At 38.8% G+C, this 140,142-nt stretch overlaps 1 protein-coding gene across 5 annotated transcripts; it reads left to right on the plus strand.

The window, feature by feature from the left end:
* The first annotated feature begins 14,886 nt into the window (after positions 1–14,886).
* LOC122555951 (ephrin type-B receptor 3-like) lies at positions 14,887–110,512 on the plus strand. Of its 5 annotated transcripts, none has more exons than XM_043702248.1 (17): positions 14,887–14,963; positions 18,181–18,792; positions 44,612–44,676; positions 49,888–50,560; positions 82,619–82,774; positions 86,364–86,699; positions 91,768–91,892; positions 93,087–93,249; positions 93,670–93,778; positions 93,903–93,967; positions 94,982–95,116; positions 95,213–95,460; positions 95,971–96,186; positions 98,648–98,797; positions 101,308–101,501; positions 107,103–107,258; positions 108,177–110,512. In XM_043702248.1, the coding sequence occupies exons 2-17, from the start codon at positions 18,738–18,740 to the stop codon at positions 108,283–108,285; spliced, it is 2,955 nt and encodes a 984-aa protein (XP_043558183.1). In that variant the 5' UTR covers positions 14,887–14,963; positions 18,181–18,737; the 3' UTR covers positions 108,286–110,512. The 5 variants fall into 5 exon arrangements, with proteins under 5 accessions (XP_043558183.1, XP_043558185.1, XP_043558186.1 ...); XM_043702250.1 differs by having other exon boundaries at positions 94,982–95,104; XM_043702251.1 differs by lacking the exon at positions 107,103–107,258.
* Positions 110,513–140,142: the final 29,630 nt, after the last annotated feature.

Genomic DNA, 140,142 nt, shown 5'->3' on the forward strand with positions numbered 1-140,142 from the left:
GCCTGACCTGCTGTGCTTTTCCCGCACCACAATCTCGACTCTGATCTCCAACATCTGCAGTCCTCACTTTCTCCTAATGGATATTTTAATCAATAGTATCGCAATAAACTGACCATTCAGTTCAGAATGATCTGAACTGTTCACAGTAACATTTACATTGTTGTTTTAGCCATAAAAAAGGACACAAGACTGTTTCATGCAGAAGATTTGGAACATACAAATCACTTTCTGATCTCTCCAGCAATTTTAAAGTCATGTTGTTTCCTTCCAGTTAACACTGTACATAAATTTAACTTTTCTTCTCACAAATGTATATCCTAAAGATAACAACCTTTGAAGAAAACTAACCTGAAGACTATCTTTAAAAAGTCTTTCAGCTACTTGATGTTTACATGCCTTATGATATTTCAAGTGATATTTAAACACATAAGATTAATTGAAATGAGTAATAAGAATTTGAGTTGAATACTGTGATCATCATTTTCATAACCATAGGATGAGTTCTCTGGGCAGATATTTAAATGACCATAAGAAATAGGAGCAAAAGTAGACCATATGGTTCCTTGACCTTGCGCTACCATCCAATACAATGTACTTTCCCAACTGCTCCCCATATCTCACTGATTCCATGAGAAGACAAAGTCTATAGATCACAGTCCTTAAATGCACTCAATGATGGGGAAATTTCTCTTCATCACAGTCTTTACTGATCGACTTCTTCTCCTGAGAGTGAGGTACCCACGTCTGAGATTTCCCAGCTGGGGAAATGACTTCTCAGTGTCTATTCTATAAAGTCCTTTCAGATCCTGAATGTTTAAATTTGATCACCAATCCTTTATCTAAACCCTGAAGAATATTGGCCTAGTTGGACCATAGGGTGGTATGGTGGCTCAGTGGTTAGCACTATTGCCTCACGGTCCCAGGTTCAATTCCAGCCTTGGGTGACTGTCTGTGTGGAGTTTGCATATTCTCCCCGTGTCTGTATGGGTTTCCTCCAGGTGTTTCGGTTTCCTCCCACAGTTCAAACTTGTGCAGGTCAGGTGAATTGGCCATGCTAAATTGCCCATAGCATGAGGTGCATGAGTCAGAGGGAAATGGGTCTGGGTGGGTTACTGTTCAGAGGGTCGTGTGGGCTTGTTGGGCTGAAGGGCCTGTTTCCATACTGTAGGGAATCTAATAGATGTATTCCTGCTTTATTAAAAATGGAATTTCTGAATGGAATTCATCATTTTATCCGTTGGACAGTACGTTATTTGAGTGTGACAGTAATCACTTAAGCTGTGTTCTTCTCAAATAATAATGTAACAGCAGCTGGAGTATTTCACATGACCTGTGGAGGCTGCCCAACCATTCAGTATGATCATATTCAAATTAAATTCCAACATCCTGCTTGCTCCTTATATCCCTTGATTCCCTGAGAAACCAAAATTGGGATTTACAATAAAAGTTACTCACAATTCCTTCTATCAGAATGTCAAGGCAAAACTAGGTTCATTCAGTGAGTTAAGGGCATTAAATGCTTTTGCAGATTGATTTTGCCATAATGTTGATGCAATATACTTGCCCTAAGTATTCAGTTAAGTTCAGCTTTCTCCCCAATACAGAAAATTGCAGAAAATCAAAGCACCTAAGTCCCTTTATCTTCACCTGTACTTTCCTATGACTGCCTTGTTTTTTTCCAAATCAGCCTGGCATTTTTCTGCAGCATAACAGATGCATTTTATTATTGCTGACTAAATAAGCTGTGCAGTATTCAAGAAGTTTTTTAATTTTAATTTTCAAGTCAGAGGGCACAAAATGAATTCCCTCTAAGTCAGTGTGGCTGCTCTGAGAGCATAAATTTTAAAATGTAAATCAACATGATTTTTGAAACATACCCGAGAATGAACTTCACGATAAAAGGATCCTTATTTTTCATGTTTGGCATTTTTAAAATCTCTTTCCCTTTCTGAAACAATTTTTCCTCTCCAATAATTTTGAATTTCCAATTAGATTGATGAGCAAGACTGTGTACTGAGGAACTGGTCAACTTATTGATCTGAACACGAAATTCACCATAAAGTTAAAACTGTAATGAAAAACAGGATTAATGTGCTGCCCATAACTCTCATCAAATAGATATTTTCAGAAGAAATGGTTGATTTAACCTTCCATGAGGTTGTGTTATTTTGAAAGACTTTTTGTTCTACATAGATGGCTTTATACTTACACTTTTGACGGGAATCCCCTGTCCTTTGTGCTTTACTGTTGGACAGCTTATGTCCCCTTTCTTACTAATCCAGCAGTTAAAAGTGTTGTTTTTAAATACTTTAGTCTTGGAAAATCTCCCTCTTTCCATTAGCCATTTCTTTATACGACAGAAATACCAAGATAATCTACCATTTATTGTTCCCTCGAGCAATTCTACCATCACCATGCACTGGTCATGATCTCTTCGGTTGTATATCCAATTATAAACTTTTTTTATTGTTTATAAAGACAAATGTCTTCATTATATTTGAAGCATTATATAATAGAATTGTATAAATATTTCTCATGTCGCCCTGTTCAATTAATGAAGATATGAGTTGTCTAACGAATAAATTCTGTACCTACTGAAACTGGTGATTTCCCATGTGCTCCAGATATTAATTAGATGACAGGCTCCTGATTGAAGAGTTGCACATTAAATGTGCATTTTTTTTCAGACATAAATTTCCCAACTTTTATTGCACTTTAGTAGAAGTGGGCCCTTGAGGTGACTGGAGACATTCTGTGAACCTTTCACTACCATATTTCCCACACCTAAAACTCCAGTCACCGGTGAACATAATAATATGCCATTTTTATCAAATGGTTATTTGTGCCATTATCTAAAGGTGTTATTCAATCACAATACAGAATGCCGGAGGGATGTAATTGAGGGAAGTATTTGAAGTACTTAGTTTTCCCCAGCATGAGGCCTAAGTCCCAATCTAACCTGCTTCAAAGGCTTATCATAACAGGTTGATGAACGATACCTATAACTCCCATTTTGTAGGACTGTTATGGCACTGTAGTAGTGTACCTACCTCTGACCCAGGAGGCTCAGTTCAAGTCCCACCATTTCAAAGAGAAAGAGAAAATAAACAGGCCTGGTATAAGGGCTTATGCCCGAAACGTTGATTCTCCTATTCCTTGGATGCTGCCTGACCTGCTGCGCTTTTCCAGCAACACATTTTCAGCTCTGGTATAAAAAATAAGCCTAGTTTGGCTGGGAGGGAAATGCATAATTTTGATTTGGAGATGCCGGTGTTGGACTGGGGTGTACAAAGTTAAAATCACACAATACCAGGTTATAGCCCAACAAGTTTATTTGGAAGCACTTGCTTTCGGAGCGCTGCTCCTTTATGAGGTGGTTATGGAATATAAGATTGTAAGACACCAAATTTATAGCAAAAGTTTACATTGTGATGTAACTGAAATTATATATTGAAAAAGACCTGGATTGTTTGTTAAGTCTCTCATCTTTTAGAATGAACATGTTGGTTTTAGTTCTTTCATATGCAAATTGCAGAACTTTTTAAAAATTCATTCTCAAGTGAACTTTAACAATTGGTGTCATGTTGGCCCAGATAATACATTTAAGGTGTGAGGTCCCCTATGTGAGACTGCCTGTGCCACAATATTCAGACTGATTCTAATCTAAAAAATGGATTTACAGAATCTTACATGGATTCATGCAGTTTTTGAGCAAAACAAAATGTAACTCTGCAAGTACAAATTCACCCCACAAGCATATATGTATGTGTGTGCATGTCAGTGTGGGAATGTATGTGTGAGCATATGAGAGAGAGCTTGTGTGTGAGAGTCTGCCCGAGTGTGTGTGTGTGTGTATTTCTGCGTCTATCTATGAATGTGCACCTGTGTGTGTGTGGCGCAGTGGGGTCACCTGTAGTGTGACATGAACCCAAGGTCCCGGTTGAGGTCATCCCCATGGTTACCGAACTTGGCTATCAGCCTCTGCTCGGCCACTTTGTGTTGTTGCCTGTCCCGAAGTCCGCCTTGGAGGAAGGTGACTGAAGGTCCAATGTTGAATGTCCTGGACTGCAGAAGTGTTCTCCAACTGGGAGGGAACGCTCCTGTCTGTTGATTGTTGTGCGGTGTCCATTCATCAACTGCTGTAGCCCCTGCTTGGTCTCACCAATGCTTCAGGACATCCTTGCCTGCAGCATATGAGATAGACAACGTTGGCTGAGTCACGTGAGTATTTGCCACATACATGGTGGGAGGTGTCCCTATGCATAATGGTGGTATCCATATAGATACTCTGACACATCTTGCAGCGTCTACCGTGACAAGGTTGTATGGTGTTGTCCTGAAAGCTGGGCAGTTTGTTACAAACAATGATCTGTTTGAGGTTTGGTGGTTGTTTAAAGGCAAGAAGTGGAGGCGTGGGGAAGATCTCAGCAAGGTGCTCATCCTCATTGATAATGTGTTGCAGGCTGTGAAGAACATGACCTAGTATTTCGGCTCCTGGGAAGTACTGGACAATGAAGAGAACCCTGTCGGTTGCAGCTCGCGTCTGTCTCCTGAGGAGGTCATTATGGTTTCTCGCTGTGGCACGTCGAAACTGGCGGTCGATGAGTTGAGCATCATACCCCGTTCCTATGAGGGCATCCTTGAGTACTTCCAGTTGCATGTCATGTTCCTCCTTATCTGAACAGATCCTGTGTGTGCGTAGGGCCTGTCTGTAGGGGATGGGTGTTTTAATATGCTTAGGGTGGAAGCTAGAGAAATGTAGCATCGTGAGGTTACCCATGCGTTTGCAGTAGAGTGAGAGTGTTGTTGCCTGTCCCGAAGTCCGCCTTGGAGGAAGGTGACCGAAGGTCCAATGTTGAATGTCCTGGACTGCAGAAGTGTTCTCCAACTGGGAGGGAACACTCCTGTCTGTTGATTGTTGTGCGGTGTCCATTCATCAACTGCTGTAGCCTCTGCTTGGTCTCACCAATGCTTCAGGACATCCTTGCCTGCAGCGTATGAGATAGACAACGTTGGCTGAGTCACAGGAGTATCTGCCACATACATGGTGGGAGGTGTCCCTATGCATAATGGTGGTATCCATATAGATACTCTGATACATCTTGCAGCGTCTACCGTGACAAGGTTGTATGGTGTTGTCCTGAAAGCTGGGCAGTTTGTTACAAACAATGATCTGTTTGAGGTTTGGTGGTTGTTTAAAGGCAAGACGTGGAGGCATGGGGAAGATCCCGGCAAGGTGCTCATCCTCATTGATAATGTGTTGCAGGCTGTGAAGAACATGACCTAGTATTTCGGCTCCTGGGAAGTACTGGACAATGAAGGGAACCCTGTCGGTTGCAGCTCGCGTCTGTCTCCTGAGGAGGTCATTATGGTTTCTTGCTGTGGCACGTCGGAACTGGCGGTCGATGAGTTGAGCATCGTACCCTGTTCCTATGAGGGCATCCTTGAGTACTTCCAGGTGCATGTCATGTTCCTCCTTATCTGAACAGATCCTGTGTGTGTGTAGGGCTTGTCCATAGAAGATGGTTGTTTTAATATGTTTCAGGTGGAAGCTGGAGAAGTGTAGCATGGTGAGGTTGTCTGTGGGTTTGCGGTAGAGTGAGGTGCTGAGGTGCCCATCCTTGATGGAGATGCATGTGTCCAAGAATGAGACAGATAGTAGAGAGTTGTCCGTGGTGAGTTTGGTGGTGGGATGAAACTTGTTGATATCACTATGTAGTTTTTTCAGTGACTCCTTGCCATGAGTCCAGAGGAAGAAAATGTCGTCAATATATCTGGTGTATAAAGTTGGTTGGAGGTCCTGTGGAGAGAGGAAATCTTGTTCGAACCTGTGCATGAAAATATTGGCACATTGGGGTGCAAATTTGGTCCCCAGGGCTGTTTTGTCTATCTGGATGAAGAACTGGTTGTCAAAGGTGAAAATGTTGTGGTCAAGGATAAAGCGGATGGGATGTAGGATGGTGCTCGGAGATACAACCTTCAAGACGTGTCTGAGGGTGGACACGGATCCCACCATTATGCATGGGGACATCTCCCATCATGTACGTGGCAGGTACTCATGCGACTCAGCCAACACTGTCTATCTCATATGCTGCAGGCAAGGATGCCCTGAGGCATGGTCCATTGGTGAGCTCAAACAGAGGCTACGCCAACAGATGTATGGACACTGCACAACAATCAACAGGCAGGAGTGTTTCCTCCCAGTTAGAGTACACTTCAGCACTCCAGTACATTCGACATAGGACCTTTGGGTGACCGTCTTCCAAGGCAGACATCAGGACAGGCCACAATGCAAAGGGGCCTGAGCAGAGGCTGATAGCCAAGTTCGATGCTCATGGGAATGGCCTCGCCTGGAACCTTAGGTTCATGTCACACTACAGGTGACACACACACACAGACGGAACCACACACACACTCACAGACAGACGGAGACATGCGCATTCCTACAGACACACACACACTCCTACAGAGAGACAGACAGACACACTCATGCAGACTCTCTCTCATACACAAGTTCTCTCTCATACGCTCACATACATTTCCACACTCACGTGCACACAAGCACCCTCTCATAGACTTATGCCCCTTTACACTCACACTCACACTAATACACACACACTCACACAAGCACACATACCTCCACCACCACCCCCATCCCCTGCACACTTACCCACATGCACACACATATGTTTGTGGGGTGAATTTATACTTGCAGAGTTACATTTTGTTTTGTTCAAAAATTGCATGAATCCATGTAAGATTCTGTAAATCTATTTTTTAAATTAGAATCAGTCTGGACATTGTGGCACAGGCAGTCTCACATAGGGGACATCACACCTTAAATGCATTATCTGGGCCAACATGATACCAATTGATAAAGTTCACTTGAGAATGTAACTTTTGCGATTTCCATATGAAAGAACTAAAACCAACATGTTCATTCTAAAAGATGAGAGACTTAACAAACAATCCAGGTCTTTTTCAATATATAATTTCAGGTACATCACACTGTAAACTTTTGATATAAATTTGGTGTTTTATGATCTTATACTCCACAACCAGCTGATGAAGGAGCAGTGCTCCAAAAGCTTGTGCTTCTAAATAATCTGTTGGACTATAACCTGGAGTTGTGTGATTTTTAACTATGCATAATCTTGATCACCTGTAGGAACATCCACTTGTGGGGTTTACAAAGGGGTCACTTAGACTTCTTTTCCACCTATTTTTGGCAGCTGAAAAAGTACTGTAGTACTATGAAATAATGATACAGCACAAAACCAGGATATTATTAATACCGAGGACTATGTCCCACACTTAGGACCTTCCCCGTGGAGTGGGCTTACAAGACCGAACTTCCCTGTTAGACTGGGATTTATGAGAGCGGACTTTCCCCATTGGATTGGGGTTGTGAGACCACGGCAGTGGAAATTGAGCTACAGTTCCACGTGCCACCTGTCACCCAGGAGTCCCTGATGGACAGAGGGGTGTGAGACTCACTTGTTGAATATGTCGAAAGTAGTTTTAGCTAATTGATTCTCTCACTACTTTGCATATATTTAAAGTAGATTAAGCCAATAAATTTGCTTTATATCAATGTGCTGGTTTCTTCTTATATTTATTTTAATCAGACCTTATAGAAACTGTTAGGCACTTTCAGTTTGACAATGCAGTCTATTCAAGGGCAAAGGACTAAATTGATGTGTAAAGCCAGGGGTAGTGGATAAGGCCCTCAATGAATATTTTGCATTGGTATTCACAAAGGAGAAGGACATTGATGACAGTAAGATTAGGGATGGGTATAGTGATGGTCTAGGACAAATTGATATTAAGAAGGAGGATGTGTTGAGTGCCTGGAAAGTCAATAAGGTAGATAAGTCCAGGGCCTGATGGAATCTATCCCAGGATACTGAAGGTGGCAAGGGAATGATTGTTGGAGCCTTGACAGAGATCTTTGTATTCCCTTTAGCCATAGGCAAAATCCCAGAAGACCGGGGCCAATATTGTTCCTCTATTTAAGGGCAATAGGGATCATCCAGAAAATTATAGGCTGGTGGGCCTATATGTAGAGGTAACTTGAGGTGCCAATCCATAGCTCCTTGGAAGTGGCAACACAAGTGGATAAGGTGGTAATGAAGGCAAATGGCATTCTTACCTTTGTCAGTCAGATCATTAAATATAAAAGTTGATAAGTCATGTTGCAGCAGTAAACGACTTTAGTTAGGCCACATTTGAAGTATTATTTGCAGTTTGGGTCATTATACTATGGGAAGGATGTAGAGGCTTTACAGAGGGTATGAAAGAGGTTTACTAGGATCTTGCCTGGGTTGGAGTGTTTTAGCTATAAGGAAAGGTTGGACAAACTTAGATTGCTTTTGTTAGAGTGTCAGAGGCTAAGGGGCGACCTAATAGAAGTATATAAAATTATGAGAGGGATGGGCAGGGTGGGCTTATGTAGCTAATGTCAGAAATGCTGAATCATGTCTCATTTTTGATGCTGCATAATGGGATTTCGCAAATGTGGGCAGTCAGAACTTTACTTGTTGTGAACAGCCAAAGGGATATGCTGTTTGATATGATTTAATTGTCTTTGTGGTTTATAGCCTAAATAACTAGCATCACGTCAGTTCCAAAATTCATAGATCACATTCCTCATTTTTGTGATAGGGTAAATTTTTGGCTTGAAGGTGGTGAGTGGTAAATTGATGATCAATTTTAAGGACTAAAAGTGGTGGACATGGCCCATTCATGATTTTACAGGCTACAAAGCAAGAACTGATCTGATCAGGGTAGCCACAGCATGACTTTGATGCACTGTATTTCAGTATCCAACTTATATGTTGAAAAAATAGCTTGGGCTCAATTTATGATGTTGTCAATTAGGCTAATTTTATGGTGCTGGAACTATAGTAATCCCAACACATATTCTGATGAGTGAGAATAGGTTTGTGTTTGATGGTAATAGAGAAGTTCATGGCCAATTGCCATGAAATCAAGAAATCATCCTCTCAATGAGAGATAGGAAATCTTATCTAAAGTAGTAAAACTTCGTCTGTAACAGTGACACACTTTTCTTCCCTCTATTTTGTAATCACCAACTTTCAAAATTACCTTAGCAGGAATGAATAATAAAATACATACAGTCACTTTAAGCAAAATTGGACAATGAATGTTTACAGTTATTAAGTACTGTGTAATTTAAGACCAGTTTTTTAAAAACATTACTGCTGATGGCACCATTTTTAAAACGAAGTGTGCATGCGTGTGTGTACGTGTGTGTGTATATGTATGTGTCCAAGTACTGATTTTAGCAAATGGTGGTTGAAGAGTTTCAAGGAAATTATTTGTAAACACTTTAATATTCAGCTTCTGTCACACTACAACTGGTGCAAAGCCATTCTGGCATGAGGCTAACATTTTGACTGCTTCTGTTTGAGAGAATCCAGTCTGGCATTGCCAAAGTTGCACTGCAAGATTTCTATTAACTCAGCATGAACTTCAAATTGAAGCAATGTAAATTGTTACAAATAACTGGCCTATTAGAAAATTTCAAAGACTAAAACCAATTATTTTGGCTGATATAAATTAATCCAAATTTCTACTTGCATTTAGAAAGGTACCCAGTGTAAACAGTTAGCAGCCAGAAACTCCATCAACTTCCTATTTTTAACCCAAAATGTGGTGCAAATGGTTTAATGGTTCTTGACATTATTAAAATTCATTCACAGGATGTGCAGAGCATTGGAAAGGCCAGAGTTTGTTGTCCATCACTTATTGCCCTTGTTCAAGTGGTGATGAGCTGTTGGCTTGAAACCTAAAAGCTCTGCTAGGCCATTCCAGAGGTCATTTAAAAAGCCAACCACATTGCTGTGTCTCTGGTGATATATTGACTAAATTGGTAAGGGATGGCAGATTTCTTTCTGATTTTCATTACAATGAGGTCTTGTTCATGCCCATCATTATTAATAGTAACTTTTTGTTCCTTTTTTTTAAACTTAGTATGATGGGAACTGTATTCACATTGCTTTAAATCAGTTGTCTGAATTGCTCATTTAGTTAAAAAAAAATGCTTACCATACTATTATTTAATGTTCAAAAAGCAACTTGAATAGGAGGAAGAAAATGAAGAGTGCTTTGGTCTTGCCAATATTAAAAAAGTGTCTAAATGAGGCTTGTTCTAAAAAAAAGGCAAATTGACAATTTTCTTGTTTGTTTGAAGTGTGGTTAATTTCAATAACATCAGAATAAGTCATGGGTTTCAACCATAAAGAATGTCATCACTGACAGTTTGAAATCTATTAAGCAGCAATAATGAAGTAAGCATAACCATATTTAAAGTTCCATGTTTAAGAAGAATAAGTTACACTTTATTGAGTAACACGAAATACGTAAAGGTTTTGTGGCTTAGTTAGTAGTGCCCTATCTCTAAATCTGAAGCATTGGGTTTAATCCTGCTCGAGAACTTGTTGGTCATGAAAAAGTATTCATAATGTGGTTCAACAGAGCGATAGTCAGTTTCCCAATGCTTTCAAATGCCTCCGTTATTCCCCAAAGGAAAAATAAAATGTGCAGGAAGATACAAAACATCAAAGCCTGAAATCTTAAATATATTTCTCTGTGTGATGAGTGTTTCCTGAATCTAGTATATTTATTTCATATTTCCATCATCCAGAGTATTTTAAATTTATTTTAACATATTAGTTAAGTTCAAATAAAGTTATTTGCAATCAGATTAGAGAAGAAGCAGAGAACTGACAGATAAGTACTGCTATTGGCAATATTTATCTTCCATGCTCTTAATGAAACAATCGTACATTGTAACTGGGGTGTTTGCAACATAATGAAGAGAACCAGATAATCAATATAGCATTGTGCACAACAGGGATGTAATTATTTATTTCTAGTCTGGTAAGAAAATTTTTAGAAGAAAAGTAATTGATTCTGCAGTGAGATTAAAGATTATTTGTAGTAAATAATCCTACATTGTTGTTGAAAATGCATGTATAAAATCTATTTAATTTTTAATATTAATATAATTAAGACAGGTATTATTGGGAATAGCGGGGTTTCAAATTTCGATCACATTGAGCAAGAGTTGAATCCTACATCTTCCTTATTTATAAATTAGCTGCCTATTGAGATTCTATGTCCCAATTAATATCTTCTCTTCTCCAACTTGCTACAAGCAGTCTCTACGTATGAGAAATGCTTTTAACCCATTGACTTACCATTACAGATTTGTTTAGGGAATTTATCATTTGATTCTCAGTGGAAATAGGATTATCTTGTGTCTGAACTTGCACTAAGTTTGGTTTACCTACTGTGGCATTTGTGGGAAGAAGAATGCTACTTTTCCTCTTTCCTTTGATTGACCGTAAGGGCGCATTTAGTTTCTATTTTTTGAGAAGGAGCTATTATTGAGTCTTAACTGAAATAAGTTATTGTCTCAACAAGATGTGGATTATTGAATGGTAGTAATCAGGTACAAATTGCATTAGTTCCTTCTACATTGTTACGAAAGCTATGAGGCAACCTGGGAATATAAGTCTGCATCAGGAGATCTTACCATATTCTATCTTAACCCCACTCTGGCCTGCATGAAATCATCAAATTGGATGTAGCTCCATGCAGTCTCCAACATTAGCCCTTTCAGAACCATTAGTTAATTTGGCAAATATCATCCCTGTCCTCACTTCATGATATTATCTCACAGTTAAGCAACACCTTGATTTTAATGTTCTTATGTTTGTCTTTAGGTTCTTCCACAAGCTCATCCTACTTTATTATCATTGTATTCTTCTCCTGCCCTAAAATGATCTGAAGTACCTGCATGGAGGAAGGAGATGGCCTTGTGGTATTATTGCTGGGCTATTTATCCAGAAACTTAGCTAATCTTCCAGACATCCTGGATCAAATCCTGCCACAGCAGATGGTGGAATTTGAATTTGATAACAATCTGGAATTAAGAAACTACTGATGACCATCAGACCATTGTTGATTGTCAGGAAAATGCATCTGGTTCACTAATGTCTTTTATTGGAGAAAACTACCATCTTTACCTGGTCTGGCCTGCATGTGGTTAACTCTCAACTGCCCTTTGAAAGGACTTAGCATGCCACCCAGTTCAGAGACAACTAAGGATGGGCAATAAATGCTGACTAGTCAGTGTTGCCCATGTCCTATGTGTGAATATTTTTTAAAAAAATCCTCCAATTCTGGCTTCTTGGGCATCCTCAGTTTTAACAACACCAGCATCAGTGGCTATTCCTTCAGTTGTCAAGATATATGTTCTGTAACATTCTTGCCTCTAAGTGATAAGAAAATCTATTTAAAATCCACTGCAGATACTGAAACACAAATAGAAAGCTGACACTCCAGTGCAATAGTGAGGATGTATTGCAAGTCAAAGTTGCCATCTTTTGGATAAAATGTTAAACAAAGGTTCTCTGTTCTCTTTCAGATTGACATAAAAGAACCCGTGACAGTGGGGTGCACAGTGGCTCAGTGGTTAGCTACTGCCTCACAGTGCCAGGGACCTGGGTTTGATTCCACCCTCAGGTGACCGCCAGTGTAGAGTTTGCATGTTCTCCCTGTTTCTGAATGGGTTTTCTTTGAGTGCTCCAGTTTCCTCCCACAATCCAAAAATGTGCAGGTTAGGTGGATTGACATTCTAAATTGCCCACAGTGTCCAGGGGAGAGTATGTTAGGAAGATTGCCCATGGGAAATGCAGGATTATAGGATAGGGGCGGGGTGCGTCTGGGTGGGATGGTCTTTGGAGGGTCAGGTGTGACTCGATGGACTGAATGGCCTGCTTTCACACTCAAAGGATAACAAAGGAGACTCAAAGGATAACATTACTGTTTGTCAGAACTTGCTGTGTACAAATTGTTCAGTTCCAAAAATTCAATTGTGGCAATACTTCAAAAACATATTTCTTTCATTCTAGTGTAGTTTTGGGATGTTCTGGGTCTGGAAAAACTCTATATAATTGAAAATCTTCTTGTGCAAGAATGCATATTTAAACTCTAAGGCAGTGTTTATACTTTACTTATCCTGAGGCCAGAATGTGCAATACATGGGCAATGCTTTGCTTCTGTTCTGAAAAATGTTAAATGTTTCCAAGGCATGAATTAAGATCTTTGGCTTTCCTACATTGGAAACACCCATCAGTATGCTTCCTCCCCCCTTCAGGCGGTTGTACTTTTTAAATCAGTTTGAAAAGTCAGTTGAGACCACACTGAAGTCAGACGCGAGGCAGTGTCAAGACCAAAAAATGGGCGATGACTATCTTCAGATGGCACCCAGAGTCACAATTGTTTTCTTTTTTTTTGCAAAACTGGGGCCAAAACAGGATTGCGAATCTGAGATCACGTTGGAACATTCTGAAGCGGTAGAACTTGTTCATATAATTAATATGGAGTAATTCTGCTGTTTTCGCTTCCTTGCAGTTGCATGTCGTACTTTTCTTCATCTTACTTAGGGATTATTTATTTTTAATTGCATAATTTTTTTCACTTGAGTTTGTGTCTTACTGCTGTAGTGTGTATATTTGTAAACCCGTAGGTGGCGCAAGAGGCTTGGCCTTGAACCAACGTTTCCTTTTCATGAACTCACTTCAGGATACAGACAAGAAATAACACATTTGGCAACATATTGGCAATATGCTCCGGATGTAACCTTCTCCCGTGTTCCAGAACTCTTTATGCTGTAGCCCCTGCCTTATAGCCTGTGGACGAGTTACTAATGGTGACTCACCATGTATCACCTATTACCATGTAGGATTAGCATATAGATTGCTGAACACAAGTGAAAAGATTGTGCGGTGATCGCACATCTCTAACTAGCCGCGAATAAACTACTGGAGCAAGGGTCTCGTGCAATTTCGAAAATAGAAATGTACTCGAAGATTTGTTTTGCTGAAAATATTCGCAGTGATCGCTGTACCAAATTTTTCACACCCAATTGTTTTAACTTAAAATAATGCAGTATACATGTACCGTCAACTCAACAAAGAATTCAAAGCCCAGTACTTAGAAGCAATTTCACTTTGGCTCAGCAAGCTGTTTCCAGACACTCGGGATGTTCAGGACAGTGATCAGAAGTGACTGGAAACGGTAAAATGTCTTGTTATTAAATGCCAGTGCTTGGTGTAATACTTCTCCTTAATCCCCACCTAGTCTAGAGAACTACTAACTGCAGCAAGGAACATAAACGCAAAATTGACTTTTTTTTCATTCTGACGCCGAATAACCGTAACCAATTTGGTTACGTCCTATCTATGTACGATATGTTTAAAATTGCTTGGCAAAATCTCACATAGCAAGTGGCTCAATTATGTTTCAAGTAAATTAGCTGAAAGGAAGAGTTACTTTGATTTCACTGAAACCACATATTTTAAATATCCCTGGAGTCCTTTAATCAACAGCTGGTCACTCTAATCCGACTGCACCTCATTCGATCAGAGAATTCCCAGCTACCGAACTATCCGGATGGAAAGTTCAGCAACGGTGATGTGTATGGAAATGAATGTCATTTTCTCAATCTTCCGACCCCGATCAGATTGACAGTAATCTCCCAGAGCCGCAACTCAATTTTACATTGAACTCATTCATTTCAATTTCCACGCCCCCCCCCCCCCCCGCACCACCATACACCACCACCCCCCCCCACGCCGTTCGAGAGGTTAGACAATTCGAAAGGTGTAAAGTTTGCTGCTGACAGGTTGTTTCCTTGAGCTTCTGTGTGAAATGCCTCCCCTCCCAGGAGCAAATGACCCGGTGAAATTCACACGTCGCTGCACCACCTCAGACTGTTCGATTCATCAACTTTCAGTTCACCTACATCTGACTTCAGCTCGGCGAAGTGGCTCGGGAGGAAAAGACCGGCCTACTTGTTGTACGTTGTTTACAGAACACAGGTCTCCCTTACAGAAAGAATGCAATGATTTTTCTTTACCGAATATCAGGTAAAGCCTTACAGGTGTTACTCGCACACAAATTTAAACCCGAACATTGCATAGCAGTGCTGAAATCGGTTGTTTACAAAGTCTCCTTTGTCAGAAATGGTTTTGGTGTGCTTCATTTTCCTGTCATGTAAATAATTGTACATGAGTTGCTGCCGCCTGTAAATTCCCGACTGTTGGGCTTTTGAGTTTGATGTCAGGTTCTGGTGACAGATAGGCCCTCGCGAAAATAAACCAAAAGGAGGCAGAAACAGTCAGGGACTTGCATATTACCTATTATTATAAAGCCGGCAGCATTGTAGACAGGGAAATTATGATATGCGGCCTCGGTATGACCGACAGAATTGAAATTGCACTTAAGCACTCATGCTTAAAGACTATGTGCCGCTATATATTATTCCAAAAGTAAAATGTCAGATTATGAGTTGTAGCAATGTGGTTTGAAATCCTGACACAGGCAAATTACTTATCTACTTAAGGGCTACTTGACAAGCTCCCCAGGTGAAAGAAGCCAGCTTTCAGTGACTCATAGAGTTCCTGGTGATGAGTCCTTTCCTGGTTGTTGCTCACCTGTCTGATGCATTCCCAGAATCAGAGAGCTACTGTCGACGGCTGAGTCATCAAAGCACCGGAAATCGCAATTTGTTTCTTTTAGCCATTCACCTTGTTTGCATGGTCTGACTTCTTTTTTAGAAATATGTGTGAGAGTAATGTGTCTTTAGTTAAACGTGTGTAAATGATAACCATTTAATTATACATAATACACACAGTAGTTCGTGTGCACTTATTCACTAATAAATGATAAAATAATGTCTTAATAACAATTGGCATAATCTAAAATTATACTCCGGCACATTGTATATTTGTGCGAATAAAACTCAATGAATGAATATATCTGACAGCGATGTATAAGGTACAGTATTAATATTACAGTATTAGTATTAAGGTACAGTTTATACACATATGAGGATAATGTTCGAACACTTCCCACCCCCACCCACCTCCAACTCAATGTAAGGGAATCATTCTGAGTTTTTTTAACTTTCAACTGGATGAATCTATGAAAGTTTTCCCAAATAGCACTGTTTCCATTTTCTATTTTAATTCATAAAGAATCTCGCCACAAGACTAAAACATGACATTTCACAGTTCAAGAATGGAAAAAGCAAGCCTTGCACATAAAGAAAAAAAAAATCCAGGGATGTTATGACATAGTTAAGCTTCTATTTACACCAGGGGACATTGCCTTGGCTGTGTCAATTCTAATCAAACAGTAGTTGTGGGTTAATGGATGAGCAAGAATAAACAAGAGCACTGCATACAAATTCTCTTACCACTACCTCCATCTCAAATATGAGAAAAATGACAAGAAACATGCATGTAAGGACTGACTTTTTAAATAAAGAATGTTGTGCAGCATGACAATGGTTTGTGTGAAAATTAAATAGAAAATAAGTGCTTAACCCGAATTTAGAATTAGGGCCATTTTGATCAACCGTATAAGAATCCTTGGTAACATTAGGGGTTGAAGTCTCTTTTTAGACACAACTGGTTCTGTAAACATGATCATGCAATGACATTTTAGAAGACCAGGACCTGCTAACGTATCGAGATGTATTTATCATTCAGGACTGTTATATTTAAATTAATCATTAGATGCATGAATGACAACATCAAGCTGGTTACATGAAATGACATCCGTGATGCATTAAAGCGGGAAGGAGACAACAATATTGTTGTAATGCAGCGTGGAACATGAGGTGAATGGAACGTTTAAGTGGGTCAGGTTGGGAGGTAAATTTGCTGCTGTATAATAAGGATAGACGTGACTATGCTTGGGAAATCCCTGCACTTAATACATTGAAAACAAATTGAAAGTTACTGTAAATTGTTTATTCAGCCGACTGCACTTAAGTATATTCCCATTAAGCAACTTACTTTAAAACCCAAACTTACCTCTATTATTTCTATAAACTCTCCATCTCTTAATTACACAATAAAATGTGTTTTTTTTCTAATGAAGTATAATTTTTGCTGACATGCTGTAACATTTGTTTTGAATTATATTTTCCTTCTGCCAAAGCCCGACTCAGTATCATACTTCAGGATTCACATTCTAAATTGTCCTCATTGTTAACATGAAGCAATGGGGATCTAAGTTCCTCATTAGACTATTTAGTCTGGTAAAATTTACTGTTTGGATGTTCGCAAATATGTGTCCATTTAGGATCCGTAGATATCTGCTGGATTCAGTCATGGCTGGTAAATGTGCTTCGTTTGCAACGACAGTGTTTGTCTATGGGCTTGTATTTTACAGGGAAACTGGTACATCGGGAAGTATCGAATGTGCTTAAGTTGTCACCAAATGTCAGTAACGTTTGCATACCTCGGTGCACAATACAGAACACAGCACACACATATATACACAAGCAACACCGTGCGAATTAGCCGAACAAGGTCAGAAGGCGACAAAGAGGCCAGGGCAAGTACAGTGGAATTCTTACTACCAGGGCGGGAACTACAGGGCAAATCGACATGTCTTCTACTTTTTTGTAGAGCCACTGCTTACAATAACTCATCGTCCACTCTTAGGCTCAGAACGTTAAATTAATTATCCCAAAGAGTTTGGTTTAACTGTTTCGAATGCATCGTTATTATAAGCGATTTGCAACTTTCTGTGATTCCTTCAAATGAGTAGGATTTTAACAAGTAGCTTTCAGGAATATCATACTCAACCATGGCTTCGGAGTAATGATTCAAAACAAAACAAAACATTCGTTTCTGAAAAAAAGGAAACATTAAGCCGTGAGCGCTGTCAAACTGTTGCCTGATAAGGAAAATTGAACACTTAGCAAAACCAGTTCGAAACAATATTCTATATTCCTCACTGGAACACTATTGTGGCAAGGATAATGTATTAAACAGCTTTTTTAAAAAAGTTAATTTTCAGTTCCTGCACTATTTTCTGCTGTGTTGTTTTCATCTATTAAAAACTATAATTACATCGAGCGTCAAGGACCGAGAAGTCTGTTATACACCTGAACAGATGTGCGTTCCTTGTTAAAACAGCACTTTTAGTATTTTACAGTAATCACAACCTTCAGACTTGAGGTCTGATTATTGTCAACGATATATACAGTACATACATTTGAGAAAAATACTGATTTTTTTTAAAATTGCTGACTATGTAATTTTTATTTGCATTAAAACTACTTAAAAGGTAGCAACAGTCTGGGGAAGCAGCGGCTGAAGATTCCAAACTTGGTGAAATGCCAATAACGACGAGAAGACGGAGAGATCGATAAACAAATTATCTGTATCCCTGTGTAATGACCTATTTGTCAATACCATTTATACACTGCGCTGTAGTTGAGAGATCAGTAAAATCTGTGTGACCTTCAGTGATTTGAGTAATAAATCGATAATTCCCTGCGAAGCCCTGCAGTGTTTTTTTTTGTTAAAAGAGACTGGTGTCCATTTGTCCAGGTCTGATTCACTTTGCTGTGGGACTTGTATGTGCCCAGGATGGTTGAGGTCGGTAGGAGGCGCTCAGAGCACATAGCCCAGTGAGCACACAGCCTCTCGGGTGCAGCAATGAATCGCTGAGCCTGTGGGCGGACTGGCCTCTGTGATTGACAGCGCGACTGGCTTTCCCAGCAAGCCGCACTCATTCACCACTGATTCCTGACCAAGTGCCAGAGCGATCGAGAGAGCAGTGTGAGCTCAACACTGGAATAAGACGAGGCGAGGCGAGGGGAAGTGGTCAACGTTAACAATATGGATATCTCGGTGTTTTTGTACTGCTTCTTCCCGCTCACCTTGGCTGTTGAAGGTAGGACAGCTTTTCAGTGGTCCCATTACTCTTAACATTTGATGAAACGCAGCAGTTTCAATTGGATTCATTCAGGGGGACGGAGAAGGCAACGAGATCGCGGCAACTACATGCAAGTCTCTGAATCCACCTGATCGGAAAACTGAGCGAGCGATCCACTTGGGTTTTCTCATGTATTACGAGTAATCGTCTGTCTGTTCTTACCTGTTACGGACCTATAGTATATGTAGAAGCAGTTGCTGCATAAACTTATGCCTTAGAGTTCATTACTTCACATTTGCTGCTGCGTGGTATCTTCCGATATATGTAATACAAGAAAGGACGCCGATAGTTAACAGTTGTTGCATCGTGTACATTCTGAAGCGGTCAGGTTGAAATTTCCAGGATATAGATGAGCTTTATTTTGGCGAGAGAGGCTGCGCATCGGGCTGCAGCCAAGAATTACTGGGACTACAATCCTGTGGATTGCAGTTTGATTCTGTGCCCTTTTTACTTGGGTGGTAATTGGAATGGGGGAGGTAGGGTTAGTGGAGGCTGAGAAAATCTTACGAAGGAAGTTTGTTGGTTCTGACGATCGGCCAAACCTGACTGTACCTGGCAGTGAAGAATCCAACCTCAGGGAGTTTTCCCTTCCATTTCGAGGCGAGTAATCAGTTCAGCGAGTAGTACATTTCCACACGCCGCTGTGGTGTGCCCTACACTGCATCATTGTTCGGGCGCTGCAAATTTAAACAGGATCCTCGTAAGGCAGGGACGCCCGGATCTTTTAGGAGGGCATTGTCGTTTGAAAGTGTAGGATTTTTTTTTGCGTGTTAATTGTTGAGTCTGGGAGCAACAAGCAACTTAAGGTGGGAGGTTGGGGGTATTAGATGGCGTTTTCTGTGGGGTTTATCTGCAGGCATTCAGAATTAGGAACCCGAATCAGGCTAAACCAAAGTAATCGTGGTTTCAGAGAATTTTAACCGATTGAATGGCAATCAGAATTTGGTAGCCGTAGAAATACAGATTCATTAGTAACAAGTCCAGTCTCGGTTGGCCTTTGTTTAGAGAAACAAGGTGGAGTGGAATTTGCCCAGACCAGAAATCGCTGCCCAATCCTTATCACGAAGATATGAGGAAAATCGCGGGGATATTACAGGCAGTTCTAGTCTTTGGAACTTGCTTCCAATCTTGGGCGACTTCCCATGCTGGCTGTGTACGTGGAGAAAGAGTATCCAAAGCGCCGTTTAACTATTTAATTCCCCAGCCCACCTTTATCTAAGTGGACATTTGGCTTCCATGATGCCTTCGATAACCCTTCAGTTGCTTTCAACTGAACAACATTTAAAAGTTAATCAGTCAGCCGATTAACAAGAAACTTGACAAAGGCTCAATCAGGGCATTTTACAGTTGCTGAGAAACGCTAGATTTCCATACAAAACAATGGTTGCAAGCTGCAAAATTGATTGTAATTAACTTCTACACACCCACCACATTAAACAGCAGCTATGTTCGGGAGCTGACTGTGACAGCGAGAAACCGTGGGATATACGATCATGTCTTCCAGCCGGCAACATGCCATATTCTTGTAAATTCTCGCTGCAGTGAGCTGTTCAGTTCTATATTTCATAATCTGTTAAACTGTCAGAGTAGTCACAGCACAGTGGGCCGTCGGTTAACAGGGCACAATTATAATTCTCTCCACGAATACCAATCCTTGTAGTTAGAACAAGGTTTCCTGTGCTAAATTCGCCGCTGCCATCTTCCGAATTGGTTGCGAATACCAATGGCCATGAGAACAGCGTTCCCGAGAGTGGTCGAGCTGCGATCAGACACGGGCTGTTTGTTCCCAAGCGACGGTAACAAGGCGACTCTGTGCCACTTCAAGAAAATTGCTTCACTTCAAATCACAGTTCAGAGTGAATATTCCCATTATCAGCCTTGCACCAAAATTCCACGTCATTCCTGCTGTTTCTTCCTGGGTAAACCTATGGAGTTAGTGCTTATTGTCACTGTTTAATCTTCACTGAAACTCCATAAAATAACAGCGGGCTTTCTGAGTGGAATCCTGTAATTAGACACCATCAGTGCTAGATTCAGAGAGAGTTTATACACTTTTGAGTGTTTTTAATCCTGGTATACCATTTAAATATTTGTTCACATAAAGCTGGGTCAAACATAATCAAACAGAACATTGCCGAATTTTGCTTTGGTGCTTCGCTTGTGGATATTAAGGCCCACAGCCCTTATGTGGGCAAACCGTATTCATACCAAAAGTTCCCCACTGAATTCTGTAAATCTCATCTATGCCCAATTAACAAATTACTAAGAATTCAAACACATGAGATATTTTGACCTAATCATATCATGAAATGAGTCATTTTTGCATACATGTTCAAAGATGTCTTATATCTATTTAAACGGGCAAGCACAATATATCAGAAACTTTGATAATTTATATTACATCTTGCGGCAAAGCTAGAAAATGACAGGGCTGTTCAGAATTTCATTTTGCAAAACGAAAACTTTTTAATTTTTCACTATAAGTTACTGACATACGTTCTATTGGGGAAGAATCTGACTGATTTTTTTTTAAATGAGCTTATATGTCTGTTGATTATGGTTTTACATGAGTCAGGAAAGACACATTCCCGTGTACCACATCATAAGGAAAACGATAAACACACATAACGTTAGTTTCATATTTCCGCCTTATAGTTAGGTTTCCTACGTAAAATTTGAGAATTATCCATTGAACAATGATGGCCAGTACCTCAGTTGATATGAAATGATTATTGAAGGTTTTGCTAAAGAGAGCCGGGGCTGGCAATTTGGATAAAGTGGGCCAGTAGCTATTTGGAGACGGGGCTCCTCCACGTGTTGACCGTGCTGTGGGGATTCTGTCTCCCCTCCGTGCCAACAGCACGATTCCTTCATTCAAAGCAGACCTGGAAGGAGGCTGGACGGTGTGAATTTCAGTATGCTCCTGGGATCCTTTTGTCTGAAGTGAATTTCGCACATTACTGCTAAACTTCCACCCCTCACCCCCCACACCTTTCCTTCGACATTTCCATAGAATGAACAGATCTAAGGAACGCAGGCTGGATACAAAGCTGCTCATGTGGCAGTCTGGTGCAGATTCTGGTTTCAGAGTTGCGTGCTCGCTTGTTGTGGCTTTTTCAGCATATGGGCTGGCGGATTTCAATGGATTTATTTTAAAGGAAAAAAATCTCCCAGATACCATGACAACAAATTTAGTAAACAACTGCAGAAAGAAGTGGTGTTGCACGCATTTTCGTTCTGAGCTGTGTTTTTCCCTCATTAGAACCATCGAGTTGTGATTGCGTTTACAAAGCAAAGCTTCCGGTTACTCGTAAACAGCGCTTCTCTAATCCAGACACTGGATAATCTTGTATTATGGGCAACACAACGTGAATGGATACATTTCGCGTAACCAAAATAAAATGTTGTGAGCAATTCGACCAATTAAGGCGAGTTTTCTGTAATACTTGTACTGGAGATTGCTATACAAATGAATTGGAACAAAAATATTCAGGGTTGGTGGTTAGACTGGTGGTATATGTGGACAGATATGAAAAGCTGGCTGCTGCAAACAAAGGTTCACCACAGATTTAAAAAAAGGAAATGCCCCGTCTTTACATTGCTTGTTCAAACATGTGGCACCACCTAATTGATATTGCACCCGTGGTTTTCATGACTTGTGGACTGTGGCTAAGACAGAAGTCAGCATTAACCAACAATGAGATAAATAAATGATCACACACCTCTGTGTTTCTTCAATCATAATTTGTCTTGTTTGCTACTAAGCAAAGTTTTTTAAATTTTATGAGGAGAATCTGTTGCGAACTGGTTCTGAAGTATTGGAAAGTCTCTGCACATCTCCTGTCCTTTTGTACTAGAGTGATGAATTGCACAATTAATGCACTGAGAGCTTGCAGTTTTTAATCCTGAGGCATGAACTGTCATCAAGAGGGCAGGAAGAGGTCATGAACTTGCTGATAGAAGAGCTGAAAAAGCATTGGTGCAATAGTGACAGAACCTCGTTGGTAAAATGGCAGGCAAAATGTATGATGATCCCTCGACACTATTGGAAAGGGTCATATTAATATTTCTGCAAATTTTAAAAAAAATCTTGAGGGCCCTCTGCTCATGTTTGTTATCATTTTTAGCGTCCTGTTTCCTTAACCAGTTTCTGCCATTTTGACCCTCAATTTTTTTAGTGTGGAATGATTCACATCAAGTTACTGCATCATTTTATTGGTTTGTAGGCCAAACCTTGGTGATTATAGCAATCACTTGGTTGAGTAAGATAGTAGATGCAGAAGTATAGATTATATTATAATGGACCATTTTACCAGACATAAATACCGAGTCAAAAGATAAGTAGAGAGTGAGATTGATACCAGACTAAGTATCATAATTTGGGTGAGAGGGGGAGCTGTAGGTTAGACAGTTTTTGTCTCACCAAAGGTACAAACGTTAACTAACACTTTATGTAACTCTGAATAGTAACAAAATTTTTGTTTAAAGTGTTAGTATGTAAACTTTGATCCTCAAGTCTAATCATGATGCAAGTGCTGTTTTTAAACTAGAGCACAAAGTCATGAAATATGTTGGGTGTTCCCTTGGTTCTATAATACTAGGGTTTGTGTTTTTTCCCTGTGGCTGGTTCAAAGACATATTCTAACTGGAATTGGATTAAGACTGCAGTAAATATTAAAGAAACATTTATGGTTTTGTAAATCAAAATGAAAAATCATGACTTACAATCTGATAGAAAAGAAACACCATGCCATGGGACAAAGCACTGATTTGAACCTTGGTGCCATCTTTGACTAGCTGTGAGAGAAAAAAAATGTAATGCAAGCTTGTTCAGCTTGCTACTCCTTGCAAGCTTATTTCTCAGTAACATGGTGGTTGAAAATAAGTATATGTTGTTGCTTGTTTGATACTGCAAGGCAATGGATTAAGGGAAAAGAACTATTAAAAAGATAAAGAGTCCATTTTAAATGTGATTAACTTTTCTCAAACAGCTTTTGTTCAGATCAATGTTTAAAAGAAATGGAAATGTCCTTCCTTGTGTGTACAGAGAACATAATTGGTCATACAATGTCAGTGTCGAATGGAACATGTAGCATAATACAGTGTTTATTGATGAAAAAAATTGTCAAAATAATCACAGTTTCCTAAGGCAGACTGTGAAACCTATTTTTTGATAGGCAAACAGATCACGTTTAAACATCAACTATACACATGCACAACCAGCGCCTTGATAGCACTTCACAGAACCCACTTTGCAGGCAAGCCTGTGAAAAAAGTCAATGACTCCCTCTGTCAAGGGCCCTCCCAGACAACAATGAGCATGAGTGTGCTTTACTGAGGAAGGGGAGGCACTTCACAACACTAATGGAGCTTTTGATTCCTCCTTTTGCAGGGCAGCAATTAATGATCGATGGTGTATGCAGCTGGCCAGATGTTTTGCAGTCAATCTCTGCTGCTTTTTGCTGAACATCTTTAGTCAGTGAGAATTTGAAATTATTGCGAGAAGAATGAATATATTATCAGTGCAATTGTTTAGTTAAAATAGTAAGATGCAGGAGGAGAATTAATGAAATAAAAGGGATACACACAAAGGGACTGGAAAGGAGAATGGTTTTTGATCTGGAATATAACTGTTGGTGATGGAACTATAGGCACTAAACTAAGTCAGCATCATGAACAGCTTTAAGCAGCCACATAGAAAATGCGCAAAAGAATCAAATTAATAAATTGAAAGGAGAATGTCAGGCGGGATAAAAGCCAGGGATCTGGTAAACAATGTCATTATAGACCAGTTGACTTATTTAACAAGACAGTTTAGTTTTGATTGCTTTAATATTTTAATGTTAATTATCAAAGCGAGAATTAAAGCAAAACTTACAATATTTATAGCTCATCAAATATACTTTGCAGTCCAGTATAATTGGGTTCAATTTGTCATATTCAGAAATTAAGCATGAGCCTTGTTTATTGCAAATGTGTTGAATAGACTCTCGAAGTGAGATTAACAGTTTGTTTTTTTAGAATCCCTTTATTGCATAATGTATCTTTTCCACCTTGCGTCCACCTGCCTGTACTCTAGGAAATCATAAACTGCTGCCCATTCTGGCTGTTTGTTAAGACTTGTTGCAATGATAGCACAGACAGCCAAATCCAGTAAAATCTTCTTAACATTCACCATCCTCCAACTTCAAACCTAAGAAAGATAACTATAAAAGATTAATGGATAATTACCCATTGGTCAAATACTGCTCCTTGCCAATAATCCCCAAAATTTACAAATTATTGCATTTGAAAACAAACCACACAATATCATCACAGAGTGTCTCAGCTTTAAGTTAATTGTTTATAAATGTCTTCATTGCCCTTACATGTGTGTGTTTACATCATCATATGTGTGTCTGTGTATATGTGTCTATATACTGTGTATGTGTGAGTGTAAATTTGCATATTTGTCCACGTATGTATCAATTTGCGTTTATTTCTGCATGCATGTGAAAGTTTGCCATTGAAGACAAAAATTGCTCACTCAGGAAACTACAAATGAAAACTAGAGAATGATGCTCGACTAAGTATGTTTGATTCTCTGTGCTATGAAATGATATGTGAATTTGCTGGAAACTTCAGGGAGCTTCTGTTTGTTTTTCTCATGGGCATTATGGGTTGGTTCAGGTGGTATTATGCTGTGCTGAGACATTAAGCATCACAGGGGTTGCTTCACCTAAGAAATGTCCACGTATTAATCTTTCTTGTGGGTGGATCTAATTGTGATTAATGTGTACTTATATAAATCTATATTCAAAGAAATTGTATATAGGAAAGAGAGGGTACTCAGTGGCATGCCGTTGATTACAGAATCTAGCTTCAGATAGAAGGGAGCAAATAAGTCTTAAGTATTGCTTGCACAAATAAGTTTGGTAAATTGGTGGGTTCCGTAAACTATGAATAGAACAAGTTCTACAAAGTGTTATTGCCCAACATTTTGTTTATGGCAAGGTATCCAATCTGAAACTGTAAGAAGTATTTTCTATTAAATATTGGGATTTTAGTCTGAGCAATGTGAAAAAGGCAACATATCTCAAGACTTGCTTGTTTAGTGTCCAGAAAGATTATATTCACTATTTTGAAAGTAACACCAGAAATTGAAATGTTACATTTATGGAGGCAACCATTTTCCCAGTAGCAACACTTATTCAGCAAGTGATAGCTATGTTTTTCAGATAATTAATTGGGAAGAAATCTAAATTCATTAAAATATTTTGTAAGTTTGCACTGTTGTACACATTTCAATTGCATTTGAACTTAATGCAACAGACAGAATGGTGGCGTAACTAAAGTGACCGGTCACAGAAACTGCACCTGTGCTAAAAGTCTGTTTTACCAACCAGTGCTTCATAACTTTTTTGTTTAGAATCCTCTTTAAGTGTTCATTAAAAAATCCACCTAATTAATCAAAATATATTCCAGAATGCATGAACCAATGTTCATGGTTGCAGTGGCATTGCTCTTGTTTATGTCTGGAAGGTTTGAAAACTGTTCTCACAAATTATTTAAATAATACTCTGCAGTTGGCTTTTAACTCTTGTATGGTATGTTAGCCTTTCCAAAGCACAGAGTGTAATATTTTGAGCATCTCACAGCCCACAGCATTTGCTCGTTCTGTTGCTGTATCTCTATTGCTCCCTCTCTCTGCCCCCCTTTTCCAATATAATGGGCATTGAGGATCCTGATCATTGATGTTATTTGCTGACAACTTCTGTTTCTACAAATGTAAATATTCAAAGTTTAATGTAGTATTGTTCAGGGACTAATAATTTTCAGAAAGCCACTGCCACTAAAAGAAAGCACTAAACAAAGTTCTAACCATTGCTCGCAAAATCCCATTCCAGCACATTCAAAGGGGTGACATTTTCTTAATGGTATCAGAGTTCATAATTCATGTGTATTACACCACTGATTGCATGGAGGAAGGAGAAAAAAAGCTTCACTTTGAGCTGATTCTGAGAGGTCATCCCCCACCCCCCCCCCACCCGCAACCCGCGCAACTACTAAGTCTCTATTAAGATCAGCTCTTTATACAATGTTCCCATCTCAACATAGGTTCTGTATCTACTTCTGCTTTTCTTAATCAAGCCTTTAAGAATTTATTTTCATAAAAAGAAAAGTAGTAAATTAGAAATTAAACCCTAAGTGCAGATGAAAGATCATATAGTTTTATAATAATACAATTGAGTTAAATATAGGAATTTTGTTATAATTAGAACACTGTCATAACATTTCTGTTTAGTCTCTAATGTTCTGAAGGAAAATTAAAATTTGCTAATATAGCCTATAAATTCAGTGGCTATATGAACAGGTCAGAGGCTAGGAATCCTGCAACGAATAACACATCTCCTGACTCCACAAAGTCTGTTCAAGGTTCTTCGACAAGGCACAAGTCAAGAGTGTGATGGAAGATATAATCATTCCTTCAGTGTCACTGGGTTAAAAACGCCCTGGAATTCCCTTATGAACAGCATTGTGAGTCTGCCTACACCAATGGACTGCAGCCATTCAAGAATGCAACTCTCCACCACCTTGTGACAGCAACAAGGAATGGGTAATAAATGCTGGTTCAGCCAGTATGTCCACATCCTGTGACTGAACAAAGACCTTTGTGTGGAATTGAGAAGGTTCTATTGCAAAATAACATTCATGATGTATTACAAATAGGATGCCATAAGAATCTTCTTTAAACATTTGTACTCATCTGATTTTCATTCATTTGGAAGTGATTACTAGTCACAGTATGAGATGAATACTCATTATGTAGACTATAGTTTACCTTATGCTCATGAGGTTAGTGGACTATAAGCTAATTTCAGGATGTTTCCTTATTCAGTTAAAAAAAACTGAAGCTGAACTGTGGTAGATTCAGTCTCATATTGATAACAGGTATGTTATTAGTTATGGGATTTAAAACTAACATTTTCACTTGGAAAAAAGCAAAATACTGTGAATACGGGAGATTAGAAATCAAAGCAGAAAGTACTGGTGAAATGCAGCATATATGGGAAGAGGAACAGTGTTAATAATTCAAGTCCAAAGACATTCGAAGGAAGAGTCATATTGAACACAAAATGTTAACTTTGTTCTTCCCTCCACAGATACTGCCAGACCTGCTGAGTGTCTCCAGTACCTTGTTTTTATTTAAATTAAGATAATATTTTGAGACATAAAATCTTTGTACATTAGCATCAAGATAATTATACATGATAACTTGATGTTGCTATAGGATGGAAAGTATTTGTATTTTCAAGTTATACAGTCAGAGAGTCATAGAGATGTACAGCATGGAGACAGACTCTTATCCCAATCCAGTCTAGTCCCACCTGCCAGCACCTGGCCCATATCCCTCGAAACCCTTCCTATTCATATACCCATCCAAATGCCTTTTAAATGTTGCAATTGTGCCAGCCTCCACCACTTCCTCTAGCAGCTCATTCCATACATGTACCACCCTCTGTGTGAAACAGTTGCCCATTAGGTCTCTTTCCCCTCTCACCCTAAACCTATGCCCTCTAGTTCTGGACTCTCTGACCCCAGGGAAAAGACTGTCTGTTTATCCTATCCATGCCTCTCATAATTTTGTAAACCTCCTATCCTACCTACCTGTGACTCCACTTTCAAGGAGCTATGAACTGCACTCCAAGGTCTCTTTGTTCAGCAACACTCACTAGGACCTTACCATTAAGTGTATAAGTCCTGCTAAGATTTGCTTTCCCAAAATGCAGCACCTCGCATTTATCTGAATTAAACTCCATCTGCGTTGTCTTGAGGATTCTGGTATTTTGAGTTCTTTGGAAAGAATCTGGGCAAGTGCAAGAATATTGAGTTGTGAAAACTGTTAATATCATTTTGTCAATTGGAAACTCTATCTCAGATCCTTTATTCAACACCAGAAGTTTGCAATGCCACTTTCACATTACTAACTCTACATTTTTTGTACATTTAGCAAAACAATTTACTAACATTGATGATAGTGTGCTGGCTAAATTGTCTCATAAGACAGTGTACTGAACAGCAAATCCTTTTACAGGAACAGATACCATCTGAGCTTTACTGAAAAGTTAAAAATCAGTGTACTGACAACAAAATCGATTGTAAGATGCTGTTAAACCACAGGATTATAATTTCTTTATGGATGAGACAGAAGATAAGAACAGTCACTAAAAGTAATAGAAGAAAATTACAAAACTCCTGTAAAATGTCTTGGTAACAGCAAACACAGCTGGCCACTGGCCCTTGGGCTAAAAACTAGAAATTAGTCTAAACATTTGTGTCATAGACAAAGGAAAATATATTCAGCATTCATTGCAAATATCATTCTTATTACTTTTAATAACAGAAGCAATTATTGTTTTACGTACCATGGTGAACATCTATTCGTTGCTTTATCACTTGGGTATATTAAAGGAAGCTATGCAATGTACAAGGTAATATGTGTATTATTAAAACAGTGCCAAGTATGAGAAAAGGTTTCAAAGGGTGTTTGTTTTTTTTGCCTAGTGCTTCCTTTGTGATTAGGAACTGGTTAGTGATTGTGCATTTCAGAAAAGGCAAACTTAGACAGTAGTTTCTTTGTTACTGCATTTACACGATCATCCATACCTAACCAAATTAAGTTGACGCATACCTTTGCAACATTCTTTGAACTTTCTGACTCAGTTTTAGGGTGTATTCAATAACTGCAGTCGACGCTATGGAATATGTATATGCTAAGGTCACTATTTTTCTGTAAATCGACTTCAGAAAAGGCTTTCTGAGATGCTTGTGGAGGGAGGAGAAATCCACTTCAGTCTGATTATTTTAATTGTAAATATTTTTATTTGTTAACAAGATTAAAACACTTAGTTACATTATAACCATTTTACATCAACAGGAACCTGAAGAGACTCCTGATATTTATGCTTTTGACGATCTCAAAATTTCCTTTAAACTATCATCTGGTCAACTGTTCCAGAAAAGAACCTTCTTGGACTCATGTTCAATTGTAGCTGTTAATTAATCACAGTTGTACCATTTATCAAGAATTCCCATTGTACCATTGGCATTGTTATGTCTATGTGAAATAAAATCCAGACAGATGGTGACAAATCGACAGTAGATTTTCTTCATTCCAAAATGAATAATTTGGGAAGAAAGAGCTTTGGAATGGATGTTGTACATTGTCTGTTTGCTTATTCACACTTACGCAATAATAGTAGAACAGTTTGTCCCTATGTGGACTGACTGTAGTGCTAAAGATTTATGAATGAATTGGGTGTGTGACTGACAGGATGTAGCCTAGGAAATTGGATCTCATTTGGAAAATGTAAAGATATTATTTAAGTTAATTGTCAATCATGGGTAGAAGAGGCATCTACTTGTACATTTTATGGAAGAAGTATTAGATAATGCTTAACACTGTATGTTATATATAACAAATATATTTAAAGAGCATATTTGTGTATGAAGTTATTGTAAATTAAAACTTATTTAAAATAGCTCATCCTTTCTAATTCAAATTTTTCTATTGATAAACACATGAAGGTAGGGCACTAGTCATAATGTGTGACAAGTCTATGTCTTCCATTTTAGCAGCTGATATCAGCATTAATTGCACTGAAGCATCATAAAGAATATTTGTATAGCAATGTTTTTTGAGTATTTTCTACAACAATATGTCTTAGCACCAATCTCAAATGGGGATTTCCTTTTGCACCAGTACAAATTTTTCACTTTCAATACGAGTTATCCCTAGAGCTTTTCTAAACAAAGCAAGAAAAGAATGATGAATTGATTAAGGTAATCCAGATTTCTCTCCTTAATTGCCATCAGAAAGTTAGTCATATCATCAGTTAAAGCTGGATGTAGATCTGGGTCCCAGAATGACTTTGGTGAACTCATACATTGGACCACCCATATACTGCATTATTTTAAAATTGATGGTACTGAAAGCAAAAATATTTAAAAGCAAGTAAAACTAGTTTGAATAAATTAGTGCCAGATAATTAAGCTTCTTGTGTGCGTAAACCGAACCAATTTTCTTTGAATTCAGATATGCAGCCATGTATACTACCAATTCACATAGACACGTTCAAGCATGGTAATTTCATGTATTTTATAGGTGTACATATACATACATTATTGTGGTAGGGGTTATAATAAATAGCTGTTTATATTAGAGAAAGGCATATCTTAGTGAAATACATTTATTTTAAAACTTGAATAAATATTTAGTTTTTAATCATACTTGAGGAAATATTCACCAGTGATCCAGAAGTCTGCTACCTTATACCGTGCTAAGACCTACTGCATGGTCTGACTATACTGTGATTTTCTTTCTTCTCAGATGAATTACTGCCTGCTGAGATGTTGCTCAAGTTCTCCTGAACTCTGCGGCATTTTCTTTCATTTGAGTCAAGGCTCAGTGGAGATTGGCAGGCGAGAGACAGCAGGGCAGCCTGTAGCTCATTAGCTGGTGAAATTACCATTTTCACAGTTTTTTTTCCCCTTGGTGTAATTGTTCCTCAAGAATAGTTTTGTATAAATGACTGCATTCTGCATGCAGCAACTGAAGCAAGAGGCTGCTGTGTGTGGAAAAAAAAATTCTGTCTTGTGCAATTAACTATCAACTTTCTTTAGGAGGTGGACGATGCCACCATTGTTAACCCCTGTCAGATACTTTTGTTCCAGACCAGTGCATGCCTGAATCCATTCTCAGAAGTCAATGCGCATCTTTTTCCCCCCCGGCCCATAGTTCTTTCTTGCCTTCATAGAAGTTCATGCCTTATTGTATTCTGTTACGATACAAGCAAAATGTTAGAGTAGCAGAGGCCACACACAGAATGCTGTGTACATACTCTCTGTGCCCACCCTCCATACTCTCAAATTGAACAGTTCTGGGATGCTTTTAGAATATTTTAACATACCGGAAAACATGTTAAAAGTGTGAATCTGAGGGCACAGTCATCAGTTCAGCTTTGTTTGACATCGGTACTGGCTTCAATTATTTTTACAAACCTACAGTTATGAAAAACACTTGAAGCGATTAAACTAACCAACTTAATGGTTTCATATAAAGAATCAATATTTAGAAGTACTGACTGTGCAGTCTTCAGCAAAATGAAAACCACAATCTGTTTGTAGAGCTTGTCAACATGGATAAAAATAAGCAAAACGCTACTTTTGTAATACCTTGGATACTCCATATTATGAGGTTTTCTAAATATCTCAGTTAACTGTAAATCTGGTCTGCTGATGATTAAAATCATTAACCTGCCATTATTTGTTGAAAGGAAAAACCTGCATTTGTAAAGTGCTTTTTGCATCCCCAGACATGTTTTACAGTCAACTTTGAAGTATAATCACTCTTGTAGTATGTGAAACCCAACAGCCCATATGAGCTCAGCAAACATACACTTTCTCTATAATTGGCTATGTAATGGTTATTTTTGTAGTGTTTACTCAGGGATAGATATTAGTGAGGACACTGAGGAAAACTCCCCTGCTGTCTTCATAATAGTGCTGTGGAATCTCTTCCACCCACCCCAAGCAGTTGGATGGGAGCTCATGTTAATCTGTCAAATGAATGACTGCACTTCCGACAGTGCAGCACTCCCTAAGTACTGCATTGGATTTTCTGTTTTGACTTTTGTTGTCAGGTTCTGTCTGAAATATTGTGAAATATTATTTTACTTCCAGTAATTAAATATACATCTCCGAGCTGTGTACATACCCATATAATGTATTTGCATATATAAAATATAGAGATATATTTTGTGTGTATGTATCAAAAACCATGAGCACAATAACACTTGAGTTATATGGTATATTCAAGTTAAGAATGCCTTGTAACATATTTTGATATAATTGTAAATAGAAGAATATTATTTTACAGTTCTACAATAACTGGCTAACACATCATTTACAGTTACAGTAACCTATATTTTAAATTTAAAATCTTATTTATAAAATTGGTGTAATAAATCTTAATTAAAATGAAAAGAGGAAACATCTCAGAGAACTTGGAAAATAATAAAATCAAAGTTAGATCACACTGTTCTCTGTGTGGAGCAGGATTCAAAATGGACCAGCTTTGGCTCATTGGACCTTAACACAACAATGATTCATTGATGATACTCATTCCCCGCAAGGCTGTATAATTGGGGCTGGAATTTGGCAGGATAGCCTAAATTATTATCAGGACCTAATTGGATTTTCTTATTTGAGAAAAGAGCCTCTTTCGAGCATAAATGATGAGAGGACAAGGTGGGTATGATGCAAAATGGCATGACAGCCCACTAGATGGCAGTAGTGAGTCCCATTTTTAGGATTCAAGCCAAATCATGGCCCCTACCCTGCCAACCCACTACCGTACACACATTTTTACATACACAGAAACATTAAAAAAAAGGGAGATTCTTTATTACATGATTTTGCCCTTTACACTGTGAGCACCAAAAGTTCCTTTCTGTGGACAAACGTTAGAAACTGCAAGTTATACTGGAACTTATTGTTACTGGTTACGTTGACATCCTTGATAAGGTATTGGTGACTTGGACATCTGCAATTCACATGCAAATCAAACTGCCTTTCCCTGATACTGAGCAATTTGGTAGGATCAGTGGCAGAGGTTCAAATTGGTATATCTAGCATTTACACCAGAATACTGTGTACACTGCTGACCCGTCAATGTTTGGGCACAGTATTCCTACTTAGAGAAGCAGGAGTTGTTTCTTCTTCACCTACTCTTAAAATGATTCTTCCTATCATCATGCATTACAAAGTCTAATTTTATAACTCTTATTATGACAAGTAGGAGCAATAAGTCTGAAATTAATAATTGGTATTATTATTAGGCAAATGCACAGGCTGCCTCTATTAATTTGATATTGGTGTGCACCGAAGGCATTAATCTACTAAATGTTAAATAGGACAATGCATCTGTTGAAGTGGTAGTTGGAGGAATGTCTTGTGGGTTTGTAAATAAAGCATTAATATTGGTATTTCCAAGACTAAAGAGTTTCCAATGTAATGGGATAAATCTGTGCCCCGATTCTCAAAGCATACCCTCACCAGATGACAGGCTGCCAGGCATACTGCAGGTGCTAATTTACTTCGATGTATTTGAATTAGCTGTCTGTCTCAGCTGGTTGGTTACAGAAAGGCAGAGTGTGGATGCACCTTCAATTTCCAACATGGTAGATTTTCAGGTGTAACATCTGGAAAGGATGAGAATTGAGCACCACCCCTCAAACTACCTCAGCAGAAAATTAAAACTGAGGCACTGCATTAATTAAAAAATCATGTACAGGAAATCTGAATGCCCCCCTCCCAAAAAAAGCTGAATCTGTGAAGAAAACAAGATTGGTTGCATTTCTGGTTGATACCTATCATAGTTTTGATGAAGGATAAGACCTGAAATGTCAACTGTTTTTTTCAGACATGCTGACTCACCTTGCTGTGAGTTTGGAGGCATTCCTCTGCCATATGGAAGTTGATAACGTTGCCTGTTCAATTTATGTAAGTCTGCTGTTTACATGCAGATGCACTTTTCTTAATACATTGTCTAGTAGGTATCTTATTCAGTTTGATCATTCAATTCCTGCATTTCTTTGTGCATTAGTGATGCAATCTTAGCTTCAAGTTTGTGTCAATGTCATGGTCATTTAGTCCGTTTGTACAAAGCAGTTATTGCATTATAATCTGTAGAACCTCATTTCCTCAACTGCATCAGGGATCATTCTTGTATTGCATCTATTGCAAGATTTGATCAATAAAGGTTACTCAACTATTATATGATAAAATAATTTACACAACTTTATTTGCAAAATAAACCAATGATATTTTTATTACATTTTTTAAGTGATCACACTGATTTGATATATAGAAGATGATGAAGAGGATTACAAAAGGTCTGAATGATGTCTTTAATTCCAACTGTTCTTATAAACTAATGCTAAACAGTGTAATAAATACAGTTTATCCATATTACAAACAACAGAGTATAGATCATTAGTCTTCAAATTATAACACTATTAAAAGTGAGGTGTAAAATTCACCTAAATTTATGCATGGCATATGAGTCAAAGTCTGCTTTAATTCTATCAGCAACTATTTGAAAGAGAATATTTGTCAAGTCCTTCATAGAATAGAACACACAGTTGTTAGTTACCTTTTACACAAGTCTCATTATATTTTTGCTTGCATTTTCAACCTTCTGATGTCTTTGCAGACACATGGTAAGTATAATCAAGAGTCAGGGATCATTTCATCACCTCTGATGAAGATAAATGACTTCCAGTACAGGAACTGAACCTTGTCACAAACCATTTGCACAAAATGTCACACTTGGGTTTTACATAAATCTGTGGGGAATAAGATGAAAACCACAAGACAGCTCCTTGCAGATTTGTGGAGCTCATTTTAAAAAAAAAATTCAAAGTTTTTGGTACATTACGCAAAGCCCTGTTGTATCACTGCAGCAACATTGGAATGTCTGCATCAAGTTTTGCCCACAGCATATACTAAATTGGTCATGACTATAGTCTTACCATTTTAACAGAAATGCTCTCCCTGCTTTACATCCTGAATGGATCACTGTGCACTTTATATCAAAATATGCTCTGCACATGCCTCTGTGTGTTATGTGTGGTATGCAGAACCGTCAGATAAAGTCAAAGATAAATTTGAAAATTATGCAGAGCAGATTCAGAGAAAAGATATTGTAGAGAAGCTCTGGGGAGCGCAAGCATTTCTGAATTAAAGTAAATTGAAAGATTACTAAAGGAAAAGGTAAAAGTAAAAAAAAATGAAAAAAATGTAATCTACATCTCAGGAGTAAGAAAGAAAGTAACCATAAGCAGACAGTCACAAGCATAGTCATAACACTTCACAAATGCATTGTCCAGGTCTGATGAGTTGTATTGTTAAACAATGATTAATAGCGGAATGTAATTTTGTGGAGTTCATTTTCAGCTTTCTGATATCAATGAGAATCTACAACCACTTCTTCAATTTTGTTTTCTCTATCTGCCAACCCTTGCTCACAATATATATGCGATCAGCAGTGAGCACAGGCTGAAAGATTCTGATTTATGTTTGAACTTTAAAAGATAACAAACATCCAAATATGTAGTTATTTTAATTTGTGCTGGCTTGTGTTAAATTTTCAAAATTCATTTCTGAGTTGCGCAGATTTTAGTTGTGACTGAACATATTATGAAAGATGAATCAATAGCTTTGATCATTCAGAGGTTAATTGAAGATAATTTTTTTCTGCCTGAAATCATGATCCATATTTGTCTTTTAAGTCTTATGCCCACCTAGACAAAGTAAACTTGGCATCTGTGACCTGTTATCCAATTTTTAATATAATTAGTATTTATTCTTATCTGTTATTATATAATCAAATTTCTTTGTGATTGCTAAGTTGGAACATAGTCACATAAAAATAATTTAAAAAAGAAACTTTAAATACTATTCAGCTAATTTTCCAGTTCAAAATTTCAAGAAGTAAATAGTTTTGATCTGTAATTTGCGTGGCAACGACTTACGGATGTGGGTTATTGATTCAAACCAAAGACATTGTCAGGCAGGCAGCTTTAAATTCTTTCAATCAGTTTGCATAAGTCATATAAAGTGGATGGTAACTTAATTATTCTGCAGTTTGTATTAATACTTAGACCTTGTAATTAGTAAAAGAAGTTATGACATGGATCTGCTTCATAATTCATTTTAAATCAGAGATCACATGTTAACAATAGTATAGGCCATTATCATGGGAAAACCAAAGAAAGGTAAAGAAATCAATCATACATTTTATGACATTTCTTTGCTTGAATGTCTTAATGTGATGCATGTTTCTATGTTATTTCAGTAATACTGTTAAAACATGATCAGTAGTGGAGCTTATTTCTCCAGTTCTGCTTTTTTAGTCTTCATCATTAGGAATTTAAAGATATTTTTGTTGCAAGTATTTGAAAGGAATAGGCAGACTTTCAATCTCACAATTAATTGTTGCACTGCTCTTAATTAGTTTGCTTTGTTCTTGTTCACTATGTTAAGATAAACTAGGAGAGACTAATATCATGAGCAGTTTCAAGACATCAAAAACCCTGCAGGAATTTCTTTTTCTAGTAACATTATGCCTTTGTAACAACATAGCATTATCACCCACAAAGACAACATGATGTTTATGGCTTTGAAAAATGCAGATGCTGTACATGTTAAAGCTAAGTTTAGTGACAATGTTATTTTTCTATTTTAAGTTCACCAGAACAAACCAGAATCATTTATCTTATGTCATCCTTTTTTTATTATCTGTATTGTTTGAGCAAGTGCTGAGCAAACAAGCATCAGCAGCCTGTTTTCAAATTTGCTAACACTCGCATGTCACTTGATCCCGCTGACCGAGAGTTCCTGTCGATTTACATCTCATTATGGCACTAATTGATTTGTTTAGGCAACAAACAAGTGTGGCCACAGGTTTGCATGAGTTTCCATCCATAATTAATCAGACGCACGTTTGTTAATATTTGAACTTTGTCACCTCAGTTCCTTGGTTTCAGCTTTAGTACTGATGATATGGAGATGCCGGTGTTGGACTGGGGTGTACAAAGTTAAAAATCACACAACACCAGGTTATGGTCCAACAGGTTTAATTGGAAGCACACTAGCTTTCGGAGCGTCGCTCCTTCATCAGGTAATAGTGGAGGGATCAAGCCTAACACACAGAATTTATAGCAAAAACTTACAGTGTGATGTAACTGAAATTATACATTGAAAAATTGATTGTTAAGTCTTTCATCTGTTTGAATACCATGTTAGTTTCATTTCTTTCATGTGTAAATCACAAAACCTTTTTTAAAAAGTTGCATTCTCAGATTAGCTGTTAACAATGGGTGATAGCTAGACAATATGTTGAAGGTGTTAGCCCCCTGTGTTCTCTGTCTATGCCATGGTGTTTAGATTGATTCTAATCTAAGAAGTGAAATAACGGAGTTTTACATGAATTCATGCAGTTTTTGAGCAAAGTACAATGTAACCCTGCAAGTACAAATTCACCCCACAAAACATATGTGTGCATGTCAATTCTGCAAATGCAATTTCACCGTATAAACCTAGGAGAGAGGGAGTGTGAGAGAGTGAGTGAGAGAGTGTGTGTGTGTGTGTGTGTGTGTGTGTGTAGGAGTGTCTGTGTTTGTGTATAGTGCAATGGTGGTCACCTATAATGTGACAAGGTCCCGGTTGAGGCCCTCCCTTTGGGTACCGATCTTAGCAATCGGCCTCTGCTTGGCCACGTTTTGCTGTTGCCTGTCCCGAAGTCCACCTTGGAGGATGCTAACACCTTCAACATATTGTCTAGCTATCACCCATTGTTAACAGCTGACCTGAGAATGCAACTTTTAAAAAAGGTTTTGTGATTTACTCATGAAAGAAGTGAAACTATCATGGTATTCAAACAGATGAAAGACTTAACAATCAATTTTTCAATGAATAATTTCAGTTACATCACACTGTAAATTTTTGCTATAAATTCTGTTTGTTTGGATTGAGCCCTCCACTATCACCTGATGAAGGAGCATCGCTCCGAAAGCTAGTGTGCTTCCAATTAAACCTGTTGGACTATAACCTGGTGTTGTGTGATTTTTGACAATTAATACAAGTGATTGCATGTAATATCAAGCCCAGAAGGTGATCAAAAAAGGTGTATTCTTTTTGCAATTAGACAAAATGAAATTGGGAAAAATGATTAATTACCAAATAAACACAGGTGTCTGTATTCTGTAAGGCAGCATATTATTGATTTCTGCTTTCAAATTATGTGTGCTTTTGTCTCAGTTCACATTATGGAAATCAATAGTTTGTGGGGATTCTTTTCATGCTCCTTTTCAATGCATACACTGTTTTTCTGCATCATTTTTGAGTAACTTGTTCTTCATTCAGGTATGAAAGCATCTAGACATGTTTGACTATATATGCAGAAGCAAACCATCAAAGTGAGAGAAAAAAACAGCAAAATTTGCTGATCAGTTTTATTTTCAATTGCATATTTTACCACAGATTTTCATTAGTAAGTACAGAGCAGATTTTGAAACCATATTTTGACATTCATCTGGTCATACAGTTATCCATAGGATATTACATAATCATACAGAAAAGGCCATTTGAGTTTTCATGTGTGCTTAATGTTTTTTCCTCATTGTGACCTCATATAATCCTGCGACCCACTCTCTTCTTGTACTCCTTAATATTCTTCATTCAGTTTGGCTCAACTGGTCGTCCTATTGCCTCTGAATTGAAAGGTCTTAGATTCCAGATCAATTACAGATATGAGCATATAATTTACATGAACATTTCATTGTCGGGCAATTGTTGTTTTAAGAAAGAAAACACCAAGGTTACACGTACCCACAGAATGGCTCCCTTTTGTGCTACAATTTCAATAAAGCTTTATGTCAAAGAATACCATATTCTAACCATTGTCTAAACGTTTTCTAACTTTAATTTCATTTGCCTTGAAATGCCTCTTTTTTTTGTTTGAAAATTGTTCCCTTATCAGTCTCACCCCAGATATTGTGACATTTTTGTAGAATTGAATGAGCAATCTGGTGAGGCTGATTTTGACATCAGGAGCATCTCAGTCCATCTTTTACGCTATTGACAAGCTATGACATAACAGTGAATTGCCAGTAAAGAGGGATTATTACTTGTTAAATGCCTTCACATGGAATGTAGAGTGGGTACTTGGTGACTTCAGCTCACTGCTTGCTGTAAATAACTTCTATGTTGCATAGAATCAAACAGCTTCTCAGGGCACAATCCATGGACACAGTCACCCTCACTCCTCATCCACGAACATTGGTATCCAGCATTTGTCAACATTTCACAGTCATCGTGGCACCTCAGATATATTGCAGAACATTCTGGAAGCATAGACTTGCATTGTAATGCACTCGTGCACTCCAAGGTCTTTTTGTTCAGCAACACTCTCCAGGATCTTACCATTAACTGTGTAAGTCCTGCCCTGATTTGCCTCTCCAAGATGCAGCACCTCACATTTATCTAAACTCCATCTGACACTCCTTGGCCTATTGGCCCATCTGATCAAGATCCCATTGTACTCTGAGGTAACCTTCTTGGCTGTCTATGACATCTTCAATTTTGGTGTCATCTGCAAACTTACTAACTAAATCTCTGATGTTCACATCCAAATCATTTATGTAAATGACGAAAAGCAGTGGACCCAGCACGCATCCTTGTGGCACACTACTGGTCACAGGCCTCCTATCTGAAAAGCAACCTTCCACCACCACCCTCTGTCTCCTAGCTTTGAGCCAGTCTGTATCAAAAGTGATCTTGGAGTGTGGTTCATAGTTCATTGAAAGTAGAGTCTCTCGTAGATAGGATAATGAAGAAGGCATTTAGTATACTTTCCTCTATTGGTCAGAGCATTGAGTATAGGAGTTAAGATGTCATTTTGCAGCTTTACAGGACATTCGTTAGGCCTGTTATGGAATATTGTGTGCAGTTCTGGTCTCCCTCCTATAGGAAGGATGTTGTGAAGTTTGAAAGGGTTCAGAAAAGATTTACCAGGATGTTTCCAGTGTTGGAGGATTTGAGCTACAGGGAGAGTCTGAATAGGCTGTGGCATGGATAGGGTAAATAGACAAGGTCTTTTCTCTGGGTTAGGGGTGTCCAGAACTAAAGGGCATAGGTTTAAGGTGAAAGGGAAAAGATTTAAAAGGAATCTAAGGAGCAACATTTTCACAAGAGGTTGGTGTGTGTATGGAATGAGCTGCCAGAGGAAGCGGTGAAGGCTGGTACAATTACAACATTTAAAAGGCATCTGGATGGATACATGAATAGGAAGGGTTTAAAGGGATATGGGCCAAGTGTTGGCAAATGGGACGAGATTAGATTAGGATATTTGGTCGACATGGACGAGTTGGACGGAAGGGTCTGTTTCCGTGCTGTACATGAGCATTGAAAGGCTAGTTCAAGGACACTCGTGCATAGGGTCAGGGACCCAGATGAAGGATTGGGTCAGGCTACATCTCAGGGATGCTTGCTTGATTACTTAACCCTGACTGAGCTCCTGCCTGCATGTTAACAGTATCCTGCTTTGCCTTGCTGTCCCAAATACATGAATAGGAAGGGTTTAAAGGGATATTGGCCAAGTGTTGGCAAATGGGACGAGATTAGATTAGGATATCTGGTCGACATGGACGAGTTGGATGGAGGGGTCTGTATCCGTGATGTACATGAGCATTGAAAGGCTAGTTCAAGGACACTCGTGCATAGGGTCAGGGACCCAGATGAAGGATTGGGTCAGGCTACATCTCAGGGATGCTTGCTTGATTACTTAACCCTGACTGAGCTCCTGCCTGCATGTTAACAGTATCCTGCTTTGCCTTGCTGTCCCAATTAGTGCACCCACACAACCAAGGCAGCTTGCCTTGCTGGCACAATCCTCAGTGAGAGGAGCAGACACCATGCTGCATGGACGGGTGCTGCACCAAATGTTGATATTCTGCTGCAAACACTCTACAAGTGGACAAGCTAGCAGCCATGTCTGAGTGTGTTCGTTCTAAGTGAAGTCCAGAGAGGCACCTGTCATTCAGAGGCTCCCAGCAAAATAAATCAAGGGCAGCCTCTAATACAAGTCCTGGGGGTTGGGCATGTTTAGGCATCTGGTCAGCAGGATGTGTGGCAGCAAGGTGGCTCAGTGTTTAGCACTGTTGCCTCATGGTTCCAGAGGAGCTCTCACTGTCACCTTCCATTGGGCTGGAAATCAAAAAAAAACATGCTATGGAGAAATAACTGGCTGCAATCTTTCTTAGAGTGTACAGGTAAATGTCTTGAGCTTTGAAGGAGGGATTTACAGAAACCAATAAAGTGAGATCCTTTAAAGGGAAACACCATTACAAGCAAACAGACTAATGAACTGCACAGGCACAGACCTAGTGTGTCAGTAATCTCAGGCAAAGCTATTGCATTAGCTTACTGTTTTGCAATTCCCTGCCCAGATATTGCTGAGCAACTCATTCCCACACAGAGGGACACAGCGGCCAGAGAAGCAGTAGGGATGTTGTAGAATGAGGGTCAAAGGTGTCAGCAGCACCCATTGCTGTCTGTATATCTTGTTCCTCTGGCTTCCAGATCTCCATTCATGTATATCGTGCACAGGCATGAAATTATACCTCATACTGCAATTGTTACAGTCAAGTCTAAACAGAAGGACAACTAACCTAATGTAAGGTGAAAGCAGTGCCATTTATAACAAAATTGCCAAATAACATACATTGTCATCTGTGCCATCAAAGTGCCTTCCAGATGTTTGTTTCTCCCTCTCCCTACCACTATATGTTTGTACACTTCCTAGTTCTGAAGCTCAGATGGAGATAACCTGTTAAGCAGTTGAGCCAATTGGCACATGATGTCTAGTCAGGTGATCTGGTTGGGGAGATTTTCTGTCCAGATGGGCCAGGCAAGCTGAGGGTGCTTCTCATTTGCAAATAGACCTTCCTTGGTATGAAATTCCAAGGTTTGAGAAGGTCAGGCAGGCTGGAGGTGGATGGCATGGCCAGCTCAGGAGTGTTCTGAGTGGAGAATCGTGAAAGGTCTGTGTGAGAGCCATTACTCCAGTGGTTGGAGCAATGTGTGCTCCTCTTCTGTAAAGAGAGAAAGGGACAAATTGAACAAAGTGTCTGCTAGTGTAGTTGGTGAAAGGGGAGTGAGCTGGTCTGAGAGAGTGAGATGGCAGTGCAGAGGCCTTGCAGGGTTATTGGAGGGGTGAATGAGAGGCCTGGAGTATGCACTGATAAGTAAACATGTTGCAGGCACCAGTGAGAGCGGCAGAACTTCGTGGGAGGAGGGTGCAATATCAGAAATAGAGGGAGGATGATACAGCAGATTGAGATGTATGCCAATTAGCCTTGGTAGAGCAGGGGATTTCATTGTCTTTCATACAGCACCGCCAGCTCTGTACTATGGAAGCAGTGCTAGTGACCCCGGTTTATGTTGTCAGGAGCTGGTGCCACGGCCTCCAGTGCTGGTCATCTGGGAAGAGGGTTCCTCTCCTATGCACCAACCTCTCGACCAGTACCTCCAAACCAAGTCCATGTTGCCTTCTCTAAAATATTCTGGAAGTGTCCTTGATCAAGCAGGGCAGCTTAGGAATGCCAAAGCTTTTCTGGGTGCAAATACTGAAGTTTTAAAGATGGCAGAGAATCTGAACTTTTTGGCACATATCCACTGAGTGGCAAATTGTTCTGGGAACTTCACTTGGTAAAATGGAGTTGGATGTGCTAAGTATTGTAGGGGCAGCAGAGATAGATGATGAAATGAGTTTGGGAAGATGTGGGAAAACCTGCGTGACCTCAATGAAAAACCTTTGAAAATTTCAACAGAACTCAGACATACTCATAAGATTTGGACCCTAATTCTTTCAATATTTCAAATACTGTAAGAGTATTTTATAGTACATTAGTCCCACTTAAACACAAACAATGACTGCGTAGTCGTGTTGTACTTTCCAATGCTTTTATGTCCTCTCTTCAGTACTGTGCCAAAACTGCTTCATGGCAAACATAAATATGGTTCTGAACATGACTTATATTACTATCTTTTACTTGCTATTTTTATTTTATATGTGTCTGATGATGCAATGCCAATAATTTTAACTGACTTTTTGTGGTCTTATTAATTTGTGTTATCACCTATTATGACCTATGTGTCTGTGGATCAAGATTTCTTTATCCTTTCAAAATCTTACAGTTAAGAGACCACTTCAATTCCCTATTCTTACTTTCAAAATGTATGACCGAACATTTCTCTAAATTAGATTCCTTTTGTCATCTATCCATCCATTCAGCTGGTTTATTTCTACTTCTGTGGGCTTCCTGTTGCTACTTACCCACAATTCCAAATTGATTCTGTAAGCAAATTTTGACCATTTTTGGTTTCCTTAATTTCTGAAGTAAGTTCATTTTTGCATATACAGAGTAAATAATAGACCCCTAAAACCAGGTCATATGGTGTCTTTATGGTCAATAAACTGCGCATTACTTCTAATCTCATCTTGTGTCTACTTGTCATTTCATGTCCCCTGTACAGGACAAAACTGCAGTTTAAACTTAAAATATGATATATTTTCAGGAATCTATTTATCTGTACAGATTTAAGTTAGCAGTAGCCCTTTATAATAGTCAAGCTGCTGAGCAGCTGTTCTTCATCATATGTGGCTATAGAAATCATCCCCTGTTTCACTGATTTGTAACAGTCTTTTTCTGCTGCAGGGCCTCTTTAATGTGAATTACCCTGATCCATTTTAAAACCCTCTGTGCTTTTGACCCTGTCCTCCCTCCCAAGCAATTTGTGCCCCTGGTTTCCTTAACCTTTGTCTTGTAAAGTGCTGATTTATGTGCTGAGACCCCCAGGTTGTATTCTGCATAAATCAAAAAATTCTGTGGATAAAACACAAACCATTGGTTTCAAAGAAAGGAAGTACACCTTTTGCACAGTTACTTCTTCATGGGTGAATTTGGGTTATAAAAGCTGAAGACCAAAGACATGTCAGATTGTGTGCAGCACTATATTTCTGAGAAATAGGCACAAAGAAGCAACAATGAATGTTCTGTTTTATTCTTCTGATGTGTAGATATGTAAGTTGTTATGGATGCTGCCTTCTATTTTATCACAAGATTTTTATTCTTAGATTGTACATTGATTTTACCTCAATTTTGGTCCACAGAAATGCTTATGGATTCAAGATTGGCAACAGCTGAATTGGGATGGACTGCATACCCAGATTCTGGGGTAAGGAAAATTTAACAATACATTATTGAATAACAAAATTAAACTAATGTTAAAAAAATAGAACCTGTACTTCACTGAGGTGAGGAGGGAATCATGCAGAAAATGCTGAAAATACTCTGCAAATCATACAATGTTTGTGGACAGAGAACAAAGTTGACCTTTCCGGTCAATGACATTGATACAGTGCTAAGGCAACAGGGCATTAATAGACCTGCTCTCCTTTAGACAAGATGTTCAGCTCAGGCTCAGTCCATTAAAATTGCTAAAACTATTTTAACTCCGTATAGAGAAGAACAATAATTATATACTGGACAACCAAAAATGTTGAAAACAAACTATCTGTACCTCACTGATAGTTGTGGGATCCTGCAGGTGAAGAAAGGCTTTTGCATCTTCCTCCAGTAAGATGTCATACCACCTCATCAGTAAAAAAACACTGGGATATTTCAACATAATGCAATAAAATGGAGTGTTGGTTACTTTCAAAGCTTTGCTCACTAATTAAAGTAGTTTTTTGAGTCAGTAACAGCAAAAGCTGAGAGGAAAGATTTTCACAGACCTGACCCCAGGTGTACTTCACAAGTCAGAGTATACTGCTGTAATTAAACCTACTCAAATTTCCACTATTTAAATAATTAAAAAGAAAATTGAGTCATTTACTTCTCAGGCTTGTCCTTTTTATTGATATTTAATGATGAATTTAATATGACGAATCAGCCCCTTTTTCAAGTCTTTGAATTACGCGCCAAATTCTGAAAGTGTTATTGGTTGAGTAGCTTCAGAGTCAAAACTTCAGTTCAAAATGCCAAACATTTGCAAACAGTGGACAATTACAAACTGTCATTAAATCATATCAAGACAGCATAGAATTAGCTATTCAGTGCCAAGTAGTGAATCAAAAATGGCAGTGTGTGTCAGTAAAAATGGTAAAATAAAGGCAGTCATAAATAATTGAAAGATTCGTTTTCAAATGTGGAAATTAATTTTAAGGAATATTAAATATGGTCAAATCCCAATACATACACAACTAAGTTGTCAAGTTCAAAATTCTCCTAAATCAATGTTTTATTTGAATTAAGGCTCCACAAAGTAAAATAAACCAGATGATCAAAACATCATCAAAACAAATCAAAACCTTGACCAAAATATGCCAAGTACAAATGGCATGTGATTACTGTAGCAGGCTGCAAGATCTAAATCAAAGTTGAGAGTAGATTGGTTCACTGAGAATGCATTCTGGGGGCGGAATTTAATGTCCTCCTCCATTGTATATTTGACAGAGATAGAACATTTTAGTCAGGCAGGTGAGACCCCAGCTATATTCTTGCATCCATCCTGATGATTTCTGTTTTGGGCATGTCCATGGATGCCACCCACTCCCGAATGTAAGGAGCATGACAGGCAAACCTGTGCAGGATGGCTTGTGGGCTCCCACAGACATGGTGGTGACTGGCGAACGGTGGAGGAGAGTACTTTCATTTTCTTTCAAAGGCTCATCAAGTGTCTGCTCAAGAAATCTGTACCAGGGACCTATTGAGACATACACCATTCTCTTATTCCTCAGCCTTAATTTGTTAAATGAAGTAGGGTACAGAACGTTTTATCTCTGTCAGTGGCAATATGAGAAGGAATGCTTGAACAGGTGTGTAGCTTCTGAATAGCAGAAAAAGATTGATCATTGCATGAAAATATTATTAATCTTCAAACATCCTTTTATCTTCTATTACGACAATGATTAAGGGAGAAAAAAATCTGTATTTAAACTGATTGTATTCTAACCTGTGTAAAGCTTATATTTTCCCACTGTATTAGCCATATGGTATTTATATCATACCATACATGAGCAATATTTCTGTATAATAAAAAAGAACATTTTCATCAGAAGCAAAGTCTTGATTTTGAGTTCATTTTACTTCTAATCTTTTTGAACAATTCTCAAAGGACACTGTTTCATGTAGAATTCCCAGACAGACAATGTTTAGATAAGTGCACTAAGACATCTCTCTCAAATGTAATTATCTTTACTAAATCGATGTTCATAAATTAGTAAACCAGTCTTCAATTTAAATATATGTACAAACATAACTATGAATTGTTTTGAACAGATTGTGGTTACCAACCTTTGCGAAGCTTACAACATTGAGTAATTACAGCAACCACAGAAGTTACTTAAGATTTGTTTGCAATAATTTTGAAATATAAACAATAGACAGTATAGAGTGGAACAAGAAAAGGCAGTTTTGCTTGTTGATCATACCTGATCCAGTTTCAAATGTTGTGATAGAATTACATGCCATGCTAGTTTCCTCTCCCAATTGCCTCATCTGAACCTAATGATTAGAATAATTTTTTTACAGTGTGTCTCCACACTGATGTCATTTTACTTTTAGAAAAGCACGATCAACTGCATGGTGGGACCGCATAATGATGGTTACTTAATTCAAATTACTTCACAAAGCAGAGAAAAATTGAAATAGGATGAGATTCTTTGAAGCTTTTTTGATGATTGAAAGAACTAAATTAGTGAATACTTTATGCTTAAACATTGCTTATGCATGTTGTAAACTACAGCGACATTCAATATGCCCACGAATAATATTCAAAACACCTTTGAAAAGTATCTGCTCACTAAGCTTCAGTTGAGGCTCCAGAGTATAGTCTGGCTACTTTAAAAAGAAAGCAGCCTTGAGCATTATATAGATATGACTAAACTTGATAGGACCTATGACCTTTAGCAGCTATTAACTACTTAGTAAATCTAGCAGCTAAACATCTATAATCACATTTTAGAAAACAACTCTTCACAGTTGATTTTAATTTGCCTAAACCAGTAGCCTCAAATGTCAACCTGTGTTCGTGGAAGTCAATCAGTAAAGATTACATCATTTTGCACTGGAATTTCTTGTACATGTGACAGTTCTGTTTACAGAAAGGTGTTCATTCAAAATGTTGCAGGTAGGCTAAATATTGTGGTGGGTACCAGTTGCAAAACAGAATATCTAAAATTCCTAGAAATCAGAAGCAAAAGCAGAAAATGCTGGTAATACAGTACTAAGCTGATTAGGGAGCATTTATAGAAGGAGAAAATTAGTTAATGTTTCATGTCTATGATTCTTGGTCGGAAAGGGAAAATTGAAGATAAAATAGATTTTGCCTAAAGGGTGTTATGATAAAGACAATAGGTATGTGATAAAGTGAAAGGTAGGAAACGTAGAATAAGAACATAAGAATGAGGAGCACGAGTAGACTATCTGGCCCTTCAAGCCCGCCATTCAATAGGATCATGGCTGATCTCTCCATGGCCTCAGCTTCATTTAGCCGTCCTCTGTCCATTCCTTAAGAACTGGGAGCATAACAGAGACATTAATATCCTAGGGCCAAAGAGATAGGTCACGGTGCAAGAAAACAAACAAAAGGCTTGATTGAATATGTCCCTATCGAGTGCATTTTCAGTTGAAGGGGAATACCAAATGCTTAGTACAAGCTCACCATCTCCCCACTCTTGACCTGACCTCCATAATAAAGGGGAAAAGGGTGAGGGCATGCTAGGAGTGAATGGGCAGGTGCCACAATCAGCAGACTGCTTGCCATAAGTAAATAAATAAGGGCAAAGTGACCTCATTATTATCATGCCCACTCCTTATCACCGTTGGATTAAGCAGATGAGCAGGAATATGTGTCACCCTTAAATTATTTTTAGAAAGATCATGAAAGAGGGGAGTACTGTCTTCAAAGGGTGCCCTTTTCTCATCAGGGTACCTCCCCCAGAAGATAGTAAACCCCCTCCTTCCTTTCTCTGTACCTGCACTTTAGAACATAACCCTTGCCCCAACTTTCTAAGATGCTTAAACCCTTCCTCCCAATGCTGTCAACTTGCCCAGGTCCTGGGATCGATTGGGAGATCATCCTGGATGTGCTCTGATCCAGGCACCATCCATTACAGAGCTCTGTTGCCATTGGAGCTAACTGCTGATCTGATTGGATGGCAGCTCGAGAGGGTTGAACATTCACACATTGAGGGACAGGGATCCCATTCTTTCCCACATTGCTTGTGGCTCAGGACAGGCTTCTGAAGTGGTCCCAAAAGAGAAAATGCTGGAAAATCTCACCAGGTCTGGTAGCATCTGTAAGGAGAGAAAAGAGCTGACGTTTTGAGTCTAACTGACCCTTTGTCAAACCAGTTAGACTCGAAACGTCAGCTCTTTTCTCTCCTTACAGATGCTGCCAGACCTGCTGAGATTTTCCAGCATTTTCTCTTTTGGTTTCAGATTCTAGCATCTGCAGTAATTTGCTTTTATTCTGAAGTGGTCTGCCAGCTGGTCACTGACTTTCCTTGTGGAGTGGCAAACTATCCCCTCCCATCCTCATCTTGTAAGATTTTGTCCAAAGGAGTGAAAGATGTGACTGGAGCAAGTTTGCTACTGACTGCAAACAAAAATGATAGTAAAAAATCCAAATTGGACAAACTGGGGTAGAGATTAGGCTCTAGAATTGTTGAACTCGCTGTTAAGTCTGAACGGCTGTGGAGGCCTAAATCATAGAATCCCTATAATGTGTAAGTAGGCCATTCGGCCCATGAATTCACACTGATCCTCCAAAGAGCATTCCACCCAGACCCAATCCTCTGTCTCTGTAACCCCATATTTTTCACATACCATTGCTAATCCTTCTAACCTACACAACCCTGGACACTATGGGCAATGTAGCATGGCCAATCCACCTAACCTGCACACCTTTGGAGTGTGGGAGGAAACCGAAGCACCTGGAGGAACCGACACAGACACGAAGAGAATGTGTAAACTCCACATCGACAGTCGCCTGAGAGTGGAATCAAAATGAAGGATGAAGTGCTGTTCCTCAGGTTTATGTTGAGCTTCATTGCAATAGTGCAGTGGGCTGAAAATCAAGTTGGATGTTTAATCATATTTCATTAAATAGAATAGCAATAAAATATGTATCAATAATTATGATAACATATGTATGAATGGTGTTGCAAAAACAACAATGCTGAAGGGATTGCTGCAGTAATTAATGAATTATTTTTATATGATTGTGAACCCTGCTGACTATAATGCCTTCAGTAAGTCGAGACAATTTGAAGATATACTCCCAGTTCAACAATTGTAGAGTTAATCCATAAGTAATATTTAAATGTATTATTTGTAAAATGACAGTGAATTTTAAAATAATTATTCTGTTTTCTTTGTTCAGTGGGAAGAAGTAAGTGGATATGATGATGCAATAAATCCTATTCGCACATACCAGGTCTGTAATGTGATGGAAGCAAACCAGAATAATTGGCTTCGAACTACTTACATAGAACATAACGACGTTCAGCGAGTATATGTAGAGATGAAATTCACTGTGCGGGACTGCAACAGCATACCAAATATCCCAGGTTCCTGTAAGGAAACTTTTAATTTATTTTACTATGAGTCTGACACGGACTCAGCAACAGCATCTACTCCATTGTGGATGGAGAACCCTTACATAAAAGTGGACACCATTGCGCCAGATGAGAGTTTTTCCAAACTGGAGTCTGGTAAAGTCAACACAAAGATCAGAAGCTTTGGCCCATTATCTAAGAATGGATTCTACCTAGCATTTCAGGATCTGGGCTCATGCATGTCACTCATTTCCCTGCGTGTGTTCTACAAGAAATGCCCATCTGTGATCGCAAATTTTGCAGTTTTTCCAGAAACTGTTACTGGAGCAGAACCTACATCACTTGTGATTGCTCCAGGCATCTGTCTCAGTAATGCTGTGGAATTGTCTGTCCCCCTAAAACTGTACTGTAATGGAGATGGTGAGTGGATGGTACCTGTTGGAGCTTGTACTTGTGCTGCTGGATATCAACCTGCTAAACAGGAGACTGCTTGCCAAGGTAGGAAAATTATCAATTGGTTTCAGTACTTTTTTCCTGTTTCCACCCAAATGTTTTAGAGATTAGTCATACAAACCTAAGGCACCTAAGTCTAATATTTGGAGCAATTGTCATTGTGTTCCTTTCTCAGTAAAGAAATGGGATAATCATGTAACTTAATATGATGAAAATTAGATAAAAGCTCTGGAGATACAAAGGTTGCACAGACCTTGTGCCCTCCATTATCCTGAGTGGGATTGTAGCTAGGATGGGGGTGGGCGGTGGAGATGGAGGAAGGGAGACATGAGGATTTATTCAGGTTGGAGGATAGCTTGTGATGGCACAGCCACCTTCCTTCTTCCCTGATTAAATCCAAGGCAAGAAGGTGTGTGACCAGCCTTCCTACTCAATGCCAATTGAGGTCCTTCAGTGAGCAATCAATAGGCATTTGAGGGCCTCCACTGCTCCTGGTCGGGGCACAGAAGTGGCTCAGGTGCTCACCATGAAGGGAACACAACAAAAATAACTCGTGGCATGCTTGTTTGTGGAGAGTACTGTTTCTCATTCAAAGATACTCAGCAGCTGATTGAGGGCCCAGCATCAGCAAGGGGGATGCACTGGAAGATTCCTGACCCTCTCCACTTATGACTTATAACCTCCTTCCTGCCATCAGGACAGAGACCATAGGGCTTTGCGAGTGTCCAAGAACCCCATGGTCTCCACAAGATTCTGTTCATTATTTCTTTGACTGGAATGGCTGAAACTTGTGGTCCAGCTATAAAGTTGTGCAAGTATATTTTTATGCCATGTATGTATTGGTTCTAATGGATGGTTCTATGTATTGGACTCACTGAAGCAAAGCACTATCTGCAAATTATGGTCTCACTTGAATGGTCTTTGTCAATATTATGTATCATGTGTAATGAATGTGTCAATCAATTTTGTTTTCTCTTTTCTCAGCTAGCTGTCCCTCTCTTTTAATTAATTATTATTCATCTATCTTAATTTTGTCTTCTGAATAATTGGTGAAACATGGGGCTAAGTCTTTGGTAAGGGCTTATTTAAGTCCACAAGTATTGTGGAAAACACAAAACAACAAATGTAGACATACATGAAGCTTGGTGGCACCTGAATAGCTGACAGTATAGCAAAGTAATAAACAGAAACAGAACTGAAGGAATTTGACATTATATATGATTAACTCATTATTTTGAAGTTATGATTGTTTTATTTTTGAGCATGATAGTAAGAAGTTTGAATTAGGACAGGCCATGATAAAATAGGATGTCCATGGTCTAATCAAATGAGTGGGCAAGTGTACCTTTTTCTATTTCAAGCTCTCCTACATACCTTTATCAAAGCTTTTTCACAATGTTTCAATAGAGTCCATGACTATATTAGAAAGGGAATTCAGTCAGAAAATCGGTTGGCACAGTAGTAAAAATGTTAAGAACAGGTTGGAATTGAAATGATGCTGGAACTTGAGAATATTCTTGTTTTTAAAGCAGTCCGTGAGTGATGAATGGGATTTCTATTTGCATGTTCTTGATGTTTGCAGATTCCACAGCCTAAGAAGTTTGCTAGGAGACATGTTATAGCTTTTAAGAGGGAAGTTAGGTGTTTGAAATAGTTTTGATCCATTGAAGAAATATAAACAAAAAAAAGTCATTGAACCCATCAAGCCTATTTCCTCCAGACTCTGTAAAATTCATTCTAAATTGAAGTACACTGAATCGCCTAATGAAGGTAACTAAACACAAGTGTATTCCCAAGAAGATAAATCTGTGTTAAGTTTCTCCTGATTATCAACACTTGATTGAGTAAAACTCTAAAACATTAGATCAGTTTTACATCTTGAGTCATCTGCAACGCATCATTGACACTTTAAAGTAAAGTGCCTTAAATTGTGCATACTGTTTCCAAATGTACCCTTAACAAAAAGCTAACCAAGCGTAAATAATGTGCTTTAATTGAAATTTGAAGTACTTCAGATGGACCCCATCATCTGTGCAGCCATTTTCAACTTCACATTGACTTGACACTGCTGGTAGATTGTGAACCATGGAGCTTATTCATTGTGTACCTTCAGTTCTTGAAATTTGTGTCATTTTATATTGATTTTTACTTCAAAAAATATTAATTACTCTGATCCCATTGATTTTTTTTGAACTATATTAAATTAGTCATGATTGATGTAGTTTGCGGTCATCAACAAACTTTTTAAAGCCATTCTATACCAAAAGTATCAAACAGAGCACAATTAAATCAAAGTTTTCATGTGAAATTTGAAGAGTACTCTTTAGAATTTTCTAGGAGCTGTTCCTGTTGTGCTTCCACTAGATTCTCTGGAAGTACAATGGAAATCCCATCCAGGTATGGAAGCTTCCATCACACTCCCATTGAAGTTATTTGGTGAACATTTTGACTTCACCAAAAATTCTGGATCTAAGTGTGTTACTGCTCTCATTACTACAACTTATCTATTTACTTCTTAAGCATCTAGAAATTCATTTATATCAGCAACGAAGGAAAAGTTGTATTTCTCCCTGTATCTGGTGAGCATGACAGGATCATCCCATCAGTTTAAGAATAAATTCTTGCATATTACATTCTTCTCCACATTAAAAGTATGGGTTTATAACATTCACTCAGCAGTACGTTCAAGTTATTTAATAGGATGACAAAAACATTTTTTTAATAAAACAAACATTTAAAAGATTATTTATGACATATCTCTCCGCTGCAAAATCTTAGATTGACTTCCTTAAGTGAATGTTAAGAAATTGTACTCATATTGGTAATCTTAGCATACACACCAAATCCAAACTATAAGACAGACAGGTTGATATAATTCACACAACCCACATCTAACTTCATACATTATCTTTTCAAAAGTGACTTATTAAGTAAGGAACCCAAGCAGCCATGCTCAAAGTTTGCAGTACATGCAGTTAGTAACAAATAATGGTCAGTGAATTATGCTTTTGTTAAACATATTTTGATGCAGATTTCAATGTACATAGACTGTGAAATAATATGTTGATTTTGAAATGCATTCATCACCTAGCTGCGAGCCCACCAAATGATCATCTCAAGAGTGTACGCTATTGTCTGCCTCCAAAAGAGAAAATGCTGGAAAATCTCAGCAGGTCTGGCAGCATCTGTAAGGAGAGAAAAAAGCTGAAGTTTCAAGTCTAACTGACCCTTTGACAAAGCTGACCCTATTGTCTGCCTTGTATGTTCAAAAAATGCATGTAATTTTGTTCAATTGATTTAAATCAAATGAAAGCCAGGCAGCACCTAAAAACTGTAATTGATTATGCTCAGGTCATCACATCAGTAAGGATAAAAATGCCACAGAAACTTAGAAGAAGGTAGCTTTGGTTGTTATAAGTAGACACAGGATGGGGTTAGATGTTTTGTTACAGATAGGGTCGGATTCTTTTGTGGTAGAGTGACACTGGTTCAAACTTTGTAGATATAAATAGAAGCTCTCTAGTATTGGGGATTGTACATTGAGACTACTAGAAAGAGACAATTACATTATTTTAAAAAATGACATGACGATGTACAGTATGCAAAACTTCTGCAAGGTAGCCAGTGGTTTCAGTCTTGTTCTATAAAGCTTTTGTTGTGCTTTGAGGAAATCTTTGAGAATATTAGGGTGGGACAGATCTAGCAAATGAGAGACAACGGGAAATCCTCTTTCCCAGGCTTCACCTGTCACGCTACTTCTTTCTGTTTAGAATTATATAGTGCATGGGAATCTGCTAATTTTACAGTACCACTAGATTTTGTTCTTGTATTTTTTTTCAGACAAAGGGCACCTACACTCACTGTCTTCACTTGAATGTATAATATTTTGCTAAAGTAAATGCCTATTCATACAGGTGTGGCAACCAAATCTAAATCAGACACTACCTTGATACAGCTTTTCACCATAAAGTCGTACAAATTGCATTTACTAAGCAGCACACAACATGTTTCCTTCACTTTAACTGACATTTAAAGAAACAAAAACAGAAATCAGTATTTTGTTTGATAATGTGCACATCATAAAATCCTAAGGTAAATCTGCTGCTTAAAAAACACTGAGGCTTCAATGAAATAAGCCTAAATTTTGTCTACAAAAGTCTGAATCATCGGCTAAGTAAAGGGGATTTCAAGGCATTTTGGCAGCAATTTATGAGGGTATAAAGGGACTGATCCCCTAGCAATGAAAATCAGCTGGAAGCCAACATATCCCAATTAAATCTGTCTGCAGCCATGCATGTTGCAAGCAGGCTAAATTGGATCATAGCAGCTCCAGCGAATTACTTCCTGGGGTCTTTTAATGCTGGCTGGGACTCCAGACCTTGGGAAAGGAATTGTTAGGGTTTATGCAGCCTGTATGAATGGCCTGCCAACTCCTGCCTAACCTTGCCAACTTTAGTTGGACATAAATAACTTATTATTCAGGTCAACATGCTTGTTAACTAGCCTAATTCATCTTTAACTATTTATTTACTTTGAACAGGCCAGTCACCAATCTACATGCCCAACCCCCGAGCCTATGATAGGGTTTAACTTGGGGTTGGGTGAGAGCTTGGGGGCTAACCACACAACGATCTTAAACGCTCCTTTCCTCTGCTGAAAATGTGCCTCACATAGCCAACATAAAATCCAACCCCTGAAGTTACCAAGCATGGTAAGCAGCCAATCAATTTGAAGTATTCTGACAGATAGCGAGTCAAGAAGCAAATTGCACTGATATCCTTCATTTTATTTAAGTTTAGACAAAGTGAAGTAAATGGTTGAGATACCATATAGGATTAAGGTAGAAGCTTAATAAAAACACATTAAAGAAACATTCCTTTTTATAAATGTAGAAGTTTGATATTCCGCAAATGTGAAAGTAGTGTTTTCGGTATCAGAGAGGTTTTAGGGAAATGATCATGAACTTTATGCACGAGTCAAAAAACCAACTTGTGCGGCATTCAACAAGGAACAAGGTATATTTCTTTCATAGATTCTTAGCACGGTGCATTCATGCAGAAGGGCAAGTTGCCCTAATTCTGTGACTTTGCTTTACAGTTTGGAGAAATCTCATCAGCTCGTCTGGATTTCCTTGCTTAATTGGATGCACTGACTATGGAAGCTCTTCCAAAGGGGTTGTAAGCAAGGTTAGGTGGAAGCCATAAATAATTAAATGGCTTCTTTTTTAGGTAATACATTGTTCTGGTGGCTGTACTTGGAATGATACAGGCATTAAGGCTGCTGGGAACATAAGAATATAGGATATATAGGAGTAGGGCCTGCAATCCCTTGAGCCTGTTCCAGAATCCAATGGTATCGTGGCTGATCTGTGGTCTAACTCTATACAACTGTCATTCGTCCACATCCTTTAATGCCTTTGCTTAACAAAAATCAGATTTTAAAACTAACAATTGATGTAGCATCAACTGCCATTAGTAGAAGAGAGTTCTGTTCTGGTTGGCTTAAATTCCCTACCTTCCAGACCAGTTTATAACAGAGGAATAAACTGTTGACAGTTTCCCCATCATTTTTCCACTACAAAAACATGCCTGATGAAAGTCATTTAAAATATCTTCTGTCTAAATAGCAATATCTTGAGGCCATCTTTGTTTTGCTAACCAACATATTACAAAAAGCTTAATAAATAATGGAAATTACTGTTTGTTGATGGTAATTCAACAATTGAAAGCACATTCTGCAATTTGTAAATGTTATGTTTTAATTAAAGCTAACAGATGTAGTCTTCTTTCATCTGAGTGCAAATGAGATCTTTCATTGATGTTCTTTATTCATTCTTCCTTCTCTTTCAATAATGTGTGAAAAAAGACCAGATGATGTACTCTATATATTTGGAGGCAGTCAGTTTATATGCAGCAAAATGTATACACAATAAATGATATCTCCATGTAAGGTTGCGTCATTCGCTGTCCCCCTCTTTTATTTAACATATGAATTTTCATTTTATGTAAATTTGACCTTTTTATTTTGTAAGAACTGCCTTGATAAACATTGTTGGAAAATTATTATAGGAGGCTACTGTAGACCCTTATGGTGTTAACATCTGGCCTTGGTCATACATTATCCTTTCTTACTGCTGGGATACACTTCATTTCATCAAATGAGATGTCCCATATTCCCCGTTGTAGTTGAAGATTGATTTTATTGTCCTGGGGGTGCGCTGAACTTCCCACTATCCTGATTACATATAACCAGCATTCTCTTTAAAAAGCAGATTTGTACCACATGTCATCTTGATAGATAACTTTCTGTCTGAATCCTCATTGATAAAATATTGACTGAGCTGTTACTTGACTGAATGTAACATTGATCACCCACAGAGGCTGATGGATTTGTTTACCAGCTGAAAAAGAAATTAATGTCTGCTGCTTGCACTCTGTAAATACTTAACATGTGTGCATTACAAACAGAATGCTGCAGTCATATAATTACAGAATCCAAGCATGATGCCGAAATGTAACTCAAACAGATTAAACCAGCTGCTTTGTCAGAGAAGTTACATTGGTTTATGTTACATTGGTTGCACTCATGTAGTTGAGATTAATTTTAGTATTGAGGTCAAGCAGTGCTAAAAGATGGGGTGAATGACTACGCTTAGTCACGGGATCTGGACAGAAGATGGGATGATGTGGATGTGGGAGGCTGCTGGAAAGGGGGATGCGGCAGATGGTTTGGAAGCAGCTGGGAAACAGGATACAGGGAACTGAGAAAGGAAATTTGGGAAAATGATTTGGGGCTCTTAAAGGTGGCTGCCTCCGAGCCATTGCTCATTCTCTTCCCTGAGTAAAATGGATGCAATGGGCCATCTTTCATTGATGTGTGAGAGGGTGAGGATAGGGAGTTTTGGCAGAGAATGAGAGAGAAAAGGGAGTGAATGCTGGAACAGGCCAGAGAACAGAGCTCACAAAAAGTCAGAGAGAGGGAATGGGTGGTCCGAGGCAAAGAACTAACTTCCCTTTCACTGAGGGAGGGTGCTGTGGACCTGAGTTGATTTTAGTCATAAAGGAGTAGTGGAATTAAACTACCTCTTCTATTAAATTCATTTATGGAATGTGGGCATTATGCCAGCATTTAATGTCCAACCCTAATTTGCTTTGGGAATATTATGATGCACTGCTTTCTTTAACCACTCCAGTCCATATGACAGAGGTGGACAAACATTGTTTTTAGGAAAGGAGCTCCAGTATTTTGCCCCAGTGACAATAATGGAACAGTAATATTGTTTCAAGTCAGATCTTCGAGGTGGTGGTGTTCCCAGATATCTGCTGCTCTTGATCTTCTATATCGAGGTTGTGAGCTTAGAAGTTGTTGTTTCAGGGGTCTAAGTAATTTGCTGCAGAGAATCTTGTGGACCACTGTGCTTTGGGGTGAAGGGATTGAATGTTGAAGGTGTTTTAATGGGATGTAATTCAAGCAGGCTGTATTTTCTTGGCAGTGTCAAGCTTTTTCAGTGTATCTTGATCTGTGTTCATCCAAACTAGTGAAGAGAATACTTTCAATACTAGACTTGAATCTTGCAAGTGGTGGGCAAAATTTGAAACAACATAACGGATTTACTTGTAGCAGCATTCCCAGCCTCAGGCTAGTTTTTTTTTGTAGCCAAAGTATTTATATGACTGTCCTATTCGGCTTCTTAATAATGGTAATCCCTACGCTGGGAGAGTCAGTGATGGTAGTTATCAAGGGGTGATGGTTGGATTGTTTTTTGGAGATGATCATTGCTTGGCACTTGAAGTTATTCAGGGTTCGTATACATTTTCATTTGGTGGTGGGGGCAAGGGGTAGAAATAAAGCAATGGTTTTCTTTTCAATTGCATGGGCTTTGGATAGGTGAAGAAGGCAGGTTTTACTTTAATCTGGTGGGAGAAATGAAAGAAAGTTTGCTTTCCCTACTGTATGGGATTGGCTGAGGCTGTGAGAGGTTTTCTTTTCTTGGGAAGTAGGGGGACAGGCCCCATTAGTTCTAGGCATTGTAAAGAGACGTTTACATTTGTTCTCAGAGGGCAATGAAGTGCACAAATAAAGAATAGCGTCTTGAATTCCTTCATAGTAGAATGGAAGAATAATGTTGGTTATCAAAATAAAGCTGGAGGTTTGAGGTGTTGAGAAGAGAGTACAGAGTTGGTTGTCCATAATACATGCAAACTGTTTCTCAAAAGACAGCGTTCTCACTGTAGTGACTCTCATGAACATAATAATTTCACAGCCTTTGTCTCAAGCAACAGAACTCAAACTTGGACGTGAAGATTTGTAACTTGTTTATTGCATGTTTGATCTGTTTTTACTATTTACTTTAAAGGCAGCATGCAGTGGAGATCTTTTCCAAAGCAAATTTGCTCTTTGTCTTTCTCATGTTATCTGTTGTGTTAACTGTGCAAATCCCGTGGCCCCATTGCAGCAGTGAGCATGAAAATGATATCACAGTCTCTCATCATCATTATCTTGAATCATAGCAGATGATGTCCACATATAAGTCTGGTGGCATGGCTTAGATTTTGTACCCAGCCTCATTCAGATCTGAGAAGCAACACTTAATTTGTAAGCGGAAACCAAAAATAGATAGATGGTCCTGTTTGCTGCATTGTTCTGTAGCTATTTTTAGACTGAAAATTTTTAGACTTTACAGCTGTCTGCTCTGGTTGTCTTTGACCCCCTTCCCTTCCAGGGTACTACTGAGAGAAACGTACAGTTGAATAAGCACAGTCTCATACAATATGCACCGGACCTGAAACTGTACCCTTGAATATTTGTGTGTGCATGTATGTCTGTCTTTGTTGGAGAAGTAAAGTGAAATGATTCCAGGCTCATTTTGAATAAGTTCTCTGAGATGTAAAAGCTCAACATTATATGTAAGCTGAGATTTTCTGATCACTTTGTAGGTTGAGAAAGCCTGATAAGTAAATTGGTGGAGATGTGTTGTGCTAGGTCTTTGTTCACTTAGTGCATTGCATACATTTAGGAAGATAAGGAGCAGCTGCTGGAAACATCGCCATATTAAAATATTTGCTTAATAGAAAGCATCCTGTCCGTAAGCCTCAAATACTTATAAACGACATTGATATTCCCATCTGTCTAGAATGGTTGGTGTGCTGAATATAAAATCACATTTAAGAAGCCTTACAGGAAAACTGTTTGCTAAATTGTGAGGTCTTTTCTAAAGCCTTTTTGTCGGCTTAATTGTGCTTCTGCCACTTGGTGTTCAACTCAGTTAGTTGCATTAGACATGGGTAGTCTTCTAATCTTTCTACTGTGATGCATTGTGCAGTGCTACTGTATTACTGTCCTTGTTATCTCCTTATATCTCTGACTCTGGGGAAGATAGAAGCAATGTTGAGTTTCCAAGTTCAGGGAGCACCTCAGATGTGTGTTAATCAATTGTTATCCTTGTGCTGACAAAAGCTGAGTTCATGCAGAGCTTACAGTTCCCAAGGAGTGCTGTTATATAGGCAGGATGGTTCGACAAGATGGTATGCCAAGTATTAAGTGACATTGCATGAAATACATGCAAGAGTAACAATAGCCAGCAGAGCCTGGCTAACTACTTCCACCAAGGTGCCACCTATATCCAGGCTTTGGTTTGCCAACCTGATAAGGATCATGTGGAGTTGAGAGTCATCTGCTGTAACTATAGCTATAGCCAACATGTAGCACAGAATAGAGATACTGGGGAACTATACCTTATTTGTCTCCCCAAAAACCTACAGATTTATACATCTTTGGCATACAATTGCAAAAAAGGTCACTATTGTTACAATAACCTGAGGCAATGCTATTCCACATGAACAGTTATCAGACAGCAAAGGGCTAGGCTGCTGTCATCTCTCGGGATATTTATACCTGCAACACTATTTCCTTTTATTTCATTTGTGCTTGTCTCTTCTTAGCCTTCTTCCACTTCAGCTAAAGAAAAATCTGCTAGTGGTTTGAGATGCATATTGAAGTCTCCTTAAGACTGTAAGGATTTTGTTTCAGTATTCTGACAGCAAGTTGTCATACCCTTTGATTGTTTGCACCCTTTTCAATTTCACTCACTGCAGTTTTCTGCATGAAACTTTTGCTTCAAACTGAAAAATATTCTTCTGATGCTATATGGTGAGGGAGAATTTAATTGTAATTTCCATTTGACTGTGTGTCCTGTGGTGTCAATATTGAGATGCAATGTCTGAGCCAAAAGACTGTTTCTCAAGGTTTTGCAAGGACAAGCACTGAAAGCTTAATAGTATATTGTGCCTTGGAAACATTGGCAGCTTTCCTACTTTAGGACATGGTATTGTTCCAAGGTATTACCTTATCAGTATGCTGTCCACTGTGTCAACTGTTCCTGGTTTTGCAGATTTTGCAGTCACTGTTGAAATGAGTTGTCACATGGGCTATGTATGCTATAGAATTACAAGTCTACCCCAGTCCAACACTGCCATCTCCACATCATATGCTATAAAAGTTAGCCCATTGATCTGAATGTTAGCTCCAAATTTCAATATTTTGTTTGGTTACCATTCTTATATGACATCCCCATAGCCTGGACTACAAGACCCCACTCTCCATGCCATAGTCCTCTTTGCCCCTGTGCTTCCATGCCTCTGTCTTGCGTCCAACCACCAGTCTTCTTTGCCCCGCCTCTATGTGCCAGCCCTCCATAGACGATCCTCTTTTATCCCTTTACTTCTTACATCACACCTCCTTACTCCAGCTGTCCATTTGCAAGTCCTCCTTGCCCCTGCCCTCCATACAACAGCTTTCTATCCTTACACCATCTGCTTCAACACATGTACCACACTTTATACCGAGCACAGCCCCAAAATGTCCTGTTTTCATTTCTTTAGTATGTATGATGTCTATTTCTCAATGTAGCCTTAATAAAATTCACAGATCACAAGCTCAGAGGTCACTTTCCTTTATTTAGGTTTGTTTCCTTTAATTTGAAGCTATAAAATTTAATGGATATGAGCTACGAGTGCCTTCTTCGCTCAACACAGTACTTCTTTGAAGAGCTTTAGTAGTTTAAAAGGGTGTGTTGAATTAATGCATGAACTGGACTCTACATATCTAGAGATCTAGAGAGCTCAGTGCTAATGACAGCAGCCTACTCACAGCAGGACTCATATTGAGGCTGCATGCATCGTCAGCCCCAAATAATTATAATGCTAAAAATAACTACATGAAAGCTCTGCTCTTTTAAGCATGTAGATCAGTTTTTCAGAAGTACCAGCAAGGTAACACAGTTGAATGTCTTCGAACTTTGGAAAAGACAGTTATTCTGTGAGTGTAGCACCCTGTGGTGAGAACATGGCACAGATGGCTATTTCTCACACAAATTACTTCAGGCAGAAGAATCCTTTCAACATCAACAGTAACTTGTGACTAATTGCAGTCATCTGTTACGAGAGAACTCTTGCAGGTGTCAGTGTTGTAAGGGATAACAGAAGAATTCATTCCTGACAAATTAGGAATCAAGCTAAGGCCAACAAAAGATACAACATTAACTCCAACGAGGGTGATGAATAGCAAAGCGTAATGAATGAGAGAAATAAAGAAATTCTGGTCTGTTAATTGCAGGACATTTTGACAGAAACATTGAATAGTGTCTCATTCATTTAGTTTTAATTGGGGAAATCGGATGTGCAGTCCTTTAATATTTTACTAAGTGTCACAATTAAACTGTTTACATTTATACAACATTAGGTAAGAAAACATAAAAGTGAGTGATGGAGATTTTCCCTCTTCATCACTAAGTTCTTGGTGATGAAAATCCATCAGAAAAGTTTTCTTTATTGAATAGACCACAGTTGTCTTAATGGTGAAAAAATTCAAGTTCTTCACCAAATTCAAGTTGTAATCAATGAACAGTGAACTTAATTTGGAAGCCCTGAAATACTGTAACACCTAGCTATCCACATTTTAATATACTTGAGCTATATCTTTAGAGATTAATCTCTTCGATGATTTTTAAAAAAAATCACTGACTCTACTAATTGTATTCTGTACCTGTTATAAATCCATTTAATGGATTTGTTGGTACAGCTATATGGCAAAGTAAACTACATGTAAGGTTTGTTGCACAGAGAGTGTCATGTGTGGAATAACCTTCTAGATGAATTGGTGCATACATGTACAGTTACAATGTTTAAAAAACATTTAGATACGTACATGAATAAGAAACATTTGGTGGAATATCAGCCAAGTGCAGGCAGGGGGACTGGTTGAGTTGGGGATTATGGTCAGTGTGGATTGGTTGGATTGAATGGTCTGTTTCCATGCTCCAAGACTCTATGTTTTGGGGTGAGAAAAATCTTGCAGCTGTGAAGCAATGGAAACTTGTTGAGTAGCTGAGAGCCTATGAGGAAATTGAAGTCTTGAGGGTAGTCAAGAGTTCGTGCAAAGATAGCTAATAATGTAATGCAGCTTGAGGCTGAATGAATCATTAGGCAGATGGAGTGAGATCAGCAGGTTTCTTAATCACACAGGTTTGCAACCATTTTTCCATTAATACACGTTGTTGATCATTAACATAAAAGATTCCTATTAGATTAGATTCCCTACAGTGTGGAAACAGGCCCTTTGGCCCAACAAGTCCATACCGACCCTCCAAAGAATAACCCACCCAGAACCATTTCCCTCTGACTAATGCACCTAACACTACGGGCAATTTAGCATGGCCAATCCACCTGACCTGCACATCTTTGGGCTGTGGGAGGAAACCGGAGGACCCGAAGGAAACCCACACAGACACGGGGAGAATGTGCAAACTCCACACAGACAGTCACCAGAGGCTGGAATCGAACCTGGGACCCTGGTGCTGTGAGGCATCAGTGCTAGCCACTGTGCCGCCTGTATTAGAAAGAGAGTAACTTGAAGCCCATTGGGGCACCTATTCTGTTTGATCCATTATCAATGTATTGGATGCCTTTTAAGGGATGATCTTAAAGTTTGCAAAAACTTTCTGAAAATGATTGTGGTACTTGCTTTTTTGGAAACAATTGTTGCTGCCAGGTACATTTGGAAATCCAACATTCTTACAAGACAGACCGAGTATAAACTGTAAATGTTTCCTTGTTATTGCTGACCCATCTACTCAAATTAAGTATGTTTACAAATAAAGGTCAGTGGTAAGGAAATTATTGGAGAAGATTCTTAGGGACAGGACTTAATATTTGGGAAAATATGGATATTTTTAGTGACAAGTAATATGGCTTCTCCCCAAGCTGATTGAGTTTTTTGAGCAAGTGACAAAGATGATTGGTAAGGACGGGGAGGTAAATGTTGTCGATATGGACTTCAGCAAGGCCTTTGACAAGGTCCCTTACAGCAGACTGACACAGAAGGTGAGGTTACATGGGATCCACAGTGAGCAGGTAAGGTAGATACCGGATTAGCTTTGTCAGAGAAGACAGACAGTAGTGATGGAAGAGTGTTTTTCTGATTAGACATTTTACAGAGATCAATGCTGGGACCCATGATTTTTGTAACTATATATAAATGATTTGGAGGAGAATATAGGTGGCCTGATTAATAAGTTTGCTGACTACACAAAGATTGTGGATAATGAAGAGGGTTGCCTGAGATATAGTAGGATATAGATAGACTACAGACTTGGGCAGAAAGATTGTAGGAGGAATTTAATCCAGCCAAATGGGAGGTGATTCATTTTAGAAGATCTAATGCAGGAGGGAAGTATACAGTAAATGGCAGAATCCTGAGAAGTCTTAACATACGGAGCGATATAGACACACAAGCCCACATTTCCCTGAAAGTGGCAACACAAGTGGATAAGGTGGTCAAGAAAGTTTATGGCATGCTTGCCTTCATCGATCAGGATGTAAATTATAAAAATTGGCAATTAATCCTGCAGCTATATAGAACTTTACTTAGGCTACATTTGGAATATTGTGTATATTTTGGGTCACCATGTTACTAGAAGGATGTGGAGGCTTTGGAGGAGGGTACAGAAAATGTTTACCAGCACATTGACTGGTTTGGAGGGCATTAACTATAAGGAGACATTGAACAGCTCGGTTTGTTTTCTTTTGAATGTTGGAGGCTGAGAGGATACCTGATGGAAGTTTCCAAAATTAAGAGATGCATGAGTAGGATGGAAATTTGGAGTCCTTTTCAAAAGATAGAAATGTCAATTATTAAGGAATATAGATTTAAAAAAAAAGGGGTAAAAGTTCCAACAACAATTTCCATGAAACCAAGAGGATTCATACAATCAAGATTAATCATAAATATTTTCTTTGTTCAAAATGTTTTTGTGTGAAAATTGATTTCATTAGACATGTTTTATCATTTTAAAATGAATGTATCATGACACAAATTCAAAGGCCGAAGACCAAGGTAAAATGTCTAACCTGAAATTTGATCTGCCATTGTTCTAGCCCAAACTGCCACAACCCCTTCCATGTGCCAGAGACATGTTCAAAACAAAATCATATATTAAGATAGCAGAGCACCCTTTGAAGATTTGAGAGATGCTACTAGTTCACACAAATGCTGGCTATGTCTTCAAAAATAGGTTACAAAAGGATCTATTCTTGCTAATAATGTGGACTTCTGAAAATTAGACTCTATTACTCTGAATTTGATTAATTCATGAACATCCTTAACAAAAAAGTCATCATATTTCTCAAAAGATTACAGCTGAACTGGAAGACATAAAAGCATGAAGAAGTAACAGCCAAAAGCCATTTTGCACCTGGAGTGTGCCCAGTTCTTAAATCAGCTTTAAGTCCACCTTACTGCTTTCCCCTTGCAATCTTTGACTCTCTTACCTAAACTGGGTTCAAGGACAAGATGTTGGCCCCAGAATTGGACTGGAAATGAATGCAGACAAGCATGGAATTCCTGACCAGTTTTCTGGAGGCTGGATTAGGTGGGTAGATTGGGTGGTGTTGGGTAGATTGCTGAAACATCTAAAAAGCCATTGATCAGAGAACATGCAAGTTTTCCAGTCAGCCTATGGCCTCTGTTCTTGGGAGCACAGCAGCTTCCCGGAGGTGATCTCTGAGTGGCAGACAGGAGGTGGGTGTAGTTCTCCTCCACAATGGTGCTTGTGTGGCCATGTATCATTTCAAGCATGTTAAAAATGCTAAAAGGGCACCTCAAGATGCAAGTGGTCTCTCTCTCTCTCTCTCTCTCTCTCTCTCTCCCCCTTACCTGTAACGGCAGACTGTAGCTCCTTCAGTGCTAGCTGGCCTCCTCTATGCTTGACTGTTTCTAAAGCTTGCCCACTGTCCTCATTTGTACAGTGAGCATGCTCCTTGTCATTACGTGGCCAACTGATTGAAATCCAAAACAAAAACAGAAAGTGCTTGAGAAACTCAGCAGGTCTGGCAGCATCTGTGTACAGAGATACACAATTACTGTTTTCAAGTCCAATAGGTCTTCTTCAGAACAGGTCTGATATTGGGTTCCTGCTTCTGCCATATTGTGATGTCTTGACCCCTGATCTTGCCTCAAATTCCAAAAAAAAAAGCAAACATTTTTACAATCCAGCACTTTGGGACCAGGAATGTGTCAGTTGATCAAAATATTCCGGTTGATCAAGAAATCTATATAATCAATGTTAAAATACATACTAACTGAACTTGTGGTCAGTTCTGGTCGCGTCATTATATGAAAGATGTGGAAGGCTCAGAAAATGTGCAGAGGAGATTTACCAGGATGCTATGTGCACTGGAGGACATGTCTTATGAAGAAAGGTTGAGGGACCAAGGGCTTTTCTCATTGGAGCAAAGAAAGATGAGCGGTGACTTGGTAGAAGTGTACAAGATGTTGAGAGGCATAGATAGAGTGGATAGCCAGAGACTTTTTCTAGTGGCAGAAATGTCTATCACAAGGTGGCGTAATTTTAAGGGGATTGGAGGTCGCTTTAGGGGAAATGTCAGAGGTATGTTCTTTATACAGAGAGTGGTGGGTGTGTGAAATACACTGCCAGCAGTGGTAGTAGGGTCAGATACTTTAGGCACACGGAATATAATACTTTGAAGGGTATGTAGGTTGGTCTAATCTTAGAGTTGGAAAAAAGGCTGTCACAATATCAAGAGACAAAGGGCCTGTTACTGTGCTGTACTGTTCTGTGTGAAACACTAAATATTAGAAACATAATGCAGGAGGTATACACGTCATTGTTATACTTTATTTACAAAATAAATCATTTAAATAATAATGTAACTTTGCATTAAATTAAAGTTACCACCAGACAGCCTTCTCACTCTTACCTTCAACTGACAACTCGGACATCATGCAGATTTCAGTATTTCAGGAGAAATTGATTCAAAATTGAGTCAGCTGTTGATATTTGATGTGGCCATTCAATTGAACAACAAGTATATTTACATTGAGGCAAATAAATTCAAAAAATACAATAATTGGGCAGAATATACAGTAAACTTTGTAGTATTTGGGGTGTATAATTTATTCTGGTTTACCAAGAGTGCCAGTTCATAAGGTACCGATTAAAATAAAGTTTGCTGTATTTATCTTTTTGATATCTTAAAAGATTTCACAGGCAGTTAACTGTGAAGCAGTCATTGGAACAATGGGTTTAAAAACATGGAAAAATCCATGAGATCATCAACTTCTGTTTTTCTCTGAAGAATGATAATTAAGGCAAGTTAAACAGACTAGTCCTCAGAACAAAATGTGAAAAGGCCAATCTTTGGAATTGTACTCATCTTTTTAATCATATTAATATTACATTCCAGGTCATGTGTCAGCTTCTTTATTCTCAGAACTTAAGCAAAGAATGAAATGACATAATGTTTGAAAATTTGAGATGACGTCCAGAGTTGGTTGTTGATATTTAAAAGATGCTTTTAACATCTTAAATCTCCCTATTTCAGTACATTATTGCTGAAAATAGTAGATTTCATAATTCTGCACTATTACACAAATTTGCATGTAAAAACCAATAAAGAAGGTGTTATGTCTCAGTAGTACCACCACTGCCTTGACCAAAAGCTCCACATTTTTTATTTGTTCATGGGTCATGGGTGTCATGGGCTAGGCCAGCACTCATTACCTGTACCTACTTGCCTTAGAGAAGGTGCTGTTGTGACGCTTCCTTGAACCACTTCAGTCTTTTTGCAGTGAACAGACACCAATAGTTAAAAATCACACAACACCAGGTTATAGTCCCAACAGGTTTAATTGGAGGCACACTAGCTTTCGGAGCGACGCTCCTTCATCAGCTCTCCGAAAGCTAGTGTGCTTCCAATTAAACCTGTTGGACTATAACCTGGTGTTGTGTGATTTTTAACTTTGTACACCCCAGTCCAACACCGGCATCTCCGAATCATGACACCAATAGGACTGTTAGGAAGGGAGTTCAAGGATTTTGATCTAGTAACTGTAAAAAAAAATACAGTATAGTTCCAAGTTGAGATGGTGTGTGACCTGGAGGGGCATGTTGAGACGATGGTATTCTTATGCATCTCCTGCTGTTGTCTTTCTGCATGGTAGACATCTTCCTTTTGGGCAATGATGTCAAAAGATGCTTTGTGAGCTATTGCAGGGCATCTTGTAGATAATACACACTGTGCATCAGTGGTGAAGTATGTGACTGTTGAAGGTGATGAATAGGGTGCCAGTCAAGCCAGCTACTTTGTCCTGGACGGTGTCAGGCTTCTTGAGTACGTTTAAAAGTGAACTCATTCAGGCAAATGGAGACTCTTCTATCACAATCCTGACTTTTGCCTTCCAGATGGAGGAGAGGCTTTAGGGACACAGGAGCTGAGATACTTGCTGCAAATTTCCAAGCCTCTGATCTGCTCTTATAGTCACAGTATATATATGGCTTGTCTAGTTTATTTCTAGTCAATACTAACCTCAGGATATTGATGCTGGGAAATCCAGTGATAGCAATGGCATTGAACATCAAGGGTTCATGGGTCAATTCTCTCTCATTGGATTTTACCATTGTCTGACACTTGTGTGGCGTGAATATTATTTGCCACTCGTAGTCCAAAGTTGGATGTCATCCAGATCTTCTTGCATATAGTGATGGACCACTTCTGTATCTAAAGTCTCACAAGTAGTACTAAACATTGTGTCCCCAACTCTTCACTGTGCAAACATCAGTGCATATCCTGAATTTGAACTTTACAATTGAGGGAATGTCATTGAAGAACAAAATTGAGGATGATTGAGCCTAGGATACTTCCCTGAAGAATTCCTATAGTAATATCCTGGGCTAACATGATTGACTTCCAACAACCACTCCCTTTGTGTTAGTTAGGACTCCAACCAGCAAATAATTTTGCCCCTCAATCTCATTGACTCCAATTTGGCTTCATGGCCCAAAGTCTTTGCAATATCCAGTATCTTTAGTGTTTTCTTGATTTCATGTGGAGTGAACCAAATTGGTTTAAAGCTGGCATCTACAATACTGAGGACCTCAGGAGGAGACCAAAATGATTGTCCACTTGGCACTTCTGGCTAAAGATGGATGCAAGTGCTTCAGCTTTACCTTTGCACTGATGTGCTCAGCTCCTCCATCATTGGGAATTGGGATATATGTGGAGCATCTGCCTCCAGTGCACCATCATTCACAACTGGATTTGGGAGGACTGCAGAACTTGACTCTGATCTTGAATGTCGTATGGCTTACCTCTGACTACTGCATGCAGCTTCCAATATTTGGCATGCAAATAGTCCTGTGATGTTGCCTCATTAGTTGAAACCTCATTTTAAGGTACACATGAAGCTATTTTGGACATGCTCTCCTGGGAGTGAGGGTGGGATGGCAGGGAGAGGAGGTGATAACCAGCAAGAGGTTTCCTTGCCCATGCTTGACCTGATGCCAGAGACTTTGTGGAGTCTAGAATCAATGTTGAGGGTTCCCAAGCCCGTAAGACATGATGTACCCTAGGGATGGTAATATTAGTGTATAGAATTGTGTGAAATGATTCCATGAATATGACTATGCTGCTGTTTGTCTACTCAGTGGGACTGCTGTCTCAATTTTGACACTTAGCCTCAGATGTTGGTAAAGAGTATTTTGCAGGGCTGTGCATGCCATTGTCTTACTCCAGAACACAGAAAGAGCTTTCATGATATGTTCAGCAGTTTGCAAACAACCTTCAAGTTGTCCCAACGTTTCCCCACCATTTTCCAAAGTGTTGAAAATTAAGAAACAATCAAGCGAAAAAGAAATATTATTTCATCTTCAGAGCCTTTCACACATTTCTGTTAACTCTGTGAATATATGCCGGAGTTTCCACTGCACATTACTCAGTTTTTCTCTGCAAAAATGGTCGGGAAATTGTGAGGGGTGCCTCTTCTTACCATATTCCTCATATGCATCCCTAATAGATAAATATCATGTGTGAAGTACAATTAATGAAAACTCTCATCACTTTGCATGAACTCCACTGTGCAGGTTTTACACCTTGTTTTCAGTTTCCTTTTATCCTTCTGTGTCCCCACCTCTTCACTGGATTAATTAAATGTTTTAAATACAAAGATACCAAAAATCCAAATTGTACTGATCAGTGTCACCCAAATTGAAATGATCAGAGTTGCCTATTAATCTAAATGTTAGTCCATTTCTAATACTTGGCTGCTCCCGGCTATTGGAAAATCTGGTTTATGAGGTAGAATAGCCAGACCTTCCCTGAAATAAACTATAATCTCTTTGGCATCTGAGTAAGTGCACCGATTGACAATTACATTTCCTTAATTGCCCATTCTCCAGTCGTCCCCTTGCTTTCATCTGGATGCTGCACTGTCTTCTCTCATTGTAATTATCGGCTTCCACTATGAAGGGAAACCCCAGCCAAACCTGGAAAATTGCAAATTCCAGAAAAGAGCGGTCCCAGATCTCCCGTCCATAAACAGCAACCATCCCTATCACTGATTGCTTCCCCCCAAACAATCATTAGTTGCCTTGTAAGGGGTTGTGGATGTCATACTCTTACAAAACAGAACTCAACATTCCTAAAACACCAACATTCCAGCAACAGCTGGCTCCCTGACATTAGATGATGGATTCTATTGACTTCCTTCTGGAGTTGTGGGACATGTCCACTGATACCCAGAATAATTTCTGGTCCTTATAAGTTATACCAAATCTTCTACTTTGCAGTTACTACTATTAATGTGTTCTAGAAATATTGTTTTGTATCTAATTACTTAGAATCATATAATAAATGTCTCATTTTTAAATGGATTCTCACTATAGCCTTAATTAGTGCACTGCCACTTACTGTTAACTGCTTTTCTCAATAAAGTAAAAATACTGCATTTAGCAAGAGATTGTAGTGCCTGGAACTTCGGCATTGCAGGAATGCAGTGCCACTCATCTATCTGTAACTAAGGTTAAGTATGTTCAAAGCCAATGGCTCACATATTGAATAATACAAGAATTTTAATGAAATCTTTGTTCAAAGAGTACTTACTGAATAGGTCAGACAAAAATTTGTAAAGCAATTGGATAAAGTATCCCTTCATTCTGTATCCCTTCAAACTGATTTAAAAAGGGCAGAAATGTACTGTGTTCCTTTTCAAATAAAGTCTAATTCAAACTGGGATTCAATCCAAGAAAGAACCAAGGGCTAAAACAGAATATGAAAAGTTACTCTGATCCCTTCCCATTTCTTTTCTCTTGTTTTATTCTGAGTGCACTTTATTAATCCCACAGGCCTTGGAGTTATAAAGTTCAACCCCACCTATGCCAGGTCTTAAATTAAACTAGCCATTATTAAGTTTAGAGTTCCTGCTTCTCAGAAATCAGCTACAGATACAACTGGAAATAATTTTAGTTTAGTTCGCCGAATGGAAAACTGATGGACCTCCCATCCTGCCCATTTCCCCACCATTGAAATTAAGGAAAAGCAAAATTGAGCAGGCAATAAAACCGGGGACCAATCCATTTCAGTCAGTCTTCAGTAAGATGTATTAGTTTTAAATTGTTCCAAGCATATTTATGCATGTTTTTTCTTCAATAGCATAATTCTAAGTAAGCATTTCATTGCTTTTATATTTCATAGCTAGAACAAACAGCATATCGAAGCAAAGAATGTTGGAAATACTTTGAAGATCAGACATTGTCTATGGAATGAGAGAGATAGAATTAATGGATTGAACTTTCTCACAGGCAACAGGATTCCAGTGACAGGACTATAAGTTTGTGCTGAACCTCAGATGGCCTCAGTGTATCTGCAGGGACAAATTTATGTGAACTGCAACTTTAGTATTGACAGTGGCATCAAAGAGTGGGAGACCCAATGAAAGAGGTCACAGCACAGAATGGCTTTCAGCCCAATGGAGAGAGGTGGACACTGTTGAGGGGTTTAGATGAAGCTGAGCGGAGGTGATCTAAGGACTGTAGTAGAGAACTGTCCTATGGGACCATGATGTTAGTAAGGCGAATGAAAAGGAATGCAGAAATCTGATAAACTTGAGAGGACCTTTTCATGGAAGACCATGAGTCCAGATTTATAAGCCAATTAATTGAATGATGACTTAAAAGTTGTAAAAGATCAGACTAACAAAAGAAAGTCAAACATTTGTAGTTTGCTTGCGATGCTGCATATTTTATTTTGATCATTTGGAATTTGGTGAATAGTTAAATTTAAAACAGGGGATGAAGCAGTTTTACTCTCGAAACAATTACTAAAGGAATTACTAATTTAAATTTCTCGTGATACTTTTGGCAATAAAAGATTAGTGAATACAGTCAGTGTAAGCATAAATTGGGGAACAGACCCTGTTGGAGCAAAAAGTCATCTACATAATGGAACATTACCAGTTTGAAAATGAACCCATATAAACTTGTGGTTTAATTCAAAGGTTTGACAACACATTACTGGTTTTAGAGTTTTACTTAAGGTTTGCTGATGAATTAATTTCCTGCTGATTTAAAAGAGCTGATACTGTGTGCAGACCCTCTGTTTTTCGTTAATGCAACATATAGATGGAGGCCACAAATTCACTCTAACAAGATGCGCTGCCTGAGGCATTTTCTCCTCAACATGGTACACATATATTCATTAAACCATTTTATTACCTTTATTGTATTAAAATAGCCAAGGGAATGGTTGAGATATTTTAATTACAGTACAGTATTCAAAGGTTCTGCTTATGGGCATGTTTTAAAGACATCTGCTATTCGTTAAAGCATCTATGTGTCCTTATTAAACTGCAGAGCAGGACAGGTTAGTTTCAGGAACATCTATTTGTTTCTCAAAATATTAATTGTCCTATTGCAAAAACAATAATCAAAACTTACTTAGACAGTGATACCCAAACAGTATCTCAATATTTCCAGGCTTTGGAAATGCTGGTTTCATTATTTTAAATACAGAATACTTCTACTGTGTTCTTTCAATTGTTCAGATTTGGAAGAATGTATTGCAAAAGGGTTTTGAACAATGTTCAGTGAACCACATTACACACAGTGGCAATGATAGGCCTGAAGGTGATTATGTAAAAGAACGTGTATAACACTTAAGAGAAACAATAGTGGTAACAGGCGAGCAGAGTTAAGTAAAGTTATTCTGCAGCCTGAGAAAACTTTCAACAGCAATGATAGTAAAATCACAAATATAACTACACAGTAAAATGGCTTTTTAAAACTCTTTTTCCCATTATTTCCTCCTCTCCTTCCCTGCAGAGCACAATGGGTGTTATCGCATAGGCTATGTTTCATGCAAACAGTCCAGACAATGAGAACCACCTCGTTGCTCACCATGGGAGGCATGACACCTAATATTAATCTGTTTCTTATTTAGCAGCCAAAGCTTTGCACCTTGCTTGAGGAGACATTGGGTAGCTGTCAGGACTAGAAACTCTTGCTGAACCAGGCAAGACAGAGAACAAGTATAGCACAATTGCTATTTCTATTACTTTTAATTACTTAAGTTCGGACCTAAAATGTTATGCAAGAAATAGCACGTAGTTTTGTGACACAATGGGCTGTACTTTTAGCCATCAGTCCATCATAGGAGTATATGCAGCAGAGTCTGCAAAGGCACAGGCCATTGCATCATTTATTGATGTTGTATAGAAGGAGGTCATTCAGCTCACCTTGCCTCTGGCAGCAGTCTGGTAAATCGATCTCATTGGTGCCATGCCCCTATTTTCTCTCCATAATTCTGTTCAAATATTTATCCAGTTCTCATTTGAATGTCATTGAATCTATGACTACCAACTCACCAAACAGTGCAGATACTGGGTCCTAAAGTCCTTAACTTACCCAAAGTATCTCAGCATAAAGAATTACTCTTAAAATGTAAACATTATTTGAGCCTTCTGAGATAAAACAAAAAAAATTGCCTGTCAGTATTTTTATTTCTCTTCCATATCGATCTAAAAATACTTTAGTGGAGGTCGCATAACCCTCTGGACAGTCCACAGTCTCCCTTGTCTGTCATTCATTGTTTAGATTGTATTACTTGCATAGCTTCTCGAGCCATTCACAAAGAATGTGCATACTAGCTATCTAACAAGGAGCTTTTTTTGTTCACATTGGCAATTTATCTGTGGCTATTTGTTGAACATATTTGAAGTACTTTATTGTACTTGCCACAATTCTCTGAACAGAAGTTGTTTTGACTTTGGTTTGTTCTCATTTGTCATTGCCACCGTCTGCTTAAATCTGCCACAAGCAGAATAATTTACCCCAGGTGCTTCAATTTATCTTCTGCTTTTAAAGGTGGATATTCTGATTCGAACGACCTCGGGATGGGAATGTGATGAGACATTCACCAAATACCATCCAATACATTGTGAATTTCTGTTTCTGGCTGAACACCTGTGTTAGGGTCCTTATTTATTAATTAATTGTGAACTCCTACTTATCCAGCAATTTGCCTTAGATTTAAAATTTAAAGAAAATGGCTTTTGATATTTGAAAATATTTCTGAATATTTGATTTCTAAAAATGATGCAAAATCTGAATTCTTAAGTAAAACAGAAAAATAAAGAAAGATGCATTTAAATAGAAGCTTTCTCAACCTCAGTACAATCCGAAGTACATTTAAGTATAGTCACTGAAACAGTTCAAATGTTTTGTGGATAACCAGCTCCCATAAATAGCACTGTGTTATAAAATGACTAGATCATCTATTTTAATAACTTTGCTTGAGGGGTTAATTTTGGCTAGGATGCCAGCGATAAATTTCCATTGCTTCAAAATGCCATTGGATGTTTGACTACGGTTAAACAGACGGTAACTCGGTTTAAAATTACTGCTGCAAAGCAACACCTTTGACATATGCAACATACTCTCTCAGCACAGTCAATCTGGATATTGGTGCTCCAGAGCATAACCTGGACTAAAACCTTGTGGCTTAGGTGGCTAAAGTGCTACCAATTCGATGATGAGTCAAATGTGGATCTAGAAAAGGTTTAATTAAGAGCAGTTCATTCTGGTATACAAACAAAGAGTTCTCCTGGGTTTCCGAAAGTGACTGAATCACACAGTTCTACTTCAATAGCCAGATCCATAATTCTGTAATAGAGACTGCTGGACATACCATTTAGCAAATTCAGAAAAACCTAGCAGCATGAAAATCTCAACGTCTGTTCTGAGTCTGTGCTCACCCATCCTTAAAATGCAACTTCTGCTTGAAGGACAATTAACAAGTTTTTACCAGCAACTGATATTGAAAACTATAGTCACTTTCAGAATGTGTTTTGGACTATGTATCAAGAACAACATAAGAATATGCTGTTGACTGTTCTTGGCATCATGGAGTGACATCAACCCAGTCAGAGCAAGTGTACTATTCTAGGTACTTCATAGTTGGATTTTCCTAATTAGCCTGCCTATGACAGTAAAAACACTGGGTAAATTCATCAGTCATACCATGAATATGCTGCTTCCTTATTTGTTTCATGGCTGTGCAAGTTCTACTTGTAATCTACATGTACATAATCTCTTTGAAAGGTCAATTGCTCCCTTTAGTAAGCATTCAATTTCTCTTAACCTTCTATGTTAAGAAGTTTATCCAAATTCTCTCCCCGCTCTCACTGGCAGCTTTACTAAGTATCCTCTACCACTGACTGAAAACCAAGGCAAGTAAACTGTCACTATTCAAAACCCTCCATGATTTTAACCAGTTCTATTGTATCTTCTCTCATTCTTCTGTGGGTCAGTGAAAATAGTCCTAGTGTTTCAAGTCTATATCTCAGTTTCTGACCCTTTGGGGAGATTTTACCTGTGCTTTATGCAAGGAAATGTTTAATAATTATACGTGCTGCACAAAGGTAATTCAGTTTTCCCCATTAACAGGTTAAAATAAAAAGTTTTCACCATCCATGCAACATGCAATTCCTAAAGCTTCACAAGATCTAATCGATGTTTTGAAAATAGCCCAAACATGTTCTCTCTGAAAGTTATCCTTTGGCTTGTTTTAAACCATTCTGTGAAACTAACATTTCCACAACAGGAATAGTTACAGTTCCTTTGAAACACTCCCTGGAGATCTCAGCTCAATTTATCAATATTGATTTTATTTAATTCAAAGTTTTATGGAATATATTTTGTAATTAATCTTCACCCAGATTTTAGTGGAGAATGCGATCAAGTTGTTTCAGAGCACTCCTTTTTCTGAATGTGGGGAGATTTTTTTAAACCATGGAAATCATTACTGTGAAATAATGTTTGCCATTTGGATATTGGGAGTTCATGAGGTAGGATAATAAGATTTTTTTGCCACATCTGTAAAGATGCTCGTTAAACACTCGAACATTAAATTCCTTCACTGTCTTGGAGTGTTCTGGAAACAGTTTGCTGTAAGAGATTTGTGTTGACATTGGTCAGATTAGAAAGGAATGAGTTTCCTCCCAGATTGTACTTGCAAGAGGCTCTTTGTAGATAAATGCTATTTGCGGGGCTGTGATAATAGTTGGAGTAAGTCTCATATCACAGTACAGCACTCATTAAACTTTCAATGTCTAACTAAAACATTAAAGATCACTGCATATTATTGCCAAATTTGGGAAGTTCAATCAGAATTGGCTGGACAGCTGACTCAAGCTGAACTGTAATGCATTGAGATAGTGTGCTTCATTTTACACTGTTAGATCATTTGTACGATTTGCAACATAGCTTTAATTTTGTGTCAGCAGGTAAACTAATGGCCAAATGTTCTCAAATTTAAGTTATCCACTCAAATGTAAGTAGTCATTCAAAGGAGCAGTTACTTTCTCAGCCTTCATAAATCTTCAAATGATATTAATATTTCAATCAGTCTTTGATTGGGCTGGGGAAGAACTAAAGTGAAGAACCAAGTTAAAATGAAGCAATAACAAACCTCGTGGAGGGAGAGGGAATTACTCTCCATTCTGTCCAATTTCTGGCTAGAAAACAATTGTATCACCAAGTTTCCAATGCAGTACTCCCACACTCGACATTTCTGAAGTGCTCCAGTGGAAGCTTTTGAGTGCTCAGGCATTTGTCTAAATAAGGTAAAAACCAAAAGAACTGCGGATGCTGTAAATTAGAAACAAAAACAGAAGTTGTCGGAAAAGCTCAGCAGGGCTGGCAGCATCTGTGAAGAGAAACCAGAGTTAATGTTTTAGGTCCAGTGACTCTTCCTCAGAACTGAGTTCTGGAGCCAGTTCTGAGAAAGGGTCACTGGACTTGAAACGTTAACTCTGATTTCTCTTCACAAATGCTGCCAGACCTGCTGAGCATTTCCAGCAATTTCTGTTTTTGTGTCTGAGTAAGATTATGGGCCCTGTGAAAATGCTAATCAGGGACCTAATGCAAATTTTAGGACTGTGTTTCCCTCTAGGGTGGAAATTGGATATGCCCCAGTAAATGTTGCTTGCTCTATTGTGGCATCACCAGTTTAATTTATTGGGATTTCTTCAGGCTGCAAAAGAGTAGGCTAGGTTTTTATCTCCCTATCTTTAATGTGGAACCTGGAGAAACATGACATCTTGAATTTGCAAGAGAGCAGCATTGTATGGAAACTGCCAGATGCCCAAACAGAAAGTAACATCAAAGTGTGCTATTGGTTTCTGCTTTGCTGATGAGTCCTAAATCTACATTCCAGCAAGTTTCAGACCCTTAAATTTGGGTCCATGCTGCACATTTCAGATCAGTATCTTGACTTGTGCCTTTATGTGAGTGACACAGAATTAAAGTTTTTGTTTGATGACTAACAAAGTGACTGTCATTCTATTTCATGAGTGTGAGTAGAGACGTGGCCCTCGAGGCTACCCTTCCTAGCACCAACAGGCAACAATGTAAACCACTTGTCAGGAACCTTTGGGAAAGATCCAGTTTATGTGAAGCATAAGAACTATCCACTGCAACTAGTAGTATTCATCCTGAGAAGCATTCTGTGCCATATTAAGGGTTGCCTCCATTCCACAAGGAATGTAGTGAAGATGTTGTTTCGTGAAAGTCAGACCGTTGCAAGTTGCTTTGTGGAATAGGTTACAGACTAGAGTCATAGAGTCTGGGAACAGGCCCTTTGGCCCAATTTGTCCATGCCATACAGTTTTTACAATTAAACCGGTTCTATGTGCCTGTGTTTGGTCCATATCCGTTCATACCTATCCCATCCACGTACCTGTCCAAATGTTTCTGAAATGATGAAATTGTACTTGCCTCCACCACTACCTATGGTAGTCCGTTCCAGACACTCACCACTCTGTGTAAAGAAATTGCCCCCGGACACTTTTGTATCTCTCCCCTCTCACAGCAAACCTATGCCCTCTATTTTTAGACTCCCTATCATGGAAAAAAGCAACTGGCTATCTACCTTATCAATATCTTTCATGATTTTATAGATGTATATAAGGTCACCCCTCAAGTCTCCTAAAGGGAAAAAAGTCTCAGCCTTTTCAGCCTCTCCTTATAACTCAAGCATTCCAGTCCACACAGCATCCTAGTAAATCTTTTCTGCACTCTTTCTAGTTTAATAATATCCTTCCTATTGGTAGGGTGACCAGAACTGCACACAGTACTCCAAATGTAGCCCTACCAATGACTTGTACAACTGCAACAAGACATCCCAACTCATATATTCAGTGCTCTAACCATTGAAGGGCTTGGATCGGCGCAACATCGAGGGCCCAAGGGCCTGTACTGCACTGTATTGTTCTATGTTCTATGCTCTAACCATTGAAAAGTAGCAAGTCAAAAGCCTTCTTCACTACTTTGTCAACCTATGACTCCACTCTGAAGGAGCTATGAACCTGTACTCCTAGATCTCTTTGTTCTACAACATTACCCAGGGCCCTACCATTGATTATATAAGTCCTACCCTGGTTTGACCTACCAAATTAAACTCCATCTGTCATTCCTCAACCCAGTTAATCAAGAGCTTGCTGTAATCCCAAATAGCCCTTTTCCACTGTCCACTATACAACTAATCTTGGTGTCATCTGCAAACTTGCTAACCATACTTCTTAAATTCTCATCCAAATCATTTATTCAAATGACAAACAACAGTGGACTCAGCACTGCTCCCTGTGGCACACTGCTGATAATAGGCCTCCTGTTTGAACAATAACCCTCTTCTCCCTTCAAGCCAATTTTGTATCCAATTGACTAGCTCTCATTGAATCCTTTAAGATTTAATTTTACTCAACAACCCACCATGCGGTACCTTGTCAAAAACTAAATGATTAACTTGGAAGGAAATAATTACAAAAAAAAGGCAACACATATCTTATGAGGTGAGTTATCCCACTGCAGTAGTATCCACAGGTCAGCCTCCAAGGGATGACACAATTGTTTAGTCGTCACTCCCACCACTAAGAAGTGAATACAGTGGGTTTTGTGTCTTTTGACAATAGTGCACATTAGTTTCTTGACCAGTAAATGCAATTGTTGAACTTGGCTTCCTCATATAAACAACACATATAAACATCACTGAGGAAATGACTATCTTCTATATATTGTTTGGCATTAGATGCATTTCAGCTGCAAAAAAAACTTTTAATTTTTAAAATCAAAACACTTTGCAGCATCAAAGCCTAAACACAGGGAGAAAGTAGCAGAGATTTTTTGATTTTTCATTTATTTTTGTTATAGTAATCCAGCTTCAGTAGACCAGAGCAAAAGACTAGTTGTGTGCTTATTTTATAAGGTGAGTTGTATGCTAAGGGCATATTCGGCCAGCAACCTCTTTAAAACCATCATGAAATGGAGAAAAAGGTCTGTATAAGTAATGATCACAGCCTGTAATGTAACATGTTTTTGGCAGTAGTTCCCAGATTTCTACACCACAAATTGTAGCTGCTATGCTCTGGGCACTAGGGCACAATTTTACAGTTTCCTCTCTGTATCAGATTGACTCAACATTGAGAATGAAGCCTTGAAAAGTTGGCTCTCACCTCCAAAGGCTTTCAGGTTAGGTGGAAAATATTTAAGATTTTGAATTACATTTTGAGATAAAGTGAAATTTTCTTTCAGTCATTTCAAATTGCTCTGGAACCTCTTATGTCTGTGAGAATTTTTATTGGTGTCTAAGTCATTGAGGAACACAATGGAATTTAGAACTGAGGGGGAGAACATTGGTAGTTGGTTAAGGTCAGGGGAGGAGTAGCAGTCAGAGGGGGAGGACCTGGTTCAGGTCAGGAACCAGACTTTTAACTGCCTTCCTGCACAATTTCACTGACATTAGCTTTGCAAGGTTAATAAAACTGTTTCTGATGCAAAAATGTCATTTGGCCTCTTGGGTCTATTAATTTATCTTCTGTCCTGGGACTAAACCTTAATTTTTGTAAAATATTATGACATTAAGTAATCTTGTCAGGATACATTGCCAGTCAGAAAGCATTGCCTATTTAAGATTGTGTTAGAATATTGAGGCAATGCTCCTGTGATTTTTCTAATTTGTGCAGCAGCTGGTACTTGCTATCAAGGCATCCTTAAAAAAATGTTCTACATTGTTTATTTCAACTTCATTGGCAGTGATTGCATTGTGTGCAGTAAGTTTTTAACCACCTTCCAATTTCTATTATTCACATGGTGGGAGTTATACTGTTATATTAGCTGGTTGTAAATGATCACGATAATAGCACGAATAATATCGTTTTTTTCAAAGTTCAGTTTTATTTTAGTGGAAAGCACAAGTGTCAAAATTGTAAAATTGGAGTACTTATTCACCAATTTCGTTGTCAATATTCAGTGATAAAGCAATATCACAGCAAAGAAAGATTATAATCAGCCAGAATTTGTACTCAAAATAACTTGGGCTACTAATGGTACTTGCAGTTGTTTAAATGTGAATGATACAGCAAATTTAAGCATGATTCAAATGTATGGTTAAATGTAAATTTCTGTAAGTACTGTTCAAGTAACACCACTCTACTGCCAGCTGCAGAAAACAGTATTTTGCTGACTGCCTTACCATTGACATGCAGTGAATATTGTAAAGCTACTGAAATTGTACCATAGACACAAACTAAAAACACCATAGATATTTAGGGCTAGTAATTGGTGGGTAAGTACCCTTTAACTGGCATGATAAATGTTGTTTACTGCCAATCAATCTTCCTGACACAAAGAACTAACAATTATAGGTGTGGAGATTCATTCCTTGAATTTTTTGAATATTTTCAACTTTGTTATAGTTTTTTTCTTACTTTTTCTTTCTGTCGCTTTTTTTTTCACCCTTATCCCAACATTTCTTTCTCCTTAAATGTCACTTTCTTTACCTGATTTGATGCAATATTCATTCCCATTAATCCCCCTCCTCTGTGCTTATTTCCCAACTCTTAAGCCTCATTGGTTGAGGACATACCCTGCTGGTTGCCCTGCTCACTCTGGTTCTGAGTGTCCTGTTTTTTTTTTGCAGAGATGCCACTAATCTGCACTTTAATAAAAATTGTTTTATGCTGAACTGTGTGGAGAAAGTTATAGGAATTACAGACACCATTAGGTTTCATGCTACAAGAAAATCTGGTTCATTAAAATATGGCAGATGACCATTGTCTAATAATACTAGAAATCTATAAAATAAAGATATTGGTAACTGCTATTGTAAAATAGCCCCATGACCTATTCAGAATTGGAATGTCTCTCCATTTTTGATGTTGAATTCAAAGAATCAAAATATTCTGTCCTTAGAATTGGTGTTTCGATAAGCTAGATAGTTAAAGTTTTCCTCCTGGGATATAAATGTTAAATACAAGGGGCATAGGTTTTAAGGTTATGTGGGAAAATTTAAAGGAGATGTATAAGGAAAGTTTTTTTACACAGAGGGTGGTAGTGCCTGGAACATGCTGCCAGAGGAGGTGGTAGAAGCAGATACAGTGGCAGTGTTGAAGAGGCATTCAGAAAGACACATGAACAGGCAGAGAATAGAGGCTCTAGGGCCATTTGCAGGCAGATGCAATTAATTTAGAATGGCGTCATGGTCAGCACAGACATGGTGGGCTGAAGGGCCTGCTCCTGTGCTGTACAATTCTATGTTCTACTTGCTTCAAAATATAGGAGAATAGCCAAAATGTAGGAGCTAGGATAGTTCAATGGGTAATTTTCCTGTATTTGGATTCAAGCCCCATCCAGGGCAGGTTGGTTAAGATTTAATCCACCTAGGGTCAGGATATATTGGTACCTATCTCCAGCACAGATAAATGAGGGGTAGTGGTTGGAAAGGCAAACAATACCACATACCCAATCCAAAAAATTGTAGCTGATATGCTCCCCCAGCGTTGTAATGCCCCATGTAACATGGGAAACAGAAAGCAGCCAACTTAAATGCATTTTTGATATCTAGCAGCAGAACAGCAGTTCACTGTAGGAACATTATTGTAATATACTAATATTACAATTAGAGGATATTAGTAAGTTGTCAACTTGAACCGTCTGAGTTTGTTTTGTGTCTGGGTATGGCTGGAATCATATATCTGCATTTCTGCTTTTGAATTACAGACCCTTTTAGGATTATCTCTAGTGGGATCATTTCCTTCCCAAGGATAATGTACTGATGTTCTTTGCAAATGTGGCTTTGTACCTGCAAGGAAAGCTTTCTTAAGCATTTATTCTTTGTTCTAAAGACTAGCGAGCATTAAACATTAAATGTGTTTGCCGGTAAAGCACTATGTTCCTAATTACTGTTTGTTCTTGGCTTTCAGCTTGTAGCCCAGGAACATTCAAATCCAAACAAGGGCATGAACCCTGCGCACTTTGCCCATCTAACAGCAGGGTCAACTCTGAAGCAGCCACTATCTGTCAGTGCAAGAATGGATTCTATCGAGCGGACAGTGACCAGCCCGAGATGGGATGCACAAGTTAGTTATTGATCTTATTTTTCATGTCAACCAGAAGTCTAACACTAATTATTAAGTCATACCATTCATATTAAGCTCTGTTGATTTGTGACAAACATTGATTCTCACAGAATTGGTGACGATGTTCTGATACCATATACATGTATGTGTCGTAATCTCTTAGGTGATCATAGACCAGTTTTGTCTCTACATTTCTGCTGTTAGAACAGCAGATATCATCTTTAAAACACAACCTTAGCCATATAGCAAATTACCAAACGTTTTGCTAAATATTATGATGCTTTGAAATAACTTACTTTATATTATATTCTCATGCTTAACCTGTACTTCAGTGAAGCTTCTTTATTTTGCAACACTGCAGTAATGAATAAATTCTTTTTTCATGTCTTAAATTAAAAATAATGAAGCAAGCATAAAACTATGATAAAGATCCAGATACATCCTAACTATGTTCATTGTCCACGAATGTTGAAGGTCCAAAACACTCAAGGCATAATGAGCAAAAACTGCCTTACTCTGCCATTAATTCGCATTAATTGAGCATGGGATTTTAATTGTATTTAAAGTTAAAGATGTAATTAGTAACACAGCCAAATGAATATGACCAGTATAGTAGTTGGCAAATTCAGACACATGTGAAAAAATGACATTGCATCCAACCAAGCTCCAAATATTTTAAACACAAATCAAGTCCAGTCTTCTCAGCATTGGTACAATAATTGCAGAACCTAAGCTGCCTAAGCCATGATATAATCTTACTCACATAGATTATTTTACAGGCCTAAATAACAGTTTGTGTTGAGAAGGACTTTAAAGCAGACAATGACTGACAAGAACAAAGACAGCAGTTTTTAAACCACTTCCAAGGCTTTTATAATCTTCTTTCTGTTTTCCCTGTGATCCCAAAGCCATTAGTTTCTTCTTTTTATGGCACTAGGGGGAACATGTCTGAGACAGATATATTTTTATAGTGCCATTGGGTTATTTGCAGTTTAATTATCTCAAATAGTAAATGCACCTCTGACACATTAATGACCATGCTGCTAGTCTGTAAATCTTAAGCAACCATGTCTGTGTGTAGTTACTGCACATTAATTTTAAACCTGAGCACTATTCCGAGTAGTAGCGTGCGTATTTTGCCCATGTTGGCAGCCTTAGTGCACATATGAAATATTTTGTCTCATAACTGAGATGGTTTACACTATTTAAGCAGTGTGTGGTGTTTAAGCTTAAACATTTTTGACCTTTGTTGAAACATGTTAATATACTCTTATGAAATTCCTTTCACATTATGTACTTATTTTGTCAAAAAAAAAGTTTGCAAGTACATATCATAGTGCCAGTAAAGCATGCTGTGAGGCCTTTGAGACACAACTACTGAAAGGCGATTTTATGAGTGTAACTGAATATTCTTACGAATATATGTAACTACACTTCGAAAAAAAAATTAATAATGACTACTCTCAAATTTCTCCCAAATCTCATCAAGACAAGACAAACGGTTAAAACAACTAAAACTTGTTAGGTTTCATTGCAATGATTGCCAAAATCTTACTGAGGTTATTGCTATTACTAATTGAATTATTCTTCATTTTCTGTTATACAATACTTCCAATGTTGTGCTTAGTTCAAGTCACAAAAATGCTATCCATTACATTGAATTTTATCTGAGAAGGGAGTAACATCCTACACTTTAATGTAATTATTTATATTTCATCAATATATTACTATTCCTTCACTGTTACTGAGTCAAAAAGTTCTGGAACTCTATTCCTAGCAGTATTGTGGTTGCACCTATACACTATATACCTTTTCTTAGCCCATGCAATATAGTGGTTCAAGAAAGCAGTTTTACCACCTTCTCAACAATAATTAAAAAGGGGCAATTAATACTGGTCTAACCAGCAATGTCCATGTCCTGTCAACAAATGAAAAGAAGAAAGAGTATGGCGGGGAAAACAGGAAGTTAGGAACAGCAGTCTACTCAGCCCATTGATTCTGCCCCACCATTCCAAATAATCATTCACTGATCAAGCACTTCAAAATCTTTTATTCAAGACAATCTCCATAAGTCTGTATGCCATTAGTAATCAGAAATCTATCAATGTCTACCTTAAACATTCACAAAGACTGAGCTTCCATAGCCTTCTGTGGTAGAAAATTCCAAAGTTTCACAACTTTCTCAGTTAACGAAAAATCTCCTCACCTCAAACCTAACTGGCATTTCTCTTAACTTTTAAATTGTGGACTCTGGTTCTTGACTGTCCAACCAGGGGAAACATCATGCCTGCATTTACCATCTGCCCCTTCAAGAATTTTCTAATTTTCTATGAAATCACCTCTTAGTCTTCAAAAATTAATTATTTCAAGGAATCAATTTACTGCATAATGTGGTGCAGGAGCTATGTTCAAGTAGTGTACACATTATTGGGGCCACCACTACTTATAATTTAATATAAATGAATTGGATTCAGAAACAAGACAGAATTGTAAGATGAACAAATGATACCAAGAAAAGAGAGGAACTGTGAAATGTGATGGGCAACATAGAAATGATCAAAGTTATGCAACATATCTATCAATAGAAATGAAAAATAATGCAATCAGGAATGAAAAAGAAATCCTTTACGTAATCAAGTTTTATTAAAATAGCTAACAGGATCTTAGTTAATTGAACACGAAGTAACACACACACACACACACTTTCTCTCCCTCTCTCTTACAAGGACACTGGAAAATATGCATCACAAGGAAACCAGAAAATCTTAATTGGATACTGTACTAATGCAGATAATGCAGGTGTGTCAAGGCTCTAAGTGTAATGACCTTAGGGTCGAAAAATGGGAAAAAAGGATAGTATGTATCCTCTTTCAAGCAAGATATTATTTTTCCTAAAAGGATTATCTCCAATAGTTTGCCCTAGCACATTTGGTGAAAAACACTTTATGGCTTTTACCTTGCATTTAAAGGTTTGTCAGTCTCAGATGCTTTCCATTTTTTTATCAGCACAATGCAGGCAACAGACTGGTTGTTAAAAGTACATCTGAAGTTACGTTCTGCCTTCTATAAACTTAGTGTCTCAGATGCTTCCATTGCCTGCTTATCAGTAAAAGCCATACCCAACCCCAGATACCTTCTCTCAGAACAGGCTTTAATTTCATTTTAGAACTTTTCCTTTTTAAACAGCAATTTGCCTTTCCAGGGACCTTCAAAGTGTTTTCAAAGCAGATGTTATATCCTTCTGACTTGCTATGAATAGTCTTCCATTGTCTCAAAATATATTTCCATTTAAAAAATGTACTTCTGATCAGCTCTTAATTTATAATAAAGATAAGTCTGCTCTTTTATTTGATTTATTACAGATTATTTCAATGAGAACATTAATTTCTGTGAAATAAGATGCAAACAGATTTTTATGTCTGAATTCAGTGTTTGCAACCCAGTATTATATGGAAGCAATACATATATTTCAGTAATATAATACAAAACACGTATTATATAAATGATAAATGCATGTTTCTAAATTTATACATGTTGAATTTAATTATGTTTAACACACATTCTAACTTCCAATTTCAATTTTACTAAGGTGTACCTTCTGCTGCACAGAATGTTATTTCAAAGGTGAATGAGACCTCTCTGAGTTTGGAATGGAGTGAGCCACAGGATATTGGTGGCCGTGATGACCTGCTCTATAATATCATCTGCAAGAAGTGCAGTGTCGAAGGCAAAATCTGCTCCAGATGTGATGACAATGTTGAGTTTGTCCCACGACAGCTGGGCCTGACGGAAAGGCATGTGTTTATCAGCAATCTTTTGGCTCACACCAGATATACATTTGAAATCCAAGCAGTAAATGGAGTCTCCAGCAAGAGTTCACTTCCTCCTCAGTTTGCAGCAGTTAATATTACTACGAATCAAGCTGGTAAGTAGGGCATTGTTTCAACATTTAATATTGTAATGTCTATATATAACTTAAACATTCCAGCTTCCCAATAAATAATTCAGTGAATCTGTGCTTTATGTTTCCCAATGTAGTTTTAAAAGAATCACTGATTTCTGTGTAGATTGCATCAGTGCAGACTATGACATTGCACCTTGCGGAGGAGTAAGATATTGCTGACAGCAAGTTGGGGACATCAGAAGTTGCTATATGCTTCACAGAGTAATGATGCAAACATGAGCTAGCTAGCTAGTAACATAAAAGAAGATTGCAAGAATTTTTTTTAGATATAGGAAATGTAAGAGAGAGAGAGGCACAAGTGGACATTGGACAGCTGAAACACAAGGCTGGAGAAGTAGTAAAAGGGAACAAAGAAATGACAGAGGAACTCAATAGGTACTTTCCATCAGTAGTGTTTCACAAAAGAAGACACCAGTAGGATACCAGAACCATTAGAGAGTCAGAGGACAGAGGTGAGTATCATGGTCATCACTACAAAAAAGATGCTGGTGAAGCTGAAAGGTCCGATAGTGAATAAATCATGTGGAGCAGATGGAGACACTGCAGAGTTGTGGAATCTGTTACTAAGAATGGTATTGTGAAGTATGTGGAAGTGTATAGTAAAGTAAGGCTCAGTCCGCATGGCTTTGTCAAGGGAGATCATGCCTGATAAATCTGTTAGAATTCTTTGAGAAGGTAACAAGCAAGTGAACATGATCTATTTGGACTTCTAGAAGATATTTGACAAAGTGCCGAAAAAGAGGCTACTAAATGAGAGCAAAAGAGAAAATGCTGGAAAATCTCAGCAGGTCTGGTAGCATCTGTGAAGAGAGAAAAGAGCTGACGGTTCGAGTCTAACTGACCCTTTGTCAAAGCTCACTAAATGAGAGCTTCTAGTGTCGGGGACAAGGTACTACTGAGTAGCAGAAAACAGTGAGAAGGAATAATGGGGTCTTTTTCAGGATGGCACCCCTTGATGAGTGGAGTTCTGCAGGGATCAGTGTTGGGACCACAAATATTCACATGATACATAACAGTTTAGATGAAAGAACTGAGAGCATTGTTGCTACATTTGCCAGATAACAAAAATAGTTGGACGGACAAGTAATGTTGGGGAAGTGGGGAGGCTACAGAAAGATTTGGGCAGTCTAAAACAGTAGGCAAGGAAGGGAGTGCATGGAATACAATGTAGGAAAGTGTGAGATTGTGCACTTTGGTAGGAAGAATAGAGGCTTAAAATATTTTTTATATGGGCAAAAGGCTTTGAAAACCTGAAGCACAAAGGGATTTGGGAGCCCTAGCCTCAGGATTCTCTTCAGGTTAATATGCAGGTTCAGTTGGCAGTTAGGAAAGCAAATGCAACGTTTGCATTCATTTCAAGAGGGCTAGAATACAAGATCAGAGATGTACTGCTGAGACTGCATAAGACTCTGGTCAGACTGCATTTAGAATATTATGAGCAGTTTTGGGTCCCGTGTTTAAGGAAGTATGTCTAGCCTTGGTTGGTGAGGGGGGAGGTTTCCAGAGGAGGTTTACAAGAATGACCCTGAGGTTGAAGGACTTGTCATATGAGGAGTGGTTGAGGACTCTGGGTCTGTATTCAATGGAGTTCAGAAGAATGAGGGAGATCTGATTGAAACTTTACAGAATACTGAGTGGCCTGGGTAGAGTGGATATGGAGAAGATATTTCCACTAGTAGGAGAGACAAGGTCCCAAAAACAGAGCCCAGAGTGAAGTTATGGCCCTTTAGAACTGGGATAGGAGGAATTTCTTCAGCCAGAGGGTAATGAATCTATGGAATGTATTGCCGCAGAAGTTCATGGAGGCCAAGTCATTGTGCATATTTCAGACAGAAATAGATAAGTTCTTGGTTAGTAAAGGGATCAAAGGTTATGGGGAGAAGACAGGAGAATGGTTGAGAAACATATCGGCCATGATCAAAAGACGGACTAGATTTAAAAGGCCGAATGGCCTAATTATGCTCCTTTATCTTATAGTCTTAACACCTCAGTTTCTTCAACATTCCAACCGCAACCTGATCCTTTCAAACTCGATTAAAGTGAATACAATTGACACTAGCTTCAAAAAACACAAGCTGAATTTTTTGGCCCCAGTAGAAGTAGACAAAGAGCCAGGTGGTTACAGAGTTTCACACGGCCTGACAGGACACTGCTTCTTTGGCATCATCCTGTCCTCAGGCCATTTTATTCTTTCGGACTAATTATAAATTTTTAAGATGTTAACAGTCTCTAGCATGGTTTTGGTCAGAATGTAGAACTTAACCATCTCCGATTAAAATAAACATTGATTTTGTCTCCTTTCATTTATCTTGGTTAACATTTAGGGTGTGTGCAAATAAATATGAGTGGATTCCTTTCATCTTTGTTCAGTTCCAACTCAGCCTCTCACACCAGCTCAAAAGCACTATTGTACACTCCCTGAAAACAGTATAGACAGAATAAATACAGTTTTGCATCACCATGCCAGTTCAAGTGTCAGTTATTTGTTGTCGCAGGACAACTGGTGTTAGTGTAGGCACATTTCATGTAGTTAAGAACAAGTGCATTTATTTTACAAAAGAAAAAGCAATTTAAATATTTCAGCTTCAGGTTGTACAGAAAGCGTACAAATTTAAAAACTGTCATTTTGACACACATTTGTTGCACCAATATCCAAAAATTACATTTGCAACTGATAGTCATTTTACAGAAACATGCACATTTTATGTATGTGTGAAGATTATGTTCTGCTTGTTGAGTATGTCACCACAAAACAATTTGTGTTGCAATGGCAACACTCCTGTAGGTTTCCTAAACTCTTGATTCCAATTATTGAAAGCTCTCAACCCTTGAGCAGAAAGGATTTATTTGAGGGTGGCCATCCTTGAGGTTAAGACTTGTCTGACTTTCACATTAAGCTCCCCTTTTGTGTTGTAGCTTATCTTGCAGTGATTAAGGCCTGAATATTCATTCACATGGCACTTTCTATATTATAAGTCCGACACAATGAAATGGTGTTAGGGGACCTGCTAAATCACAGCCCGAAGCAGCTGGTGGGATGCCATCAGGCTTTGTCAGACAGGAATTCACACTGGCAGTCCAGGTGCTGGATGGTGTAGCTGTAATTAGGCCCTGAGAGACAGATGACTGTGTTCTGAGTTCGGCTGTTAAGGGAATCTTACCTCCAGGCAGTATGTATGTAATTTGTCCATTGATTGGTGTTTAATGGACGGTATTAGCTTCCATTGTTGCATGACTGGATTAGAGGAGTTGGGCAGCAGGAGCTGTAAGTGGTGGAAATCTGAAGTCTTATTCTCTATAGGTAAAATTATTTAAGTAGTTTGGGTTTAAACATTGCAGCAGGATGATGGAACTTGTTCTGTGCACTCACAGTTCCAGTTTTGAAACTCTATTATCAGCAGAGAAAGATAGCCCCCCTCAAGTGAATTGCTGTACAAAGGCAGCAAGCTAGAAAGCAAATGAACATATTTGTTTTTAACAACAAAGATATATTTTTATGGATCTTATTTTAACATGCTAAACTTAACAAGGCACTTCACAGGGGCATTAGAAAGCAAAACTTAATGTTAAATTGTTCAGCTAATGGCCAATTGCTTGATCAAAGAGTCTTAAGAAGTAGCTTTAAGAAAAGGTTTAGGGAGGAAATTACAGAGTTCATGGCCAAATTAAGCTGAATGCATCATTACCAAAATTGTGAGTGGTCAAGAAGTGGAGAATCACAGATAATTTAGGGGGAGCTGTGCAGCTGCTAATGAAGGTCAAGATTATGGAAGGATTTGGAAACAAAGATGAGAATATTAAGATGGAGCCATTGCTTAAAGCAGAAGCCAGTGCAGGTCAGTAAGCACAGGGGTGATAAATGAACAGAAATCTGTGCAACTTAAGACATGAGCAGCTGAGATTTGGATAATCTCTTGGAGTAGAATGTGGGAAGCTAAGCAGAAATTGTCAATTCTGGATGTAACAAAAATATGGATGAGGACATCAGCAGGAACTGAGCTGAAACAGGGGCTGACCCAGACATTTTTCCAAAGTGAAAATAGGTGGTCTTAGTGTTGAATAAATGGATAAAGAGTTACCTTAAAAATAATTAATATAAAATTAAGGATCTTTGATGAAGATCTCAAATGCTAACTCTGCTTCATTCTCCACAGAGTTTGCCAGGCCTGCTGAGTTTCTCCAACATTGCCAGACTTTATTTCAAGAAAATTCATAATGTTTTAACATACTTTCTATTGAATCATTGCAAATTAAGGAAAGTTATTTGTTTAATCTTTATTAATCTAGCAAGAGTTTGGCATGTAACAAGTTTACTAATTTGTAGGTATTATGGATATAAAACAAGAAGAATTTCTTTAGTTAGTGATAAAATATAGGTGTTACATATAAAATACGCTATGAGGGCAATGAGAAATGACAAATAACTGCACTTCTAAGATGGGACATATTCCATTGCAGTCTTCGTGATATTCATCATTCACTCATGAATGTATACAGTGCCTCAGGACATATTTTAAAATGAGAATCCTTATGATTGAACAATTGATACAGTTTTATAAAACAGTGGGTTTAAGCTAAGGGAAGTTCCTATACCGTTTAGGTATCAGTTTGTTTCAGTTGTAGTTATTCATTATTAGATGTTTTTAAAATTCTGAATGATTTCGATCGAGTTCTTTGTGAACAATTAATTTCTGATTGGACGTCGAATTAGATACCAATTTAAAATTACTACTTAGTGGTGGTAGGTATTTTTTTCATAAAGTGTTGAATTTGAGAATACATTGCTGAGAGAGTTATTGAGGAAGTGGTCACTTCTTCTTTATATTGGAACATTGGCTCTGCATTTGAAATAAGAAAGCATAGCACTGTGGCAACTGAGTAGGTAAATAGGAATTATTTTGGATTGCTGCAATAAAGAGCTATTAGAGATAAAATGTGGCAAAGGTTCTTCTGAACTGTAAACACCTTTGGTTTTGTTGGTGGTGCTTGGAACTAAAAAGAAATGTTTGTTGTTTGTTGTCCTTTGCAGCTCCTTCTCCTGTGCTTATGGTGCATCTACTGAGTGCCACATCAAATAGCATGACTCTATCATGGCTTGCACCTGAAAAACCCAATGGCATAATCCTGGACTATGAGCTGAAATATCGTGAAAAGGTACAGTAATGCTATACATGCTGCTGAAAAGATCAGGCATGCTGGTACTTTAGTGACACTAATCCTAGACCATTGAAGTATTCTATTCCCAATAATTATTTTCAATTGTTTATGTGGATCTCATAGAAAATAAAAAATTGAATATTTTTTTAAAATTGCTCATGAGGGAATCATTGATATTTGACAGCCCAGAAAGAAGCTGTAGACCTATTGTGTCTGCACCAGCTCTGTTAAAGAGCATCTCACCTCTTGCTATTCGCCTCTCATTCCCCCTACAGAACCTTGCACATTGTCCTTGTTCAAATAACTATGTAATTTTCTTTTGAATACCTCAGTTAAACCTTCCTCCACCACTGTGAATGACACTGCATTCCAGAGCCTATGCACTCATTGTGTAAAAGATTTTTCCTTGTCATTTTGCTTCTCTTATGAATTACTTTAAATCTGTGTTGTCTCGCTCTTGATCTTTTCATGAATGGGAATATTTTTTCCCTATTTACTCTGTCCAGATCTCTCAATTTTGTATGTTTCTATCAGATTTCTTCTCTCCCTTTTTTATGAAGAATTCAATTCCAACTTCTCCGGTCTATCATCACAATTGAAATTCATCATCCCTGGAACAACTCTCACAAACCTTCTGTACCCTTGCCAATTTCTTCAGTTCCATCCGAAGGAGTGGCATGCAGAACAGGAGAAAACACTCCAGCTGAGTCTATTATTATATGTTCAACACAACCTCCTTGCTATTGTGTTGTATGCCAATTTTAGTAAAGACGTTATTAATCAAATATGTTTCATTACTGCTCTCTCAACCTCTTCCACCTTTACGAATAAAGCACAAATATACCAGGTTCCTATGCTCCTGCACTCCCTGCAGAGTTGTACTCTTTAGTTTATACTTTCTCTCTACTTTCTTCCTAACAAAATGTTTCATCTTATATGTCGCCACATTGCATTTCACCTTCCAATTATCCACCCCCTCAATTTATTTTAGCCCTGGTGTTGCAAAGATTTTGAATACAAACCACTTTTCAAAAGTGATTTGGAACATACTCTTCAATAGGTATTTTTTTCACAGGTTTATCAATAAAAGCCCTTTTACTATCACTTGGCAGCTGAGTTATGGATTGGACAATAACTATTCGCCCTGTCCTAATACTTTTTCATCAATATTTCACGTGTATTTTAATCCAGGACCAAGATGAATCAACAGCGTCGACCATTACAAGTCAGAAAAACACAATTCGCATTGAAGGGTTAAAACCATCTGCTTCTTATGGAGTTCAGGTGCGAGCCAGGACCGTGGCTGGATATGGAAAGTACAGCGAAACTGTAGATTTCCAGACTCTGATGGAAAGTATGTCTGTCAAATTTTGACTTTGATTGGCAGTTTTCAACAAGAGTTCTTAGGGATATAAAGTTAAATCTGTTGTTGATAATTTACTAACACTATTTTAGGTATGTTATCAACACTGCAAAAATTTGAATAATCTAAATCTCTTCACTTTTTGGCATTTATTATAATCTATTTGTGGCATTTGTCAAATGATTTACAGAAATCAATTAATAAATCCTAGAGAGATCAGCTACTATGTCAGACTGTGGGAAGCAGATGATGATTCAAGATTAGGATTAATCTATGTGAAAGTGGAATACACGTATTAACACATTCACAGATTGTTAAGGGCTTCACATTTCTTTGTTTTTATTCCTTTTTATGAAACTACTCTTTTCTACTGGTTGAACTCTTAAATAATACCTGTCCTTCTCTCTTCAGATGAGAGTGGGAAAAGCATCCAAGAACAATTGCCCCTGATTGTAGGTTCAGCCACTGCAGGCCTGGTATTTATTGTAGCTGTGCTTGTGATTGCATTTGTGTGCATCAGGTAATCAAACCTTTTCATATGCTCAAAGAAAAGCCTTCATAAGAGTTTTCATAGTCTGTATTTAATGCTCTTAGTGTCACAATAAAAGTTTTCAGAAAATATTTCTTTTCTATCTTGTCTGAAGAAAACGTGGAAGTGGTTCAGAGTCAGAATACACTGAGAAACTCCAGCAGTACAGCACCGGCCACAGTAAGTTCCTCCATGAACTTTTTCCACAAGAAACATATTGGGGTAGAAGTTGGTCTCACATTGTTTTCAGGCCCAGAAGCAGGGCTGAGCAAGGCACTTGTAGCTCAAACAAGACACCTGAAATTGGGCATCAGATCTCATTTCAGTTGATTTGGTGTTGTGCCCCTCGGCATCTCAAACATTTCAGCATTTCAAAATTCATTCTGTTGATGATAGCTACTTCTTATGATGTAGAAAGGCCCAGAGTAGGATAAATGTGCTTAAGGTGGGTGGAGCAGAAGAAGTTTGGACCCATGAAAAGCATTCTTACAACCACTGTCAGTACAAAGTTCTTTTTAAAAATTGCCAATAATATTTGTTGGTGACCATGTTAGAATTGAAGAATTCTATTTGGATTGCACTCAGTTTCTGTCCTGCTCATCTAAAAGTGATTTTCTCGACAGCACTTAAAATGAAAGTCAACGCTTTGACTTATGTGGAGAAAGTGAGTACTGCAGATGCTGGAGTTCAAAGTCAAAAAGTTTGGTCCTGGAAAAGCACAGCTGGTCAGGCAGCATCTGAGGAGCAGGAAAATCAACGTTTCGATCATTGGCTCTTTATCAGGTTTAAGAGTTTATACTTGAAACGTCAACTTTCCTGTTCCTCGGATGCTGCCTGACCGGCTGTGCTTTTCCAGCACCACACTTTTCAACTCCGCCTTTACTTGCATACATAATAAACCTAATACAATTTTTGGGATGGCTGAAAATGACTTTCAATTTATGTTTTCAGTTAGCTATTTTAATCAACCTATTCAGACATATTTTGGCACACACTCAGGGAAGGTGAGACATGAACCTTATATCTTCTGTCCAAGAGGCAGTGGCACCAGTACACCACTTAGTCCTCACTTAGTGCTTACAAAATGGGTAGAAAAAAATGCAGTTTCTATTTTCCATGGCTAATTATTGATTCAAGAAGTATAATCTATTTGTTCCATTAATGCTGCATATCACTTGTCTTTATCACTAATAGTCACACCAGGAATGAAGGTTTATATTGACCCTTTCACCTATGAAGATCCCAATGAGGCTGTCAGAGAATTTGCCAAGGAAATTGATGTATCCTGTGTAAAAATTGAAGAAGTGATTGGAGCAGGTAGACCAAAAGGCATTGACAATCTCTTATACTAAAACATATCTAAATTTGCCATGTTTTATGTGACCAAAAATCTGAAATTTAGTTTGTAATTTTTTTTTTGTGCAGGTGAATTTGGGGAAGTATGTAGAGGACGCCTTAAACTTCCAGGACGAAGGGAGATCTTTGTAGCAATAAAAACACTTAAGGCTGGTTATACAGAAAGACAGCGAAGGGATTTCTTAAGTGAAGCCAGTATTATGGGACAGTTTGATCACCCAAATATTATCCATTTGGAGGGAGTGGTCACTAAAAGCCGTCCAGTCATGATTGTTACTGAGTTTATGGAGAATGGTGCCTTGGATTCCTTCCTCCGGGTAAGTGCAAAATTTAGCACTTCTTGCATCTAATGTGGTTCTTGAAATCCATGGGAAGAAAAATCATGAGGAATGTATAACTGGTGGTCAATTTACTACCAGCACTTTCTACCCCACCAAAGCTGAACCATACTTCTTTAATGAGACATGATGGTTTTTCAGTACCTGGCTTCCCTCTAAACTTACATTAAATTTGACATAGCAACAGTTAATTAGAATTTAATTCTTTGATTTTCCTAAACTGAAGTGAAATGCTTTGATGATGGGGGTTAATATGCTCACTGTGAGCCTGTAAATAAATACAAGCACACTTGGCAGATTTCTTTGTGTGATATAGTGCAGGTGTGTTCTTTATAGTCACATGATTGAAAGGATGTCAATTTATTTCATCAAGGTTACCTCAGGAATTTCAAAGAAACCTGAGCTCCTCTTCCGCTGCCTTTATAGAAACAAAATATTTAATACCTTTTATTCATTGAATTTCTGGCCTTGTTGCTTGTTATTTTGCAGATGAATGATGGACAGTTCACAGTCATCCAGCTGGTCGGCATGTTAAGAGGAATTGCAGCTGGGATGAAATATTTGTCAGAAATGAACTATGTGCACAGAGATCTGGCAGCCAGGAACATTCTGGTCAACAGTAATCTTGTGTGCAAAGTGTCAGATTTTGGTTTGTCGAGATTCCTGGAAGATGATCCAACTGATCCAACCTACACAAGTTCATTGGTGAGGGCAACACCAATTATGTGCATTACATTCTCTGTACTTCTTTCTGAAGTTGTTTGAACACTTGAGATGTTAGAATGAAATGAGGTAGTTAGGCTATAGATAAAACTAAATGTCATGCTAGCTGCAAAGGATTCATGACATAATCTGAAAATACAAATGGTGAAACTGTTTCATGTTGTAATGTTCAGTTCATGTGCTTTTTTAATATAATGCTTCTACTGATCAATATAGTTTGAAAGCACTCCAGTTTCCTTTATGTCGTTTGGCTGAATTTTGCTAGAGTTTAGCAAAGCGTCATTTTGGCAATTTTCATGGAGGGTTTTTCTCCAGTGAGTCCTAATGGGTTTCTTCGCATTACTTTTCCCAAACTAGTCTCATTATCTGTGCATTCCACCCTATGGCACTTTCTCATTGTAAACCTCCAGTCACCACAGACAGGATTATTGGCTACTGCCGGGACCACCTGGGATTGCTGGTGCGAGCACCATCTTTAAAGGCCAACCATGTATTTGGCCAAGTGCTGGAAATCTGTAGCTGCCTGACATGGTTCCTGTCACTTCTCCCAGACATGTTGGGCAGATAAAGGGCCTTTCCGTCAGGGATTCGGAAGTTCTCATGGATGGATGGGAGTGTGCGTATGGTTGAGATGTCGAAGACTCCTGTCCAAGATGCAGGACTGGAGGAGCGAGCAACAAGCAGACTCTTTTGAATTGTTCATTTACGGGTTGTGAGCATTGCTGTCTGGGCCAGTATTTGTTGTCTATCTCTAGCTGTCCTTGAGAAGGTGGTAGTAAGCCACCTTCCTGAATCACTGCCATCTGTTTGGTGTAGGTAGACCCACGGTTCCTTTAGGGAGGGAATTCCAAGATTTTGACCCAGCAACACAAAAAAAAATGGCAAATTATTTCCAGTGGTTTGAAGGGGAAATACAGGTGGTATATCTACCATCAAGCTGTTGCTCTTGTGCTTCTAGATTCACATGGCATGGGTTTAGAAGGTGCAGGAACCTCTGAGTTTCTGCAGTGCATCTTGTAAATGCTACTCACTGATGCTACTGTATGTCAATGGTGGAGGGAATGGTATCAAACAAGCAAGCAACCTGGATAGTGTCAGCTTCTTGAGTGTTATTGGATTGCTCTCACCAAGGCAAGTGAAGAATATTCCATCACACTCCTAACTTGTGCCTTTCAAATAGTGAACAGGCTTTGGGGAGTTGGGAGCAGAGTTACTCATTGCAGGATTCCTAGCTTCTGACCTCTTGAATTGCCAGGTGACCATTCTGATTTTCACTTTTGGAATTGTCACAATCTAGATTCTAATCAGTGGGAAAATGGGAAGCTACATGTCAATGAATCACGATGGTATAATAATAAGATGTTACTGCATTAAACATGCCCCTTATTGCTCCCCAGTGAGAATTTCCTTTGGGTGTTCAACACTTCATTGTAAATTGGGACTTTTTGCTTTCAACATCAGGAATCTCGTTAATGCCAATCCGGCACAATTCTTCCAAATTCTGGCCATTGCTCACATTTTTCCAGGGCTATTTTCCCTATTGTCCCTCAGTATAATATTTCTATTGGACCGAAAGTATCAGCTTTTTAAAAAATATTACTGTTGGTTTGGTGATTCAAGAGGCCAGGTGATCAAGAGTCAGGGAATGCTCAGACGTTGAGAGGAGGAGGTGAGCAGAAGAGGTCTGAGGCTGCACATAGACTTCTTTCTCCTGATGGAATTGGACCCATGTTTGGGGAGATGATTCTGATGTGTTTAGGGTGTAAAGAAGAGGCTGACAGTGGGTACTTTACTGTTGCAGGGTCCGACAGAAGCACTGTTCTCCTCCAAGCACTGTAAAGGTTCATCTCATAACTTCCATATGCTGTTTTATAGCAGTTTTCAGCAGTCCCTTTAAATGATAATTGGTTAGACCACTCAATATCTGCTACGTCTAAAGATATTACAAACAGTGCTTGCTTCCTGCATTTGTATGCGAAAATGCTAATCACTGTCTTAACCAGTTTGCCTGTATAAAAAGTATAACATATTTTAATTTGGACTTAAAAGAAATGTTGATGATAAACAACTTCCCGTTGTTAGAAGGTATTCCTGGAAATTGAATCAGGTCAGCCTCACCTTCAAAGGGATAACTACCTCCACCGTTCTATTGAGAAAGAGGGAAACAGCAATTGAAAATTGTTCTTATCCTTTCTGCAGTTCATGAGAAACTGATTTAGACTTAGTTAAAAATCACACAACACCAGGTTATAGTCCAACAGGTTTATTTGGAAGCACTAGCTTTTGGAGCGCTGCTCCTTCACCTTGTGGAGGATAAGATTGTTTACTCCACAACCACCTGATGAATCAGCAGCAGCATTGTTCTGTTTTATCTGGCTTGTAACAAATATCAATGTGTTGAAAGTGAAGGTGGACTAAAAAGACCTTTCTGTTTTGGTACCAGGGCGGCAAAATTCCAATCAGGTGGACAGCTCCTGAAGCAATTGCTTATCGCAAGTTCACTTCGGCCAGTGATGTTTGGAGTTACGGAATAGTCATGTGGGAAGTGATGTCATATGGTGAGAGACCATACTGGGACATGTCAAATCAAGATGTAAGTGTCTGAGCTGATAAGCTCAAGCAAACATATTGCATGAGGGATCCATCTGAAGTGTTAAATAAAACATTTAAATAAAATGCTATCACTTTGCTCCTTTCTGATGAAATGTCCTCTCAATTGTTTTGGATTTTGACTCGTTTGGATAATTCACAGATTGCACTGACTGGATGCAGGAATTTTTTAAACTTGGTTCAAGAAATTGATATCAAAACCCTAAGATTTCTCCTCCAAAGTCTGGTCAAAGTAAACGTGGTAGGATTTGCCATGAAATTAACAGCAGGACTTTCAGACAGATCTGAAAATAGAAGCCCAGGACCATGAGTCCTGTTTTTGACATTAATGGGGTTTGGATAGATGTCTATGTATTGATTGTGCCACAGAGAATTAGATTAAATATTTTTGGGGAATGGTAGGATGTGTGTGATGCCTTATTGTGGGGATGTACTTGCTACATATTAAGACAATTGAATGTTACAGTTCAAAACCTTATTTGTAATAAGGTAAGGTTTCAAGTTTGGAAGTGCAGTGCCTTGGCATTGCTTCTTCTAAGGCTCATAGTAGTCAAATATATTCCTCCTATACTCCAGAATGTAGTTATGTTTTCTACCCACAATAAGGAATAACCTAAGGCTAAAAGCTGTGTAATATCTCCCAGATACTACAGTTCTTAAGATTTTTTTTTGGTTTGAAATGAGGACACAGACATCAAATACTTTTGATCTTGTAGAATAACCAGACAGGAACTGGTACTTTTTGCTTTCAGGAGAAATTATATCAGCTGGTCAAGGCTTCATACAAAATTTCAAAACGTCAAGCGGCTGAGGGGAAATTCAATTTAATTGCCTTTATCAACTTGTGTGAGGCTTTTGATTTTGTTTAAAACACAGTCTTCATGGCAGAGCTGGATTGTTGGAAGATGTGCCAAATTGTGGATTTTGTCAAGCTGTGGATTTCAATTTAAACATCTGTTTATGATTAGTTTGGCAACTCATCATATCTGTCTCTCTGAAAAGAAGTCAATGTATCTTTGCTGAGATTCAGTGCCCAAAACTTAATGATGCTCCCTGGATGTGATCTGACCAAGTCTGTACAATGGAGCTATAACTTGCACACTTGTGTAGTTCAACCTACTGAGATAAAGGATAGCATTCCACTAGCCTTCTTTATTCCTTCTTAAACATGTATAGTAACTTTAGTAATTTGTGTACAGTATCTAGATTCTCTCATTTCTTTGCTTATCTATAGCTCCCAGCTGTGCGTAATTTAGACAGTATTTCACCTTGTCTTTCTCAGGTCCAAAGAGAATGTCCTCACATTTCACATTAAGCTCTATCACTTAGTTTCACTATCTCCTTTGGCAACATTCCTCCTTTCTGCATAATTTACTGTGCCTCCCAGTTTAGTATCACCTGCATACTTAGACATATAACTGTCTATTCCTGTATTTGACATTACTGCATATGGTGAAGAGCTGAGTAAACATTCCTAGAAAGCTCCAATCCTCATATCCTGTCAATCATCGTTCTTGCCCTTTACCCCTACTTTATGTTTTCTACTTCCTAACCAATTACCTTCCATGTCAATAGGTTAATTTGAAATGTAATTGTTCACCAGTGGAAGGTGAGAAGTACTGAAAAGGCGAACATTTGTTGTCCATTCCTCACTTCCTTTGAGAAGGTGGTGGTGAGCTTCTTGAGTGTTGGTTGACCTGCAGTCATCCAGTAATGTGGAGAGTATTCCACCACATTTCTGATTTGTGTCTTCTAAATAGTGGAGAGGCATTGGAGAGTGGAGAGGTGTATCACTCATCCTAAAATTCTTAGCTGTTGACCTGCTGTTGAAGTCATACAGCTGAGTCCAGTTCAGTTTCCAGTCAGTGGCAACCCCAAATGAAGTTGATAATGGGGGGATTCAATGATGTTAAGGCTGTTGAATGTCAGGGGGAGATGCTTAGATTCTACCGTGTTGCAGATAATCATTGCCTGGCAAGTGTGTGACACATTTGGTACTTGCCTGTTATTAGCCAAAGCCTGAAAGCTGACCAGGACCTCCTGCATGTGGCAATGATATCAGAAAGTATACAAAGAATCAGTGAATGACCCCATTTTTCATCTTATGGTGGAGGGAAGGATGAATCAGTTGCAGATGTTTGGGCGTTTGACACCACACTGAGAAACCCCTGTAGTGATATTCATGCACTCTCATTTTTTTTATAATCTCTAATGCAAGACCTTAACAAATGTTTTCTGGAACTCTATATAGGATGTATATAGAGCTCTGTCTGTCAAAGTAGTTCGTGACTCTGTGATGAATTATTTCAGTACGTTTTCAGCACTTGAAGGTAAATCGACAGCATTGTAATTTTCCGGTTCCTGTCTGTTTCTCTTAAACAGTGGAGTGATATTTGTAGTTTTCATTCCATGACTCATATAAAATATGGAGAGTTGTGCAAAGGGAGCTCAGTTCACTTGCAGTCTTTCATAACACTTTGGATTCTCTTGCAGGTTATTAATGCTGTGGAACAGGACTATCGTTTGCCACCTCCAATGGATTGCCCAACTGCCCTACATCAGTTGATGTTGGACTGCTGGGTAAAAGACCGTAACAACCGACCTAAGTTTGCTCAGATTGTAAACACGCTGGACAAGCTTATTCGCAATGCAGCTAGCTTGAAAGTCGTCTCTATTGCAAATCCAGGGTATGTTTCATGACAAAGTGGAAGTTCCGTTTTCAAGACCACATAGAAATGTGACTTTTGATTTTGACTAGGTTCTTACCTTTTAAGTTATAACCTTAAATAACATCATGTTCTAAGGATGCCATGAAAGGGACCTTTAATTTGATGAAAGAATGCTTAATTTCCATATATAAACACTGACATTTTAAGTGATTGACTTTAAAATCTTCATCTTGGTGTCTGTTGCTCAAGCATGAAGTCAGTATCGGTCATGATCCTGATTATCTTTTGTAATAATGCCTGTCATCTAAGATGGTATGTGGGACCACAAAAGACAATATGGACTCTTCAGCAAATGGTGAAGCACTAAGGATTTTCAAAATAGCTTGGATCCTTTCTTCTGTCTGTGCATCTAGATCCTTACTGATGAGTGATAGACAGGAAACAATAATGAAGTGACCTTTTGTTTAGAACTAAAGGTCACAAGGTCAGTTGACACTTAATTGATAAGACTGATAAGAAATCTACCTGAACAATACAAACAAAGATGTGTTAGTTACACAAGTGAGTGCAGAAAATTTTGAAAAAATGCACATCAGCAAGATGGGAATAAACAATAGCCGTGAAACGTTTATGGTACCTTTAGACAAGTTAATTAATAAAAAAACACTGGGGGGATTTATGAGACAAAGTCCACTTCTAGTCGTGGGGATGAAACCTTCAACTCAAAGAAAATCTCCATTTCTACCTGAAATACTTGTCAAACCTGTAATTAAATTTGCATGGAAGAATGTTTAAGGAGTTTTGGGTAGTAAGAAGTAATTAATTACACTGGCATGAGGCACTAAGGTTTTTTTTTAATTTAAAAATCTCTTAAATGTATATATATTAAAGTGAATGAGGAGGGTCATAAATGATATAGGGTAACACTGATGACAGGACTGACATCAGCCTATAGATAAAGTTAATGAGTCAGACTTCAGGAGTGACTACCTCAGATTTAGTACAAGAAGCAGGGCTGACTGACGCTGCTATAAAATTTGATCTGACAGACAGTTGACATGTGGCTCAGCAGTTTCAGTGTTTCTGCAGCCTGCAACAAAAGAATTACTTAGATGATTATGTAGCCATGATTATTTATTTCTTTCATCATTAAATTATACAACAATAGGGAAAACATTTAGCCCACTGTGCTGACTCTTTGAAAGAACTATTTGCTCTCTGTGGATCTTTACTCACAGGTCCATAAATATTTCCCCTCTAATATTTATCTAGTTTTCTTTTGCAAGTTGCAATTGAATCTACTGGCCATTTCTTCTCTGACAGTGCATTGCAAATCATAATTCACTGTAGAAGCATTTTTCTCCTTGTGTCGCTTCTGACACTTTGTTCAGTCACCTTAAATCTGTATCAACTGCTTATTGAATTTTATGCCAAACAAAAATTGCCCTTTATTCGTGTTTTCAGAAAAATTTACTATTTTGAATAGCCCTATTAAATCCCTTTTTAACCTTATTTGACCTAAGTCGCGCAACAATACTTCAGTTGGTGTCCAACCAGTGTTTCATGACGATTTGATATAGCTCTTTTGCAGTTTATACTCTCTGCCTCAAACTACAAAGCCAATGCTCCCAAATTCCTATTCAACTGCCTCCTCTACATGATCTTCCACCTCCAAAGACTTATGTATGTAGACCCTCAGTCTTCCTTTCTCAGAATTTTGTATTACCCCTCTTCATTCCTTCTACTAAAATGAATCACTTTTGATCTAGCCACAATAAATTTTATCAGCTACCTGTCTGCCCACTCATGCACTTAACACAACTTAATTTGTATTTTTCCATTCATCCATTCAATAATGCAGCATTTTAAAGCAAAGTTATCAGTACAGTACTTACGTAAGTTGCTTTGGCTAAATATTAATAGAATTTGCTGAGATAACTCACTGTGTAAATGAAACACTGCAAATTGACATTGATTTACATAGATAAAAGTGACCTGAGCCTAGAAAGTGGCCTGTGCTATATTTCTTTGTTTGGTGTTGCCCAGAAGCAATTTCTGTATGGTGGGCGGGGATGTGTGCAGATTTCCATTCTGTCATACAATACTTACCGAAGTGGTGAAGGCAAAATTTAGGGTTTACCCATGCCTATTTGTTTGTGTCATCTGTCATGACATGAATTACTTTCAGTACAGCATACCCATTCTCTTCTACTATCAGCTCTCATCTTCACTTATCCAACTTCTCCTCTGTCCTGGCTACTATTAATAATCTCCTTCTCTGCTACCTCTTTCATATCGCTCTGTCTCTCGCTCTCTGGACTCATTTCCACCTATCCATTCATCACTCCCCCAACATCTCTCAAACTTGTCTTCAACATTATTACCATTTTTTCCCAAGCTGGTATCAGTTCTGATGAAGAGTCACCAGACTTGAAACGTTAACTCTTGCCACAGATGCCACCAGACCTGCTGAGTTTTGTCAGCACTTTCTATTTTGTTTCAGATCTCCAGCATCCACAGTTCTTAGTTTTTAGTGGTTAACTCACTGCCACATCTACTCTAGGTATGCCTAATTTGAAAACATGCTGCTCCTCTCTCCAGCAGAATTCGTGGCCCGGCTCATTCGATGAGAATTATGGAAGATGTAGCTGTGTAGTGATGAGCTGTTTGCTGGAATTCTTTAAGATCATACTGAGGTGTAACCACCTCGATATTTTACTAGAAGCTTGCAAATTTCAATGGAATTTTAATAACAATTATTAAGAATATGCAAGGAATGAAGGGATGTGAACCAAGGTCAGGCAGAAGGGATTAGTTTAATTTGGCGTCATGTTCCGCACAACGTTGTGGGCTGAAGGGCCTGTTCCTGTGCTGTACTCTTCTATGTTCTAATTTGGCAAAACTGGATAGGTGAAATGGAAAAGATGAATCTTGGATCCTGCTTATTACTTGTTTGCTTATTCAAGAATGAAATATTGAAGACATCTGTTCTTTCTCCTCCACCCTCTTTGTCTCTAAGTAAAAAAGATGTATGAAATTAGATTCATATGAGTCTAATTTTGATCTCTACGCTGCTGGAGGTGAAAACAAATGAAACACATGCCCTGAGTGACCAGTACAGCTTTGCATATGTGAAGAATGATATGTAGGGTGTCCATCAGATATTATTTCCCTTACTTTAAAAAAATTATAAGGATAAAATTGAAAAAGTAGCTTAAAAGAGTTTGTGCCCTGAAAGAGACTGGGACGTCTTTCTTTATTCCTTTAAGTAACATCAATAAGATCTGTCTTTGTGAAAGTATCACCTGCCCCTGTATTGATGTGCATAGAAGATGATCTTCAAATACTTTATTTTATTAACAGTATATCTACAACAATCCTGAGTCATTCTTTACCTCTATAATGGCTCTAAGTGATTAGCTGTCAATGATATGGTCCCAGTCCCAGTTCCAAATACCCAAAGAGGCTCATTCATTTTGCACTTTTAATCACATATGTGTCATCAATGTTGTCATCAGTTAGCAGACTAATTCCAATATTGGCCCATGTAACAGGATGGGTCGTTAACAAGGGCTGCTAATCATGCCTGCTTGATCTGTTTCCTTAAAATTTCTCATCCATTTCCTGTGCAGTCTGCTTTACATTATCTTTGAATCTCTCTGCAGATGCCTCGGTAGGAATATTTTGGCAAAAATCACTCATAAAACACTTTATATGTCCAAAGCAAGCTAACCTTTGTATTGTATTCAAAGTATACAATAAACTGTGCCTCAAATTCTTTCCTGATGTCCTCATTGCTAATTGTTCTCACTCTATTTAACTATAGACCTTTATTGAACTATCTGCTTCATTTTATATAATCAACAGTGTTGTCTGGTTTGTGCCAAAGTGTAAATACTACAGATGCATTTAACTATATTTTATTTATTATTGATGAATTTATGTATTTTGTTACTTTTAAGAGTAATAAGCCAAATAATATATCATTATTTTACTATGAATGAGTGAAACCTAAAACAATGATTTTGGTTCTGCGAAAGAATCAGAAATGTGGAGTTGGGTGTCACAGTTAGCAGTGAAGCAACAGCATTGACTACTGACCTTGAAGAAAGTTGCCCACAAAGGTTTTGTGATCTCTGTAACCTGGATTTCATCCTTCCTGATGTCAGTTTCAGTCAGACACCAAGTCATCTCGGTGTCTAGCAGCAGAGATGTCATCCGACAGGTCAATCAGCCAATGAACTACATCATGGGGACTGCAGCAGTTCAATAAGGCATCTCACTGCCTCCTTATCAAGGGCAATTAGAGATGTGTAATAAATGCTGTCCTTGCCAGCATCACCACATTCCCATGAATGAGTTTAAAACATGAAGTATTCTCATCAACAGCAAATTAGGAAGCACAAACTACTCACTTCTTTCATTTTTACTTTAAATGTTATATTGATAAAAAAATGGAGTATACATATAAGATTAAAGTAGAAGCTAACGTATCTTAAATAAACTTGAAAGAAATGATTTGAAAGAAAATACAGGATGTGTTTTATCGTATTGGAGAAATTTGACATTCCACAAATGTGTTTGTACTGTTTAAGGGTCAGAGAGTTTGTTTAGGAATAATTAGAAACTTGTATGTTATTAAAAGAACAGGTCTGCCTCATTCAACAAGTCCACCTTTTTGCAAAAGTTTTCAAGAGTAAGATTAATAGTTTAGGAGTAGAAGTTCACATTAGCTCAATATTTTATAATCAGCCGCAAACTGGAGGGCAGGGTGGAATCCCTGGGAGCAATGGATTTCTGCATTTAACACAAAATTTCAAAGGTTCCCCAGTTTCAGAAGAGTAAAGACAGTGAAAGTTGATGGTTCTGCCATCATCATTATCACTTCAATACCAAGGTCATAAGGAAGAATAATTCTAAATTCTCTTGAGGTAAAACTGATAACTAGAACTTTGAGAGATATATATTGCAAAGCATACCTGTGAGTAGTAACCAGTTCTTTCCTGTATTACATTGCATTACCAACACATTACAGACACAACTCCAAAATATATTGTGGCAGAGCATACAGAGTCAGACAACACAAAAGCAAAACCCCTTCGGTGCAGAGTTAGGAAAATTCAATTTTACTATTTCATCAGGACATTAGTGCTCACAGCATTGTATGATATTATAAAAATACAAAATGCTATCTTCCTCCCTCCATTGATTCTGTCTCCCTTGTCATTGATGATGAAGTTCCCTTTCAGTATTTTAACCATGTAGTTCAACACACAGGTCAAGGTGAACACAAAACACACAAAATTAAGACTTTTTAGTCAAGGAGCAAGTAACTGGTATTTTGTGTACTACTTCACAGGTTACAAAGCATTGCAGATATTAGCAGAAAACAATAGCAAATCATTTACCTCTTGTGCCATATTATATCTTAAAGCAGTGTAGACATGCTCAGTCAATTGTCAATGATCAGAACTGAGCCATTATGAGAATTAGTGCACACAGGGCAGCTGTGATCCTTAAAGTTCTCAGTACCTGAAGTGACTTGTTTCAGGCTCACTCTGGATACTGATGTAAACAGGGCTTAAGGTGTGGACTGATTTTGTCTTATCTTCCCCACAGCCCTTCCCAGCCTCTTTTGGATCGTACTGTTCCTGACTACACCACATTCACCACAGTGGGAGACTGGCTAGATGCAATTAAAATGGGTCGATACAAGGAGAATTTTATTAATGCTGGGTTCACCTCTTTCGACTTGGTTGCGCAGATGACAGCAGAGTAAGTATTAAACCTCATCACTTTCTCTAGCCTGTTCATGAAATTTATTATGAACTAAGGCTGAGACAAAAACATGTACAATTGGTTCAACCATTTTAGTCATGATTTGTCTCACACCTAAAGTGTAGGCTCTGTCCTTAGAATACCAATTGGAAACCATTTTTCTCATGGGATGTTGGCATTGCTGGCAAACTATCAGTTATTGCCCATCCTTAATTGCCCTTGAGAAGGTGGTGATGAGCTCCCTTCTTGAATGCTGCAGATCATGTGCTATAGGTATACTCACAGTGCTGTTAGGAAGAGGACTCCCAAGTTTTTGACCCAGTGACAGTGAATAAAGTTCCCAATAAAATTAGTGTGTGACTTGAAGAGGAACTGGCTTCATGCTTGGGTTTCAGTGTAATAAGTAATTTTAACTCATTGGGACCAAATGATTACATAGATATTTTTCATCATAGGAAAGACAGAATTAACTAATGGAGATGAATACTACATAAAAGAGTAATGAGTGGGAAGTTGAATTTGTGAACCATCAAGTTGAACTTTCTTCCTTCCAAAAGGTTTTTTAGTCGTCAATGTCTTTAGACATCTACCAATCAGCTGAATGGGATGCAATTAAAGACTTCATTAGATAATCCTTATAATTTACTTATTACATAATAAATACTGCAGAATAATTATGTTTAAGTAGAGGAATCTTAGATGATAAACAATATTAGTAACCAAAGTAGGGCAACTCAGACATTTGTAAATTGTTGCTTTAAAATTACAGAAATCACATTTTTCATTGCATTGGAGGAAAAAAAAGAGAATTCTGAAGACATCAGTGTTGAATTATTAAACAATTTTTTTTAAAAATTGGAAACTAGTCAAAATAAATTGACAAAGAAAATGTAACAAATGTGCATTCTTTTGCAGAGACTTGCTGAGGATAGGAGTTACATTGGCTGGACACCAGAAGAAGATTCTCGGCAGCATTCAGGACATGAGATTACAGATGAACCAAACGCTTCCAGTGCAGGTCTGACAGCAAGGCACTCTGGAATTAATTAAGATTGAAGTCAAGTAGGATAATTGTGTGCAGTGCCTGACTTCCAGTTTTTCCTGTGTGGAGCACCTAGTTCTATTGTTTCAAGTCAACCCTCAGTTCAAGGATAATTGTAGCATGAATTGAAAAATATCTGAAAGGGCTCCAAAAAGGAACACAGTCTGAAAATAGTTATCTTGGCTTTTGGGCAATTGGTTTCTGTCATGGGATTTTTACTTCTTTTGCACCAAACCTGTGACGATATCAAAGACTTTCAAAAGCTGCCACAGAAGGCAAGTTCTGCCCAGAAGTCAGTATATTATTAAGTCTTCATATTGAAGATGTATTATTTAAAATCTATGTATCAAGATACCACATGAGATATTGGATCATAGATTTGATATTCCACTTGTGTTCCATTCCTTCAGAGCACCATCGATGAAAAGAAAGAAAGAAGTTGAACAATTCTGTATATAGAGTGATAATCTAGTCTCTGAGTTAGTTCCTATTTCTCAACTTGCAATAAAACCAGATTGGAATAATAATGGAATGCCTTCAAGGTGTGCTTGCACCTTTTGGTTCAGAATGACCTTTCTTCACAACTTCTGTGGCACTTGAGTATTGAATACTGGCATCAGGATAATTATATCGTGAGATGGAAGTGAAAGGAAACATGCCTAGCTATCATGAATACAAGATTGAAGTTGAAGTTACCGGGTGTTCTTTTAATTTATGGTTACGCTAAGTAAATGAATGACTGGATGCATTGGCTATCCCTGCGTACCGACAAGGGAAGGATATGCTGTGCACAAAAGGCATGAAGCAGTTCTTATAGTGTTCAACCAAATAACACCTGGAAAAAGATGGATGACAAGACTTTCATCAATAAATTGATTCTGATTCAAAACTGCTGTAATGCAGGACAGAATCTTCATTCTGGACTTTATTATTGGGGTTCCTTTGGCTTCCAGCTGAAATTTGTGAAATTGTCACCCATGGGAACACAGTTGTGTGGAACATTCTGAATTGCAAAAGCAGATGCCGAAACACCAAAATGATTTAGAACCTTTAACTGTGAGAGCTGTCAAGAAAAAGAATAACTCTACATGACCGAAGAAACTTCATGGCCATCTGTTTAATCAAGTGCTGTTAAATTTTGTTGTCATTGCCAAAAGAAAGGAAATTTTATTTTTTCTAAAGAACAGATAAAACCTTTGTAAACAATAGAGTGCAAAGAGTAATTGTGACACAAAATATGGAAAAGGCAATAAGCGTTTTTAATTTAGGTTGTATTACAGTAAATCATTTCTTAGCTCATCTCCAAACCTCCCCTTACTTAATATTCCAAGAAGACATTGGCAGAGGAGACTGTATATTTGTACATACTTTTAGATATTTTCCTTTGTTAATGTGTGGGCTTTAACCAATAAATACAGATTGTGTATATTTTGCCACTCTAAATGGCACGTACCTATATTGTATATAGACAAGGCAAAATGTGCAGAATGATACAGTTAAATTTTGATGTTCTGCAATCCTCATTCACAAAAGTAGACCATTAATTCCAAATTGTTCTGTAAAATAACAATGTTGTAAAAAATAATTTTGAACTATTCGTTGTGATAGGTCATTCAGTAGTAGTTCACAGTACCTGCTCGACATCTGTGACTAACAAAATACATTTGGTTATGTTGCTGTGAATTTGGTGCAAGCTTTAATAATGTGGCCCACCATTTCTTCTCAAGTAATCTTTCTACATAGTACTTCTGTAAGAGCCATACAGTGGCTAATCTTTTGTAGAAAAACCTAATGGCTGTCTTCCAGTCACTTTGGAAAACATACCTGTATAGTATTTTGCAAACTTTTTAAAATATTGAGATGTATTTAATGGTGAAAAAGATGCATTCTTGCATTTGTAGAAATATTTTTAAAAAACCTTTTGCAATTAAATTATTTAAGAAGTTTATGGTATTCCCTGAGCTTGTTCTTTTGTGCATCAAATTCAGTGCCATTCCTTGTATTCAAAGTTGGCAGTTGGTTAATATAATGTTTTATGGTAATGTCAATCTGTTGGAGACATCCTGAGTTAAGAATAGAGTTTGTTTTACAATGCACCTGATTTTAAGTGAGTAACTAAAAATGAGTCATAGTGGCCTGAAGCAATTCTGTAATAGAGTGAAATGACAAAGTCTAATGAAAAAATAAAGTTTATATTAAAATTTCAAAATCTTCTCTTGGCTTCAAAGTCAATGAGGAATATATATTTATTAATCTAATACTGTCATTGTTTGTCAATCAATTGTGGATTTGAGGATGTCACTGAATTTGGGGACATTTTTCATAAAGTTTAAATACCATGATGAACACTAACAATGGGCTGAATTTCTCCGATTTTGGCAGGTGTCTTGTGATAGCCTAAGAGAGCCAAGACAGACACAGACATACACGCACTCTCTGTATTAGAAGGAAGGCCTATGGGATCTCCTGTCCATTAAGCTCTTAAGAGGATACCGGCAGACCTTCCTCTCAACTTGAAACTGAAGTATATGATGTTCCATCTGCCCACAGCTGTAGCATTCAGCAGCACTAGTGAGAGGACTATGGTTGCCGCTATTATATCATGCACTGGAATCTCAAGATTGAGGACTAACACAAGTTAAACTTTGAGTGTTGTTGCAGGGGCTGGGAGCAGAAGTGCCAGGGCATTAGAAGCAAGTGAAAGGAATTAGCTCTCAACAAACATCATACCCCACACTATGCCCACCCAGAGGTGGGAAATTGCAGCTATCAGGATGAGAACCTAAAGTGATTGTTTTTATTAAAACTCTTAAGTAGTCAATTAAATGAATGTGGGTTTGGAAGGAACCATGAACCCAGCACTTAATTACATGGAGGAGGGAAGGCATTGGGTAGCATATCGCCATGCCAATCTGTCTCATTTTGAAGGTCTCCTCTGGACCTGGAAAATCCAATTCAACAAATCTTGTGGTATATCTACAGAATGCCTAAATCTCAAGTCTCTTAAAGTAAGCATTATTAACCTCAAATAGCTGCTTTCTTGAAGCTTCCTCTGTTGTTTAAGATAGTTTAGTCAGGTTGAGTATTTCATTACTAACACGTGGACCAATAACTGGTCTCAAGTTCGTGTAGCTGTTAACCAATTGGAGAATGTCATCCACCTACAGAGAAAGGAAATGCTCCAGTATCATTAGGAACCCTTGCAGATTCAGCCTGTAACTGGTAAAACTCACCACAACTGAAGTTGACAGATTCAAGTATCCTGCAACCCATGGACTCAATGTGTGACCATTACATTGTGAAACTCCTTTCTTATGAGCACCTTGTTGAGTCTCTGGTTCTCATTTTGGTGGAATTATTCTTATTTGTACATTTGGCTTCATGTCATCCTCTATTTGTTATTTCTTTTCACTTGCTGAAAGAAATTTGGATTATACCTGCATATTTGGAGATTATGTTTGACTCTAAATATTCTCACGATTTGACAGAATAGCAAGATTAAATTTCAATCTGTTTGGTTTAAGTTTTGATTTTCTCCAAGAGGTTTATTTCTGTATTCAGCATGAAGTGACTTTCTTCATATGGCCTATTTTTCAATATGACAGACTCTGGTACTAATTTAATGCTGTAGTTTTTGAACTCAGGTCCGACTAAAGTGACTACCAGAACACTTGAACTCATATTCCTAAGGGTGATTTTTACGAGTAAGGGGCATGCAGGTCTGCTCAATTCACACAGAACTCTCTACTTTCATGTAACAAATAGAGACTGATTTAAGCTGGTTGTGGTTATGTTTTGGCTGAAGTTAACTCCCAAGTATTCAAATATTAGGCAAGTTCTGGTCTTTGTCTTAAAGTGAAAATGGATTTCATTCATTTCTTTTCAATCCTGCTGACAGGAAACTAAATTTAATACTTTGGAATGTTCAATGTTGCATTTAGAGTTGTGACCCTACAATATATTGAGTGAGGTGGAGACAGTTAATATTCTTATGCTGAAGGAAATTTAAAGGCAGCTGTAGTCTATAAATTTTTATGACTTAATACCATGGTATGTATTTCATCTTCATTACTCACGTACTTTTATGGAAACTGATTTCTTTTACGCTTCAGTATTGATCTTAAGTCCTTGTTACATAGCTGAATTCTAAAGGAATCCTTAAATGGTTTGTTAGCATTACCCAATTTTACTGACAAGAAGGTAAGACGTAGAAATCTTGGTGCAACATCACAGACTGGAGCACTTTCTTTTTACGGTTGGGAAAGCAGTGTTTTCATTTAACTGCATCTGAAGGAAACAGGCTTCTAACAAACAACTTAGCCTCAGTATGGTTCTTCAGGACCAGGCAAAGTTATGTGCTAGTCATCCAAAGTAAGGTAAATGTTTGATCAGCTAAGCCAACAACAATTGCACTGAGCATTTATACATCTGGATCCTTGTAAAGACCTACCTAAGACATCGGACATGGATGTGTCCAATAAAGATATGGTCATCTTGCATAGGAAAGATCAAAGCTACCTACTTTGAACATGGGAAGAGGGTGGTGCAATTTACACAAATTTATTAATTCAACCTAATGCCTTTTTCAGCATATAGAATGAAACTGATTATGCCCATACCTTTATAAAACATGATCCAATAAAAAGACATCCTACTCTACAAATGTGGAAATACTCAAATTCACACACCAAGCAGTCTAGAAACCATTGAAGAGCTATTTCTGACTCAACTTGCATCAAATGAAGTTTGGACTAACTTATAAAGACTCACAAAAATACACTACAAAGTGTGTCGAAACAACATTTATGTTGCTTAAATTCCTCTTCTCTGAAGGAAAGCCAATGTAAAATATCCAGGAAGTGTTAATGAACTAACATTTTCATATTTCACGAATTCAAAATAGACACAACTTGCTTTTAAACTTCATTCTCATTTACATAGGAAATTCAATAAAGGATGCCCACATTAAGTTGAAAATTCAGACTGGTAACCCTGATTAGCTGGATTTATGCATGTTTATCATATGACTGTGCTAATCAGAGTGGAGTTAGACCAAGCTAAAGTGTGAAATCGTGGGAAAGCCTGCAGCAAAAATGTTTTTGAACAATTTTTTTCAGAATGAGTATACACCAAGAGTAGTTTTAATGTGGATGAAAGTGGATTGTTTTGCTGTCTTTTAGCAGATCACTCTATTTAATGCTGAAATGCATATGGTGAAAAGTAAAGCGAGGAACATGCCATTAATGTGATTGGTGCAACATAGATGGTACCAAAGAAATGCTGTTGCTTGTGGTAGCAAAGTCCAAGAAGCTATGTTATTTTGCAAATATCAACCTCTATATTATGAGGCTAACAGAACGGCCTGGATGATCTCCATCATTTGAAGTGGATCAGAAAGGTGGGCAAAATGTATGAATAGAAGAAAATAAAGGCTCTGATGGACCTGAAGAGTCTGATGAATACCTGTCTGCTCTCTCTCCTGTTTCCACAGTTGAAGCTGCAAAAAATGGAAGACCTGCTCTGGAAGTTTGTCCTTCTGCCTAAAAAGATGTTTGCATTAATGACATGATGTGCTAAGCAGAAAGAAAGACAACTGAGGCTTTTTTTCAGAGCTAACTCTCGTTATTTTTACCTTTTGCGATACAAGGTCAGGCCTTTATAAGATGTAAACAAATTGAAAAAAAAGCGTTCACATTTACTGTGTCATCATGCTCATGTTTTTTGACAGAACTTGTTTGTAGGCAAACTGGGTCACATAGGTGATTCCTCAACCTTTTGAAGCTCTGTTTAACTCAAATTTGCAGGCTCCCACAATTTAACTTAGTGATTTTACTGCATGAAGAAGCCACTTTGGGCAGAAACACTAGATTAATGTAAAAGGCTGTTGTGCTTCAAAAAGGAGAATACAAAATTTGAGTCGCACCATTTGGGCATATACTGATCTTATCGTGTGCACTTTGTCAGGAATTCTGAACCAACAGTAATCCACACAAACCGCTTACACCAAGTTATTACAACATCGCATTTCAGGTTTACGATATTGAAAAATGAGAAGTAAAAATCACATTGTGAAAACATCTATTGCCTGTGCTAATCATACACTTTCACTGTTTCTAAGATGCAATGGCAACTGAGGTGGATGGCTACTGTTGATCTGCAAGGCTGGTTGATGTAGTGAACCACTTGAAACAGAGTTGTAAATGCTGGGGCTATTGGTGGTATATGTCTAAGGAGAGAGCAGCAAGAGTGCTGTTTTTTGAAATCTTCAGAACCTTTGTCAGATTATTAATTACATTTGCTTTTGTGGACAGTTTTGGTACCACAATTCTAGTTTAGACCTCATGCACATCTCATAGTTAGTGCCCGGAGGTTTGGCTGAAGATGCTAATGCCCATGAATGGACAGAACATCTCTATCCTTTGCTAATGCTTCCAGTCCTATTGCAAAGCTGTCGAATGCAGCTGAAGTCCATTTCCCCTTTGAAAGATGCAGGCTGCTTTTAAGTCTGTCACTGAAGTCGGATGTTATGTGCCACCAGTAAACAAGCTGCCATTAACAACAGCAAAAGAAAGGCAACAGATCAATAATTAGTGTTAATACGGATGATGCAACATGAGACTGGTTCCCAACCAGCTATCAGCTAACAATAGTTGGCAAAAGGTGAATTTAGAGGTTGGAGACAAGTGGAGAACTCTCTGTAACCCTTCCATCTCTGCTCCAAGCAAAAAAAAACCAGAAATACTCATTAAGTCAGGCAGCATTCAGTGAGAAAGCTAAAGATATTATGAATAAAGGGGGATTTTTTTTAGTTTCAAATGTTCTGCAATGTACTGGTATATAACAGAGATGATCAGTGCTCCCACTTTATGCATCCTACCAAACTAAATGCTAGTCAGACAATTAACTGGACAATGGACCTCTCCAGGTCACAAAGACATTGGGTAGGACCCTTGTGGTACAGTTGTAAAGTCAGTACCTCTGGACCAGGAGACCCGTTTTCAAGTACTGCCTGCTGCAGATGTGTGCCATAACATCTCAGGACAAGTTGATTACATAATAAAAAGACCATATTGGATCGGGATGGCGGGGTGGGTAATGTGAAAATCCCACCCCAGGGCCTTGCTGATTGATGAGAGTCTGGCAGTTGTGTATTGCTGAGGGAGCAGTGGTAGCTGCTGGGCTCAGTGCAGGCACCAGACACTCAGGTCTGTCAATGGAGCAAGGCCATGAGATGAATGATATCAGTGCGGAGAATACAGGGCTGGGATTGTGGCGGCTGCATAAACCAGTAGGAGAAGGGCTCTCAGCACTACAGAGAGCCCTTCTCAATGAGGGGGTGGGGGAGGGGGGCTGCCATGATCTGTCTGAATGCCTATGAATAAGAATTAGCATTTCCTGCACCACATTAGCAAGGGTAGATCTCATGGAATACAGGGAGAACTAGCCATTTGTATACAGAACTGGCTTATGGTAGAAGACAGAGGGTGGTGCTGGAAGGTTGTTTTTCAGACTGGAGGCCTGTGACCAGTGGACTGCCACAAGGATCGGTGCTGGGCTCTTTACTTTTTGTCATTTTTAGCAAGGGTAGATCTCATGGAATACAGGGAGAACTAGCCATTTGGATACAGAACTGGCTTATGGTAGAAGACAGAGGGTGGTGCTGGAAGATTGTTTTTCAGACTGGAGGCCTGTGACCAGTGGACTGCCACAAGGATCGGTGCTGGGCTCTTTACTTTTTGTCATTTACATAAATGATTTGGATGTGAGCATAAGAGGTACAGTTAGTAAGTTTGCAGATGACACCAAAATTGGAGGTGTAGTGGACAGCGAAGACGGTTACCTCAGATTGCAACAGGATCTGGACCAGATGGGCCAATGGGCTGAGAAGTGGCAGATGGAGTTTAATTCAGATAAATGCGAGGTGCTGCATTTTGGGAAAGCAAATCTTAGCTGGACTTATACACCTAATGGTAAGGTCCTAGGGAGTGTTGCTGAACAAAGAGACCTTGGAGTGCAGGTTCATAGCTCCTTGAATGTGGAGTTTCAGGTAGATAGGATAATGAAGAAGGCGTTTGATATGCTTTCCTTTATTGGTTAGAGTATTGAGTACAGGAGTTGGGAGGTCATGTTGTGGCAGTACAGGACATTGGTTAGGCTGCTTTTGGAATAATGTGTGCAATTCTGGTCTCCTTCCTATCGGAAAGATGTTGTGAAACTTGAAAGGGTTCAGAAAAGATTTACAAGGATGTTGCCAGGGTTGGAGGATCTGAGCTATAGGGAGAGGCTGAACAGGTTGGGGCTGTTTTCCCTGGAGGGTTGGAGGCTGGGGGCTGACCTTATAGGAGTTTTACAAATTTATGAGGGGCATGGATAGGATAAATAGACAAAGTCTTTTCCCTGGGGTTGGGGAGTCCAGAACTAGAGGGCATAGGTTTAGGGTGAGAGGGGAAAGATGTAAAAGAGACCTAAGGGGCAACGTTTTCATGCAGAGGGTGGTACGTGTATGGAATGAGCTGACAGAGGATGTGGTGGAGGCTGGTACAATTGCAGCATTTAAGAGGCATTTGGATGGGTATATGAATAGGAAGGGTTTGGAGGGATATGGGCTGGGTGCTGGCAGGTGCGAATAGATTGAGTTGGGATATCTGATCAGCATGGACGGGTTGTACCGAAGCGTCTGTTTCCATGCTGTACATCTCTATAACTCTATGACTCTATTCCCTCCAGCCTCCACACCCCCACAACAACAAGCCTGCAGGCAGCTCCAGTAGGTTTACTTTCCTGGCTTCCCATATGACAAGTCCTGCTGCGACTGCTGGATGAATACAGCTGCTGGTGGAGTGTGACCTTTAAGCAGGCATTGATTGTCAAGGGCACCAAGTGGTGTTGAGATGGGCACCATCCACACACTTTCCCATCCACACTTAAATATTATCAGGGAATGAATGGTAAGACAGCAGGGTCCCCCATTGCCATTCACCCCACCACTGAATTAAATGAGTTGCCTTCAAACTCTCCTTGTTGAATCTATTAAATCCCATCTATTAATCTCTCCATAGATGCTGGGTGCGTATGGAGTATTTCCATCAGTTTTCCACATTCCTAGAACTTGCAGTATTTTGTTTTTGTATTTACAAAGCAATTATTCCAGACTTGCAACTCATTTGGAACTTAGATCAAATAGAATGAAATATAATCTTTGGTTTGCAAATTAAGCTTTCTTCCAGTATAAATCCAGCATGAGATACTGAACCAATGTTTGAAGTTTCTCAATTATTTATTTCTATCAAAACTTATACAGAACAGGCCACTCGTGCTATTGTGCTAAAGAAGCTGTTGTGTTTATGCAAGGGACAGAGCAGAGATCACTCAACTTAATGTTTTCTTGTAATTACATTTTCTGTAACATGCTTTTTGTTCTTGAAAACTTGTTTGATGTCAGTGAAGATTCTTAAATTAGATGAATAGAAAATCTCAACAGAAACACTAGCCTTCACATCAGATTCATAATAGAATGCTGACAGCAGAAAGGCACAGTGATGTTATTGTGAAGGCACATTCTATCTGGAGCATGCATAGAATGTTGTCAAACCCAATTGTAGGTAGGGATTTATTTTCATATTAAAATATAATCATCCCTTGATGAAATCCAGTAATGTCTACTGGATGTTCTTCTGTGCCTTTAATTTGCCATAAATGGTTAGTTCCATTATAACCATAGTCATACAAGGAAATTTCTTATACTGAATGTAAAGCTGTCATCTCATTTCTGTTCATAGAATTTGCTCTGTTCCTCTGAAATATTCATAAAAATAATTGCAAAACAAATTTAGTTTTGGTGCGCTACACCCACTCAACATTCTTTCAACGTTGCATTACTCAAAATTTATTTATTAAAGCTAATAAAAACTTCTGAATATGAAAGTCAATCTGATGTTTTACTTTCAAGATCATTTTAATAAATCAATTACATACTGTTTATACAGCTTTTTGTTACTAAATTTGGCTGCTTAATTCTTCAGACACGGTGAACAATTCAAGTCTCATTAAGATGGAGTCAATCCAACAGTTTGACTTTACATTGTTTACATGGAATCAAATGGCGTCTAATTTGACCTGCTCCCCTGTAGCTTTGTTGGCACAGCTTGTTGGTTCAGCAAAAACAGAAGTTGTTCAGCAATATTCAAATTGATTGCAAAAGAACAACTGAAATAGGTTTGGACAACCTAGATTTACCATTTCTAATAACCACATGCAATTGCTTTGCATTTTGCACTAAAAGTTTCCCCTCTAGCACAGACATCAAGGCAGACAGTATGTGCCATGTGCTGCTTATCTGACTCTATTAAATAGTCACCTGAGAAGCAGATACCGGTACATTGCTGTTGCCCAGTTGGATGGAGAAATGGTCCATTGATACATTGTATTTTAGTCAACATTGCCTCCTGGAAGTTCCAGCAAAGTGAAGAAAAGAACACTATGAAGGTACCAGTAGAGACAGTGACAATACTCACCCTAACTGGAGGCAGAGTGAGTGCCAGTTACATGCTTGTGGATTAGCAATCGAGTGTCTCGAGCAATGAATATTTTGATTGGGAAAAGGTTAATTCTGATGAGTCAAGTCATTTATAAGAAGAAAATACATGTATATAGGCCTCACGCCACCTAAGGGTGAGAAAGTAATCTTGTGATCTGAATTGGGAGGACATAATTGCAAAAGCTTGACAGCAGGAATCTGAACTTGGAACTCTCACCCAATTAAGTCATCATGCTTGCTATTATTCTCAACACCCCAGGGAAGGGAAAATTCAACCCATGATCTCTATTTTATTTTATCTATAATATAATAATGTTGTGACCATTTCAGATGTAAAGTTTAGCTGTCACCTGCTGGGGCATCTGTGACTACAGTAAATACAGCTCTGGCAGCCATTGACAATCCCACTTCCCTGCAAATTATTGGTCACTGTTGACTTTCATCGCCTTTTATAGGCATGTTGCAATATCAACCAGTGATAATGCTGCCATGAGACCCACTGTTCAACCCAGCGAGTTTGAGCTTTGCCCCAGCTAGGCATCCAGCAGAAGATCAGGTTCTAATATGCCACATTACCTTCGGCAGAAAGAGGCTTGTATGTGGATTTCCATTCCTTGCAGCCTTGCTTGCTCTTAGTGTCCGTTCTTTTAAGACTTCACGATTTTGATTGGATAGAATTGCCTTGGAGTCTTTACAAACGCTTCTCTATCTTTGTCATTTTGCCACTTTCTTTTAAATGCATTCATCCCTTTAAATTATACACACATATACATTGTCACATCCACTATAAATGTGCTTCCCATCCATATCTGTACTTAGACTACGCTACTGAGGTGATGTCAGGAAGCTGAATGTTAGCAAACAACCTCAATTTGGGTTCATCCAAAAACTTCTAGATGTTGAGAATTCAACAACATCAAAAAATCTAACATATCGACCCCTTGGAGTATTAATGCTGAGCAGAGCTGATCTTGTCATTATGATATAGACTTGTTTCCAGTGTCCTGGGTTTAGAAATCTACATTTTTTGATGACCGATGAATTAAAGATTGTTGTTATTTGATATGAGGCAATTTTATGGTGCCACAGGAAGCAACTCTGCCTCTGAGCCAAAAGCTCCAATTTCAAGTCCCACTTTGGGTTTCAATGGTGATGAAATGCATATTTATTATATGGCTAAGCAGAATTACAAATTACAAATCCTTCCACTATATGCCAGTGGCAGGTAAAAAGAATGGGAGAGTCTTCTGGTCAATCTGCAGAAGCAATAGCAAACCACTACAATACCATACAAAGCATAACCATAGACCAATACAATCCAAAGTTGGTGTGTTATTGGTTCTGTGCAAGTCTGAGGAGGTGTGCTATTGCTTTCTGAGATTTCAGCAAAGTCAACCCCAGCAGTCAAGCAAATTATGCCTGGGGCTTGCTGATCATTCAGTTGTCTTGTGAATTTAGTCTGTGGAATAGACTATGGTCAGTTAGAGCAGGATAGATCACACAAAATTCCGGGAGATTTTGGGGTCAGATCATGTGATCATAAAGACTGTGGTCAGCTCAAATCTTGGGATTGGCCTGATTGTATCCAATGGTCACCGTCCCAGGGGATGGTTGGAGATGATAGGGTGTGACCTGGTAGGAAATGGGAATACCATTTAGTCCCAAAGCTGTTGCGGGTTACAAGGCTAGTTATAGTCACTCTGACCTTGATATGATGAATGTGCAGAACCAGCAAAGACAAAGGTACCTTGATAGGAGGTCAGAATGTCATTAAATGGTCAGGCTAAGGGATTTAATCAAAATAGGGGAAAGAAGGTCATCAGGGACACAAGGGAGTGCAACAAGTGACAGGAAGAATGGACAAGGTAATTTTGCGAGTCATAGGCAGATCCTACTAATCATTACAGCGATAGTATTGTTTAAAGCTTGTCGTATTGATCCAAAGGTCAATTGTACAATAAAATTATGATATTGACAAAGCCATGTCCAAGTGGCAGCAGCATGTAACCCTTTTGAAAGGGGTCAGAGAGCGGGGCTGGCACATATGACCTCTTAAAGTAAAGTAATCACACATCCAGCATTTACATGATGTTATACACCAGCTTTCAATTCAGAGTTAAGCAGAGTGTCAACTGCAGTCTCAAAGAATCACTGCTCCACATGCATTCTGTGTTATAGAGTACAGCAGCTATTTCATTTTCCCTCGTGGTTCCGGGGTGGGGGGGGGGGGGGGGGCGGTGGGATGGTGTGTGGCATGTGGGATGGTCTGTTGGAGGGGGGATAGGGGTGGGTTGCTCCTCAAAATATTTTTGTACTTCAGTCCCAGACTCCTGATCTTTGACCACCCACAGAGGTGGGGAGTGGGAAGGTCATCAAATCCCATCATGAATTTGCTCCTGGGCCAGGCCAAGATAATCATGAATAGGTCCAGGTAGTGGTTATGTTCATGCCCACATTCTGGCCTAATTGGCATCTTACGATCTTTGAAGTTAGTATGAAGCATATTTGCTCAGTATGTATATCATCCCCATTGATGAAGGCACAGTCTTGAAGATTGCAAGCCAGAATGCCAGCCCCTGCAAAGGATGATGGGAAAGTGCTCCCATGGTAGGTTTGATGTGGGAGGGAATATGGGGCTGGAGGGTTTGGGATGTGAATCAGATGGTTTGGCAGAAAGCTTCCAGACATGTGCTCCATGCCAAGCCCACAGACACTTTCTTGGATCACCATACATGAGGTAAGGATTACTCATGTACATGGAAAGGGATATTGTCAGGCTTGGTGGTATTCTTACAATTGTACATATCTCCAAGATCCTGTAAATTGGATGGCAAGGAGCTGTTCTCTTAACAAAAACAGCAATACAGAAAATAATGGGACACACATACACTGCTTGGGGCTTTGATCAAGTGTGACACAAGCCTCTGCGAGGGTATATTCAGAGCTTAATAGGGAAAGGTGTCATAGGTGCAGTATCACTCTACGAAGACTATAACTTCCTCGAAGCATTCTCAGATCGGCTGCAGGTTTAGTAAGCAGGGCAGAATAATATCTAGCAGTTCTTCTTGCTGTCCTTCCACTTTGAATGGAATCACCACAAAAGACAGCAGATGCAACTCTGTCCTCTCCACAGAAGCATCCTTCACAGTTGCTGTGGAGCACTGAGGGGAAAGAACAGCAGAGCAAGATCTACCACAGAGGAAGGGAGTTCTTGCAGCATCTACAAGCTTTGGTACAGCTATCTACAAATGACAGAGCCAATGCAGAAGACAAATAAGGGTGTATTGATTCATCATAGGGAGGCACAGTGGCTCAGTAGTTAGCATTGCTACCTCACAGTACCAGGAACCCAGATTCAATTCCAGCCTCAGGCAACCGTCTGAGTGGAGTTTGCACATTCTTCCCACGTCCGATTTTCTCCCAAAGTCACAAAGATGTGCAGGTTAGGTGGATTGGCCATGCTAAATTGCCCCATAGTATCCAGGGGTATGCAAGCTAGGTGATTAGCCATGGGAAATTATGGTGATGGGGCATCTGCAGCTGGCTTGAAGGTAGCCTGCCTTTTAGGGTGACCTTGATGAGTTTGGCAAGTGTTTCCTGAAAGATGTGGGCCTAAAGGACCCCAGGTTCAGGCTTACCATCCTAAGCCTGAGTTCCTGCAAGCAACAGGCTCACTGGCAGAGGAGATGTGGAAGGGCCACAAACATCTTGGATGTCCTTAGACAAGGCTCCTGTGCTGCCTGTCCATCACCTCTTCTCCATCTCAGCAGCCTTTAAATATGACACTTGAATCTACAAGCCTGACAAGTGTCTTTGGGTTGTGAGAACTTCCAACTTGTTTTCCACTTAATCCTCTGAGAAATTCATCATACATTTCACTTGCATAAATAATAAGCTGAGAAGCACATGATCTGATGAACTCAAAAATAGATGTGATGCTATCGTATTCACTAAAAGTCATAGTCCAAAATTTAAAATCATGGCCCACATGTCCAATGATTCTTCAGTACGAGTTGACTTGACAGTATGAAATTAAACTTAAACAGGAAGAAAACTTTTCAAAGATTGAAAAAAAAAAGCACATTAGTATTTCATTTCAACTTTTGTTTATATTTTAAAAGATCTCTGAACTACTGCGAAAAACAACAAACTGTTTGTGATATCCACTTTTAAAAAGAATCTTACATGTTTACTAAAACTAGCATGATGCTGATGATTTCAGTTTGTCTGGAGTACCTCAGCAATAAACAGTTCTCGTACTTTAATTAAATGTCTCTGCTTATGTTCTCAGTATTCAATCTGTGTAGAGGTTGTTTTATTGTCTGGTGCTCAACTGACAAGCTTAAACTTATCATTGAAATAACATTTCACACAATAAAGTGAGTGAAATGAAAGACTAATAGTCACCAGGTGCCTTATGCTTTGATTATAGTATGATATTTAAAAGAGACAAATACTGAATATGGTAAACTGTGATTCATCCTAGCCTTCCATCTCTTGAGATCTGCTCCATTTGATCACATATTCAAATACAGTGTAGTTGAAGTTTAATCACAAATTACATTGACAGTTTATTCACAATTTACTGTGCTTTCTTCTGGGCTGGTCTCCAATGGAGCACTGGGATACAGTCCAGTGCAGACATTTACAGGTAAACCCAAAGGAAATGGTTTATGAATACCATCTGTGTGAGGTTTTAGTGCGTGAAAACAAGGTTGTTCATTAAGGTTTACAAAGTCTGCTTTTCCTTTACAAAGAACTGTATTAAAAAAAAAGGAATTCAAATGCCTGTTCTGGAAATAATCTAATTTTATGTCAAAGTAAGAAGAATAGCCAGTTTTTTTTAATATCCCAAGGTACAAAGTCACTATGAGGAACTTTTTAATAAATTGATGTTTGTTTGATGTAAAAAAAAGTTTATAATGTGAACCAGCCCTGGAGTTATTTTGTACAGGCAGCAAAAAAAAAATTAGTCTGGCTCTTAAAAAACCTAAATCAGTGCCAAATGGCTTTCATTGTGGCACAACTGTCATGTCTCACCTGCCAATAAAAGTGCTTCTTCTCCATTAAAAAATAGTCTTTGCAGAAATATGGAACAGACTGTTTACATGGACAAAAGAAAAACAAAACGTAATTTAGTAGAATGATGCCATTGAAGGCATTGACAAAATAATGACTGCATCCTGGAGAATTTGATCTACTAAATATAGAGAGCAGGGACTAATAACTAAAATTGAAAAACCCAGGAAAAAATAATTTTTATTTTAAGTTAAAAGGGCTGTAGCATACCCCATCAATCTATGTTACAATCTCTTTTGTTTATATAATTTATTTGGAAATGGGTGTAAAAGAAATTACCCAAAGTGTGTTGGTAAGATAATAGTTGCAGGAAAAGGCCTTTCAGCCTTTTAAGTTTATTCTGCTAGTCAACTGGATCAGAGTGCACAAAGGAAGCAGAAAGAGAAACTTGTTTTACTTGCAATACTCAAAAAAAAAGGAACAGAGGGGTAAGGTTTGCAGCAAAGAGGGTACAGTGGATTGGTATAATGCTGCTCAGATTTTAAGCAAGATGTGACTGGGAGTTTTGCCTCAAAATACCTGGTCAGGTTGTTGAACTCTTTCTAAATTATTTCTGTGTCAGTGGTATCAGACTCCGGACAGCTCCATTTACTGATACGTATGCTCACTGTTATAACATTATCTGGCAGAGCAATGGGCATCTATTTGTGGGGGAAAAAAATTCTCCTTCATCCGAGTCATCTTCTCCACCTAAATTTTCATGTTATTTCTCGGGGTGGGTGAGGGGGGGAAGGTTGCATTCTGTGAAAAGCGGATCACTATGAGTGAAACAGAAGCTGACATTGATCAGTGACGAATGGCATTTCCCATCTAGGAGATGCAGGCTGTCTTACAATCATGGGAACACCCACCAACTTCCCATCCTCCATTTGGTGAGCAGCTGGCTAAAAGCACAATTAGTATTTACACTTATCTTTATCATGATGAAAATGAGGTGTTCCAAGAGGGATACTGAGATGGTCCAGCGGTAACATTCCTACTTTTGAGTTCAAATGTCTAGGTTCAAGTTTTATCTTCCCTGGAAGTGTCATAACCTCTCTGACCTGAGCATAAATATTAAAAATGAGACATACACCTCAAACTGCCTTGCCTCATGTCAGTAACTTTGAGTTATTATTATGGGTCCTTCTGCCAGTTGAAACATAGCCTCATAAAATCATACATTTTCAGACAAACAGTGAAAGGAGGTGTGCTCTGACATAATTCCCAAACTTACTAGAGAGCCATAACTGCAGATAGAAACTTTCAAAGGAAATCCCTCTCATTGTCTGTAAAAGGTTTAGTTTTCTAATAAATATACAATTTCACTATTACGACAATTTTATTTTATTCATTGGGTTTGGATCAGGTTATACTCATTGCTTATCCAATGCTTTTATAAACTCCAATCCTTTTTTTCTTCAATATTTCAGAATGGGTTTTAGAACAGTACATTTTGGAGAGAACTAATGACTATAGATTATTGTGTAGTTTAGGAAACAGATTCTGGCAGAGACATAGTGGTTGCTGAACTATTGCGGGATACTGATTTTACCTATTAATATAAATCCAGAGAAGCAATTCAAAAGCATTTGCTGATCTGTTTGTTATTATTGTGTAAGCTTTCCCAGGTTTTTATTTTGCTGGTGTAATTTTCTTTACATGTGTACCAAGATTTTTAAAAATATCTTAGGTGACACATAAACAAAGAGCAGGTGAAGACAAATAGAACAGGAACAGATGTTTCATCGTGGTTACAACACCATGGGAGGTGAAGAAAATACTCAATACAGAGAAAACTTGAGGCAGGTAATTACACGTTCACTTCATAAAGTCATGTTGATTAATTTTGCAAACTCAAATGCTATGCAGATCAGTGTTATGGAAGGGAATGCATTTCACTGATGCAGCTAATTTCATTATTGTAACTACTCACTCTGACACAAGAGAAATGTCAAACAAAATTCCCTGTAGCTGGCCTATAAAAACATATGCAAGTTTTAGAAGAGCATCTCCTATGGCTCTAGGCTAGCCCTGGTAGGGTTTTCATCTGCCCTGATATCTCAAGCTCCTGAAAACTAACTTTTGCTCTGCCTCTTTTTTTTAATTTATATATATATATATAGAATGCAATTCTCCCTTCCCTGGGTGGTGGTAAAATGGGGAAATAATTGGGCATGTATGCCCTAGAGATGACATGTTTGCTATCCCACCAATTAAATACTGGTTGGAAAGGGCCATTGGAGAGTTTTCAATCGTTCAGTAATTAAGGTCCTTAAGAATCAAAGGTGATTAATCACTTACTCTTTATACTTAACTAATTGAGCTATTGACTCAAGCAGCTGAAAGCAATCCCAGTAAGGTGTTATTCACAGAAACACAGAAGATAGGAGCAGGAGAAGACCATTCGGCCCATCTAGCCTGCTCCACTATTCATCACGATCATGGTTGATTGTCCAACTCAATAGTCTAATCCTGCTTTCTCCCCATAATCTTTGAGCCCATTCACCCCAAGTGCTGTATCTAGCCACCTCTAGAATACATTCAATGTTATTGAACTGTGTTTGAAGAAATAAATACCTTTTCTAAGTTTTAGCCAGTTTGCAGGTTAAAACTGTCTGAATTTTGAAGTAGAAATAGTGAGGAGACTACCTGTGTTCCGCATTATTAGCATCATCATTACCACCATCGTGTAAATGAGGCGGAAAAATCTGATATCCTGTCACTGAAACACAAAATTCGGGAAGGTGCTGCCTCGACATGCCCTGCTCCACCTCAAACTTTGCTAAAGGAAAAATCCTGTTAAGAGAATCAGCATTGAAGCAAATGAAGAGCATAAAGTTCCCATACATATCCATTAGGTACTCACTTTCTCCTACTCACTGAACAAGTCAGGTAAATTTATGACATATTCATTTAGGTATAAGTGATTTTTTAATGTGCAAAGTAATTTCCCAGATCGATTCTATCAGTCTTTCTATGACAATAAAAGAGCCCAAGTTTGTGGGTGGCTGTGAACATGATGAATGGCAGGAATGCAAAGTTCAGAATCATACATTCAACAAAGTCTGAGAACATTCAAAATGCTCCCAAGGTCTGTCAGGACATAATACCACAATATTTATTGCAAGATATACACATTTCAATTTGGCTTGAATCAACTTGTCATCCTGAAAGATTCTACAATCCCACAACATGGCATTCAGATGATTCTTAAATGATTCTGGGATGTTTTACTCAACAACTTCATTCAGAAGTCCATAGCTACAGTTATGTTTTAGTAGTTTTTATGGTCGTTGTCCCTATTGTTACACTTTGGTTTGAAACAGCTTTTCAGATTCATCCCTTCCATTTCATTTTCTCTTTTACTGCAATTGGGTCATCCTTTAGTTGTCTTGCTCTAAGACTCCATCTTTGGTGACTTCCACTAAAATCCAGTTCACATCATCACCAAATAGTAGTGAAAGTCTATTGCACTACTCTTCCATTTGTATTGTTCTTCTCACCTCATATACCTTCCTACCAATGGTCTGACTTTCATCCTTTACTGACCTAATCCATAATCATTTTAGTAATTTTATTATTTATTTGTCTCAATGAGCTTCCACGATCGTAGCTACAATAAATGTGTAATCATAGCAGACAGCAATTGTGCTAATACATCTAGTTTGTTGAGTATTGAAAATAGAAGAGTAAGAAATATACTGATAAAACTGGCCTTCTAATGCAAAAAAAAGTGAACAGTTTCAGTAATGGATAACTGATGTGCATTGACATTTTAAACCCAAACAGCAAATTAAAAATGTACTATCAGATGCCTGGAGGAAGAACGGCAAAAATCACCAGCTTATAAAGCATTCAGAGCTGCAGAAACCTGCATTTAAAATCTGCAGATTCTTCTGTGTCAAAAACTGTGTTAATTTCTTCTATCTTGACAACTACTCCACCTCATAAATGTCAGTCTGTTACTCCTTGTGCCTTACAAATGTAAATTACTCATACCCTGGAAAGACAAAATGGATTTATCAAAAATAAATGAGAGGTTATTCTTGGTTAGTGGTTTTGCACAAAGATTAAAATGTGCAAAAACCAGATAGAATTTTCTGAAGTTTTACCAGTTAGCAAGAGAGACGAATTTGAATTTAATTTCCTCTCCAAAAGTATTTTTTGATGGTTGCTTTTTTTGGCAAATTGCAGGACCTACCTTCACATACATAAAGCTCATCATTGTGGTGCAATGAAAGATTGTTCCTGTCTTCATGGTTCTAAATATTGGGGCAAATATTTTGGTTGTTCTGAGCTTTTCAGGGCAATATGTTCAAATGAGTTAAATCTGCACAAATGACCAAAGAATTAAAACACAAGTTACACCAAATGGAAATTAGGTTTAACTGATACTTTGCACCAGTTTTGATTTCAGAAACAGTGTTGGAAGTTAGCCTTGTACATAGAACTAGTCATGCCCTGAGATTAAATTAGTCAGAATTGTGATCCAGACCAGACCACTAGCCTTTTGTTATCTGTTGCAAATTGAAAGGTAGGTAAATGTACCCCTACTAAACTTAACAGTTTGCAGCAACCCTTTTAACTCAGGCCCTTTATGTGGTGAGGTAGACAAAGGGGACAAGAGTTGGGGAAGGTCCAACATAATTTTATTAACACTTTCTCAAGGAAAATCAATATTTATCAGATTCTATAATTGTACTTCAATTAAACACTATTAAGCTCTACCTATCTCTTCACAGGGCTGTTGAGAAAACAGTCTGAAATCCACAGTAACTATCTACTTTTGACATGCTTTTGAGGATTCACTACTCTCTACCTACAGGTCCCAAACACGTATTTGAACTATTTGTCTGAAAAGACTAGTGATACATGTTCAATAAGGCTGGGGTAGGCTTGAAGGATAGTTGATATTCCAGGATTGGCAGTGCTCAATTTAGACTTCCCCTCCATCTTGGGCTGATTCTGATTTTCGGGCTGTCTCACTGAGGTGCTCTTCTTGGGTCTGGTCAGTCTGATGATGCTGGTCATGAGGTACAAAGAGCTGGAGATGCTGTGCAGCTCAGTTGTTTGTCAAAGGTCCTCTCTGGAGACACTGTTGAAGTTGCAAAAGCAGAGGGGGCTGGGATTCCAGGTTGTCCCTTTTATCCCTCTCTTCATGAACTTCTCAAAGATTCTGCAGCCTGTTTCTAATTCCAGCATTAGACAGGGCCAGGAAGATTCAATGAGGATATTATGTTCCATATTTGATGGTCACAGAACATGGTTTTGAGCCTTTAACTGTTAATTTCTGGTCTTGTCACACTATGCTTCTGGTCTCCTACTGAGCCACCAATTTTGCTTAGGATTCTTCTAGTAAAGCAGGTTCACTGGAGGTGGAAACGATGTGGCCGTTCAGCATTGGCCAGGCAGTTCCAGGCCATCTGGTTTGGATAGGAAGCTAATTGTCCAAGGCCTGGTTGAATGAATAATGCTTGTTCCAACTGTGCATTTTGTAAATTGCAGAGTCCGGCTGGGTTTAAAGTTGGTTACCACATTTTGAGTTTTTATCAATGCTCATGAAATAGTGTTTATTTTGAGTCATAGAGATGTACAGCACGGAAACAAATCCTTCGGTCCAACTCGTCCATGCCGACCAGATATTCCAACCCAATCTGGTCCAGCACCCGGCCCATATCCCTCCAAACACTTCCTATTCATATATCTATCCTAATGCCTTTTAAATGTTGCAATTTTCCAGCCCCCGCCACTTCCTTTGGCAGTTCATTCCATACAAGTACAACACTCTGTGTGAAAACGTTGCCCCTTTGGAGTCTTTTGTATCATTCTCCTCTCGCCATCAGGGAAAAGACTTTGTCCATTTACCCTATCCATGCTCCTCATGATTTTATAAACTATAAGGTCACCCCTCAGCCTCAGACACTTCAGGGAAAACAGCCCCAGCCTATTTAGCCTCTCTATATATCTCAAATCTGCCAACCCTGGCATCATCCTGTAAATCTTTTCTGAACCCTTTCAAGTTTCACAACATCTTTCTGGTAGGAAGGAGACCAGAACTGCATGCAATATTCTAAAAGTGGCCTAATCAATGTCCTGTACAGCCCCAACATGACATCTCAAATCCTCTACTCAATACTCTGACCAAAAAAGGAAAGCATACCAAACGCCTTCTTCACTATCCTATCTACCTGCGACTTCACTTTCAAGGAGCTATGAACCTGCACTCCAAAGTCTCTTTGTTCAGCAACACTCCCAAGGACCTTACCCTTAAATGTATAAGTCTTGCAAAGATTTGCTTTCCCAAAATGCAGAACCTCACATTTATCTGAATTAAATTCCATCTGCCACTCCTCAGCCCATTGGCCGATCTGATCAAGATCCCGTTATAATCAGAGGTAACCTTCTTCACTGTCCATGACACCTCCAATTTTGGTGTCATCTGTATACTTATTAACTATACCTCTTATGCTCACATCCAAATCATTTATATAAATGATGAAAAGTAGTGGACGAAGCACCGATCCTTGTGGCATTCCACTGATCACAGGCCTCCAGTCTGAAAAACAATGTTGCTCCACTACCACCCTAATTCCTTTTAAATGTTGCAATTGTACAAGCCTCCACCACTTCCTTCGGCAGTTCATTCCATCAAGTACCAGGTGAGTCAGTTCTGTATCCAAATGGCTAGTTCTCCCTGTAATTCCATGACATTGAACCTTGCTCACCATATCCTTGTCAAACGTCTCACTGAAGTCTTTATAGATCATGTTTACCACTCTGCCCTCATCAATCCTCTCTGTTACTTCTTCAAAAAACTCAATCAGGTTTGTGAGACATGATTTCCCAAGCACAAAGCCATGCTGACTATCCCCAATCAGTCTTATCTTTCCAAATACATGTACATCCTGTCCCTCAGGATTTGCTCCAACAACTTGCTCATCACTGACGTCAAGCTCACCAGTCTATAGTTCTTTGGCTTTTCCTTACCACCTTTCTTAAACAGTGGCACCACATTAGCCAACCTCCAGTCTTCCGACACCTCACCTGTGACTATCGATGAAACAAATATGTCAGCAAGAGGCTCAGCAATCACTTCCCTAGTTTCCCACAGAGTTCTAGGGTACACCTGATCAGGGTCCTAGAGATTATCCACTTTTCAACACATCCAGTACTTCCTCCTTTGTAATATGGACAGTTTTTCAAGATGTCCCCATCTATTTCCCCACATTCTATATCTTCCATGTCCTTTTCCACAGTAAATGCCAATGCAAAATACTCGTTTAGTACATTCCCCATCTCCTGCAGCTCCACACAAAGGCCACCTTGTTGAACGTTGAGGGGCCCTATTCTCTTCCTAGTTACCCTTTTGCTCTTAATGTATTTGTACAAACCCTTAGGAATCTCCTTAACTCTATTTGCCAAAGCTATCTCATGTCCCCTTTTTGCCCTCTTGATTTCCCTCTTAAGTACATTTCTGTAACAATCCTAGAGGTCATGGATCACCTGACCACATTTGATCCTTGACAACACCTCAAATTATTTTATGATTGTAGTTAAAAGCATCAAATTATTTTGATCTGGATAGAGACCAATAACCATTTATTTTTAAAGTAAACAACAAGTGATCTCAGGAATTACAAAGAGAATACAGCCACCAAATTCCAAGTTTTTAAGCAAAATAAAATTTTATTTCACAAGTTATTAAAGTGATACAATCTACAATACATGTAAAATTTATTTCTAACACCCAGAATTAACATTTGGTAAACATATGTAATCTCCTCTGACTGAACATTCTGCAGCACATATCAAATCACAAATGTGATTGAGACTGATCCCACAGACTTCTCAGAAACTCTCCCCAGATATTGATGACATGGTGTGTTATGAAATCTCATTAAACTTCACAAACTGTTACAATTCTTCTCTTTTACTGAGGTGGCATTGAGACTGCCTCAGTGCCTGCTCTTGCTCTCGTCGATTACCTTCCTTTCTTGAGTCTACACATCCCTTGACTTCAAAAACTGCACTTGTTTACAGGCACAACTCTAGATTTTCACTGACAACTCGCTTCACCAAGCTAGATATTTCTTTGTACTGTTCCCTGATCTGTCATCTTGCTTTGCTGTATCAAACAGACACTGCTTGTGGCTTTCTCAGTTGCATTGACCTATTAGTCGTACTTAGTTTCTTATGATCCAGTACAACGTTCAGGACTTTTCTGAAACACTAACTACATGACATCTGATAACATCTGGATCTTGGATTCTAATAATTGAGAGATATCCAATCGGTCTTTGGATTTAACTCACTGTTTCCCCTCCCTAGAACCTGAGTAGTTCAATTGTCTTCCCTGCAATGCAGCTACATATCAGCACTTGTAATACCGGAAGTCTGTTCTCCATCTCCTTCAAATACTATTGAATTTTTTTCACTCTGTCTATCTTTTTTGAACTCTTGTTCAGTGACCACTGACTAATATTGAATGACTTATTGCAAAACATGCCATTAGCCCCTCTGCTATTGCTGCGCAGAGTTGAAGCTGACCAACTTTCAACTTTTGGAATTTTCTGTTCCATGAATATTAGCAGTCATAGATGGCTGGTTAGCCCAGTACAAAGAAAATAGGAGGATTTTTATCACAATGGCAAGTTTCTAATTATGCCAATTTGCAGCTTCTTGACATTTTAAAATTATGTTGGATTCAGGATTTGTGCAAAGACATTGGCATTGTTTTGAAAGATTCTAACTACTAAAATATATTTAATTTATGAAGAAGCTGACTATTGTGCACCAGTGCAATGCAAATTTGTTCGATATAACTGTTTGTCATTTTTAATTATTTAAAATCAGATATGGTGGATTAGACAGTCAGTAAAAGTGTTCATATTTTGTGGTAAACTCATTTTCAGATGTACTAGTAAAACTACGAGATGTTGTGACTCTTAAATATGTCAAGGATTTTATCTAATAGAAGAAAACTAATTTAACAATGCCCAATTGCACAGATTAATGAAAGTTTGGGGAAAGTTTTTTACCAGAGGCTTTTGAACTCTACCACAGACGTTTAGTCTTCACCATGCGGGGAACAGCCACTCACCTTTAATTCTCTCAGAATTGTTCAATTAATGACCAGACCATGGGCTTGCCATCCATTTAGGAAAAGTGACTAGTCTCTTGAAGTTGGAGTGCTTCTCCAAGAACAACCAGCCTATCTCAATCTGCACTCAGAGTGCAAGCAGCAGCAAGATGCAATAGCAATAAGTAAGTGAGAAGGCATCTGAAAATAGAAGCTACCCCTCTCGACAGATCAAATAGCCAGCCCATCAATGCATTTCAGCAGATCTCAGGTGGACAGGCAGGGCCTCTATGCCTACCTTGAGCACTAGTCCTCTGGTTCACTGCCAGGAATTTGCTCCCAGGTCACTGCATTGCCCCCTCCTCCATCTGTGGGGATCTCTGACAATGCACTGACAAGCATCTGAAATCAGAGTAGTGGTAGCCCATTTGACTCTTTGAGCCAGTTCCGACATTCAATAGGACCATGGCTGATCGAACTGTGTGTTGGATTCCACATTCCCAGCTACCCACAGTAACCTTTGATTCCCTTAGCTAACAAGAATGTATCTACATCTGCCTTAGAAATGTAATGACATTATCTCCACTGCCTTCCATGGCAGTGAGTTTTTGAGAGAACTGAGATTCTGAGAGAAACAACTTTGAGAGCAGAAAAATTCTCCTGAACTCTGTCCTAAAAAGGTGATGGCTAGTTTGAAAACAGCACTCTCTAGCTCTGAACTGACCCAAAGAAGTAACATCCGTTCAGGATATTAAATACTTGAATCAAGTCATAGAATCTCCGCACTGCATAATGAGGCCATTCAGCCCATTGAATCTGTACTGACCCTCTGAAGAGCATCCCATCCAGATCCACCTCATTACCGCACATTCCACTTAACCTGAACATCTATGGATTGTGGAGAAACTGGAGGAAACCCACGCAGACATGAGGGAAACATAAAAATGCCACATAGACAGTCTACCAAGGCTGGAATTGAACCTGGGTCCCTGGTGCTTGAGGCAGCAATAGAACTAACCACTGACCTGCCATGATACCCATCTCTCACTCTTCTAAACTCCTGTGGTAAAAGCCCAGCTTGACTGACATATCCTTATAAGACCACCCGTTCATTCCAAATATCATTTTAATAAGCCACGTCCGAGCCACTTCCAGTGAATCTGCATCCATCTGTGAGATGTGACCAGTTTAGGTGAATTGGTCTCTCCCTCTGAAATATCACACTGGCTTTGTATTGTCCCCTAGTAAATCTTGAAATCCAGCTCCTTATGTCCATGATTATGTCAATTAGTTTGAGGGGAACCAGAAAAAACAGCTTGATGCAAGTAACACAACAAGTACAATTAATGGTGTTGTTCATGCAGTACAGAAGAGGCCCTAATTCATGACCATCAAAGTCACATTTTGGATATTCATGCCAGATATCCTAGGAGATGACAGGACTCATATATGGGAGCATTTACTGGTGCCTGCTTTATTCCAAAGTTCTGAGCCTATACAACGATGGCTGGTGGGACACAGTGGAATACCACCTCCAAACCCAGCTCATAACCTATGCAGGATATTCACAATAATGGCACAGCACTGCTAATGTTTCCACAATCTGTCATTGAACAGACATTAGGCCTCCTGATGATGAGTTTTCAATGCCTGGACTGCTCTGGCATGGTTTGCAGTATAGCACAGACAGGGAGTCTCACATCAGTGTTGTAACTTATGGTCTTCACAATTTACAAAAAGGAAGGGGGGAATATCTGGGATGCAGACAAAATGGGAGAGTGAAGCCAGTTCTCTGAGGACAAAGATAAGATCCAGGATCAAGTCCAAGAGGGTCACTCCTGAGAGGAGGACAGAGCAATGTTTGACAGCCTGAGAGATCAGAGACAACCTCACTACCAACTGCTTTCAGAATGCCTGAGCTGGATTCAGAAATCTTTTGTTTGTCATCATGGCAGAGAATAGGCACATCTTTTACATGGGGTTGAGCAGATGTCTGGTCTTCAGCAGTCCTCAGAGTGACAGAGACTTTGGAAGCTTCTTCCTTCACCAGCTGTGGACACGAGTCAGTGATGTGCTTATCAGAATGTGCCCCGAGTCTAATCTAGACAGAATATGTACCGAGGTGAAGTCACTGTCCTTGTAGAGGGTACAGGAAACATCTTGCTTGTGTATACTTTGAGGTTGCACAGGCTTCCTCCTCAGAGGTGGGATTGTTGCTGAGGGGTTCAGGTTGTTACTTGCAGTATTCCTTTGGGGCTGTTAGTGTCTGCTGAAGGGAAGAGAGGGAATTATTTGAAGAATGGTAAGCTGTGTGTAGAGCTAAGAGCTGATAGTAACAGGAGAGGAGCATAGCATAATGGATCTTACAGAACTGGATTCTCATTGTTGTGTCAGAACATAAGTGGTTTTGGTCTTCTGCAACTACTCAACTATCTTTTCATCACAGAGAGTGAGGGGCCCAATGTTTGCCATTCTCCTGTCTGTCTTGGACCTCTTGGCTCTATTATGGACCAGTCTTTCTGTAATGAGAGAAAGAGAAGGTTTGAGTATGATGGAAGTGGATGCAAAAGCAATTCGAGATCATGCATGAGCAGAAGAGGTAGTGAATTGTGCCCGGTCAGTAGGAAGCACAGAAGCCAGGAAAGGTTACTTATCGTAGAGGATAAGGTGGTTGTGAAGCCCTGGGTAAACTTTGTGCATGTGATGCAAAGATTTGTAGCTCATCAGACTTGTGCGATGCATCTGCAGTGGCAAGCTAGAGTGAATACTGGGCCTTTGAGTGTAAGATAGCTGAGAGGGATGGTGCCACTCACCCTGGAGGAATGCAGGAGGTTGTGAAATTTCTTGTAGCTTGGCTTGCCATCCATTTAGCTGATGAAAACAGCATAGACCTGCTGCTGCTATCTCTGTTCACATTGGAAGTGTGGTTGGATGGCCTCTTGTTGCCAGGAAGAGTACTGAAGTTCTCTCTGTCACCCATCCACCAGTGCTTTGAGATCTTTCTCTATGAAGCGGGAAGATACTGCTGAAAAAACAGTGTGTGTGAGATTTTAGAGATGAGCTCTGCAGTGCGATGGGTAGTCCCTGGCTTGCAGCATTTGAAGTGGCGTCCAGCTACATTTTAATATGGCACCAGAGCCTTAGAAGCGAGAGGTCCTGACAGTGATGAGCACTTCAGTCTTTCTCAGCATTTCATTCTCCAAGAGTTGTTCCCAACACCTTGCCTTCATAAATAATGAGTGGTTGATGGGATAATCTGACCTGAGCCAGGGCAGAACTGACATCATGCAAATTGCTCATCTCATCTGGAAAATCCCAATCTTTGTTTCCCAGATAGAATTTCAAAGCTTGAATTAATTCACAAGTTTATTTTGATTTTTTATCTTGACTTCAACAAAAAGCAAATCTAAGGCCTCACCTGCTCTCAGTAGATTCTGGCATACATTGACCTTGAGTTTAATAGCTTCCTTGTTGCATTTCTTTAAGGAAAATGCAAAAGGGAATTAAGCAAAAACATTTACAAGTGTCGCTGAGCCATGAAACAGATGTCACAATAGAGCCTATGAACTTGATATAGCTTAGTTATGAGTCTAGTAAATTAAAAATAGTCTCAGCTTGGAATACTGAATAGATATTTAGGAAATTAATTGCAATCCCATGATATCGTATGACTAGTCATTGTTGGGTTGTTGGATGAATTCTATTCAGTAGCTCTCATTTCAGATATAATGGGATGAATTCTGAATATAGTAGCATCTGTTTGTTGTAGAAATGAATGCTGACTTCAATCCCATGAGATTTTTTAAAAATGCATTTTACCAAATGTTCACATTAATAAAGACAGGGATCAGACAAAGCAAAACATCCATTTGTAAAATTCTTTGTGGAAAGTACGCTATTTTTGGAGACATTTAAAACAATTTTTTACACTATTAGAATCAAAATCTTTTTTGTAAACATGATTAGATGACAAATAGGTTAAAGTAATTATGATTTGTTTCATTTCGTATTTCTGCTGTTTAAGTAGAAGCCATAATGGTCTTTGTCCCATGCAAACATGAACCTGTAAGAATCTTTATACTTTTAACCTTTTTATTCCTTCTATAAGTAAACCCCTAACTGACTTATTTAACTTGTTTTTGATCTCACTGAGAACTGGATAGAAATAGTGCTTTGCATTTGTTGGTGTTCTTTTCTGTTCAAGGTATATGGCTTAGATTTTCCAACTCTATCAGAGTCAAGATTACATGCTCTCTGTTTAGAGGAGTTCATCACATGAATTTCCTGGCCAGGAGCCTTCTCATCCAAGAATCCACGAATTCAGGAGTACAAAGATTCAGCAATGGAAGTCATACTCCTTTTCTCGGTTGTAAGTGCCATATTGAGTGGTTTAAAATTTGTGGAGCCACTTTTAAAGCTACTTAGAGAAGGAAGTGTATAAGGAACTTTGGGGCATGGGTAGCAAGCAAGTAAGTAGGGTTTAGTAGGTTGTCATCGGGCTGAAGGGTGGAGATAAGGTGAGAGGGTGAGTGGGTAGGGTCAAGCCATCTTAGTCTTACCAGACCATAGGGCTGCTCTCTCATTAAAGACAGACGACTGGTGGTGATTTTACCTGAGGGCCCACCACATCTCAGGTGAGGTGAGAGGTTCAGAAGAAGAGTCTCTCATGGTAAGCTCAGCCGGCATCAAGATTGGACCCATGCTGTTGGCATCACATTGCTTTGCAAACCAACCACACAGCCAACTGAGCTAAATCGACCCAGATAGTGGGTAGGGAGGTCAGTATGAGAGGAACTGATAGATAGGTGAGGGGATGGGTGGTAGATGGATGAGAATTATAGGTGCCAGGTAGATAATGAGGTAAGGCATCAGATGGGTGACAGGCATATGTAGTAAGTAAGTGAATTAGTGCTTTTGTAGGTCAAGGTACCAGGCTAGGAATAGAGGGGGAGTTGGAACTATTGGGGCATGACTGGTCAGTTTGGGTCATAATTTGGGGGTCAGATCTGGGGTTGTTAAGATTGAGATGTAACATTGGGTTGGATTTGATTTTGATTTGATTTGTTATTGTCACATGTACCAAGGTACAGTGAAAATTATTGTTTTTGTATGCTAACCTGACAAATCATACCTGACATAAGCACATCAGAATAATGGAACAGAATGCAGAATAGTGTTGTAGCTACAGAGAAGAGGCTGAGAAAGATTAATTTTAATGTATGAGAGGTCTCTTCATAAGTCTGATAACAGCATCGAGTCATAGAGATGTTGAGCATGGAAACAGACCCTTCGGTCCAATCCGTCCATGTCGACCAGATATCCCAACCCAATCTAGTCCCACCTGTCAGCACCCGGCCCATATCCCTCCAAACCCTTCCTATTCATATACCCATCCAAATGCCTCTTAAGTGTTGCAATTGTACCAGCCTCCACCAATTCCTCTGGTAGCTCATTCCATACACATACCACTTTCTGTGTGAAAAAGTTGTCCCATAGGTCTCTTTTATATCGTTCCCCTCTCACCCTAAACCTATGCCCTCTAGTTCTGGACTCCCCAACCCCAGGGAAAAGACTTTGTCTATTTAGGAGAAAGTGAGGACTTCAGATGCTGGAGATCAGAGCTGAAAATGTGTTGCTGGAAAAGCGCAGCAGGTCAGGCAGCATCCAAGGAACAGGAGAATCGACGTTTCGGGCATAAGCCCTTCTTCAGGAATGAGGAAAGTGTGCCCAGCAAGCTAAGATAAAAGGTAGGGAGGAGGGACTTGGGGGAGGGGCATTGGAATTGCGATAGGTGGAGGGAGGTCAAGGTGAGGGTGATAGGCCGGAGTGGGGTGGGGGCGGAGAGGTCCGGAAGAAGATTGCAGATTAGGAAGGTGGTGCTGAGTTCGAGGGATTTGACTGAGACAAGGTGGGGGGAGGGGAAATGAGGAAACTGGAGAAATCTGAGTTCATCCCTTGTGGTTGGAGGGTTCCCAGGCAGAAGATGAGGCGCTCTTCCTCCAACCGTCGTGTTGCCATGGTCTGGCGATGGAGGAGTCCAAGGACCGGCATGTCCTTGGTGGAGTGGGAGGGGAGTTAAAGTGTTGGGCTACGGGGTGGTTGGATTGGTTGGTCTGGGTGTCCCAGAGGTGTTCTCTGAAACATTCCGCAAGTAGGCGGCCTGTCTCCCCAATATAGAGGAGGCCACATCAGGTGCAGCGGATGCAATAGATGATGTGTGTGGAGGTGCAGGTGAATTTGTGGCGAATATGGAAGTGTCCCTTGGGGCCTTGGAGGGAAGTAAGGGAGGAGGTGTGGGCGCAAGTTTTGCATTTCTTGCGGTTGCAGGGGAAGGTGCCGAGAGTGGAGGTTGAGTTGGTGCCCAAAAATGTTGATTCTCCTGTTCCTTGGATGCTGCCTGACCTGCTGTGCTTTTCGAGCACCACACTCTCGACCCTGTCCCTGTGGCCCACTTTAACTTCTGGAGTGTTATCTGGATTTACTGTAACCTGTATCCAGTATCCTCTGAATGTACTAATGCCAGGGCTAAATTAATCAACACTTCAAGGATTTATGCCTGTTCTGATCCTGTGTTCTAACCTTCTCTCGACATCACATGAGATGAGATAGAGGATCTGCCGTGGTAATATTGAAAGGTGGAATAGGCTCAGATTAAAAACACAGTTAAAAAAAACTTGCAAATGAACATTTTGTTCGTAATGGATTCCCAACTCAAATATGCAAGAGATGTTGGATCAGTGGATCGCATCAGAGAAACAGAAATTTCTGGAGAAGCCTCTGGCAGTACCTAGGAAGGGAGAAACAGAATTAATGCTTCAAGTCCAGTGGCCCTTCTTCAGAACATTATTGTATGTCCCATAGTTTTGCCAGTTTTACTGGTTTTCTTTTCTGGGTCGATGGATCAAGCAGCCTATTCCTGGGTGGCACTGTGGCTCAGTGGTTGGCACTGTGGCTCAGTGGTTAGCACTGTGGCTCAGTGGTTGGCACTGTGGCTCAGTGGTTAGCACTGTGGCTCAGTGGTTGGCACTGTGGCTCAGTGGTTAGCACTGTGGCTCAGTGGTTGGCACTGTGGCTCAGTGGTTAGCACTGTGGCTCAGTGGTTGGCACTGTGGCTCAGTGGTTAGCACTGTGGCTCAGTGGTTGGCACTGTGGCTCAGTGGTT

The sequence above is a fragment of the Chiloscyllium plagiosum genome, chromosome 13 (genome assembly GCF_004010195.1).
Source record: "Chiloscyllium plagiosum isolate BGI_BamShark_2017 chromosome 13, ASM401019v2, whole genome shotgun sequence".
In the NCBI taxonomy this organism is placed as follows: Eukaryota; Metazoa; Chordata; class Chondrichthyes; order Orectolobiformes; family Hemiscylliidae; genus Chiloscyllium; species Chiloscyllium plagiosum.

Excerpts from the sequence above, each read along its gene's own strand:
- LOC122555951 (XM_043702248.1), top strand. The coding sequence starts at position 18,738 with ATGGATATCTCGGTGTTTTTGTACTGCTTCTTCCCGCTCACCTTGGCT. Across the intron at positions 93,968-94,981 it reads GCAGTACAGCACCGGCCACA|TCACACCAGGAATGAAGGTT; the intron begins GTAAGTTCCTCC and ends TATCACTAATAG. Across the intron at positions 95,117-95,212 it reads TGGAGCAGGTAGACCAAAAG|GTGAATTTGGGGAAGTATGT; the intron begins GCATTGACAATC and ends TTTTTTGTGCAG.